Source organism: Peromyscus maniculatus, chromosome 21, assembly GCF_049852395.1.
Source record: "Peromyscus maniculatus bairdii isolate BWxNUB_F1_BW_parent chromosome 21, HU_Pman_BW_mat_3.1, whole genome shotgun sequence".
In the NCBI taxonomy this organism is placed as follows: domain Eukaryota; kingdom Metazoa; phylum Chordata; class Mammalia; order Rodentia; family Cricetidae; genus Peromyscus; species Peromyscus maniculatus.
The window spans coordinates 42,965,013-43,109,191 of NC_134872.1; the positions used below are offsets into that span (position 1 = coordinate 42,965,013).

The 144,179-nt window shown below is 41.1% G+C and overlaps 1 protein-coding gene across 7 annotated transcripts; it reads left to right on the plus strand.

The window, feature by feature from the left end:
- The first annotated feature begins 9,007 nt into the window (after positions 1-9,007).
- On the plus strand, positions 9,008-103,075 carry Satb1 (SATB homeobox 1). Of its 7 annotated transcripts, none has more exons than XM_076557536.1 (12): positions 9,008-9,108; positions 32,271-32,515; positions 36,140-36,316; positions 37,072-37,198; positions 37,959-38,082; positions 55,408-55,519; positions 57,902-58,356; positions 65,586-65,798; positions 73,154-73,309; positions 98,898-99,101; positions 99,619-99,714; positions 101,350-103,075. In XM_076557536.1, exons 2-12 carry the CDS (start codon positions 32,305-32,307, stop codon positions 101,854-101,856), a joined length of 2,382 nt encoding a protein of 793 aa, XP_076413651.1. In that variant the 5' UTR covers positions 9,008-9,108; positions 32,271-32,304; the 3' UTR covers positions 101,857-103,075. The 7 variants fall into 7 exon arrangements, with proteins under 7 accessions (XP_076413651.1, XP_076413650.1, XP_076413652.1 ...); XM_076557535.1 differs by lacking the exon at positions 9,008-9,108 and adding an exon at positions 9,630-9,801; XM_016006939.3 differs by lacking the exon at positions 9,008-9,108 and adding an exon at positions 15,534-15,733.
- Positions 103,076-144,179: the final 41,104 nt, after the last annotated feature.

Below are 144,179 nucleotides of genomic sequence, written 5' to 3' on the forward strand. Positions count from 1 at the left end.
ATAAATGTGCCCATTTGTAAAATGAACCACTTATGTTTATGGCTCTTAAGACATATCAGTCAATATGTGAATATGCCGAAAGAGATGCTGATACGAGATCATCAAAGAAGCAGTAATAGTACAGCCTTGAGAAACTACCACTACCAAGCACACAATTTCCCCACATTGCCTCCAATCTGCTGCAGAAGAAATGCAGAGGGAGCATCAGCTGGAAATGCCATTTTTAATTCTACTTTCACATGGATGAAAGATGCTACATTCTTCCCTAAATATCATCCTGCCTCTGGTCATTGTATTAGACCAAGGGTGGATGATGGACCTAAGTGTGCCAATCAGGTTCTTCTCCGAGATAATGTGAAAGTCAGGAAAGTGGTGTTTTCTCTCAGTAGCTCAACTCTAATATGCAGCATGTCTACCAAGCACCCTTACCCACTGAGCCGTTTCACCTGCCCCCAAGCTTCTACACTTAATTCCTGATTCTATGACAAACGGATTTGGAGTACGGTGCAAGGTGGGGATCAAACCATGCCTGGCTCCTCCCAGATACCTAGTTATTCTGGCTCCATTGTTGAGGACCTTTTCTTTGTTCTTTGTGCTACTTTGGTGAAGGTAAAGGAGTGGGGAGCTTGGTGTGGCTAAGTCATTTGAAACCAATCAATTCTAAGAAGACTATACACATTAATTTTAGAATGAGTTTAAGAAAATCATTCACAAAAAAGGATTTGAAATTCATCACACACAGGAAACACACACCTTAGATGTGTCTTACAACAGGGAACTAGTACTGTTTTGTTCCAAACTGCTGCCTGCTTACCCGTTCATTGTCTGCTAAAGGGTCTCCCTTAGGCTCCAAACCCTTAAAAGAACCAGGCATGAAGAGGTCCACGCTGGGGTGGACATTACATGTAATAGACTATGTCAACCAACAATTATTAAATAAACTAAGCATGGTTTAGTGGTACATGCTTTTAATCCCAGCACTTGGGAAGGCTGGGCAGGAGGATCTCTGTCAGTTCATGGCCACCCTAGTCTCCATAGTGAACTCTAGACCTGCCTGTATCAATCACAACTAGATCTTTGGTTGACTTTTCAATTGCCTAAACCTACTTCCAGGTTATTTATCCAGTTTTTTATTTGTGTGTACTTTTATGTCTTTTAGACAGTGTTTTACTGTGGGTCTTATTCCAGAACTTTATCTGCCTGCTTCCTAGGTCTGGGGTTATATGTGAGTGCTATCCTTCCTAGCTATGTGTGAGAGGATCTCAAAATTAGAATGAATCTCAAAGCCCAGTGACCGGCAAAGCACAGAGCACAGACCACCTGGGGCTTTGCCATCTTTATGGCATACTGTGGTGGTTTGAACAGGAATGGCCCCCATAGGCTCATATATTTGAATGCTTGGTCGTCAGGGAATGGCACTACTTGACAGGGATTAGGAGGTGTAGCCATGCTGGAGGAAGTGTTATCACAGGTGGGCACTGGGGTTTCAAATGCTCAAGCCAGGCCAAGCATCTCTCTCTTCCTGCTGCCGAGGATCCAAATGTAGAACTCTCAGCTCCTCCAGAACCATGTCTGCCTGCATGCCTCCATGCTTTCTGCCAAGCTAATAATGGACTAAACCTCTGAAACTGTAAGTAAGCCCCAATTAAATGCTTTCCTTTATAAGAGTTGCTGTGGTCATGGTGTCTCTTCTCAGCAATTGAACATTGACTAAGAAACACACATAGAAGATGTGTAATGTTTACCCTCAAACGGATGAGGTCACATTGCAGACTGTGAGTATCCCAGGTACTTCCCAGACCTGCCTTGAGATTTTCCTAGCCTAAGTTTACCACTGCAATGTAGCATTTTGGGCCCTTTTCATCTAAGTATTTCTCAAAAATGTGCAGCAGTGGATGGTAGACTATAGTTCTGACTAACAAGCATCCACCTGGCCATTTTTAGAAGAGTTTGCTTTAATTTCTTTTGGAAAGCTATCCTTATTAATTTTTAGGTGGGGTGGTTTCAGTCATTTGAGCCATGGCTGCTGGGTAGGAGAAGGGCAGCAGGTTAGCACAGTGATGAGAGCAGGTAAGGACCACAGCTGTTAACTATACACACAGGAAGGGGACAGGAACTGCAACAGCAACCAACAAAGACAAAAGTTAGCAGATTTTTTTAAATAAAAAAATCATGTAAATGTTGCATTCTGATCCATTATATATGAAACTCTTGTTTTAATAATAAACATCTCTTCTAAAATCTTTACATAAAAAATATCTAACAATGAGCCGGGTGGTGGTGGCACACACGTTTGATCCCAATACTCAGGAGGCAGAGGCAGAAGGATCTCTGTGAGTTCGAAGCCACCTTGGTCTACAGAGTGAGTTCCAGGACAGCCAGGACTACATAGAGAAACCCTGTCTCAAAAAAAAATTTTTTTTCTCAGAAATGGAGGCTGTAGTTACCATCACACTGTGCCAAGCTCACCATGGACGAATACTGGTAGCCCTTCCCCCACCCCTACCTTGTACCATATTTAGTTCACTCAGTTTTCCTTGTCCTGTCCTTGACTTTCATTTTCATTAGAATAATCATGGCAAATAACCAATGACAAAGGAACAGCTGTTGTCTTGAGCCTGGACTCTGTGGCTGAAGATTGTCTACCCAGCAGTTCCTACAGACGAATAAACCACTGTCCCTATCACACTATGAGGAAACTGAGGCATTAAGCCACTTGCTCAAGGCCACACAGGAAGTAACCAGGCTTTCAATCCAGGCAGTTGGACACCATAGGCATTTTGCCCATGGGTGCTTATTTTGCTTAAAATAGAATTTGGTTATGTGGCCCTTCACCTTCAAAATTCATGAAACACATGAAGAGGATAGTTTCTTACTGTGTACAATTCACACAATAAAAGTCTCCAGGTTATGGTGGTACACACTTTTACTCAGCATTCAGGAGTTTCAGGACAACCAGAGCTACACAGAGACATCCTGTCTCAAAAAAACAAAACAAAAAAGAAAAAAGTCAACTTTGGTGACTTTTTAAAGTCAAGAAATCTGAAGAAAATTATGACTGTTGGAGCCAAGTTGTTAAGAATTTACAGATACAGAACTGGAGAGATTGCTCAGTGTTTAAGAGCACCTGTGTTGATCTTCAAGAAGGCCCACGTTCGTTTCCCAGCTGTGGCTCACAACCACCAGCAATTCTAGTTCTAGGGGCTCTTCTGGCCTTCCAGGACACAAGTGCATATGTGTACACACACACACACACACACACACACACACACACACACACACACACACACTTTAAAAGAAAAAATAACATGAATAAACTAAACTTACAAGAAACTGCACAGCATGCTTTATGAGAGGCAGCATTTCTAATATTTTTAGGGTTCATAGGAAAGTGTGGGGGTATTGTCATACATTTCTGATGTTTGAGGAGCTGATAAATATGGCCTCAAAGCAAGAGGCAGGAAGACTAAGCAATCAGTGAGATTATTTTTCCTGACTGATTTTGTTATTTGACAATTTCATACATGTATCTAGTATATTTTGACTACTCTTTCTCCTTCTCTTACCTCTCTTCCAGGCCCGCCAAGCCCCCAATCCCATACCTATCAGTCCTTTCCCAGTTTTATGATTTTTTGTTTTACTTTGTGACCCATTTAGTTTAGCTAAGGCCATCTGTGTGAGCATTGGATTGGATCTGTCCACTGAAGCCTGGTGGGACCATCAGTGGGAACACCGAAGGTGATGGCTACCCCTGAATCTATCAGTAGAAAACAGCCCAGCGGTGAGGGGTAGAGATCCCTGAGTTCCCTCCTCCATCCATGGCTAACTATTGAGGAATCAATTTTTATTTATTCATTTATTTTTACAATAGAATCTTTATTACATTTATTTATATATGTACCATGGTGCATGAACCATGGTACATGTGTGGAGGTCTCCTCCAAAGGTAAAGGTCACAGGCATCCAACTCTGATGGTAAGGCTTGGCAGCAAATAACTTTATCTGCTAAGCCATCTTGCCAGTCCCTGAATCAATTTTTAAAATAAAAAAAAAAAAATCCTCAAAAGTCTAGGGAATATGACTGTAAGACAGTCTGAACTAAAACATAATTTGACACTATTACTGAAGAGTCCAGCCTCACTAGAAATGCACATGCATAAATTTCACAAAACATGTCTACAGGCCAAAATCAGCTTAAGTGTACTTTAACATGTAGTTAAGCTGACAATATTTACTATTTCAATTTTTCATATAAACATGGGATTTAGCTTATCTTTAGAAAGTGGAAGGTCTGATGTTTTGTTTGGACAAAATACATTCTTCAGACCTTTGCAATTCTTCCTTTGATGGTTAATCTTATCTGTCAACTTGACTGGATTTATAATCACCGTGGAAACTTACTTCTCAGTGTGTCTATGAGACTTTCCAGAGAGGTTTAACTGAAAAGTGAAGACCCATATTGAATATGGGCAGCAGTATCCTATGGTCTAGGGTCCTGGACTGAATAAAAAGAGAATGTGAACTGAATCCAGCGTGTCTGTCTGTCTGTCTGTCTCTCTCTCTCTCTGTCTGTCTCTCTGCTTCCTGACTGCAGATGTCATGTGAGCAGATGCCTCAGGCTCCTGTCTTCCCCACTGTGACCCAAAAGAAATCCTTAAGTTGCTTTTGTGAGATGTTTTACTACAGCAATGAGAAGAAGTAATTAATATGCATCACTGTTAATGATCTTAATTTGGTCAGTTTGGTTCACTTACATTTATGCTTCACCAGGTGAAAATCAAAAAGTTTCAGTCCTAGGAATATGGAATGATCCAACTCCAAAGAACATACGCACAGCCCTTCACAACGTGGACCAGTTTGGGTTCAGTCTTTACATATATTCAGTGAGCTTCAAGCTTTACTGAATTCCTCACAGTTCCCAACAAGGGCTAGCGTCCACACTGGGCTCTGCTTCAGATACCCTTCCTTCCTGTCTTTTTGTTCTTAAAGGAATCCCACTTAGCCTCAAGACTTAGCTCTTGTCAATTCCTCCACTGAACTTTTCTCAATGCCTCCAGCTAGAATGTTTGCTCACCCCAGGTGTTCCCATGGGCCCCAGGTCCTCTATTAGCATTGCAAGGGCTTTTTCCCGCCCAATAGGAAAATACCTTCTTGAAGAGAACTCTTAATGTCCTTATCCTCAGCTCCTAACAGAGCTCCTGACTTCTACTCGGTACTTAAGGATATTTATTGAATGAAGAAAATGTGGAGCAAATGGTGAATGAACAAATATTTCTGTATTACAAGGGTATATAAACCATTTGATAATAACAATGTGAGATGTGATTGCTCAAGGTCAACGTTCAGGTTTTGAACTATAATGATATCTTTAGATAAATATTAATTACAGTACTATTTTATCATACCTTTGTCAGGAAAACAAGTCTTGAGAAAAAAGAAAATGTGTAACATTAGTCAGTGTAAAATACTAACGTAAAACTGACGGGGTTGACTTACTCTGGTGGGGATTGTTCCTCACTGAAAGGGTCACATTGTGTCTCCCTATAAGTTGGTTCCATTCTGGCAATTCTCACCCAGGACATGGAAGACTTGGGCCACAGAGTGGCAGGACAGGACAGTTCAGCAGGCAGTCCACCAAAGCAAGGGTCACAAGCAGAACAGGAGTCCCTAGATCTCTGTCTTAAACACCATAGTTACCTTGTGATGACTGTGTAGAGCCACAAGAGTCCTGGTAGAATACTGTTGAGCCCAAATGATGTATGTCACCTCACAAATGCCAGCAGGCCACCCTCCAGATTGCTGTAGCAAAAAATCTCACAAAAGCAACTTGAGGATTTCTTTTGGGTCACAATGGGGAGAACATGAGACTTGTAAGCTGGCGACTGTTCCATCAGCCCAAGTCCTGGAGCGAGAAGACCGAGAAGCACTTGTGGCTGATCACAGGCTACCAGAAATCTGAATTGTTACTGGAGCCAAAAGCCCATCCTGGTGAATTTGTTCTGTTCTGTTACAAACACCAGACTATAAATAATGATTGTGAGTGTCAAGAGCACCAATTCTGTACAGCTTGAGAAAGAAAAAGTAAAGTACACAAAGAGAGAATGAATGACTTTGAAAATCATTTACTCATTCCCATAGTAAACACTGTGGGAATTGAACTGAACTCTATTCTGTGGTAAGCTCTGAACCCCAAATTCATTATGAGGGTATCCACTTAAGTCTTCTGAATAAATGATCTCTGAAGGTTTGATGGGATGAATGAGCAATAAAAATAACTTCTAATCCAGATCCTCAGCCTTTATTTTCTTTACCTTTAAAACAAATTTTCAAGTTACATTTATTTATTGTGTGGGTGGGTGTGGTTCCTGTGTAGAGAGAGGTCAGAGGGCAACTTTCAGGAGTTGGTTCTCCCCTTCCACCATCTTGGACCTGGGGACCACAGTTAGTGGGCAGGTTTGGTGGCAAACACCTCTACCCACCATGTCAGCTCAGGGGCCCAGTTTCCTCTGTTTCAGAGACGGGGCATGCTCAGGGCTGCACAGGGTCGGGGAGGGGAAGAAGTCTCTCCCCTTGCTTCAGAGCTTTCACTGACCGACCCACGTAGTCATCTTCTCAGTCTCCTGTTATTTTCCCACTAACGAAAGCCAATGTCACTTTAGCCCACTCCTTGTATGTTGCATAGGAGGCCATAGTGTACTATCTCTTCTCTGAAATAACCAGTGTGGCTACTGATACTAACTACTACTATTTATCTTTTGTCATGTTTCAGATTTACTTGTTGTTCAACTACTTACATTACATTTGGATTTGTTAGAAAAATTTAATGGGGGCTAGTCAGTGCTTTAAAGCATTGTCTTTCTTCTAAAAGACTCTGGTTCATTCCCAGTACCCACATGACAGCTCACAACCACCCATCTGTAACTTCAGTCCCAGGGGATCCAATACAGATACCCTTTTCTGGCCTCCACCAGCATAGATGGTGAATAGACATACATGTAGGCAAAAGACCCACATACATAGAATAAGATGATTAAAATATCTTTAAACAATTATACCACTTCAGGCTGGCTGCTATAAAAAATACCTTAGTTCTGGTCATTTTTTTTTTTAAAAAAAGATTTGTGTGTGCATTCCTGTGTTTGTGCATGTGTTTATGGTTCTGTGTGAGTATATGGCACCTTGGTGAGGGTGTCTTTATACTGTGAGAACCTAGACTCTGTCTGTACAGAGTTAGGGATGGAAGAAAAGCAAATTTGGAATGTTGGGAGCAACATGCCCTCTGGCTTTAAGTCAGGAGAGATCTTACCCTAAATTATGGGGCTTAGCAGATAATCTGAACTACTAGGTAAAGATATGAATGTATAAAAGAGAAAAAAAGGTTAATATATTTTTGAATCTCAAATTTCTGTTAGGCTTCACTTCAGGCTTCCGAAATAATAACCAGCAGAGGCTGAGCATGTTCGGGGCTCCACTCCTCTCCTGCTGCCTCAGTGAAGACACTGCAGTAGTCAGGCAATTCAGCATCTTGGCAAATAAAGGCAGGAAAATCCGATGTCACCCAGGACGTGTAGGGGAAAGAAAGTGAGCCAAGAAGGGAAACTCAGGTTTTACATTGTTTTGCCCACTGCAATCACTGGTAGCTGTTGGCTTTGGTTTCCAGGGGGCTCTTCGTCGGGGGCGGGGGTGTAGTTTCTCAGATGAACAAACCAGTTCATATTTGTTTATATCCTGTGTCTTTGGGATGGTCTCTTGCATAAAATGATGATCAGCTGGAAAAAGACTGGAGAATTCCAGGGAATTCACGGATAGACAGGGGAGGGGCTCTCAGAAAGCAGCCGGAACCATGTCATTTTGCTTCATTTAGAATGACCTCACAAAAAACACAGCACCATTGAAGTGTTGCTACCAAGGTTCAAATCGCTAGTCACCCACCGTGTCGTACTTGATTCACAGGCAACCGACAGAAGAGGACCTGACAGAGCTTTTAGGAAAAACTGAATTCTCAGCCCACAGTCACTTTCCAGGAACTTCCCTGCAAACAGCTCTGCGCTGGAGGGTTGGAACTCCTAGCAATCTCAATCCCGCCGCCCTAACTGCCTTCGCTCCACATACAATTATTTATGGGGACTTAATGAGAGAGCAAGCCTTATGTGAAAGAACTCAAGAAAGTGCAGCTGCTAAAAACAGACCTAGGCAGTTCTACAGTCCTTATTTTTACAACTGAGCTTCTGCAATTCCTGCCACGAACCTAACAGCTCCACTCCTTGCCAAACACACAAAGAGAAAAGTAAAAACTGTTTTCGTTCTGCAACCCCCTTAACTTTGAGTAAACAGTAGTAATTTTCTGTCGTCATATTCAATGCAAATTTCTCAAAGGCGACACAACAGGAAACAAAAGACCTGTTAGTTGATAGCTGCTTTAGAACTGGGGGGTGGGAGGAGTGGCCGGGGAGTGGGCTAAAGTTAACAGAGTCCAGTTTCTCCTTAGCTGGGGTCCCGAGCCTCCAGCTAGTTTGATCTTTCAGAGCTCTTTGGATTTTCTCCGCTTGGAATGGTCCCTGGGCCCTGCCTCTCTTCCTATGAAATCCGCATTTCTTGTCCCCTTTGCCCCATGTTTTGGGTGGGTGGTGGCAGAGGTGATTCAGACATCAGCTTAAACATCTCGTTGGTGGGTTGCATCGACCTACAGCTGCCGACAGAAAAATGGCACTAATACAAACGGTTGGGTCGGAGAAGAGGGTCTGCAAAAGGCTCCCTCATCCTCCGTCCGCTACGTGCTCCTCACTTGGGGTGCGGAGCTCCAGGGCTGGGATACCCGGAGAGAAGAGGATGGGAAGAAGGGAGAGCCCATCAGTTTGAAGGGAGGCCCCCTCTAGGAAAGATCTCCATCAAACACTGAAGAGGGGGAAAAACTTGGCCCGCGTGCCCCTACTGGGGAGCGACACACCCCACACAAGCTGGCTTGGGGGGTGGGTGCTCAGGGCCTCTCACCTGACTTCCTCCTCCGCTGGCACACACACCAGTGCCCCGCTCCGCACCCCCAAAGCCCAGGCAAACAACGACAAGAGGAAGCAGCGGGCGACAGGGTGCGCGGCCAGGGCAGTGCAGGTGAGGGCCCGGGCGGTGGGGCTCCGGGGTGCGCCCACACTTACCCTGGCGGCGCTCAGGGCCGCTCTCCCGCAGCGACCCCGCACCCGGGCGGCGTGCGGGGATGTGGCGGCCGCGGTGGCTCGGGCTCGGCTCGGCTCGGGCTCCACTGCGCGCTCTCGGAGCCACCGGCCGCCCAGGATCCCGCCGCCAGGGGGAGAAGCGGCCGCCGGCACGGGGGAGGCAGGCCCGGCCCGGTCGCTCCCGCTGCGGGGTCCGCGAGCCCCCCACGCGGGCGAGCGACGAGTGCGCGGCGCGCCTCGCACGCGCGCCCCCCCAGGCAGCGGTGGGGGACTCTGGGGGGGCGCCCCGATCGCCCGCTCAGCCTTGTACACTGCGGGCTCCGAGCGGCTCCCGCGCCCCCTCCCGCGCCCCGCCCCGCCCCCGCCCCTTCCCTTCCCCCTCGGCCCCGCGCGCTCCCCGCTCGCTGCTCGCCGCGCTCTGCCCCCTTTAAACGCCCACTTCGGATGGGAAGAGAAGACAACTTGAAGTCAAGTTGCCATTAACTTCCGCGGCGGCCGCAGCTCAGCGGCGGGGAGGTGGCAGCAGCTGCAGCCGCCGCCCGGGAAGTCCGCCGCCCGGCGCGCCCGCGCGGGGAGCCGACCCGGCCTCGGCCCGCACCGCTGGCCCGCGCTGCCCCGGTTCCACGCCTGAGTGAGTCCCGCTCCTTTGCTCCCTGCCGGTGCTGCTCACGCTCTGGGTCTCTTGTTCGGCTCGCCTCCGTTTTCTGCGGATGCGGAACCGATCCAAACTTCTCCGCGGCCCCGGCTGGGGCGGCTTTGCGCCCCTTGCGAGCCGGGGTCTTGCTGGCCCTTCTCGCGCGCGCGCAGGCACTCGGGAGGACTGGGCTGGTGAAGTGAGGGACATGGCCGGGATGCGTACTTTCCTGGTGTCCTGCTTCTCTCGCACACCTGCCTGGCAGACTCTAGTTGGACACTTTCGTCCAGGTCGTGGGGACGGCCCTCTTTAGAGGAGAAAGGCGGAGTGGGGAAGCCCTAAACGGGCGAGCGGGGAAAGGGAGCCGCTCCGTGAGCCCTGGTGCCGGGAAGGCGGCGAGGTGTCGGGTGGAGTGGAAAGGTCGTGCTCTGGATCTGGAGTTCACTTAGCATCCTATCCTGGTCCGTCTCCCCCTGTCCTATGCCGACCAGCACTGCTTGGCTGGTGGCGGGAGGAGATGGAGAGGGGCCCGGGAAGTTTGTGGCAACTTCTCTATCCCGGGAGCCACTCGGGCGCTGGGCGCTTAAGTTGGAGCCCAGAGTTTGAGAGCCGAAGTACAGCGCTTGTAGAGCCCTCGCGGGCGATCGCGGGTCGGCCCTGGAGGGTGATTCGGGCTTGGGCTTGGGCGGGAGGCTGGGAAGACATGCGTGCTGTCTTAGTTGGGGTTTTGGCCGCACAGGTGCAGCACTGGGGTCAACTTCTCGGTTCCCTGTTAAGGTCCACACTAGAGAGAAGCGGCCTTTTCCAGTGCTCCTCCATTGCAGAGCTCTCAGGGAGGCCGAACTGGGGTTGGAGAGCCGGGTGCAAGGAACTGAGGAGGTAGGTGACAGGTCCGGAGAGTGACACGTGCGTGTACCAGGCAAAAGGCGCTAAAAAAAAGTCCCTTCTGGGATGACCCCAGAACACCTAGAGAGGGGGAGCAGCGTAGAGCTCAGGGTAGGTTTTGTCCCTGGCCTCCATCAGGGCTAGATTGTACTTAACAAGATGTCAACCACCGGGTCATCTCTCAAAATGCCCGGTTGACAACTTTGATCTCTATGCCCTTCCTGGGAGAACTTTCTCTGAGGCATACCATATTCCCAGAGTTACGACTTGGATTTCACTTGGTCATAGGGACAGGAAAGACATCTAGTTCCCTGGAGAGAACCTATCTGCTCGCGATTGATTGCCTGGAGTTCCATGTTTGTATCCTTAGAGGCCACAGCATCGGACTTGCCCAAGAAGACAGAGGAGGGGATGATTGAGCAAGAGTAAGGGTCTCTGCTAGGATTCAGGTTTTGTCCTTAAGTAGTACCTGGCATTTACAGTGTTTGGGCTGCTGACAGTAGCTCAGCCTTCCAAACTTTACTTAAATTTACACCTTATCCAAAGTGGATTTTCTGAAAGAGTGAGATTTATTGTGTAGTCAGATTCCCATGCAATAAGTGAATGAATAAATAAATAAATAAATAAATAAATCATGACCATACTTTAAGTCCGAGGAAAGCCAGGGTTGAGGTGTTGGTTCTCAAAACCTTTATGAATCTCCCATGTAGAACTTGTGGTATGACTTAGCAGCGGTTCTTTATTTCTATGGCATGTTATTTTAGTAGAGCAGTAGTAAGTGCATAGACTGGCTGCTCCAGTCTGCTGGCAAACATTAGCATTCAAGCTTACATTTTTGACAAATGTGCAGACAGGAATAGCATGAATAGGCATCTTAAATATTAACAACCCAAGCATCTGTTGTGAAACAAATTTAATATATTTACTCAGTCTTTCTCACATTGTTAGGAAAGGTTATAATAAGTGCTTAATTTCAACTTAACTTAGCAGAAGTAACTGGCGGCATCATTCACTACCTCCTAAGCTTTAACACAGTCACCAGGCAGAAATACTTTAATTAACTTGGTTAAGGGCATTGTTAAATAAATACACTTTAAGCAGTGTGCATACTATATAACATGTAACAGTAGCAAAATATTCATCCTATTTGTGTGCATTTTAAATGACCCCCTCTTATAAATATACCAAGTATGTTTATTCTTCATCTCCATTTGACACTTATTAGTTCATTTTTTTCTAATGGAAACAATATTTTAAATGTAGAGTTGTTCAGTCATATGTAATACATAATATGTAAACAGTAGCAATAAAATACAAAGCATTGTTAAATTTGAATATGGCTACATGTAACAAGGTTATGCAAGAGAAATAAAATCACTGCTCAATTTTGTTTTCCTTTTTGAATAATGAATACAGATGATGGATGAAAAAAGAACAAATAGGGATTTCCTCCCTGAAGTAACTGCTTCTTTAAATGTATGCGAGGTAGGGGAGGAGAACAATGATAAAGACCTAGAGAACTTCCCAAATCCACATAGCTATTTCCAGAATCAATGCATTCCTTACTTTCCCACAAGCTGAAATATGTAATAAATAATAGTTCTTTGTATGTAAAAGTATTCAACAGGAATGTCTTTTGTTCACTTGTAATAAATTAATATATTCTTCTTTGGTCGATGATCTACAAAAGTAGTTCCTTTGTCTCCCAGCATCTTAAACAAGAGCAACAACAAAATGAATATTAGTTTATTCTGCAAAGAAGTCTGTTGCCAGCTATATGAACCTGTGACTGAACAAGATGCTGCTGCAGAGTGATGGCTGAGAAACACATTAAACTAGCGAGGTCTGAAAATCTAGAAGGGAATTTCACTTATTTTTTCATGTGACAGGTTGTGGGTTGTAAATTAGGCCTAAAAGGTCAGGTGACAGGCACCTGTTCCTCATTATTGTAGAAATCTTTTGGTTACAAACAGTGTTAAGCTAAACATAACATGGGTGTATAACAGGGACTCTCTAAAGCACTCCAGTGGTTTTCACCTGCTCTGTAAATTTCCAAACAGGACATACATAGATAGGCCCTGCTTATAAACACATCATTCCTTCCATACATGTTATCTTGGATGATTGCAATTAATATTATATTAGTACTTGGAATTGATGAAGTACATAAATGCATATGACTAAATCAATCTTCTAATTATGTCTAGACATTATAGTTGAATGCAAAAATATTCTATCTTTTAAAAAAACCCTCCTTTTTTCCTTTGCAAATTATTGATTGGATATCAGAATTGTGTTCATGTTTTACATGGAAGACCTTGCCAAGTGCCCTTTTATGCTTTTTAGATGAATTCTCATTTAAAATGATGCCACAAAATATTTTTCTCAGCAACTATCTATAGAAGGGAAAATCAGTTGGTATGTATTGCTGTAGCTCTGTGCCATACATAGAATAGAAAGAAAACCACAGTGTACACAAAGGCTGCTAGGAAGGGTCTTCCGACCTGGCTTCTCCCCGGTGTAATCGGAGCTCTTCCTATTGAAATAAGAACTACAGCTTAGTTCCTATAAATGGTTTCCCTTCAGACATTTCAGAGAGCAAACTATGCATGTATATGGAAAAGACCACACTAGCATAAGGTGACAGAATATTAGAGGTGCCAGTTGCTTTTAATTAGCAAGGGAAGATTTTGAGTAAAGTAAATAACTCAGGTTATTCAGTTCTGTTATTTAAATATGTTCTTTATCCTTTTTGCCTTTAAATAGCTTATGCTTATTATATGAAGCATTCATTTTTAGTATTTGCTTTTGAAATTGATTTGGTTTTCATATTCCAAAACTCTGTGGTGATTTTTTTTTTACAAATTAATTTACATTTTGGCAGAATAGAGTTAAGTTAATTAATAGATCAGGCACGAAAAATAACCCACAGTAGGGTATATTTTCTGGTAAAATGAAAGTTATGTTTCAGCATGATGAGCACCAGGCTTCAGTAATCTGCTCCTCGTGTGCAATGAGCACTTCCTACTTTGAGCTAGCAGGCACCTACTGTTTATTTACGCTGCATTAAACTGACAGCTCAGCAATCAGAGGAAAAATATTACTTACCTTCCTGAAGTAAATACCAGTTTATAGGTTAGTGCACGTATTTATATTCCTGTCACCACTAAATAACGGCTCTGTCTCTATTTTAATATCTACCTGGGTTGTAACCCAGGGATTCACTCTTCCTGGTTGAGAGGAAAGGGTCGAGAGCAGTTTTTTCTTCCCATTCCCTGGTAGCAAAACTTTAACGAACAATCATTCCATCTTCTCATGTCTGCCATGTGAACACTAGTTGGGAGGAATGTGGGGCACTTTTCCTTGCACTCCCACTGCGGCGGCGTCAAACTCCCAGCACGCTGGCACGCCACTGAGCACAGTCATCCTGAGGCATCCCCTGGACAGATGTGTTCAAGCACAGTCAAGCATGTGTTTACTAAATTAACTTTCTACAAAGTTCCAAATAGATCAAACTATCGGATTCTTAGATCACGCCTGTGATGCGGGCTCTTCCTCTCCAGTTCTTGGACAGAATGTTTCAGTTTTTAATGGAGTTCTGCAAACAGGCCTCTAAAGTAGGGCCTCCTGGTTGAGTGGTCGCTTCTTAGCTTCCCTCTAGACATACTCTTGTCTTCTTATTTTTCCTGTTGTTAATCTGCCATCCTCAAAATAAGGGTTGTTGCCACTTTTATTTTATAATACTGAATATATTTGTTTAACTTCGTCAATTCAAGGTCCCTGTCTTTCAGGGTCCCTCTGAAGCCTTAACATCCTGCTAAAGTTGAATGCCCAAACTCATGACCAGCTTGAGAAATGGCTTATTTTTGTTTAAACTGTCTAAGGATCTCTCAAGCTTATTGCCTGTACAGTTGTCAATCTGTAACCACATTCTCTACTGACATCAGTACAGAATATGGTCTTAATACAGCAAGCGTGTAAATCAAATCTGTTACACAAGGCTCCTTCCCTCCACTCTCCCAAAGAAAAAGAATCTCCTATGGTAATTTATATATCATTGCTAACTGCTGTTCTCAATGGTGAGTCTATTTAAACTTGATGTCTTCATAGTGTGATCAACACATTAATACACATTATTTTGTACTTTTGATCTTATGCCAACGGTACCTTTTGCTGTTTATTTTTTTTAAGTCTTTTTAAAGATCAGATATTCCATTTTAGAGTAAATAGATACAGATTGTGTGTATATGTATTCCGGGTGAGATTTAGTAGTAGAGCGTTTCTCTAGCATATTGGCCTATTTTTATTCCTTCAAGTCATTCTGTATCACTTGCACAGTTGTTGCTGTCTGAAGGCTTGTAATAGTAATTCTAACCACCTCCTTCAGTGGACTTTCAAGGATATGATTCAGTTAGTCAGGGATCTAGTTCAGTTCTGAGGGATGAAAAGCAGTTAACTGATATCCCAAGATTTATACCACTACTTTCTGCTGGAATTTATTTGGTGCAGTTATTTGACAATTGGTGGAGAAGTAGCTTGTAATCAAACATTCAGAGTCTGTTCTGTTTCTAGGGGAGGGAAGATCATGATGGATAGAACATTTAAGTGTATATTATTTTATTTTAGCCATCACTCATTTTAGAGCCACTTATTTTTGAGTATCTAGGGGTGCATCACCCAGTAATGAGGGTGCAACCCATGCACAAGAGGTAGAGGTCTGGCTCCACCTGGTTGTGACTTTACTAGAATGCCTGTGGATCTAAGCCAGCCTCCCTCCGCTGCTCTCCCCCACCCAGGTGTGCCGGAAGTAGAGGGCGTTGTACCCAGATGAAGGGGGTGGACTCTACTCAGAGCTGTGACCTGATTTGTGGCGCACCCTCAGATCTGCAGACATGGTCCAGCTGCTTCCCAGGCAACTGGTAACCACCTCATTTGAGATGTGCCTGCCTTGCTAGTGTGCCAGAGAGAACTTCGGCACTGTCACCCCATCGAAGACCCTTCTTCTAGGGCTATCTTTGGAGATCAACCTCTGGCATTGGAGAGGGTAAGTGTCAGAAAAGTTACTCCAGGCACTCAGCTCCATGTGGAGGGAGAATCAGGGTTGCAGCCACAGTGACTGACAGGCTTTGATGGGCGTTTGTCTCTGTGGGATATTGCTTTTTTCTCATGATGATTTGGGACCAAGAGCCAAGGACAGTTTTCAGTGGGTATTCATTGTTGAGGGGTAAAATATGCTTGTAGTCTCCACGAGGGAAATTCTTAGACCTTCGTTCCTTGAGGTATTTAAAGAAAAGACAGTGTGTCATCTGTGTAGTGGGGAATTCTTCAGATGCAGTTTTCCTGGAAGCCAGAGCTGATGGCTAGAGATTCCTCTGTAATCTTACTCAGTGGTTTATGATGTGCTGTTAAAAGGGTATAAATGACAGTTTGGCCTTTTAATGTTTAGTATAGTAAGGACTTTAAGGTAAAAACAAGCTTTATGTTATAAATATTTCATTGTAATACTTTTATAAATAAAATAACAGTCATTGTATGCAGATATTTTTTTTGAAATGAAGATATCCTTGAGTATATTGTTGCAATAATTAGCTGTTTGATGTTGAATGCAATCGGGTTTTCCTATTCCAGTGAACCAGACAATGGGAATCATTGGAGATCAACAATTAATTCTATGTGATTTTTGATATTTAGCAAAGCCAATCCTTCTCCAAGAAAACATTTTACCAATGAATGAAGGACAAAATACAAATGCTTACCGCTTTACATTTTAAAAGATTCTGTAGAATCCACTAAATAACCTAAGTGAAACAATAGATGCCTTGCTTAATGGTAGAAGAGTTCCCTAGTCTGTGGGAGGCAGGAACCCTATTTTAATAACTATGCTTCCAAAACTCTGAGAGGCGAGCTACTTTTTTGATGGTTTAAGAGGACTAAGAAACAATTTAGAACATTATCTTAAAAGTTTAAAAATGACAGCCTTAGTGTGTATGGAGTCATTGTATTTTAATCATACTGTATGCTTATTAGTGTTATTAGAGCAGTAGACAGTTAATTACAGCCTTTTTCTGAGACACGTTAACTGTATATTAACAACCATGTTAAGAAAGAATGATGTATACTCTTGGATACAAGCTGCTGCTTGCTAGTTTCTTGAAAAATATCTTTTCGAATGTATGGAGTCACATTTTTGGTCAAGAATCATCAAAGGTTTTCACTAAAATACTCTAATTTTAAAACTTCTGCAAGCAGTGGAGTGCCTTTGCTTTTCCTTTTTTCTGTTAACATTGGCTCCTTGGCTTCCACTCCTGCCACTGGATACAGTTACTACACACACTACAGTTTCAGCTTTCCCATCCTGTATTTTGAGATGCCCACATTCCCTTGTTTCCCGATGACTTTGGCCAACATAGACAAGTGGAAGCTTGCTTATTGAGTTGATTTAGCCTGGTAAATATTTCTGTGGAATCATTGTAGTCAGTGTCCTTTAGTCAATTTACATTATTCTCAATTCCATAAAACCCAATACTTAAAATACATTTGAACAGCTGACCACAGTGATGATTTTATTGTCTAAATCTCAAATCTAGGTTTAAGCTATGGCTTCTGTCACAGCATTTAAGTGACAGAAACCACAGAGTTTTAATATCTAAACACTTCCCATGGATTGGTTAACAATTCCCTTGATGAATTTGTAGATTTTGTAACTTCCTAATATAGCATTTAAAAACACAGGAGCATTCCTGCTTTGACAAGTTTGTAGATACTGTAGATAGTTGTTATCATACAAGGTATTAAACTACACAAAGGAATTAAGTTAAGCTACCTTTCTGTAACAGATAAAATAGGAGAGACTGAACAGTTAGTGTTCTCTGTCTTACATATAATAAGCACCATTTAAGGAAGGCAAAATTAATAATTGGGTAAATAGTAAATATAATTCATGTTGATAAAGATTCATAGAGTAAAAAGAGACATTTCTTTCTATCGCTGTGCTATTGTTGAGGTTATATGAGCATCTAGTCCTCCCATGATCCCAGTTTTGTAGATTATGGAATGTTTTTCTTCTTTAAGTATGTATTCTGTTGTGTTTTGGACAGAAGTACTAGAGTTTCTGTTTTATCCTTCCTAGCTTTCCTTTAGGATTATGTTAAGTCTCTGTTTAGGTTCATGGTCTCATGATGTTAGGCTGTGATAACAAATTTCACCAGAATCAACCCAAAGCACTGCCCTGAATTTGCTGCTGGGCCACCATGTTGGGTCTAGCTGATATTCCAGAGCCCAGCACAGTGTGGGTGAGTGGCACGAGGCTGACTTGTCTCCACCACCCGCCTCTTTCCAACTACAGTGATACTTTCTCAGGACCCCATTAAGTAGATATCAGCCATGATGATTGCACAAAGACAAAGAGCTGTAGTTATGGACCTCATTTACCAACAATAGGATTCGGGTATTTATATGAGAGAATTTCCTTCTATTCCTTAAAACTTAACCCAGAGTCAACTAGAAGGCTTGTTAGCTGGACGTTAACTTTTTGAAAGGTTACGGGCATGCTTTGAATATTATCTAAAAAGGACACTTCTTTCAAAAATTTTATTATCTTTTGAAAACATGTGTGGGACTATTTGCAAGGCATTCCTACTTAGTTACACGCAAAAAAATATTCTTTTAAGTGGTGCACTGCTGTGTGACCTATAGTGTTATCACACACATTCTGTCTCTTTAAAACACACTCTCCTCTATCTGCCCTATTAATTGTTGATATGTTGCCATCCACGAGACAAAAATTAGAGCTGTAATTAAATAATCATGTGATGCTCCTTAGTGCCAGTGAGAGCAAACTCATTTTTCCAGGCCCTGATGGTCACTGATTATTGTATTACCACTGGCTTGCTTGATTTTTTTTTAACGATTCTCTCTGTAGCATCCCTAACCACTGTCCTTTTCAAAATTAAAGAAAGTAGCAGACAGTGAGACAGTTAATTGGCTGGAGGTCCTGAGGGATGTAAGGTAGGCTTACCTTCTTTTGCGTTTGGTCACCTGGTAGGGTCTTTGGGAAGGCTACATCAGTGATGTGGTTGCCTGCCATTTAATTTACACTGGTGTTTTGGCTGGGATGGAGGCATATGGGGAATGCCAGGAGAATTACAAAAGGAGCTGGGTATTAAAATTCAGAAATGATTAAAATTGAAATAAAAGGATGCTGCTTCTTTGCCAGTACTCTGGCAGTCATAATGACACATAGAGATTAGCTTCCACCTTCATCCTCTCCTTCTTTCTCATTTCCTCTTGTTTATTATTGACACATTTTCCTTAGGTCTGTCCCGTCTTTGCAGCTTTTATACGATTATGTGTTTCTCTTTCTCTTGCTTTCCTTAAGCATGGTGAAGCCTACTTAACCTTATTATAACAATAACAGAATAGGTTATTAATATTTAATATGCACATGATTAAAATTTCTCTCCCTTAAACATAGGTCAGCTGTATTATTATTAACCAGCATGTAATTTTTCATTTAAAATATTCTTATTCTGCCTTTCTGTTTCTGAAATGCCTTCTACTTTAGTAGTGATTTAATACATAATGTTTAGAAAACTGTGGTCGGCTACTGAGAAAAGAACTTACCAGTCATGGATAATCAATTATGCATGAATTCAAATGTAACAGATGGAATCTGGTGAGTTAAAGTTTCTCTTTGCCTTAGTGGTTTTTTTTTTTAATTTGTTTGTTTGACACCTGTCTCTTATATATAGATAAACATCTAATATAGCATGTGAGAAATTTCCTGTGTCTTTATTTCCCTTTTAAAGTGAACTTAGTTTTTACATTAAAAGTAAAGGCAGAGACACCTTGATGTGGCCCTGAACATCTACTTCTGTCCCTTCATTTTACAGCTGTGGAATCATGCTTAGCTAGTGGTCACTCAGCTGGACAGTGAAATGGGAAGGAAGGCCCATACCTGTTTTCCCTACCTTTTCTTCCTTCTTGTTTTCTACTGTGTCATATCCCCTTTCTGTGAGAGTTGCTTAATAATAGGATGTTACATTACCCAACTGTGGGTCTTAAATGGTGTCTGATGAAAACAATGGTCTCCCGCTTTTTAATTGAGTAACCAACTCTTGCATGTTACGAAAGTGTTAACTGTCTATTTATCATGTTATGCCATGTGTACATTATATATGTGTGTGTATACATATACACATAGATGTTTACACATACTTAGATATTGGCCAGACCATTAAGTTTTTTCAATCTATTAAGAATACCACAAGAGTTGGTTTTATATCCTAAACTGTGGCTCTTGCCAGCCTCAAAGACACATTGACACTTATTTTGAAGCTTTGTAAATTTTTAGTGATAAATTCCCTTTGTACAAAGTGAACTCAAGACTTGGTCTCAAGGGCCTTAATTACCTCCAAGGAGAGATAAGAAGTTTCATTTTCATAAAATGTACCATGAATATGGAGCATAGCTTCACTGTAGAAGGAATAGGAAAACAGCTGGCACTGACCAATCTTCCAGCAGCGTAGTTTCCAGACAGTTATGAGTGTGTGTGTATACTATATATATATATGTATGCATATGTATATATGTGTGTGTATGTATATATATGTGTGTGTATGTATAATACAAATGAAAAAACATTTAAAAAGTAAATAAAATAAATGATTAAAAAATAGCCTCAAGGCTCTCTAGTTCTTTTTTTAAAAAGTTAATGAATTTTTTTAAAATTTTATGTACATTGGTGTTTGTCTGCATGTATTTCTGTGTGAGTGTGTCAGCCCCACCTGGAACTGGAGCTACAAACAGGTGTGAACTGCCATATGGGTGCTGGGAATTGAACCCAGGTCTGGAAGAGCAGCCAGTGTTCTTAACCACTGAGCCATCTCTTCAGCCCCTCTAGTTCTTTGTTTAAAGTTATAGTATAGTATTATTTATAAACGTTTTGCTTATCAGCTATAATATACATACATGTATATTTATAGCCCAGGCTAGTTATCTAATAAATTAAGTTTCACAATAAACATGTTAATAACAAGGCACCTTTAAGACAGGTAACTAGATCTTCTATAGATATATTGTAAAGCTATTTATAATAATTAATGCTTTTACACATAATAAATATATCTTTAATTTAGATTCACTACATAATATTCCTTAGTCATGCATATCAGAAAAATACATCTATATAAATATGAACTTGAATAAAATATAATTTATAAATTAATTTCCAGTTCATTAAAAATTTCACCATTAATGTAAAAATCACTAATATAAAATCATCAGAAATAGATGATATAATACTCTATCCAGGACAGCATAGTATAGGAAAGAATGATTATAATTGTTGGATAAGAAGTTAACTACTTTGATCCTGATCCCTATCAGAACTGACTAAATTTGAAACTAATTAAATTTATATTTAAGAACTTTGTTTTACAAAAATAGAGTCTAAAGTCTCCAAATACAAACAATTTATAGATTATTATGTAGAGTACATTATACTATCCTCACAATGATACTTTCCTACTTGGACAAGAGGGAAGATGTACTGCTTTGTGAGCGTAATTGTTAGGCTTTTGAAAACGATACACTCTTTGGACTGACTGTACTCCTTTGTTTCATTCAGTCTTTATCTCTTCCTCTTTTGCTCAGATATCGTGTTGAGTAAAATGTTAAGAGAGAAGTATCCTCTGGCATTGGAGGATCATCAAAATGGGTGAGATATTGGTTGGTGATCACTAGACCAGGTTAATTATCCTGAGGTCAGACACTCATCCTGTGAATGACTTCGCTAGCAGACTGGACTGTGGCTGTTAACACAGCCCTGGGATGTTGGTGCAGGGGTGACTGTTCAGTGTCATGGAGTTCATTGTTTCTCTGAAGCTGGCATGATGTGTTAATGACAATATATTTCTGCTGCTCTCAGGAATAGCTGTTTTTTGTTTTGTTTTGTTTTTTTAATTTGTTCCCTGTGGTAAATATATAACCTAAAATATGCCGTTTTGATGACATTAAGGATATAGTTCAGTGACATTGATTATATTCACGTTGTGAACAGCCATCACCACCTCTTCTGAATCCTTCCACCAGCCACATATCATTTTACTTTTGAATTAACCTCCCCTTTTGCTTGATCAAATTTTAAGCATTAAAATGGAGTCTAATCATTTTCCCAGTGAGAAGGATTTGTCTCAGGCTGTGGCTTTCCTTCACAGTGGACCATCCTCTGCTAGTGTCCTGTGGCATTTGTCGGCTCGTGGCAGTGCAGCACCAGATACTGCTTTTGGCTGATGTCCTCAAGGACATTACTGGGTATCAAGCTCTTCATCCCTGCAACTAAACCAGAAAACATTAACATATAATATCTGCATCTCTAAAGAACTCTGGTTGTCTGTCCTGACTAAAGGAAGGGAAGAGTTACTGTTGGAATTCATTGGAATTCGAGTCTCCCGGATGCCCAAGGATCCTTGTTCCCATTCAATGTTGAAGTGTTCCTCAGTTAGCTTCAGGGCATCCAGGGCATGTACAGCATGAAAACTTCAGTTTTGCTAAAATTCAGGGACAGTCTGAAAAAGAAAAAAAGAAAAGTTTTCAATTGTTTGAAAAGCCCACTCAAGGTTAAATAGTGGTTTTGAGGGGAGGAAAAAAAAAAATCACATTCAACTGTGTTGAAAAAAAAAAAGATTTAGAGGAAACTTGGATAGTTCTGGCTCCAGTAAATAATAGACTTGCTGTAGACCTGAGCTTCCATATGTAATTTTGTGGTTAGTCGCTTATGTCTGTGATGATAAATCACATACCTGCATAGGATTTCTGGCACCCCAGTAAATCTCAAGCAAGTGCCCAAATGCTAATTTATCACGGTTCCTCGGACAGCAGACCCCTTTTTACCAACTCGGTGATCTAATATCCTGTTCCCACCCCCTTATCTGTCTGTTTGAAACAAATGCCTGCACATCTACTTGAGTTTTGAAGCACTCACTGCTGGTACCTGCAACAACCCTGTCTAAGTGTCCCCAGGATTAGGTTAAAAACCGCAGTTCAGGAGTGTCCTAGTGGGCCCGTTTGAGTCCGTCTCCAAAATATTACCTAAGTTAGTGGATGCCGGACTTGATCATTTAGCAGAGACATCCTGGGAATCTTAAAACACTGCCCGACTCACACACTTTCAACCATTCCATTCAGTTGCAGTGGGCTGTGAGGCCAATACCCGCCTTTCCTTCCTAAGATCCTTAAGCACTCTCTTCTGCAAACAGTTCAGGGATTTCTTCCCATGGTGGTAGGCACAGCGAAAGAATCCAGGGATATGCACACATGTAAGAAATGTTAAGATGCTCGGAGCCTTGCAGTTCAGAGGACCAGTATAGCATACTGAAGGCTACCCAGCTGGAAGGATGGGCAGTACGATGGGACATCAGAGGAAGGGGAGAATAAGCCACAGCTTTATAGCCTCTGCCGCCCTTTTCCTGCAGTATACCAGGTTTTGGAAAACAAGGCTAAACTAAGCTGTATGTTAAAGGATCCCACCAAGAGAAAGGAGCACGAAGTTCATTCATTTCAGGAGCCATAGTGTAAAACCAGGCGTCTGGAAACACGGGTACATTGGTGGTCCTATACTAAGCGGACTCGGTGGCGACTGCAGGAATCTTTCCTGATCTCTGCTCAATCTCATATGGGTCTAGACAGAAATACCCACAAATTTTGATGAAATTATTTGTAAAAGAAATATTCATATTAACATCTGTGGAAGGAAAGGTAGTTTTGAAAACTTTTGTTCAATAAATCCTTGCTAATAAAAATCCATTTTGGCAATGTAAAGGCCCAGCCACCTTGCCAGCCATGACAGCTAACACTGCAGTGATAATGACCTGTCTGTCGAGAACATCACAAGTTATCTTTGAGTATTTACACCCAACCTCACAGGAATTAGGGGACATAATTTTGATAACTATCAGTCTGGCTATAACTGAACCCAGCCTACTTGAGGTGGGGGTAAAACCCCAAACCCTTGAAATCTGGGTTTGAAGTTCATCATCATTATATTTTGCTCTCTCCTGCAACCTTTTCCAGCCTCTGATGTTTTTTCTACAGTGTACCAGGTTTTGGTAGCTGGATACTCTCCCAGTTTGAGTAGGTATCTACAGTTAGAGCTGCACAAAGATCCACAGCTAAGGGGTTTGTGTTAGCATCATGAGGAAGCTGAGAGAAGGGTGCAGTGACTGTGGTTTATACCTTTTCTTATATGGTATTGAAGCACTCATAGCAAGTAGCATTTATAATGACTGCATATTGTTGCAGATATATTGCAGGACCCTCTCAAGTGCAGACATGTCTGGAAAGTTACTTTAAATTTGTATTCAGTGGTACACTAGTTTCATTCCATGTAACATTACAGATCTTTGGGCTAATTTTAAAATGGAAAATGATCTCCATTCAGACATCATTAGAATGTCTGAAAGCCAGTCAGCACCTGTAAGACTCCTTCGGAGCAGATCCTGGGCTCACTTAGTCATCTTTTACAGTTCTTCAGGTAAGTACTGCCCAGTTGGCCTTTCTGCAGTGGGCAAGTAAGTGTTCTACAGTCTACACTGTGCAGTTGTGAGAGCCACTAGCCATGTGCTATGTAACACTTGAAGTGGGTGGGAAGAACTAACTTGTAATTTTTATGTAATTTTAATTAATTGAAAATTGAGTGATGTAACAACCTTCTGCAGTATTCCGCTTTCTCACTTCTGCAATACATATGTACTGTTGTGCAGTTAATGGTGAAGATTGGTTTCAAATGGTACCGAGGGCTCTTTGCTCCTCTATATGCAGTCAAAATGCAAACATTGCAGGAATACTGCATTCAGTTCTTGATCCATGGCAATTAGCGATACTTCTGCACTCGTGGGGCTTGCAGCCTGATAGGGAGATGTTTGCTTGACTAATAATCACTCAAATGGCTAACTGATTAAGAATTCGATGATTGTTACAAAGGAGAAACACAGATTGCTACAAGAATACATACAAGGGCCCATAACTTCTAGTAGGATTAGTCGGGGACTTTGGTAAGAGAAAATCAGGAGGTGGTGCACTTGAACTTCCCCAAGTTCAAGGCTGGGTCAAGTTGGCTACAGAACCCACAGATATCAGAGTAAGTCAGTTAGCATATGCCCTTCCATGACCTCCAAAATGTGGGCTGTAACTTATAAAGCTACATGCAGACAGAGAATGCAAACTTTTTTCTCAAACTGTAAGCAGTTGTCATGATGTTGGTCATAGATAATATGAGACAAGAGGCTGCAAATGTTTACAGGATATTGCATTTCCTCCCCAAAATATGTTCTGTTGAAGTTGTTTGGGCTGCAACCCCAGTGTTTCCTCTCTGTTCTAGCAAATTGGTGTTTGTCCATTCAAGAAATGATGTGGAAATCAGTACTGACATCCCAGACAGACAAAATGAGACACATGACAGCAAAACATATGGCTTGAATAGACATCCTTATATGGCCAACACGGACCATAGTCCCAGAAACTCATATATAGAAAACAACACCTGCAGCTAAAACCAAAAACAAAGAGTTGACAAAAAGCCATGTGCTACATAGATGGAGCCGCTTTGAGTGGAGATAGCCAACTGTATTTGAATTAAAAACGATCAAATCCAAACCATGCCTGTAGAAAGCGTTCTGATGGTGACTGCTGCGTCACCACAGTCACCAGAGGAGCTGCAGTATCGGAAAGCATTCAGGTTCTAAATGCTTTCTCGGTTTATGTACACTATTCAGAACTCTAAATGTTTTTTTTAATGCCTTTGGCTAACATCTGAAACATGCAGCAGTGCTTTCGTTAAGTTTTTAACAGTCTTGTGTATTTGATATAATATCTCATGGTCACTTCCTTTGTGTAGCCAGTTTCGATGCCCTTTTCACACGAGGGAAGACTGATGCACTGTTTTGACTGCATCCATGCACTGGTGCTACAGGACTGAGGCTGCTGAAATTCTCCAGTTTGATAGCAAGATCTATAAATTTTATTTTGTTTTAGCTTTTTTCCATACTTGCTTACATCTTAAGGGCTAAAAATAAGCTGTTCCTGTAGATTCAGGTAATGTCCCCTCCACCCCCAACATGGTAACGCATGCTCAAATAGATCTTCGAAGGTGATATAATTATCTTTATTCTTTCTTATTATTTTGATTGAGTCTTACTGGCCAATACTTAGTGGCTATAGTGAGTGTACTGAAGAGGAAGGTCACACACATATACACACTCTCATGAGCATATATAGTAATAAAGCCCATCACTATGGCATATCACTAGGTATCAGCTGTGTGCCATTTTACCCATTCTATTTTTAAAAACATACCATTTGGGGATAAAAAATGTGCTTTAGGGAAATGTGTGTGACTAACTGATTGATGATTTTACTATATTGTTACTCTTTATAATAAAGTCATTATCAGATGCCATTATGCTCATTTATTCAATCGTTTTCTCAAGGCCATATCAGTCCTTATTATATACTTTTATGTTTCTTGTTTATGAATAGATAGTGATTCCTGAATGAAAGGTGCTGTTCAGATTAAAATTTTCCAGGTTATATTAGCATTGATCAGGTCATCATGAGACTGAGGCAGTCAGGCATTTTGTCCTATTTATTTGTGTAAAATTATTGGAGGAACATTTGCATTATTTTCATTCCCATGTTGTAGTCTTAGACAACTCTTGTTTTTAGCGTTCTTGTCTCTTAGCTCCGAGTCTGTCCTGACCAGCGGCTGGCTAGTCTGCTCCTTCCTTCTTTTTCTAAGAATTCACCTGTAGTAGAGTTGCTGGAGCCAGTGACATGTTGCTGCCTTTGTAGGCCAGTATGATTTCTCTCTCTCTCTTTAGTATTGTTTGTTAATTCATCCAGCATGACACTAGAACACACTGTACCAACTAAGAAAGGTCAGGTTTCAGGGAAACATGTCAGGCATTACCAATTTGAAGGGCTATTCAGATATCCACATTGGAGACTGAAATTTTAATGCATCCTATTGAAAAACATCATTGTTCTTATCAAGTTAATCATGTTTGTTCTTTTAAATATCAAATATCTTTCAAAATAAGTTTAGCCTCCAGTCACAATATAGACTCCCACACAAGTGCTATATTTGGCTGTATTTGTATTTTCCTTATTGATTATTATACTGTAAATAGCCTCCACATTTCCCACACATTTCAACTTTTTAAAAATGTACTCTTAGCCTTTGTGGTGAAAGCTGTTTAAACTTCTTCCCTTGTTTTGGATGGCATGTTTCTGTCTCACTATCACATGTTGTTTTTTGCTCAAGGCTTTGGTACCACCATTCACAGCTGCCTTCCTTGATTTTGACTAACCTTCCCGGTTTGTGGGTGAAACCTGGGCGCTCTTGGAGCAGTCTATTTTCTTTGTGCTTCTCCTACACTCACCCTTCCCCAGGAGGCCATAATTTTCTTTACCTTCTGCTTTTTTAGATTTCTAGTGTAAACAGTGTGCCTTAGAGTGTATTGGTCGCTTTAAAGAGCTTCATTTGCATATCTCGTTCTTATCTCTGTGGTTGTCCTAACTTGTTGCTTTTAAAAAACTGTATCACACAGTGTTTTTCAGACCTACATCTTTCCCCTACTACTGCATTCTTCAAAAATAGTTCTTCAAAATACAACATTTGGCTCTTGCTTGACGAACTGCTTTTTTGGTGAACTAAAGACCTTAGTGATTAAATAATGCATTTTGTATTTTGGGTGAGATGTTACGGTGTTCATTTTTATGTGGACTGTATTTAGTTTCTCCTGATCACAAAAGTATTGCTACAACAGATGCATTCACCAACCCAAACTTTCCAATATTCGCCCGATGGGAAGTATTTTAAGAATGATGACATCTTTTCCTTTGTAATAGCAAGTCAGGTGTGTTTCCAGTGACCCAAATTTAGTTTAACTCCAGCACTACGGGCCGCGTGTTTCAGAAGTCCAAAGTATCTGACTATCTGTGGCTCTGACTTGTTCCGAAAGCCCTGACTCAGTTGTTAGTGGATGTCACTCTTGGCAGTTTAGAGACCACATTCCTTTGAGAATAAGTATTGGGGAGAGCGTCTCCAGGCTTTCTCGCCTTTATTGCCCCATCACCCAGGCACTCCTTGGGGCTCTTCGCTCCAGCTACATCCGGCTGCGTGCCCACCTCAGGTGCCACCTGCACGCCCCCGCCCCCCGTCCCTCCGGGCCGACTAGGGTCCCCGGGCCGCCCCTCCTCCGCACTGCCCGCACGCACCTGCCCAGGGCGCCCCCGCGTCCTCCCCGCGCCCCCGGCCGCCGGGCATTGTGTACACTCGGCCGGCCGCCCGCCTCTCTCGCTCGCGGCTCATTACGGATGCTCGCGCGCCCGGCCGCCAGCGCGCGCCCCACTCAGCTCTTCCCGGGCCGCCGCCGCCGCCCCCGCCCCTCCCCCGATCCCGGCCCTCCAGCCCGGGTTTTGAGCCCGGTCCCTCCCGGCCCTCCCGCACCCTGCCCCCGCCGCCCGCCCTCCCCCTCCCGCGCCCGGGACGCGGCGGCCCCGCCGGGGTAGCAGGCTGCGGGCGGCCGGGAGGAGGCTGCGCTGCCAGCCGGTGCCTCGCATTAAAATGAGGAGGAGGAAGAAGCGGCAGCCACAGCGGCGGCGGCGGCAGCAGCGGCGGCGGCGAGGGCTGCAGCCCGGGAGGACGCGCGGAGCCCAGCGCGACGCGGCAGCGGCCACCGCGGCCGGGATGAGTCAACTCCTGGTTTAATGGGGGCAGAGCGGCCGCGAGGGGACACGAGCGAGCGAGCGAGCGACCGGCAGCCGTCCGGGGAGCTGCGCTCACAAGCGCGCGCAGACCCCCGCGCGCCTCTCCCGGGCCGCCGGCGACACCGGCCTCGCCGCCCGCGTGGGGACCCCGCCTGCAGCCGGGCACCCACCGCCCTCCGCGCAACTCCGCATCAGTTTTGGGGGGCCTCCGGGCGGTGGCTGCGTCCCCAAGTCCCACTGCCATTGTCGAGCTCCTTGTTTACCTCCGACTCGGGCTGAGTGAGAGCTTGGCGACTTTTGGGGGGAGGGGGCGGGGAGCAAGTGGCCGCCGAGGCGGCGGCGGCGGGGTTGCCCTCGGATCTCCCCCTCCCCCCTGCTCTTCCCTCCCCGTCGGTGCTCCCGGGCGCTCCGGGTCCCAGCGTCCATGGGCAGGGAGAGGGTCCCCGGGGCTGTTGTCGGCGACGCCGGCCTCCCAAGTGGCCTCCTAGTGCCTTCCCGGGGCTCTTGGCGCGACCCTCTGCCCCTCACCCTCTCAGGCCCCTGCTAGATACCTTCGGTGGGGGTGCGAGGCGGTGGGGAAAAAGTTTAAGGTTTGTTAATCGCAGTCGCGATTGTTGAGGAGGGGGAGGGGGCGGCTGGGAAGAAAGCGAGGTGGCCTTTCCCTGGCGCTCCGGGGTCTCGGACGAGCCTGGCAGGGTGACACCAAGCGGACTTTAAGCGCTCTCCCAGGAGCTCAGCAGGAGGAGGGGGCGAGGGTACCTTTTTCCCCCCCTCTCCCAACCATTCCTGGGGTCCTTGTCCGCAGTGATTTTTTTTCCTCCCCAGTGCCACCAGTGTACAGCTCCTAACGGGTTCCGCTTTGTTTTTACGACTCCCCCCACCCCCACCGAATCACTTGTCAGATCAATTTTACCTTCTCCCTCCTCCCTACTTCCCACTCTCCCCTCCTCCCCTTCCAAACCCTGTTCTCTGAGGTTAGACATTTTACAAGCTCGCTATGCTGTTTTTCGAATTGTGACTTTTTAAAGCCCCCCCCCCATATCTACTCTTCTGGCTGTTTATTTTTGCCCTTCCCCCCGCTTAGCGGGGCGGGGGTAAGGAAAGAGAAAATAATACAATTTCAGGGGAAGTCGCCTTCAGGTCTGCTGCTTTTTTTTTTTTTTTTTTTTTTTAATAATAATAATAATAAAAAGGACATAGAAAACACCAGTCTTGAACTTCACTTCAAGAACCCGGGCTGCAAAGGAAATCTCCTTTGTTTTGTTATTTATATGCTGTCAAGTTTTGAAGTGGTGAGTTTCAGGTTGGTTTTGCTAATTTCACTCAGTAAAACTGCAGCTTTGCTGTTGCTAGATAGTAGTTTGTTTCTTTGTCTCTTTAAAAGGTCACAGCGAAAGCTTGGCCTGGATCGGGCCGGCCATATGGAATGGATAAGGGCACGGGTTCTTAAAATGTGCTTCTGGGGTTCTGTCGGGAAGAAAACGACCCTAAGAGGAACTCTTTGAAAAGGGATCCCACAATACAAAAAAAAGGGGGGGGGAATACATACTTTCGTTAAACCAGAATTTCTTGATTTTATTTCCTGCTTTTTAAGGGAAATAATTATTGAGATGGAGTTCACCAGCACGTTCCAGAAAGGATCCTCTGTGGTCTTAGTTTATGGACAGGGAAATGGGACTTGCAGAAAGTAGCCTGCTTTCTGTGTGCCATCCATACATTGCTCTAAAATGGCTTTTAAAATATGTTACTCAAAATCTTGAGATGGGCATTGGTTGCGATCACATTAGTCGCTGTTGTGAGTCCAGGCAGGCCTGTTGGCAGTGGCTAGATTCAGCTCCAACTTGAGGTTTGATGAACTTTCGCCTTGGCATAGACTTTAAAGGAGTATTAAATTGGGTGTTTTATGTGCATGTAATTTTGCTTTATAATGCAAACCTTTTAGAGAATGACTTAGTGTCTAGTAGATGGCTATTCAGAAAACAGTTTTCATGACCTATGTGATATTTTGACTGTCAATACATTAACTAAATCGAACTCGACCTCTTTCTTTTGCTGTCCACACAGCTCATAGTGCTGCTGACCTCGTGACCACCTAATATGTTCTGTAGTATTAACTTTGATGCTGTTGTGAATTCCCCTCCCCCTTTTTTCTCATAAGTTGCCCCAAGGGTTAAATTTTTTCTGTTCAATTCATACGTTTTGAAATTCATCTTCTGCTCTAGGGTAAGGCAACCAATTTTAGAGAAATCAGCCTTGCATTATGATCCACATGAAATGTAAAGAATGTTTTGAATAACTTAATAACCATCACTCTAATTTTGGCTTTAGACTGCTGCTTAAGATAATGGAAAGGAGTGATCTTGATAAAAAGTGATTTTAAAAGATGCATTTATTGTTAATGAACCTCATAACAAAAACAGATGGACCTGGATCAAGGGTAAACCTTGAGTTCTCAGCGTGCCGCCCTCGAGTACAAAGATTAATAACTATTATTATTATTTCTCAAACTTTGTAGTTCTTGGTTTGTCATTCTTAATGCTGCTTTAAGCCCCCAGATTGCATGCCTGTCCCCGTTTCTTGATTCTATAGGATGAAGTAGGACGGACTTAATGAGAGAAAACTGTTTATAGAAAAGCCATGCTAATACAAACTGTCTCTCAGCTGATCCAAGTCCATGGAGTTTGAGTATAGTAATTATTTTTTAAAGTATATAAGATATTTCAAAATACTAGACAGCTGGAAAGAGCGCTGTCATATCACCTCCTGCTTTCCTAAATATCCCCAATGCTTCCAGGCAATGAAAGATCATAACGTAATTTTGCTTACCTGTTCTGTTTACCTAGCCCTATTTAAAAATATAATTTAGAAGTAACTTTGGTATATTGTACCAGTTGCTTTATTATAAACAGCATTCAGAATTGAAGTCTAATATTTAATAAAACTGAAAATTCACATTTTTCTGAAATTATTGATGCTAACTTCCTTGCATCCTGATTATTTTTTAATACTGGAGGTTGTGTTTCGTCAATACTATTAGGATTATTTTTTAAATTGAGCTTCACACATCCACTTTTTGGATCACAAATCACAAAATATTTTCAGGGTTTTTTTCTATTTAAATTAACAGCACCCTGTTAGCAATGGACACCAAAATATTAACTCCAAAAGACAAGTTGTCCTGCTAAAAGATATGAGACATTTAAAGGAGCCCTTCACTCCTTCCTGTGTGCTTAGAGGTGAAATGATCCAGTCACATGTTTGTCCAGGGCTTGAGATCTTTAACAGCACGGAACTCTTGAAACTTAGCTGATAGAAAACTTCTTGCTGCCTTAGCTCATAAGCAAGTGGCAAGTTAAAAAGCGTTGGGTGTTCGTGGTCTTCTGCTGAGGTTTTCATTTGTAACATAGATTGCAGTGTGTGTCAGAGTGTGAGCTCCTAGTAAACTTGATGCTTTACACTGATAATCTTTCCATCCTTCATTACAAGTATTGCAGTCATAGTCTGTCATTCATTTTTAATTTTTAAAAATTGAGAATGCATGAGTATAATTTGTTATTTTCTTTTTACCTTGTGGTATTCTTGTTCTGAAAGTAAGCCCATTTTCCTCAGAGTTTTAGCTGAGAAATTACTTTTTTATTCCTGTATGTTGGTATAGGTTCCACAATATTCTATTAATTCCTATAGAAGCACACAGTCTATAAATCATTACGTCGTTGCACAAATGTGTTTTGTGGAGGGAAATGTCTAGGGATGAGATGTGTATGGGGCAGGCATAACTACAGCCCTCCACCCACTGATAACGTCTTCTTTTCCAGTTCTGGCAGGTGATCTGTAAGACAGTGACTGAGTATGGATCATTTGAACGAGGCAACTCAGGGGAAAGAGCATTCAGAAATGTCTAACAATGTGAGTGATCCGAAGGGTCCACCAGCCAAGATTGCCCGCCTGGAGCAGAACGGGAGCCCACTAGGAAGAGGAAGGCTGGGGAGTACAGGGGCAAAGATGCAGGGCGTGCCTTTAAAACACTCGGGCCATCTGATGAAGACCAACCTTAGGAAAGGTAAAGACTTGCCAGCCAAACCCTGGAAAGCTGCTTGGTGTCTGCCCAAGGCCACCCTGTGTGGAGGTGGAGGGCTAGAACATGCTGTGTATATTCTTTTTCTAGATCTCTTTCTGATGTGAAATGAAGTGGCGTTCTGGGCTGTAGTGTCAATCGTGTTTTGAAAGCGTGAGTGCTGTTTTTGAGTGGTGCCTCTCTCTACCCAAGACCGGAAGCGTTAGAATATTTGGATAGTCTTCGTTTACACAAGATCCATTTGTAGATACTACTGCATTTACAGATGTGCAGGTGGCTGCTGCTTGAACTTACCCTGATGAAGAGTAAGACACTGAGGTTGCTTGAGAATTACCATAGGTTGTTTTTTTCCCCCAAGATTACTAACTGTAAGGGGATTTCAGGACATGGATCTGACATGAGATCAAAGATTTGTGATGTAATTTATTGTGGTTTATTTTCTGAAGAGCAAAGTAATTATTTAACAGTGGAAAAACTTGCTGATTCTAGTTGTTAATTTTTGCTATACTTGAGTATTTTTGGTAAAGGAAAGGAAAATTTAGGCAAGTTTATAAAGGGAAAAAATATAAACAAGTGGTTTTCTACCAAAATTAAATTGATGGAATTTTAGCAACTTTGCCTGTGTTGGACATTGTTGTCCCAACAGGGTGATTCCTATGTGGGTGTCCTTTGTGCCTCACAGGGGTCTTTATTTGTCATTGAATAACACATAAGGGTAGTCAGACTTTTTGTGCTTTTGCTAAGCAAAGAATAAAATACCATCTTTTACCAACCACGAATATTAAGTAGAGAAAGTTAGGGGCTGAGGAATTTCATTGTGTTTGATGCATAACATTTATCATACAATCATTTATTTTTTTCCTTGGTTTGGCGAAAACAAAGAATATATTGATCCTGAAATAAACAGACACAGCAGTCCGTATTGTTAGATCTTTATCTATTAAAAATGGAAAAACAGCACTTCAGCAAATTCTTTGGCCTCTACTCATGATTACCCTATTTATTGATTGTTTGCCAAGAATGTATGCATCTTTAAGCCAGGGTAAGAGCATTAAAAATATAATTTATTATGGCTTTTCAAACAGAGTGCATTAATATTGTACTGTGTAGCGCTGAGGCTCTATAAAAAAGGCTTCCTGACGCCTGCAAACACACAAGTTCCATAAATTCCTAAATAGGAGATTTCAGCTGTCTCTGGTATTATGTGATATTTGCACAGCAAACTTTAATGCCAGGACAGTTTTAGACAAGGATTCTACAGACTCCACTGCTCCTTATGGCAGCCGTGCTGTTTACACAGGCTCATAAACCTCCAGCAAAAGCCTCTAAGACTGCCTTCAGGTTTAAATCATGTGGTATTTTTAGCTTTCAGCAGTGACCAGTACTCTCCCCTTCTAATGCAGGAAGGCTATGGAGTTGCTGTAGTTGGAAGTCTGGCCAAACACCAGCTCGAATAATCAGGCAGTCCAGCGAAGGCTCCTGTTTAACATTACCCCCTAACAGGAGGGCAGCCGTGACAGTTCTTGAGACGATCTAGCACTGGGTTTGTAATTAGATGATCCTGTTGCTACCGTATCCGTAGCCACCTTTATTATCTATAAGGCACCTTTAAATTTGATCAATAAAACACAGAGTCAATCCAGACTGTTTCAGTGGTTTGAAAGGTTTCAGTTATTTCACAGAGCTGAGGTCTGAAAAGCTGCTCCCTGTTTGACACCTCTGTTTGAGTCCATGAGAAGAGAAACCAATATACATGTTTTTGGCTTGTTACCCCGACTCCACAGACACCAGTAGACAGGAAGAAGGAGCCAGAACATGGTCATCTCATTCCTGCTCAAATGCTTTAAAAAATGTATTATATTCAAAATCCCATATCTTAAAAATGCAGCTTAATTATAGAAGGTTCTGTGCTTGATACAAAAAGCAAAAAATTATAAGCCTTTCAGTAGTTTTTTTCCCCCTTTCTTTAAATCTTATTTTTCATGTGCATGGTTTCTGTTTGACAGGTGCTAGATAAAAATTGTGGCTAAGCTGAGAAAGCACTGAAAAAAAGGGCTTGGGTGTTTTTATTTGTTTAAGAGATTTTGCCAAAATACCTTCAAGCCAAGGAAGAAATCACCAGTTTGCATATTGCTATTTTTGCTGCGGTCTCCCCAAGTTCTCTTCTGATCCCTGACGGGTTCTCTCTCTGGTATAAAACAGCTGAATGAATGACAAGAATATTGGCAAGCTCTGCGGCTTGTTTTTCATGCCTAGCCTGCTGGTACTTCCGAATGAGTTTGTGAGCTTTTCTAAGTAAACCTAAAGGGGTTTAATTGTCAGAGCTGGAATCTCTTGTGAACAGTTCACAAAGCTTTGGTGAAGACACACATGTGGAAAGATGTAGCTGTTTTATGGCCGGCTTTTGTTCAGCAGAAACAAGCAAATAGAGAATTTGTAAAGGGTCTCTCTGGCAATAGGGAATGCTGATCCTCAGCAGCGATCGACGTGCACTTAAACCTTCAGAAGTTAGTAGGGATCTGCAAGTCCAGTGTGAGTCCAGTGTATGGAGCCGACACAGGCAGGGATACTGTAGAACTAATTGGGGATCCTGGGTGCCCTGTTAAAGTAACCCTTGTCATCATTTATGCTAAAGATGATACCCTCCTGGCAGTGTGCCACAGTACTGTTCAGATGCATCTGTTTTTAACCCTTTCCTGTAACTGTTGGGAATCTGACAGTGCACTGCATTATTACCTTGAGTGCCACTGCAGATGGCTTCCAGGCTTCTAGACCAAGCCTCTTTGCCCACAGTGGTGTGGGCTGTGCCACTGAGTTACTGCACTGGATGGAAGTAAGGCAACAGAGAAGCTCAGACCCATGCAGAGTCTGCTTCTCGTGCATCTCAGTAACCTCAGTAACGCCAGTTTTCCTTTCCCTCCCTGCCAGTCTTACCATTTTTCCTGTCGCAGAAATTAATGTTAAAGACTTACAGCTGCTGTCAGGTCTTTCTCCTCAGGTAGATGGAGTGAGTAGTCATAAAAGTGTAAGTTTTCTACATTATGTGCATTGGAACAGTGCCTGTGAGCATCGGTTTGGCTAAGTTTTGTGTTCCTTCTATGGAACCAGTTAGAGGAAATAATGAAAAGGACAGGAAAATAATTGTATAGTCAGATAATTTGGACACAAGCGAGTGGAATCTGTTATTAGCAGAAGCATGTATGCAGTACAAAGGTGGGTCCCATGAAGACGAGTGCAGTTCTGTCGCATACCGTAAGGTCCTGACAGCAAATTAGACCAGACACTTATTTGTCTCTCATCAGCATTATTGTTCGGTCAGAGAAGTAATTCTGCATTCACTGCTTTGGAAGATGAACTGTTAAAATGGGAGGCGAGCCTGTGTTACCGTAGGACCAAGTTCAATTGAAGGAAATTAAAGCATTTCCTTTGCAACTTTCAAACAGCGAGTGACTGCATGCTTGTGTGTGTGCCTGTGTCTCTCCAGTCTGCCTGGGAGGCTCTGACTCCTCTCACTGTGGTGAAGATTTATTTTCATAGCTTAGGTGTTCCTCCTCCAGACTGTTTCTGAAGATTGTTGGTGTTCTGTCTTTCTCTCTGTCTTTTTGATAGGAACCATGCTACCAGTTTTCTGCGTGGTGGAACATTATGAGAACGCCATTGAGTATGATTGCAAGGAGGAGCATGCAGAATTTGTGTTGGTGAGAAAGGATATGCTTTTCAACCAGCTGATCGAGATGGCTTTGCTGTCTCTAGGCTACTCGCACAGCTCGGCTGCCCAGGCCAAAGGTAATGATGCGCTTGTGGGGCTGGGAAGTTGCTGGTCCTCCTGTTTGCCTCTCACACAAAGCAGAGAACATTTTATTCAAAGAGCTGCAGCCTGTGCCTTATGTTGGTCCCTTATAGACTGTGGCTTTAAAAATTGGCTTAATTCAGTTTGGTTTAGTTAACACACATTTTGCTCATGTGGAATGTCGAGGTAAATTTTTTTTTAAAATTACTTCAGCTGAATCATTAGTATGCTTATTGACCTTAATAATCTGCTCCACTGAGGACCCACAAGGAAGTGAGGAGCGTATTTGAGCAGATGGACTGTTGAGAGTCAATTTGCATTTATGACTGAATATCTAGTTCTGTTTCTTTTATTCTGTTTCTGATGGTTTTATGGGCTGTAAAGTATTTTTCAATGTTGATTCCCACTGCAATAGGGAATCTTATCTAAATCATAAAGCCATTTAGAACCGGTTCAGCTATGTCTTATTAGAACTTCCTGTAAGTTAGGACAATGTGGCCTGATGCATAGGTTTTATTGATGGGTATTTATTTCCAAAATAATAAACAGCTCCTATAGTCATTTACATAATTTCACAATTTGGAAAGCTAAGCTGCAAATATCTTGATTGACCTGCCTTTTTGAGGGAAAGGGAATCATTCAAACAGAAATAACAATATTGCTTGTGGTGGGGGCAATGAGGAAGAGCAGAGCAACCTTTTGCTGGGTCTGAGAGTCAGCACTGAGCATGTCTTCTCTTTATCTGGACTAGGGCTCATCCAGGTGGGGAAGTGGAATCCAGTTCCACTGTCCTATGTGACAGATGCCCCTGATGCTACGGTAGCAGATATGCTTCAAGATGTGTATCATGTGGTCACGCTCAAAATCCAGCTACACAGGTGGGTGCAGGCAGCAGTTCTAAGGGGAATTCTCTCCCTACCTGGGTGGACATAAGGCTTCTCGAGCCAGCTTGCAGTTTTTGTTTACTCAGCATTTGAGACCTGCTAATCCAAATTAATTTGGTAACTTTAGCCCTTCAGTTATTTTCTCCAACTTGGCCACGTAGGACTCTAAAAATCAACTCCCTCCCTTGAAATTCCTGCATTTTTTGCATGCTATCAAAAAATAAGACTTTTTACTTTTAGTCAATTAAATGATGCATTACAAGAAGGCATTTTACATAAAGTTTACTTAAGAAAAAAATATTTTTGCATATCATGAACAGTGCCATCTGTGTACATTTTGTGAAAGAATGCTTTATTCGCTTTGCCATGATCTTATTTACTTATATCTGTGTTTTTGCCATTTTAATTCGTATGAACAGAGTAGTGGGAGGAAATCAGTTAATACGTTAATGCTTTTCACGGTGGCTCGTGAGAAAGCAGTACACCTTAAATTGTCTTCCCAAGCGCATCAGAGCAGGAAGGTAGAAGTAACATGAAAAAATAGCCACCACAGGCAGCTGATGTATAATTCATGCATCGATACAGCAGATGTGTTGTATAAAGTAATTAACTAATCGGAACAATCAGGAGACCGAGAGCAATCTCCAGATGCATCTGTTTGATTCGCAAAATGAAATCTGTCTGTCTTAAAGGAATGTTCTGCAGCAGGATGCAATCCTGTAATAATCCCCTTTCTAATCTATGTCTCAAATAGTTGCCCCAAACTAGAAGACTTGCCTCCCGAACAATGGTCGCACACCACAGTAAGGAATGCTCTGAAGGACTTACTGAAAGATATGAATCAGAGTTCGCTGGCCAAGGAGTGCCCCCTTTCACAGGTACTCAGCATAGTGTGTCATAATAATAAGACATCATGGGCAGCTACCACTTGAGGTCTGATGGGGATCCCTGGTTTCAAGCAACTGGTATCTGAAGCAAGAATTTGCTAAAAATGCTAAGTGATTTGACCACTGGTAACCTTTGAAAATCTGCCTTATTCATTCTGAGCCGAGTTTTTATGCCCTTTCTCCCTTGGGGCAGGGGGTAGGGGGCTGTGCCCAGGAAAAACAGTCCTGCAGAAGACACCACACTCTGCCAGCTCGTTCTTAGATCCACTTCTGAGTACCCGCGCCCTCTCTAAGGCAGACTCACAGTGGCAGGACCTGCACAGCTTTGGTTTAGGGATGATAGTGTCAGTGTTACTGTGCACAACTTCAGCATGCTGGCTACATAAAATCACGGTACCATTGTATGGTGTTTGCTCTGTTATAAAAAATGAGAAAGTGTTTGCTGAAAATAATTGTAAATTATATATGTATGTTAATTATAAATATAAGAAATCTCTTGCCTGGAACAAAAGGTCCATAATTATTGCCCATTAGGAGTTTATAACCAATTTTGAAGAATTAGTTCACTTTTTAAAAATGGACATTTTTTTTTTCTTGAGATGCCTGTTTTACCATTGGGATTTTTGAAATGAGACAGATTTATTATTGTTGCATTTCATTTTCTGGAATGAATTTTGGTCGAGGGCAAATAAAACTCTAGGTTGTTGCCAAGTTTGAAACCAGACATCCTCTCTGCTAGCCCTCGGCTGGCTAACGGTCACCACAGTGTATGGAGCAGCAACACTGCCCAGCACCCACTGGGTGCTAAGTCATCCTGTGATGCAGTGTTAACTGGCGTGCTTGTTTAAGGTTTTCGTCTAATTCTAGTGTGAAATGTAATTATGAATATTAGTCTGCCAATCATTTGAACTTGTATTACTCTGCATAAGCATTTCTGGAGTGAAGAGGGTCTCAGAGCTTGTTTTTATGACACTGAGTCATAGGTATTTGTTCTGTGTATTTTCAGTCCAAGGCTCATGAGGATTTCTGGATACCTGAAGGGGAAGCCCATGGCCCCAGCCACTGCTTCGCAGCAGTCCATGCATTCAGCCTTGCTCCAATACAGGCCTCCAGCTCTGCTTTGATGTTAGTTAGCAATTTAGGAAAGGAGCAATTCTAGATTAAGCTATAGCCACAGATTACCTGTTCTTTGTGATTAAATGATCATTGTTCTTGTGTTTGAGAACAAACTTTAAAAACTCATTCATTTATCCCATCAGCTATCTGTCTTGTTGTTCTTGCCCTTGAAATAGAGAAGATTCGAATTTATAACCAGAAAATAAAAGTAATTTAAATGAATTTTCAACAGTTAAGTCAATCTGATGGCATCATGAAGCCTAGTGACTTACTTCTGGGACTATGTTGTGAAGACAACTCCAGAGAACGTATTGCTTGGTCATTAACATTTGAAAATTGGAAGAGTGACCTAGAATGAACAATTTTGTTGTTGTTGTTGTTGTTTTTACTCAGAATTCTAAATACCCCATGTAGCAAAACCTTGTACCTTCATGTGACCCAGTGTCCCACTGATTTTGTAAGTCAGCTCAGGCAAAGACTAGAGGTCTGTTCTGTGAGCTGGGGATGAGGATCTGGTGCAAGTCTTTACTGCACAGTCACATGTAGCCAATGAACTCCACCTCTTGTACTGTATACATTAATTATGGATTTGCTTAATGCCACCAGGAGAAATGAACTGAGCATAGATGGTTATCACAGTAAGCAGAGTGACAAAAGGAAATCGAAGGCTTAGTCTTGGAGCTGGTAGCTGGTGAATTTCTTTCTTTCTCTCTCTCTCTTTTTTTTTCTGAGTTTTTGAGACAGGGTTTCTCTGTGTAACCCTGGCTGTCCTGGATCTCGCTCTGTAGACCAGGCTGGCCTCAAACTGACGGTGATCTGCCTGCCTCTGCTTTCCAAGTGCTGGAATTAATGGTGTACACCATCCTGGTGAATTTCTAAAGAGAGGTCTTCAGAAGCGAACATGGCCTTGTGTAGCTGGAGGACCCCACCATCATAGCGAAGTGACTGACCTAGGATGAAATTGCAGCCCGAGGTGCAGTGGCACTCTTCCCTTTTCTAAAAATGCCATTGGAAGTCATCATGCATATGTCAGCAGAAGCAACAGATACCGGAAATTGGTATTTGGAAAACTGAACTCCAGATGAAGTTCATCTGCAGCATCGTCTTCTGCTTCTCTAGAATGAGCCCATGAATCTGATGGTCAGGATGTTTTCATCCTTAGCTCCTCCCCTTTCGGTTTCGTGGTGAAGTTAGGAAAGATGAGTGATAGAGGCTTCCTAACACCTACACCCAAAGTAGATAGTGAGTCTGATGAGACTCCTCGTTCTCTTGTGTTTGAGATTTGGTGTTATAAATATTACGCTGAAAAATGCCTAGCCAAAAAAAATATTGTTCATATATAAAATGCAGCCTGATACCCAGTGGTGCTTTAAGTCTACTTCTCCCGTGTAGTTTTTGATTCATTTATGTGAGAACATTTAGCACATTATTTAATAGGTATATGTCACTGTATGGACTTTAAGGGTTTTGTTAAATATCTTAAGTAGTTTTGTTAAACAGTTAAAAAACTAAAGGGTTTTGCATTAATATGTTAAAATATTCCAGTTACAAGAATGGTTATAGGATCCCTAAATATTATGTTAGGTTGAAAATCTGTTGCTGGTAGAGAGAGGGTAGGAGGGATCAGGATTAGGTCTTACTAGGAACTTGCCTGGGGAGCACTGGTAGGAGGATTGGCTGATGCTTGCTAAGCAAATGTCCAGTTGAACCTGGCTTCTTAGAATTAGAAGGGATTATCTTTTCTTTGGCTCCTCCATTGACAGTGTGGGAGCTGGTGTCCCTATAGATTTAAAGTCAAGGTGCTGGTTAATGACTGATTTGAGTCCCAATTTGCTCTATCCGTGTCCTTGCCCAATGGTATGTTTAAAAATAGGTGATGATTTTTTTCAATGGGTGCTTAGGTTTTGATGCAACAATGTTTACTCTGCTAATATTTCTAAGGGTTTCTCCAGCAGCAGAGAGATTCCGTGAGTGGTATGTGGATTGATTTACAGCTCATGCCTTTATTTCTGTTAGTACTTTCCTACCATAAATCTGCCGAAGCAGAGTGGCATGTGTTTATTAAGTTCTCCGTATCATGTGCTTGTTTATTTTTGTAAAATGTTCTAGGATGTTAAAAATGCTTCGCTCATTATAGATCTGAGATTGGATGCTCTGTTGTTGTTTCTGCGTTTTTTCAGTGGCTGTGGTTAGATAGGTCGCTTGTTGCATTCTGAATGGCAACTACATAGAAGAAAATAGTCTGATTTTGGAACAAAAAAGCCTCTTGTTTTATGAAACTTTTGAGGGTTATGGATTTAGGATGTAAATTGGGAGTTATAAAAGTAAATATTTTGATTTACAATAAAACATTAAATTGGTTGCTTGTTTTCCCTAGAGTTTTAGATACTGAATTCAGCCAAACATTAGATAAATATATATGTTATTGCTACAAGGACAAATTATTTTGTTGAAGATACCATAAGTAAAAGGTCAGTTGTTATTTCTGCCTAATAATGTTTCTTTCTAGAAATGTAGAGGTTAGATATTCCAGATTTTATCTCAGTCTGCTTTGTGCAAATTTTTTTACCTCCCCCCTCTCCCCCCATCACATTTGCTGGTGTGCATGCACACATTGCAGTTTCCATATTTTTAAGGCATTGGGACTGTTTTCTGTTTCATTTTTTACCTGGAGAAAAGATAGCTCCAAGCTAAGTCCTGCGTAAAGCGAGTGAGAACTGCCATTTTTATTTTCAGTTCCCAAAGACACAGAAATAGGCTTGAGCACTCTGTCCAGAAAATCACACGAAGGAAACCATCTCCAGCTCTCCTTCTCCTGACAGCATCTGTCAAGAAATCTTGGGTTTTTAAATCATTATTATTATCAATTGCTTGCAAAACAGATAGTAAAATCCTGTCTTCTCTTCCTGACCGTTAGCCTGTAAGTAGGCTGCTTCCGTGAGCTTTGAGGATCATCTCTGCAGGCATTTGATAAACTTAGCTCACTTGGTTTTCCGTCAGTAGATAACACTGAATCTAGTGTTAAAATCTAGTGTATGAATACAGAATGTTTTTCTAAAAAAAAAATAAAAAAAAATAAAAAACCAAAAAGCAGAAAATGCTGCACTTTGTTTTTTGTAGTTATATGGACTGAAATGACACGTTTCTTAACTTTTAAAATATTAATAGTCATATTCTTTCCTGAGAATATCATCAGTATTCATATATCACATTTCACATAACACTATGAAATGTATTCACATATTAATACATTTGTTCATTCCAAAATATATATTAAACTTTTCAAACATATTGACAGGCTGCCGGTGTGTCAGGCATCCCTCTAAGTAGCTGAAGTAGTGTGCTGTTAACTCTGTGGTGCGTTGGATGTACCTAGTGTCTCTCTCACTCTCAGTAGCAGACAGATCTGCAGCCCCGTGTTCAGATGGGGACCCTCGGGCACAGAATGTTTGGATGGGTGCCCATGGCAACAATAAACTGTGTGGTGACTTCCTACTCAGAGCCCAGGAGCTAAACCCGGGGTCTTTTTTGTCACGTACACAGATAAAGACAGTTCAGGTGTTCACAGCACTTTCTGTCTTGGAGTTCTGATACGTTCTTAAAGGTATCCACTGCGTTTATTCTAACTGGGGAGAATTTTCTCCCACGTGTTTTGTGTCTTTGGTTTTTGTGCGTTGACTTGTTTGAGGGTATTGGAAGTGGTTTAGGTCATAGGGGTGGGGGTTGGGGGTTGGGAACATCTGCTGGATGAGGCTGTATTTGGGAGGGTACAGAGTTCTGAGTGTACAGTCCTCAGCTCTGGCCACATCCCTTCAGCCCTTCACATCTTCAGGGTCAATATGTGTGGTTGAGCCCGTGAAGGCCTTTTGGTTTGAAGGCCAGAGTTAAAGTTTAACATTTGATTGGATCTAGTAGGCAGTTAAATTTCTCAGATTTGTTTCGAAGTGCAAGCCTCGTGTCATCAGATGGGTATACCCTGATGGACAGTTTGCACTTGATGATCTTACCCCCTAGTCAGGAGCCATACATCTGTGGTTGGGCACCTGTTACCTTTGAGGGGAGCTCCCTGGACAGCTCTCCCTGTCTTACAGTTGCAAAGCTTCCTTCAGTCCTGGGAACCTTGGAATCTCCCTTGTTTCTTTATTTATTTTTATTTTTTGGAGACAGGGTTTCCCTGTGTCGTCCGGACTCTTCTGGTGCTCACTGTGAGACCAGGCTGGCCTCGAACTCACAGAGGGGAATCGTCTTATTAATATTTGCTTTTAGTTTTTTGGCTTGTCAGATGCTAAATCACTTGATAAACTAATTAGCTGTTATTTGATTGTTAACTGGTAACCACCATTGTCAGTGGTGGGCTGCATTACGTAATTGGCAAGCCAGCTCTACATGGGTAGTTGTGTGAATTGGACAACTTCCATATTTAAATTTTTGTACCCTTAAAACAGTCAAGACATCGCTTTTTCCATTTAGCAATATTACAGTATATCTAAACTACAAGAAAACATCCTCCAAATTACAACTTTTCTTATCACTAGTATCAGGCTCATTCTTAGCCGACTTAGATATGGAGGGTTTTATAGTAGTTTGGTTACCTTTCTTCAACCTTCAAATCTATTAATCCTAAAAGCGAACCTTAGCAAAGCAACTGTCTAACTTACAGGAATTGATCTCAAATATCTTATTGGCTCCATCTTCATAACAAATATGAAGAGTTCAAGCCATGCCAATTTCATGTGTTTAATAATGTTTAAGTGCTTCATTTTCACGTAACAGATTTTTTTTTTTTTTAAATCTATGAATAGATTGCCTTTGACCTTAGAATCACTAACACAGGAAAACAATCGTATCCTGAAAGATGCCCCTCTTGTCTCTGGTGTGTGAACTAATATTTCCAAGGCTTAAGAGAAGACCTAGTCTGAGAGAATGGCTATTAAACACTACTTTCTAATTGTTTTTTTTTAAAACAAAAACAAAAACAAAAACAAACAAACAAACAAACAAACAAAAAACGACCAACCAAATCGTGCTAATCAAATTAATTTTCTTGTTAAACAGAACTAGTTTGAGATTGCTTTTGAGCATTTTCCTTCTCCAGACTGAAATTTTATGTTGGTCTTTATCCAGATTTGCTTGTTAAATGCACTTTAGTTCAATGCCAGATTTGGACCACTAACAAACTGATAAACAGCCTCCACCCTCCGGTTCAGAATAATCGAACAGATACACATAGCAGTTTCTCCCTCTTTCCTGGGAAACTGCTTGATGATAGCATGCTCTGAGTATAAAGAAACACAAGCAAGCCTTTTCCATGACAGGAGAGCAGCAGCCTGCCTCTGCAGCACATGCATGCCAGCAGAGGCAAGGGGCACACTGTCTGCTGGGACTTTTAAATCTAGACTTAAAAGTTATTTGTTCTGTTTAGCATTTTTAAAACAGTTCTATTAGGAATTGTATGTGCTTCAGTTTTAATTTTAACTCATAATGATTTTAAAACACCCTGGGATGTGTGCATGAAGGGCGCTACAGAAATATGAGGACTGTGGGCTGGCTGGTGGTGGTACACGCCCTTAGTCAGCACTCGGGAGAGGCAGGTGGGTCTCTGAGTTCAAGGCCAACTTGGTCTACAGAGCAGGTTCCAGGAAACCCTGTCCCAAAAAAGAAAAAAGAAAAAAAAAAAAGGAAAGAAAGCAAAGGACTGTGGTCTACTATGCAGTGTTGCAGTGTTGTTTAGGGTTGCCTGAGCACCATCCTGGACAGTTTGGAAGGTCACAGAATTACTCCTTGTAGAGGAGGATTGCTTTTAGCTGTCTTTTTCTCTCTTCTCATTCTCCCACTAAAACTTTGTTCTCTTTAATCATCATTTTCATTAGAAAATATTCTTCCATATTGTAATAATTTCTCATAGAAATGCTAATCTAATTTATTAGCTTACTCCCAGGTGTAAAAGATGCAAACCAGATGATACCTTAGATGGTAAATAATTGCAGTCTTAATTGCCACTACTGGTTGAGATCTCATTCTTATCTGTGAAATAAGACATGGTCTTTATTAGGCACCTCTGACTGTCCCACACTTGCCCCATTACCTAGTGTTTGTTCTAAAAATATCAGAGATTTGGGCCTGGCCTGAAACAGGTGTAACAGGTGTGAGCTTTGTGGCACACCCCAATGGGAGCTGCCTGGTATGGATGCCCACGTTACTGGCAGCTTGATTGCATTTTCTCTTTGCTGTTTAATTGTGCTGATCTTTTTTTTAATAATGCTTTCCTCAGCTACTCTCTTCTGTCTTTTTACACATGTGTTTCTGTGTCACAGGCTTCCTGCATCACTGTAGTGAGCTAGCTCAAGCATCATGGCTGTCAGAAATGTGAGCAGCTGACTTTCCATGCTCTGATTTCCTCATCTGTAAATGGCACTGTTGCTGTGAGAATTAGTCAACACCCCCAAACCACTGAGAATAGTTAATTCTCATTTCAAAAGTGGACAATACTTTGAGTTGTTTGTCTAAATGGCATGAGTGACTTGAAATCACATTTCTGTGATAAGAATAGGCTGTAGCCAGGTGGTGGTGGCTCACACCTTTAATCCCAGCACTCAGGAGGCAGAGGTGGGCAGAGCCTGGTCTATAGAGCTAGTTCCAGGACAGCCAAGGCTACACAGAGAAACCCTGTCTCAAAAAAACAAAAACAAAAACAAAAGGAAAGAAAAGATTGTTGTTGGATCTATTAAATATATTTTGATTCAGGCTTTTTCCTTTTTTTAATTGATGTAAACAACCAAAAACTTTTCACTTGTGGAAAAGTAAAGGAATATATATATATATATATACATATATATATATATATATATTTCATTCAAAACTTTAACAGATACTTTTAGCATCACCTTTAAAATCATTATAAAATTATGACATTCTTAATGAAAATGAGGGCAGATGGAAACCATGTTCATCAGTCTATAAATCTGTTATTGATTTATGTCCATTTGCAAATTAAGCAGATTTAGTAACTTAGATACCACAGTGTCAGAGAGGATGTTAGCTCGTTAACTATTTCACCCCCTTCTCCAGTACCCCAGCTCGCCTCTGCCCCTCACGCATCTGGCACTCCAAACTGCCCTGAGAAGGCTTGTGAAGTAATGGCTGTACTATGATTGCTGTGTCAACAGACCTAAGTTGTTGTTTTGTTTTTTGTTTTTTTTGGGGGGGAGCAATGATGCCATGATACTTACATGAAGGTCAGAAAACAACTTTTTGAAATTGGTTCTCATTTTCCACCACATGGACTGAGGGTTGTACTCAGGTCGTCAGCAAGTGCCTTTACCTGCTGAGTACCATGCAAGCCCTGGGGTTAAGTTTTACTCACTACAGCAATCATAGCTCCCGGCACATAGCAAGATTTCAGGAATTTTTGCTACACTAAGACATCATCCTATGATTGCTGTACATTTATTTTATGGGTGATATTAGCAATTTTATTGGTAGAGCTTTGTAGACATTCTTATCTGCAATACCCTACTTTGCAAACTGTGTCCCGATTGTACTTAGCTATGCCTGTGAAGTTTACCCAACCAAGAGCAAATGACTCCTGAGCTTCGCTTAGGAAAACTTATTGCCTTGCAGGTTATCTCAGATTTTTGTTCTTGATAGATTGCAAAACTTACCTGTTTTTAAGCAGAACAGTAGTCTTGGGAGTACAAGGGCTCAGAGGTATGAAAAATGCTAACAATGAGCTCGTCGTATATCACAGTGAAGCACTAACTTCATTGACATATTTCTGGCATTATTACATGCACGTTTAGCTTTTTCAGGGTAGTTTCAATTGAGCCATATTCAAGACTCACATTTTTTTTCTTTTAACTGTTACTTCCATTTGTCCATTTTCTTCTCAAATCTAAGGGAAAGATTGGGGGGTGGGTTCAATAACAACCCAATGATTTACAGACAGGTGCTGATGCTGCCAGCTTGGAGGCCTCACCCCATGTTGGCTCATGACTCCTCCATCGCTGCTCTAAAGCTAATGTCTGGCACGGAGACGTCATTTAGATCTCTAAACGTATGATCTGCATTTGGCTGTGTAAAGGTCTAGAGTCACCTGCATTTAGAGAGAACTGCAAATGTATATAACTGTTCAGTCACTCTGTAAAGAGCCGCAGGGACGTAGGTGTAGTGCCCACCCACCTGTGCGAGCACCCTCCACAGTAGATTCTTCCAATGTGGACAGAGCCCTTTATTTTGTGGCGTGCAGTTCATCACAAAGTATTGTGTCACTTCACTGTGAGGTGATGACCAGCGACATTTTCCCTAAACTGAAAGATTTTTCTAACATTATAGGGATGAAGCCAGATCAGTGCTATTATTTTTCTTTCTGTTTAATCCAGAGGTGGCATTGGTTTACATTTACGTAGTAGACATGGATGTCTTGTCTGAGAGTAACAGTGTTAAGCAAAGCATGGACATCAGGGGTGAACTTCCTCTTTTAGTTTCCTGTGAGATACCAATCATATGAGAATACAGTGTGTAGATTCCACAGTAGACTCTGAAAGCTAGAACAGACTGGAAGTCATAACCCACTTTTGTCGGGGAACAAGTAGGGTTTGCTCAAAGATTTGCTGAGGTCCTTGGCCCCACACTTGGTATATACTGAGAATACCTCTCCGCCCCCATATACACAAACCCAGTGTTTAAGCAATGTGGTTTCAAATCTAACTGTTCATATGAAGAAAGACTGCAAAGAGAGAGTTGAGATTCTTGTGGGCAGTTTGAGTCTAGCATACAAGTATTTCTGCTTGGAAAAGTGAATTATTCAAAATATTGGAGTTCTTGTTTTTACTTGGTGCTTTAAAACATTTTGAAAGTGCTCCATGTAAGACCCAAGAACTAATAACGAGTCTGATATTTTTTCACTTCTAAGTTCAGATACTAGGAATTAGCAATTGTTTCTTTTATAAAGATGAGCTAGTCATACATCCACACAAGGGCATGAGAGAAGGAAGAAGCAAGCATCACTCCAGCAGGTAAATGAGTGCAGAGTTTCAGATTTATCTAAATAAGATCTAATCAGATTTCTCCAGACTCAGGCATATCTAAAGAAAGTGCTCTTGTGACGTCTGCTTAGATTACTATGATATTTAACACAATAACATTTATATTTTTAATAGTTATATCACAAGCAAGATGCTAAGAGAGTTTGAGCTTCCTGCAGACACAGCTCTAGTTGGAGAGTGATGTGTGTTCAGCATACTTGGTTCTCCCTAGTGTCTCTGGAAGACAGTCCCCTCACAGGCTCTTCACACTGCTGGAACAGGCAGTGGTGCTGTCTTTCAGTTGTCTCTATGTTATGTACACTTATTTTGAAATAGTATATACTCTTACTACTAATGCTAGTAATATACCTTTTGGCAAATACTTTACAATTTAAACTCTTTGCATATTTATGTAAGTGGTTTGAAGGTTTTGTTGTAGAAGATATGAGGACAGGGTGGAGAATTTGGTCAAATGATATATCATTTGGAGTTTGTATAAAATTACTTTAATTATATGGAAGGAATATAGTAACTGCACCAGCATTTTCTTTCAAAGCAACTTGTATTATTAGATAATTAAGATCTGTGCTTTGCAAAATAATGCTGTTTTCACCTTTTGAAAATGTATTTGGGGGAAATGACAGAGATGGCGTGTTTTCTTTCACTTCCTCTGGTGTTCCTTCAGAACATTATAATGCTTTTCATTTGTGATGGTATGTCCTGGCTTCTTTGGATGAAAACACCATTTCCAGGCACCAGGGTTGATCAAGAGTGGCAAGAGCTCCTGAACTTTGACAACTGGACTTTAAGGGAATTTACAAGTGATCCGTCTTTTCCTAACAAATTGAGATTTCAAATGTGCTCTGGTTGTATCTCCCAAGAGAATAGCTTAGAAGTTATTATAGGCACCAGAGGGAAGAGAGTGGGGGACATCAGCTAACAAGTATGTTAGAGAGTATGACACCCTCTTAGTGATCCTGTCAATTGCTGTCATAAATAGAAGCCCATTTCTGTCCTTCTCACCCTCAAATACCAGATGAGGACTAATTTCCAACACACTCAAGCCTTTTTTACCATCCCATAGGATGTGCCTTTTTAAAAGAAAGATGCTGTATCTGATATTTTATATCCTTTGAGGTCCAAACAACACCCCATTGACAAAGAGTCTCTGTCACAATAGTATTTTTATATGGAGCTGATTCAGGTGTTTGATGGCAAGGTCAAGTCTGACTTTTGAATTTTCCACAGACATAAAAAGAACTGTTAAGAAAATTCAGCCATAGGTAGTCAAGGCTTGCATAAGGAGGAAGGACACAGACTTGGGACGTTGTGCTTCTCAAAAAAAGAAAGAAAACAGAAAATAGCAATGAGTTGGTAGTTCAGCATATTGTTCAGAAGAATGTTCATTTTATTGAAAATTACAAAAAGGTGTTTAATTCCTCCTTGCCATTAATACAATAAATAAAAAAGGTTGTGTTTTGCCATCGATATAAATAAATGAAAAGGCTATGTCAAGATTAGTGTTCTGCTGGAAATAATGCTTGAGTTTCTCACAGCATTCAGACTAGACAGGAGTTAAAGGTCAATTTTTGTTTTTGTATATTTTCCATGTATAAGTATTTCTTTCAGACGATAATTATTTTCGACTTAATGCCAAAGACCTTAGCCATGATGTGCTTTCATTTCAAACATGGGTAGAACAAATGCATTCTAGGTGAGATAAAACCATGAGATTGACCTCACAGAATCAAACCTGTGTGAGATTATTCCCCTTGCTATCTCTCTGGAGATCTCCAATTCAAAACATACATTCCTTTGTACAGGAAAAAGATACTCTGATTCCTTAGTTGAAATTAATTAGCATTCAGAAACCAGATCGCATGTTTTTGGGTATTCATGAGATCTCTGTTTGAAAAAAAAATGTTTTTAACTTGTAGAAATGTGTTGCAACACACAGATGGGAAGAAAAAGAAAAAAAAAACCTCTTTAGCAAGCACTGTGTGTAAAAGGAATATTACATTTTACACGCTCCTGATTGCTCTGTGTAAACAGTTTTTGACATCTGTCTTTATAGTTTCGAGGAGAGGAAGACTTTGTTAAAAGAATCATTTTTATACAGCAGCCACCATTTCAGTCTTGCTTTACCTGTATTATGAAAGCAGATGGTCTGCATGTCTTTTGAATATTTATAACTATCAAAAACAATCTCTTGCTATTCACCCTTAGGCTTATGAGATGTCAGGACTGTTCTGGTTGGAAAAAAAAATCATCTTGGGTGTTTACAGAAAGAGGATTACATTAAGCTGAAATGACTATACATTTTCCAGTTTAATATTTGTCCATCAGCTGTTTAATCGTATTTAGATAATTGTGTAAATAAGATGTGGTAGCCCTTGCCCTCTCTGCTGGAGGAGCCTGCAAGCTTTCAACATGGGTGAGCCACCATTTTGTAGACGCTGCCTCTCTGTCCTCCCACCTCAGGTAGCCCAGACCCAAGTCCCAAGCCAGCCATGCTCCTGACCTCGCAGTCCAGCAGAAGGCCAGCACGGGGACTTCAGAGACACCAGGGACATTAGGTGCCCCAGGTCTAGGAGTGTATTGTCACATGCAAATGCCGAGCAGCTGCCTACCCCTTTAAAAAGGGCCTGGCCTCCTCCTCCTCCTCCCTAGCTTGCCCTGCTTCTGGGTGTTTTGGAAAACTTTTGGAATAGTGGGGGTTAACTGGTTTTTTTTTGACTGGAAGCTGAGCAATCAGAGATAACAGATTTTGCTGTGGTTGGTTGATTTGGCAGAAAAGCATGAACAGTTTTGGTTTAAATGATTGAATAACCTGATTAGCATTGTTTGGGGGTATTTTTTTTTGAGGGGGGTTGTTAAAGGCACAACAAAGCAATTTTAAGGGTAATCAGATCACTGCTGGGCTGCTTCTTGGTTGACAATCTTGTTCTTGAGAAGGCTGCACTTCTCCCCAACCAGTCCTGTTGGCCAATAAGATGACCACGCTGAACAGTCAAGCCACCTTCCTTGATTTTCCAGTGTGTTACACACACACACTAACCACAGTGTGTGCGAACCCCTATCAGGGCTTGGAAGGGAGCATTTGGGAAAATTATGTAACCTCAACCAATTCCTTGGGTTTTTCTGTTTTTCACATTGAGAGACCTGCAGATTTTCGAGCAAAGGTTCAGAATGTTCCAACAATATGTAAGTCAGGCTTTAGAAAAATTCCACCCTTACCTTTTCACAATTAGAAAGGTTATAAATAATGTATTTGGCTGAAAAGGAGGCTCAGCCTGTGGCAGATGGTATCCTTCTAGAGGGCTGGGGTTTCTGGGAAGATGGAAACAGATCGGAACTTTAGCAGACTCGGAAAGAGCCAAGCTCCTCATAGGGAGTAGACATGTGCTTTATGGATCTTAGAAAAGCTTACAACTTGGCTCCTAGGATGAGAATATTATGTCACACGGGTTAGGAGACCCATGGCCAGTTTCTGCCGGCTCTTAAATTGTGTCTCCCAACACTGGGCTCCTCGGCCTGTGTTTTGGTTGGTGTGCCCTGTGGCAGCATTTGAACTCACAATTTCTAGCAGCAGAGATTAGTCAGTGGGATTAATTGACTCCCAGAGCGTTGATGGTTTTTACACTAGTAGCCACAGACTGACTAGAAAACTTGCCACAGGAATTGTGTCTTTCAGAGCACTCATATAAATAGATACCAAGGGAGCAGAGCAGCAACCACCAGCAGCCTCTTTGGAGACATCTGTGGGGTTGCAAATTATTGAACAAAGGCTCTTGTAGCTAAGAAGTTGGGATTTAAAGATTCACTTGACAATAATGCTGTTGCCTTTGACCTTGAAGGGTAAAGAAGAGGAGAATGTCCCAGTGACCCAAAGGAGTGGCTTCTTTCAGTGGCCTTCTGGTGTGACTAGGTGTGTTCAGCCTTGTGCTGAGCATCCAGGCTGTTTTGAGATTAAGTCTAGAAGAAATGCTCAGTGTAGGAAGTGCTGGCTGCAGTGGCCCAGCGTGCTTTAACTCGGGAAAGCCTGGCAGAATCAGAGCCGTGGAGCCGAAGGATGAGCAGCTCGTAGGCAGAGGTGGAGGCGCCATGGGACTACCTCCAGGTGTGAGGAGTGGGTGTGTCTTCTGATGCTCGCGTGAGATGCAGCCCAGCTTCACTGAGCTGAGATGTTGAAAGAAATGGGAAGGTGTTCCTTTGCTGTCTGCCCTTGTTGTCCTTGACTTACTGCTACATTTAATTAGTGCAAATCTCTGCGGCAACAGGGGGATATCTCCATTGGTAGTGTGCTTGTTGCACAAGCGTGAAGACTGGAGATGGAACCCTGCACATACATAAAGAGTCTTGAGTAGCAGCTTGTAATTCCAGTACTGAAGAGAGGGAACAAGAGGAGCCCTGTAACTGGCCAGCTAGTCGCTGAATCCATAAGCTCCAGATTTAGGGAGAGGCTGTCTCTGACAGTACGGAGGAGAGGGACTAGGAAAGACGTCTGACATTAACCTCTGGTTTCCACACACCCACATAGACACAAAAAGACCTCATTTTGAAAAGTATATCAGTTACTCTTCTGTTATTTAAAGCATCCTAATTTTCTGGCGTTTGCACATGGGTGCGTACATGTTTGTGCGTCAGAGGGTGTGTGAGGAGGTCAGAGGACAATGTATGGGAGTCAGTTCTCTACTCTGTAAATCCTGAGGATTGAACTCATGGAATCGGGCTGAGCAGGCCCTTCTGCCACTCTGCCATCTCAGTGGCCCCATTGAAAACATCTTTGACAGATCTGCATCATCATATAATAAATAAGGAAGTGAAGGAGGAACAGTAAAATCACTTTAGGACATAGCCCACAGATTAGGGTTAAGCAGGGGCGGTGGAAACTTGGATGACAGGGCACATATGGACGTTGTTTTCCACATACGGATGATAATGAACTGCGCAGCACTTTGACACATGAGCTCTCATTTTATTGAAGTATTTCAGAACGGTTTACATTTTCGTTCCCCCTTTGCTCTCACCGTGGGTCAAAGAGGCACATTATATGGAAGTGATCTGGGTCATTTCACCTGCTTCCTGATAGATGACAAACACTTTGGGCCAAGGCTGTGTCTTACCCATCTTTGTGTCCTTCACACCAGCCAGTGCAGCAATAAGCAAATAATATATCGAATGAAGGAGATGAAGTAGACTGGGTATTTATTGAAAACCTCTGCAGAATTTAGGGAGCCTGTTTGTTTCTAAAAGTAGGACCTTCCATGCTGTGTTGTATTAACACACGAAAGTGGCAGAATGTCTAGGTAAAAACTAATCATTTTTTTAGAAATTGGGCCAGAGTGGGAGAACATCAGCTGTCATCCATCTGCAGAATCACCATTATCTATCAGTGATCTCTGTAGTTTTATTAGAGTCTGGCATTATTGATCCATTAGTACGGTGGAGTAAGGAAGCCGGTGGGTTGCTAACTGTGTCAGATAGTTGTCCTCTGGCTCTGGTTTTGGCAACTTGCTAAGTGTCTTTTTGCACTGTGGACTGGGGAGGCTCTTAGTGAAATTGCAAGCTATTGGATTAATGGCAGGGCTTCACGAACACATTAAGAATGTCTTTTTAGAGAAATAAAATGTAAAAATGACTATAAAGTAGAAAGTGTGTGGGGGGGGAGCTATCATAGTGCCTCATTGGAGAGAGAGCTGTGTTTTACATAAATAATGCACCTCTGACTCCCAGTTCTTTAGCGGACCCCCAAACTTATACATTATAGGAATGTGTGTGCTCCTAAATTAACATGATGATGGATGTCAGAGTTAATAATAGCCCAAAGAGCTTTACATTTGAAGTAGCTTAAAGAAGATAATGATATAAAAATATTCTTGTCCCCAAACTGGCTTTTCTGGTTGTTCGCTGCCTCCCAACAATGGAGTCTTCTGTAAGCTGTTTCTCTGGAGACCAACCAGGTCTGAAATTTAAGCTCGTGGTTTCTACTCTCGGGACCAGGAGACCTGGTGCTTCAGTCTCACTCCGAAGATTCAATAGGGGGTTAATTTAGCTACTAGACACTATGGGTGAACCAGGAATGAAGTCACAGCAATTACTGTAACCAAAAGTATCTGGGAAAATATGCTTTTGTTTATTGAAAATGTGGCTGTGTTTTTTATTTTAAACCTTAGTGGCACATTAACATCATTGTCTCCATTTTTACCTATTAGATGGCTGGCTATTGTCAATGTTTTTTTGTTTGTTTGAGTCAGGGTCTCACTATGTAGTCTGAGCTGGACTGGAACTTACAAGTTCAGGTTGCCCTAGGAGTCACAGAGATCCGCCTGTCTGTGCATCCCAAGTGCTGGAATTAAAGGTGAACACCACTATGACCAGCTCTTCAAGGCTTTTTTTTTAAGCAAGGGAAAAATGACAAGTAGACATTTATTTCTTTTTCTTTTTCTTTCTTTTTTTTGTGGATGGGACTTTTAAAATGTTAATTAGCACAAAATGTATATATTGAAACATTTTCTGGTCATTTGAAATTCACAACTCAAGCTTTACTAGATAAAGCCAGCAATCAAATCTGAAGATGCTCGTCTTCTGAGAGAGGCTCTTAAGCGTGACCTCTGAGCACTGTTACCTCACCAGCAACTGGAATCCATACAGTGAACATGAAAATGTAAAAGTGATTTCTCCTACTTGATAGTGCCTGGTTGTGCTGGGGGTGTTGGTGAGATGCAGGTGTTGATGAGGGAGGTCAGAGCTAGGGCTCCAAACTACATTTCAGACAAGCTTCCAGGAGTGTCTATGGCTCTGGTGCCTGGACTATGCTTCAAGTAGCAAACATGTCGGATTCAATCACCATGCTGCGAAATACCCTACCTTTATATAGTTCAACCCTCACATCATCTGTGGGTTTGGATTAATTGGGGTTAGTGCACATTTGTGAGGAATAGATGGTGTGGATAAAGACTGGATAAAGAGTGCTAGAGCAGATGCCACTGTGGAGGCTGCCACTTGCTACTTAAATAAGCGTCTGGTGATCTACTTAATGGAGTCTAAGAAGCTGAAGTTTTGGTCCCAGTTGTTTTAGAAAAACTGAGAGCAGGTACAGCTTCCCACAGCTGAAGTTGTGGGCCCCCCACCTTGTGCCATGGTGTATCATACATGTTCTCTCCTCTCCACACAGAGTATGATCTCCTCCATTGTGAACAGCACGTACTATGCAAATGTCTCAGCAGCAAAATGTCAAGAATTTGGAAGGTGGTACAAACATTTCAAGAAGACAAAGGATATGATGGGTAAGCAAAAAGAAAAAAAAAAGGAAAGCCCATCCCTCTGCTGTGGCGACATACCATTGCATGTCATTTGGGGGTTTATCAAAGTCACATCGAAAGCCAGATCTTTGATTGCCCAATTAGAGATCAATTTAGAATGTTTCTTTGGGGGTGGGGGAGTGGGTATGAGTATAATGAGATAATTAAATTCAATAAATGTTTGTGTTTAAATCAGCCACACTGACTCGGTTGTCAGACATGCAGGAAATCGAGGCGTGAGGAGGAGAGCTGTCATTTTGTAACATCTCAGTGAAGACCTAACCAGGCCTTGAATAACTAATATCAGCTGTGATTTCTCACAGAGATAATCATGCTTTAAGGATTTTTGCTTTTGTTTGTAAAAAAGAGAAAGGACTTGTTTTCACACCAGCCTCTAAACCATATTTTACTGTATTTGACTTACTGAACACGATTTGGTTTTTTACCATTGAGATGGAGTGGTTTTTATTCTCCAGGCTCCATAGATAGGCGCCTTAGTGAGCCCAATGCCTTCCTATCTGGAACAGAACCAACACTGTCATTACTGAACTTTCAGTTCCAGCCCAGCGCCATCTCTGAACTTGCTGCATTAGGTCAACATTTGTTACATAAGACATGCATCAAGATGAGCTGAGGTGTAAAAGGACAGGTCACGGCTGCATGCTGTGGCTGAGCGTTTGGAGTCTGGCATGTTCTTTTTGTGAATCAGTTAGTGCTCATGGGAGCAAACACTATGGATAAGGTTAATGTACCTTCTTCTTTCACATACTGTACCTTCCAAATGATGCATCCTAAAATTAAACAGCAGTGGGGTGTTTCATATACAAGGCGGTATGCCTTATTGTAAATCTTTGTTTATCACCATTCAGTTCATTTAATAGTAACAACAATAATAATTTTTCCTAAAGACTTAGAGACAAGAGACCCGAATTTTGAGCATGTTTTAGCTTTTAATATTTGAAGAAAGGCCATCCATCTACCAAAACGGATTCTTTGCCTTTTATAGCTTAGGGCTGTAATGAAGGCAATGCATCAATTTTTGGAATAATTGCTTGAATTACTGTTCCATGTGAATGGCCCACTGGGCTGATATCACTGGTAGAAACTGGTAGAAACTTCCCATTCTTAGTTATATTCTGCATATATCATGGAGTATAGCAGTTCCTCTGATTATAAAAATCTGCATATTTAATGAAAAGAGAAACGATGATTAAGATCCAGATAGATCCTGTACATGAGAAGTGTGGACATTTGAAAAGGCTTCCCTGTCCATATTACACGCTGGGTTCAGTCTCCCTCGAGTCTCTCCTGTGTAGCAGCACAGCATTTGACACACTTGGAGCTGACTCTCAGCCCATCCACACAAGTGTTCATTCTGGGTAGGTGGAAATGGACTGCAGAGTCGTGACAGCGTCCCCATTGTGCTAGGGCAGCTTTCTGCCCTGTCCTTAGCATCTGGTGAGAACCACACTTCTATTACAGACATTGGAGCCGCAGCCACACGGGCTGTGCTGACTTGCTCTACCCTTCGCCTTTGCTTTATCCTGAGAAGTATTTGCTGATGTCCTTATGTGTCCGTGATTGGCCATACATGAAGCAAACCACATGTGACACCAAGAGTGACAGCCAGCTGTTATACCCACCTCAGTACATCCTATTATGTAAACTACTTCCTACTTTTGCTGGGATTGCTAGAGTTGATATAATACGGAACTATTTGTAATTTTTTTCTCTAGTCGTTTTTTAAATCATAGTTTATTATTTGCTTCTACGTTAGCTCACGGTTTCTCATTGCCATTAAGCCAACAATATTCTTGAAGCCATCTTAAAAGAAACGGCTGTTGCTTAGAAAGCTTTCTCGAGCTTGTAACTGAGAAGCAGTTTGACCCAAAAGCAAACATATGAAATATGTATATAGTAGATTTTATGCCTTAAATTGGTGGTTTTCAACCTTCCTAATGCTACAACCCTTTAATACAGCTCCTCATATTGGTGGTGACCCCAACCATAAAACTATTTTTGTTGCTACTTCATAACTGTAATTTTGCTACTGTTATGAATCGTAATATAAATAATTTTGGTGATAGAGGTTTGCCAAAGAGGTCTTGATCTACAGGTTGAAAACCATTGTGTTAAATCTAAGCTACTTTTCAAAACAAGAGCAGGAGTGTGTCATGTACTCAGAGTGTGTGGAATTGTCTCTAGAGAAGAACACAGCCGGTATATTGTGTCCTGGAATTGTCTGGGCATCATTACTCCTCAGTGTGCTCTTTGCTTGCTGTTTTCTTTATATTTCTTATATTAGGAAATGGTCAGAAATTTTCTTAATTGCTGTCTGAGCTTGATTTTCCTTTTTGTCTACTTTAGTTGAAATGGATAGTCTGTCTGAACTATCCCAGCAAGGCACCAACCACGTCAATTTTGGCCAGCAGCCGGTCCCAGGGAACACAGCTGAGCAGCCTCCGTCCCCTGCACAGCTCTCCCACGGCAGCCAGCCCTCTGTCCGGACCCCTCTTCCGAACCTGCACCCTGGGCTTGTGTCAACACCTATCAGTCCTCAGCTGGTCAACCAGCAGCTGGTGATGGCGCAGCTGCTGAACCAGCAGTACGCAGTGAACAGACTCTTAGCCCAGCAGTCCTTAAACCAACAATACTTGAACCACCCTCCCCCTGTCAGTAGGTCTATGAATAAGCCTTTGGAGCAGCAGGTTTCGACAAACACGGAGGTCTCTTCAGAAATCTACCAGTGGGTGCGGGATGAACTGAAAAGAGCGGGAATCTCCCAGGCAGTGTTTGCACGTGTGGCTTTTAACAGAACTCAGGTCAGTTTGGTTCTGTTCTCTGCCTCTCTCCTTCTCCCCTTGCTTCATTCCTGAGCCCTGTCTGTGCTGATGTTCTGCTGTTGGGGGGCCTGTCCATCACCTCTTTCTTTAGGCTGTGCTCCCCTTTCAAGGGCAGACTCCTGGCGCTGTCTGCATTTGCTGCATAAGATGGTACGCTGTTAGTAAGAGAAGGTGGGAAGTGTCTGGCCTACTGTTTTCTTCCATGTTGCCCTTCACATCAGACTTCAGTGCATTTGTGTGCTTTGTTGAAGTTCTTCCACTTTTTTTGATACTATGCAGCTTACTAGGGGTTTCATTTAATTCTCTGTAGCCGTTTCTTAGCTCGCCTTCCTCCATGGTTTGTTCATGTTCTCCACACCTCACTCTTTTGTTTCTCCCCATTTCTGTAGTAAGTTATGTTCTGTACAGAATGTGGTTTCTTTCTCTTTTCTTCCTTTTTTGTTTTTTGTTTTTTGAGACACGATTTCTTTGTATAGCCTGCCTTGAACTCACAGAGATCTGCCTGGCTCTGCCTCCTGACTGCTGGGATTAAAGGTGTGCACACACCCCCCACACCCCCCCTCACCTCTGTTCCACCCCCACCCCACTCCCCTACCCCCAACCCCCCACCACCAGCACCGCCTGGCCGTAGTTTTACTTTAACAGACTTCACCTCACACCAGAGAAGGCATGCTTTTTTTCTTTCTTTCTTTCTTTTTTTTTTTTTTTAAATAGGTCCCAGATAGTAAATATTTGAGCACCATAAAATCTCTTATCGCACTGTAGATCACTAAACAGGACAGTGGAGGGATGGGTGTGGTCTGGTGGAGTTTCACTCCTGTCTATGGGACGGGTTGTGCTGGGTTGGCCTGTAGGCATTAGTTGAATACTCAGTTTAGACTTCCCATTGAGGCCTACAAATGCCCCTAGTGTTTACACCTTTTCCCTCGTGGGCGAATTCCTGTGAGACACAATCTTCTCTGCAAGGATAGTATCTTCAGTATTTATAGTTATTTTTTATCTGTTAAGATGCCAATGTAATGTATATGGTGTTTATTTTTTTCCAAAGCACACTAAAATAAGAACAACATTTAACTTTGAGACCATAATGTCTTTTCAGTTTTTATGTTTTTACCGTGTTTGTTTGTTTATTTTCTTTCTTTCTCTCTCTTTTTCTAAATCTGACTCATTTTCCTTTCATCTTTAAGTTATTTTGTTTATTACAGGATTATAAGAATAAAATTCTGGTACAAAAATAATTTAGTATTAATTCCTTGTTGGCAGAGTCGCTGAGCCTGGGAGAGTGCCAGCCGTGACTTGTGTTTGGCCGGCCCTGGCTAGACTGAGGGTCAGAAGACGTGGTGGGGTCTCATGGCGCTTTTCTCTTTGCTGTTGTTCTGTTTTTAGAAGGATGGTTTTTACACTGGGTTGTCTTAGGTTAAAAGTTTGCTTTTTTTTTTTTTTTTTAAAACAAAATCCCTGTTTTTACAGCTTTAAAACGGTGTTCATTATTAGCTAGTAAATTAAATATGATCCTTTGATTCAGTTGGGGACAATAATTTAAAAAAATCAGTGACTCAAAAGCCACCCTCTAGAAATTGTGATTTGTGGTAGCATTCTTTATTTTGTAAATACAGTAATTACTAGTAATGCTTAGTCCTGGGCCAAAAACTAGGACTCTACATAAAAGTCGGACGATGTTTGTTGAATTCAGTTAAAAGCCTTCAGACAAAGAGAGCAGTGATGTAGACACAGATGATAGATTTACTGATAAGCCCTTGAAAAATTGAGCAAATAGTTGTATACTGAAGCACAAAGATGTGTGCTGTGTGTGTGTGTGAGGTAGAAAAGGGAGGGCTGAGCACATTTCCTCACCGTGCCTGTGAGATGCTGTTTGTCTCTCTTTGGTCCTTACACAGAACATTTGTGGTTATCTGGACCATTTATTACAGTAAGTGATGTTAGTGTCTTTAGAAAGGCAGGTTCTCTGTGGTTCATATGAGGAGCAGTGAGTTCATTTTCCCAGGCATCGACCACATGGTATAGCTTCACCCAGATACCACTTTTTAAATGGACAATTCAGAAAAAGAAAAATCACTATCTAGAATTATTAGAAATTATTTGGCGATAAACAGATTTAAAACCTTTATGTATTAGTAATTGGTTTTTCTCAGTAGAAGACGTTGGGCCTTGTTTGGAACCGTCTTTTTATTTATTATTTATTTAAGTAGAAGTTGTCTCGTGTGGCTACTCAGATGCTCATTGAGAGCCAGCCTTTGCACACGCAAGCATGTGTGTATTTTTCAGTGGTCATACTTAAAAATCACATGCACGCGCCCACACGCAGCTGCATTTAGTTCAGTGATTATACATTCATATGAATGCATGTAGTGTGTTTATTTCAGAGTGTATGCATTTCAATAAAAGCAGGTGCAGAGTGAGAGTAGGGTGTGAGTGTGGAGCACGAAAATACACATGCTGATGCATATGTAGCGACAAGAGCTGTGCAGTGGCATGCCACAGCTCAAGTTGGTGTGCTCTTACTTCAGTTCCAGCCCGGGTTCAGACATTACCGTGAAATATGTGCATAGGAAGTCAGGTTCTGCTGTGGTAGAGAAAGACACTGCACCCTAGGCAGAGTACGGTAAGACATGGGTGTAATAGGTGGCATGGTTAGGAACTGAGAATTATTTTAATCATTGACAGCTCTGAGTAACTTTAAAACCCTGGATTTCCTGTTTTAACTCATGAGAACCCCCTCATCATCTAAACAGGGCTTCCCAGATTTAACCATAATCCTCTCGAGACTGTCACATATGACCTTAAAAAAGTCTGCCATTTCTGAAAAATTATGGTGAAATGGATATAATTACTTGTTTTAAGGAATTTCCCCTTTCTGAATGATGGGCATATGTTATTTAATTACTACAGAAGATCGTAGCTTTTAGCATATGCCACTCATTCAGTTATGTCTACTTGATGTCTTTTTAATGGAAACCTATGGCCAGGAGTGAATGCCAATGCTTCCGTACTTAAACTGTTCAGTTCACCTCTCTGTAGCACTGTCATTTAAAGGCTGTGACACCAGAAAGTGCATTTCTTTAAAAACTTACATAAACCCAGAGTTTAACTCTAATCCTGCTCCGTGGCTCTTCTCCCTCGTCCTCCTCCCTCCCGTCTTTGGCACACTTTATTTTCCAGTAAAATAAAGAATGAAGATGGATTATTCAAAACTGATAACAGTAATGGACCGTCATATAATGTGTTATTGAATTTGAGTTCTGTGAATTATGTGGTGGAGAGAAATTCGCCTGCTTAAGTATAACAGAAATCGCTACTGTGTTCCTATAATTCTTCAGTGTAATTTAAGAAAAGTCCACTGTCCATATCACTATCGACTAAAAGGTAAAAAGGTACCATTAACTGGCGTGACAGCTCTCGATGAGCCTACCGAGGGACAGAGATGAATGTGTCTGCTTATAACTTGTTTGGCATGATTCCACGGGCAGGTGGAGTTTGAAAATAGTCTTTCACCTGGACATGTGATCAAGAACTCACCAAACAGGCAGGTAGCCTGGAGAATATTCTGTCTTTCTCTTTAGGAGAGAGGTTGCCTCAAATCATTTTTTTTTCTTTCTGAGGGCTTTGAAGTTCCACGGAGCTGATAAAATCTATTTTAATCAGTGATTATGTTCAAAGAGGAGACAAGCTGGAGGCCAGGCAGGCTTTTTGTTCAGATTGGCCGTCTCTTCCACTTATCTGCTGTTTTAAAGAATTCATAATGAGCTTTTGGAAGTACTGATAATATTTATTGGAGGTTTTTTCTTTCTTTTATAATTACTAATGAATTTTACTTGTAATAACTTATATAACTCTTGTTGGAATGTGAAAAAGAGAGGTTTAGGAATTTATCAGTAAATGAATTCTTTAATTGAAAAAAAATCACAGTTCTCACTTAACCACTAAGTAGTGACAATGCAGAAAAATTTTATGTTTTCATATATACAACACACATCTAATTATTTGTAAGATGTGAAGTCCCAAGGAACAACAGCTTATTTCCAGTGACATTAATATTCATGACATGTTGGGAACTCCCTTCATAACATACAAGTTTTTGGATTCTTTTTAGAAACAAGGTTACTAATGATTTTACCTAATTTAGTTCAGTGAATTTTTTGAGCACCCATGGTACACAGAATGACTATAATTTGGTACTTCACCCAATTCTGTGATGTAACAGAGTGCATGGCCTTCACATACTATTTCTTTAGTATGATGGATTGTTGGTAATTATATCTGTATCAGTCAGTCATGAAGAATTAATACAAATGACCTTGACCTTACCTGCCATGTCTGCACTTTATTTGAACTATATAAAACAGGAAAGGGTCTATATCTATATTGAATTCATCAGCCATTTAACAACCTGAACAGGTCCAGGACATGCACTCTAGTGTCTGAGTTCTAAAGGTAGTCATTTGCATCCAGATTATTCTACATTACTCTTAAGTAATTTTTAAAATTAACACTAATCATATGGTTTCTGACAATATTTTCAGGCATTTCCACCAGGGGGCACTCCCCTCATTGAAAGCTCTGGGCCAAAAAAAAAAAAAAAAAAAAAAATCTGAACCGGTAGACCGTCTACACTGGCTGCTTTAAAGCTCTTTGAATGTCTGGGTTTGGAACACTGTTGGAGAGTCAGCTTACTCCAGGCAGGAAGCTTGCATCCACTCCAAGGGGTGATTAAGTTTGGGGGAAGGGTTCTGCAGAAGCAGCTCCTATGCTCGAATGGAAAGGCGTGCTGACTTCCCACCCAGTTTTCTCCCAAGTGATGACCTGTCTTTTAGCTGAGCCACACCCTGGCTTAGTGTTCTGTTCACAGGACTTGAGAGAAAGTGTTTCCGTGGGTTTTTTTCATAGGTTTGACTTTCTCACTATAGTTCCCTGCTATGAGATATGGGAATATTACTTTGTCTTTTTGAGATTTTTGGATGTCTATTAATTTCAAGTACTTTCGTATAGGAAAAGCCTAAATACTTACAAGGGTATCTTTTGCTCTTAATTTTTTTAATTTACTGAATAGTTAGTAGCCTCATGCAGATTGACATTTTACAAAGTACCATGCAATGGCGACTTTTAGCAAAGGCCCCTCAGTGCCTTGGCTGAAAGGACCCATGGCCTTGATTATGTAGTAATGTTCATCATAGCCCATCATGATCACTAGAATGTACTCTAATGTCCTTTTTTTTTCATTTCTGTAGTGTATATCCATGTAATTGTTTTAATGTTTATCAACAACTTAAGATAAGGCATTGGGCTAAGCTGAAAAAACTAACTGTTGAGGATTTCATGGTGGTTTGTATATACTCAACACTTCCATCTATTTATGCATTCTGATACAGTTGCTATATACTGCATTACCAGCCACATTTTTTTTTACTGGTTTCCTTTTTTATTAATTTTTATTGAGACAAAGTCTCACTGTGTAGTGTCTTGGCTGGCCTCAAAAGCATGCCCTGTTTGAACCTTCCTAGGGATGGGTTATAGGATGTCACCATGCCTGGTTTCCAAGGTTTTGCTGCTGTTGTTTGTTTTTTAAGTATGTAATATTTTGCAGAAACAATAGCACAGACGTTGTGTGTGATTTGTATGTTCATTTCTATAAGACACATCAGGAACACTCTAATTAGTTGGCTCAGTACAAGTTAAACAGCTGGATGGTTGTCTGCCTGTTTGAATCTGAGTTCAGTTGATAGGACGTTTTGTTCTCAGTAGACCCAGCTGCAGTTACTAGTTAGTATCATGGCCAAAAGGACAAGTGCCTCAGTTCTTAAGTAACGTTTCTTATGAAGGTTCAGACATAACAGCCAGGTTTTGATTGCAGTAGACTAGTTGAGAGATTTTTTATGATTGACTCAATTCCCCATAGCTTGTCGGAGGTTTCTTTCCCCCTTAAACATCAGCTTATAAATCAAATGATTTCTTTTAAAGGGACATTGCTTTTATCCTATCTGTACCCATGTGCTGTATCAGGCAATGTGATGCACTCACTTGAGAAATTTGGAAGAAAACCAAGAAACCAAAACAATCCCCAAATGTTAAAACTTTGGGGAGTCCATTTTGCCTTCTCTCACTCAAATGAACATGTTTGACCATTTCTGCAGGGCTTGGGTGGGGTGGCTTGTCAGGTTCTGCAGAAGTCTTCGTTGTGACTACTGTGAGTTGCTAATATGTCTGAGTGAAGGGCGCAAGCTTCTCGGTGTCCCACACACCACCACATGCTTGAGATTGAACACAGAGCTCCTTCATCTTACAGGCTTGGCTGCACTTGTACTTCATACTACCCTCCAAATGCATCAGGAGGAAATCAACCATTTAAAAGAAAACTGTTTTAGTACTACATTGTTAAGGGAAGAAAAACATCTTAAGAGAAGTTCTAGTAGTGTGTGAGTTTCTACCGTTACTAATAGTGATCGTTTGTTTTCTAGAGATTTGATGATGTTCTTTTCAATATGTCAAATTCTGGGATAGAATTTTACAGTGTGGAAGAGTTATGTATTTCAGGTTTGATCTGTGGTTTCTGAAGTTCAGATTTTTCAACCTGTTACCTACTGGTGTGGTATAGAACCTTTTGCAATCACTTGTAATCTGTTTCCCTTAAACAGCAAATTCAAGTGGCTAAATGTGACACTTTGTTATTTGAAGATTAAGGAATAACAAAATATTCTCTACATAAACAAAAGTCTTAGTGGTCTTGAGTGATGTGTTGCAGCTCCTTTTCTGGTATCTTCCTCAAATGCTCAGCTCATTCTTCTAGAAATGGCTTTGTGTCTGCTGTTGGTCGCCCTGTGCCTTTGTCTCCCAGCTTGAGAACTGAACAGTTCAATGCTGTTGTGCTATGGGGATTTCACTTACTCTTAACTTCCCTCCACCATCTTTCTGTGAAAGATTTCACGGCAAGTTAAGCTACTCAAAGGAAGGAGACCAATTAGGCCGGTTCAGTTTCTGCTATATGTAAAGCAGATGCTTAATAAAATCAAGGATACAATTGAGGCTCTCTTCTCCACTATTTCAGTTGTAGCTAATATATTCCTGTAGAGACAGACTCAAGGCCTCTGACTGCTCACTTTCTAAAGGCTGTGGAAAGGGCATGGGATAAGACACTCCCCACCCTCTGGCTAGAGCAAGGAGCAAGCTCACCCTGTGTCTTTCTTCCCCTGCAGGGATTGCTTTCTGAAATCCTCCGAAAGGAAGAGGACCCCAAGACTGCATCCCAGTCCCTGCTGGTAAACCTTCGGGCTATGCAGAATTTCTTACAGTTGCCAGAAGCCGAAAGAGACCGGATATACCAGGATGAGAGGGAAAGGAGCTTGAACGCTGCCTCTGCCATGGGCCCTGCCCCGCTACTGAGCACTCCGCCCAGCCGTCCTCCCCAGGTGACCCCGCCTCTTCCCTGTCGTTCTTTCTGCTTGCCCTAAAAACATTTCATGATTACTCACAACAAGAAATCGGATAAATAGATACAGATTTTTTAAAGTTCCATAAATTTGCTTGAAATTTTCATCCCAAATCACTAATTTTGATGGAAAACAGTCCAGTTCTAATTAGGAAAAAGAAAACTGCCTTGTGTCACTCTAAGCCTTTAGGTTCTTGATGGTTGAAGAAGTGACGTAGCTACCTGTACTGTTGTTATTACAGATGCATTCTGTTCACCTCAGAACAGAAATAATAAGGCCTGGTTACTGTCATTAGTTTGAGGACTGCCATTTGAATAGTAAATAAAAAATAAATAAGTAATTTCATTTATATTTATGCTTTCCAATACGGACTGCAGCTGGTACCAATTACATATCATCTCGTTTGTAATCTTTCATAATTAAGTTTAATACAATCCTTGAAGGCAGCTTTAAATGAGACTGATAAAGAATTCTGTCTGAATTCCCAGAAATGGGCACATTTTCATTTTCTTCAAAATGTTCCACTTTTTAGGAAGGAAAAAATGAATCTACCTTCCAGTTAACTTGATTGTGCATTGCTGTTTTAAATCAAGTCTTAAACTTACAACTACTTATAACTACTGTGAGAAGTCAAGAAAGGAACTCTCAGTGCAAACCATTAGATGGAAGTTCCGTAGCTTGGACTTAGAATCCATAAGCAAATGTGTTTTCTCCCATGTTTAGTCTGTGGAAGGTACAACCCGTACAGCTAGGATCAGCCTCCGAAGTTGTTTCAGAAGTTGAGTATGGAACGTAAATTCAGAGTATTCATGGAATATAATGTCATAATCATGTGTTGATTTCTTTTCATCAATAACCAACAAAAAGTCCATGTATTTCTAAGTACAGAAGTATAGGAAAAGCCCATCCAATGGTGAGAAATGAAGCTGTTACAGAATTCTACACGTGAGGACCGGACACACTCCAGCTGTTTGTTGAGGTTCTTGAACTGCTGACAGAATTCTCTAAAGAAATTATTTCTAAAATCCGTTTTTAGTGAAAATCAATCTGTCTTAATGTCTGTAGGAGCAGGCTGTGAAGATAATTCTGTTCTTTGAGAAGGGTCACAGTGTTCATACATAAAGCTGCCCGGGTACTCATAGCTACTGTGTTTGGTTGGTAATCTCATCTATAAAATAGTTCCTAAAATTCGGAGTTAGGAACTCTGTAAATATGTATATGACTTGTGTAGGTTATTATATGAAGAAGTCTAAGACTTTCAGTGTTCCCCACATCCTTTCTTTATACAATAACCATCCAAATGGGGATTTTACACTTGGGAGCATTAGCCTGCCCTTACCCTGTCTTGTTCTGAGGTGTTTAAAATACTTCTTTAATAACAATATGACTTTTAGCACTGACTGTCTTCTCTTTTCAATATGCCCAGTTATTTAATTTAGTGCTTAAACAGCTTTCATTTTGTAGAATTTGGGAAATTTTATTTTCTAAATATGGTTCTGATGATCGCGCTAATCCTTATTCATTGACTGTTATCTGAGCCAAAGTTGTATTAGTTCTTAAGTGATATTTCTTTTCATATTCTTAAGATACTATTCAATAACTTTTCTGTGTGTGTATTTATAAAGACACCATATGTCATGCTATATGGGGTAGAAAACATATGTAATTTACTTTATCCTAAGTTCCAGATTTCCTGGTTGAGACACCCATCACTGTATTTGTTCTCAAAGGGCGTTAAGACTAACCAGGCTCATAGTTGGGGTGTTCAACTAGAGGTGAACATAGGAAGTGGGTAGGCACTGTAGCTCCTTAGTGAAATGCTTCCAGATTTCTCCCAGCGTGGTTTTTTATTGGCTGTCTAACCAAATCCAGAGGTGAGTGTCTGGTACATGTAGTCTGTGTGTCTTATTTGTTCTTCTGTGAATCCATTTGCATTACTTAATGTTGTAACAGTGCTTGCTGCCAATTGGTTACGTTCTACCCTTTAAGCAACACTTTAAATTAAAAAAAAAAAAAAAGGATCTGTTTATCTCACTGCAAAATGAGTAGAGTTGGAGAAAGCGTGCTGTCGGGCTTGGGGAGTTAGAACTGTTCAGAGTCAGCAGTTGAAGTTCAAATGGAACCCCCAAGAGAGATTCATGTGCTCACTACAGGTAACTAAACTGTCTCTGTGGTGTCTTCCACAGAGACAGCCTGCAAAACTGTCTTCAGTTTTGTGCATTACCAGAGAAAAGCCTTTGTGAAATCACTATGCGTTTCATTTCCTGTAAAATAAAGAGATTTGAAACCTGTTTTGAGACAAATCTTGATTTGGGCTTGAACTCTGATTTTTCCTGAAAAACAAAACAGCAATCCCTCCAGAGGTGAAAAGCAGAGGTCCTTGGGGACTCATGGGACACCCTAGACACTTAAGCCTGGGAGACTGGAATCTCTTTCGCTCCTACAGCATGTAGCTCACATTTTGGGAAGATTTTAGTGTTCCTGGGGCATCCTAGACCAAGGTGCTAAACTATTGAGGGACTTAGATTTGAAGCCATCTTTAACATGAGACTTCCTTGGATAGTCTCCAGAAAGATGTCCTACACATGCCCTTCTGGGAGACAGCCATGGTGCTCTGCCCCTAGTGCGACCTTTCTTGGGTAATCCAGTGGAGGCAACCATGATGGCCATTGTCCTCTGTCTGGAACTGAGTCAAACCTAATTGTCAGCAGCATACTTTTGTAAGTTTCATGCTGAAGTTAGAAAAGGGAAAAATATCTTGTGGTTGATGATGGCTCCCAGTTTTCTAAGAACCTTCACATGCATTAATTCATTGAATCCTGATACCAACCTTTTGCTAGGAGAAAAATGAAAAGGCTGAATGAAAGGTTTTAGTTAAAGTTTTCAAATCCTAATTAAATTTGTTGCATTTTCCTTTACCTCAAGACATCTCATCAAAATACACAATTTTTAGGAAAAGGATGAAAGTCAGAGAAAACAGGAATTTGTGTTGTTAGATTAGGAGGAATGTTCGAAAATGTTGTCTGGATGAAGTAAATTAAATGTTTGACAAATGATCTATTTGGAATGACTTTTCACAATGATATTTCTGGTATTTTAAAGAACATTCACCTTCAAAACATTCATCATAAGAAAATACATCTTGGTCTGTCTTACAGACTTGTTTTCTGGTTATGCTGTGCAAAGTTGCTTAATGATTTTAATAGAGAGATTTTTATAAATAAAAATTAGTGATTATTTCCTGGGGAATGATTTGTCCTACAGAAAAGATAGGCTTAAACTAATGCCCTCTACCATAGGCATTTTCTTGTGTTATTTGTGTGTTTTTATACATGTTGACTTCTGGAGTTAATTTTACAATTTTTTTTCCCGAGACAAGGTTTCTCTGTGTAGTTTTGCACCTTTACTGGAACTCACTTTGTAGACCAGGCTGGCCTCGAACTCACAGAGGGCGGTGGTGGCACACACCTTTAATCCCAGCACTTGGGAAGCAGAGCCAGGTGGATCTCTGTGAGTTCGAGGCTAGCCTGGGCTACCAAGTGAGTTCCACGGAAGGCACAAAGCTACACAGAGAAACCCTGCCTCCAATAACCAAAAAAAAAAAAAAAAAAAAAGACTAATTTTACAATTTTAACTTCTATAAGAACTGTTTGACAAGTTGTGGTTTTTAAGTGAATTATACAGTTCTTTAAACTTCTTTTGCATCTCTTCCTGGGATTCTTTAGCTTCTTTCCAGGTAAGTGTGATGCTTCGCAGAAATGTATTAGAAAATGTACCAAGTCCATATAAGGAAATATATGTACCTTGAGGACTTTGGCTTCAGGTCCAGTTATGGGCATGAACTGATCATGTGAGGAGAGTGTTTTTTGTGGATTCCTGAGAAACATTAACGCTTCCCGTTAATGGTCATCTTGTAAAGGTCTAGATTTGGAAAGCAATATTGTTCCTACATAAGAAAGACAGGTCTAAAAAGTTCAGGCATGACACTGAAGGCAGTATTATATAGGACTGTTGTCCATCACTCCTAATTATGCCCACAAAATTATTAAGAAGAGGAATAGGAATACCTTGGAAAATAAACTTAGATTAGATTGTTAATATTAATTATAAAGCCATTAGCTTCTAAAACTTAGAGCGCAATGGACTAGACTCAGCAAAGGGCTTCCAAAACGCAGGCCCAGCATGTCTTGGTCTCTAAGACGTTTTCTAAGCAGACCCTCAGAAGAACATATACCACGTAACTCCCTGGTCTTTGAGATGAGCACAGATTTCAGCAAACTCAAGTTCAGAACTCAGCCTGGATCAGGAGGCAAGTTACTTCACCTCTGTGTAACAATGTTTTCAGTTAAAGTATAGTAGTCATGGAGCCTACTGTGGGTCGATACATAGTTCAAAGGGTTAATATACATTCACACATAAACCAGACAATAAATGCCAGTTTCTATTCTCATAATTACTAAAAGAACACAAAACTTTAATTTTGCGTATGTAAGAACCATATGCTTGTAGGAGCTTCTCCCACACCAGGTACAGCGCATCCAGCCAACCAGACCAAAGTGTGTTAGTCTCATAAGCCTGAAAGTATGATGCATTTAGCAATCAGAGAAGAAGCAAACCAGGATTTTCATGTAAAGTGTGTGCGCTGCCGCACAATTCCGTGAAACCAAAAGCAGACCCCGGTGCTGCGGCCTGTCCCTACACGGGAGGGTAAATAGAGGCCCCCATTCTTAACTACTTCCCTGGCGCCACCGTAATAATGGAGTAGTGTGCCCTACCTTGATAAAAGCTATTCCGATTGCAACTGCATTTATTTCACCTCCTGTGCTATTTGTGGAGAAGAGTGAAGAGTAGTTTGTTTTGCCCGGGATGAACTACTTTATGAATTTTAATGGATGATATAATATTAAAAGCTAAACCAGGATTAAAGAAGATTTTTTTTTTGTACTAAGCAAAAATAGTACTTAGTAGAGTGGAATAGAAAAGATTTTTGTTTCCATTTTTTACCTGGGGAAAAAATCAGCTTTCATATTTTGAAAAGCTGGCCAAGTCAGTTCCCCTTAAGCAATAGCTTGTGTTTAGGAAAAAATGTGGTTCTAGAATTCTAATGGCTTATCTATGATAAGATGCATATCTGGGCCAGCAAGAAGAGCTTTGCTAAATACTTTTTCACTGAGTAATGCAGCCAGGTACTAACTGTGTATTTTTAAAGTTTCCTCCACGTTCTTTTCCTTCGTGCTTCTCCCCACCGCTCAACCCCCACCCCTACCCGAGGAAATGAGTATTTGGTTGGTTTTGTGATTTAGGATTCTTGCTTCTTGGTTCACATTGTGAATGCTTTATAGAAAACTTAAAGAAAATTTTAGAAACAGTATTACAGAAATTTAAACTCTCCAATTTAATTTTTACAAAAGAGTGAAAATTGTAAGACCAGGTGAAATCCCAAGTTTTCTAAAACCAGAGCTGTTCCTGTTGCTACACAGATTGCTACCGGGGAACTGTTTCTTCCAGTGTGATGGACTTCGGGCCCCCATTTCCATAACATTCAATTTTCAAAGCAATTGAAATGGCTTTTCTCTTTCATTTAAGCAGTGAGAAAAATAGGTATTAGAAGGGACCCCATGGGGTGATCAAATCTATCCCTCTGCCTCAGAGCAAGACCACCCCAGAGCGAAGTTTCAAATCTCACCAAAGCAACTTTGTAGGCAATTTATGGTAATGTGTTAACTCTTCTGGCTCCTAAAGTGCTGTTTAGCAGATTATGGCTTCAAAGCCCTGTGCGTTCCTAGTGGCCTCCAGTCTTAATGTACCCCTTGCTGGTCTAGACCCAGAGCTGGAAAAGGAGCCCAGAGATCCTTGCCACTCCCACTGAGAACAGGTGACAGTGTTATCCACCCTGCGGTGCTCACCCTTCCTGAGGTGCAGCCCGCCATTGCACAGCCTGAGGCTTTGCTTCTGCTGCTGGGGTCTGGTGGAGGGCGTCTCCTTGTGTACCTTTCTCCTGGAAATAAGTCAGGGAAAAATGACTTTGCTTCCAGGCTAGAAGTTCGAAGGACTTAGAAGGTACATTTCATGGGACCTCTGTGTACTTTCAAGAACATAATCTTCAGGGGCAACCGCTGCTCATTTTCATGCAAAGTGGTTTTGGGAACAGTGAAATTAACATAGAACCTACAGGTTGACATTTATTATCTGAGTGTTTATCCTTACATGCTTTATTTTTCTGTTTGGTCTCCATAGAGGTCCCTAAGAGAGCTCTTTGTTTCCCTTTGCTGAGAAGCATGATCCTGCCTCCAGACTGAGATTTCAATTACATTTTCACCAGTTTCCTAGGAAAGATTCAGCTTATTTTTCAGAAGAAGATTTTCAAGACCGTTTCATATAACTGCATATAATAAAAATTAAAATTGGAATTAAAAATAATAGTATCAAATTTTTAAGGTTGAGACTTGGTTTTCAAACCCCCGGTCTTTGTTGGTTGAGGACATTTTTCTAGCCATCCCTGCTTATCTCCATTATCAAAGGCTTGGTACAAATTTTTGAGTGATTATACATTTTGAATATGTTTGTAGAGTCACTAAGGATATATTTTGTGTAACTTACAGAAATGTTCAATTACATTTTAAGAAACATTTTTTTCTTGTCTAGTTCTATAAGTCAGAAGGAAGTCATTCCATAGCAGAATGCCAGGAAAAGATGAAATAATCAGACAGAACAGCTTGGACATCACGTGTGAAAGGCAACCAGCATTTACAATAATTGAGCAAGGCTTTCTACCTGTTCATGGATGGATAGAAGATTTAAATATGCAGTTCTGTAAATGGCTTTATTATGGAAGATTTAAAAATGAAACATAAGAGGGAAAGGCATTTTAAAAAAGTCTGAAATTAAAGAGGCCATAGTATATAACAGCTATCAGTGAGGTAACTGTCTATTAGGCACTGGGCACCCAGCGAAGACACAGCACTGTGCATTATGACTTTAATTGTGAATTTCCTTTGTTAGGGCTGAAATGGGAGGTAATTGGGAGACAATTAGTTTAGTGTTTTCAGGTCCTTGAAGCTCCTCTCTTTTCCAGAAAACTTACTTTATGGCATTAATTTCCTGGTTGTCATCTGGCAGTTGCTGACACATTACAGATGCAATCACCTGTGACGGTGTGACTTCCTTAACTTAAGCAATCTGATCTCAGGGCAATAACGAATGTTGAATGACTGCACTGTTGATCACCTTGATCATAAAAGGAGTAACGGTGCCCAGCTCGGATACCCAGCCTGAGAAGCTTTGAATCAATTTGGCTAATGAAAAATGACAGCCATGTTCAAAATGTTTTGTAGGTGAAAACAGCTACTCTTGCCACTGAGAGGAATGGGAAACCAGAGAACAATACTATGAACATTAATGCCTCCATTTATGACGAGATTCAGCAGGAAATGAAGCGTGCTAAAGTGTCCCAAGCACTGTTTGCAAAGGTTGCTGCCACAAAAAGCCAGGTCAGTACCACTGTCGGGCCTTAGAACGTTTATCTGCGATGTCTGTGACAGTCAACGAAAGACGTGTCTGTGTTCAGTGAGTTGGCATTGCTGAGAGGCTTGGCCTTCAGTACTGTGTAGAGAGCTCTGTTGAGCAGTAGTGCTGGGATGTAGGTTGTAGACACTGGGTTTCCTGGACCCCCAGCAGCCACTCCTAGACCGAGAATTTCTCAGGGAGTCTCTGAGGCAGTTAATAGTTGCTTTATGAAGTGGACTATCCTGTGTACAGTTTACTAGGCTGGTGTTTCATAATAGAACATGTAGATTACTGTTGTTTCGTCATTCCTCAGATGACCTTCAATTTTATTTTAAAAGTATCATATAACTTCTTTTGCAACTAGTCTACCTACAGCTATTGGGTAGTTATTAAAGCACATACACCATTGCACACTAGTGATTTTAATTTTTCTGTAGTTGCACACAAGATAAATTGAACTATACCATACTCAGAAAACTTGTCCAACTCTGATAACTGCATAGTGTTAAACAGGAAGTCGCAATGGCTAGATCATAGAGCCTATTACCAGACCTCTTATTTAAATAAGACTTTCATATGTTGATAATTGTTTACTAGAATCATCTCCTTGAACAAACTCACAGTTGTCTATTAGCCCTTTACCAGAGCCAGGAATACTTTTTAAAAGTTTAGAATACAAAACTCTTTCACAAAAGGACTTAGTAACACTCTGGTGGGACTTAGAGGCACACAAGGGCTTGGGTGAGATTTGAATAACTTGAAATGTTACACAATTCTATTTTCATAATCGTTAAATGCTCTTTTATATAACATCCTAATTGTTGTCGATTTCTGATAAAATATACAATTCCAGGAGTACTTAGAGCATGAAAATGTATAGCATAATACTTTTTGGCTTTTCCTAAAATTTTACTTTGTCTGTATTAATAATGGTACTTAATTGGGGTTTTACTTTAGGAACATGTTGCTCCTGTTTAAGTTGTAGGCCGGATGAATACTTAAGGGATATCTTGGAAATGTTATATAAAAATGATTAAACTCAAGCTGTGGACTGTAAAAAATTATAGCTTTATAGGCCGCATGCCTGCCTTACCCTTCAATCACTGTCAAAGTGATAATTTCTACAATAATATGTTTCTTTTATTGTGAGATTCTAAACATCAAGTACTGTTTAAACATTAAACTGAATTGTTTATGTTAGTGCTGTACTCAGCATGTCATACATCAGGCCACCGTAATCTCTCATGGAATGTAAAATTCTGTCATGAATCATGGCTTGCATATCGGAAATTACTGTAATTTTGATTGGAAATTACAGGGCTCTTGAAATGTTTCTAATTATGATAGAATGTTAGAACCGCTTCAAACCTGTGTGCTTCTTCAGATGTCTTCATTTACATGCCAAGACTACGCGTTAAGGAGAAATGTCCTGTCTCACTCTACCCACCCACCCGGCACATTCTTGTTTTGACTACTTAGTCTAATTATGATGAGGATCTCTTATTTAAATATATATTATTTTGCCTTTCTTTCTGATCCTGCACCCCCTACCCCACCCTGGCCTGTCCAATTACATAATAGACTGCCTTCCTACAAAGGCTAGGCTCTTTCTCCAAATCTCCAAAATGGAGGAGCTATGTACACATTATTATAATCACGTCAGCCATGAAACAAAACAAACAAAAATTAATATTGAAGCTTCTCATTGCATATCACTTAGTTGCCTGGCACCTGTCCTTTAACTCCATCTACTACTCCTGCCTCTTCTCATTTCCTTTCTGATAAGTGCCTAGCTACCCATGGCTTGACTCTTTCTTAAGTGGTAGCAGAGACTCCCCACCTTTGGGCTGAGTTACTGATTTAGGAACCACATTGGCTAATTGAGGTCTGTTTGATGTTCTGTGGCGTTTTAAGCATCCTTGTCATTTTTACCCAGTCTTGTGTTGAACCTCAAGTCTACATTTCCGTAATGTTGGTGAATAGCTTCTAAGTGTCTCCCATCTCCATGTCCTAAGATTACCCCAGACATATACTCTTCTTATTAGTGACTGAAGAAACTCCAAGGAGCCAGGTAGAGGCTGTAGGCCAAGTGGTCATCTGGCTCTCATCCCCTTGAATAACTATTCCCAATCCCTAATGTATTCTACTTCCTACAGCATTTTTGTAGATTTTTCTTGGTTATTCAGTTGAGGTGTTCTACTGCCCTCTTTGTGAAAACACATGCAGAGATATAGGGATTACCCAGGAGTGAGAGTCCAGAGACTGTGTATATCATGACAGAGGAAATCTGACCCACACAGGTGGCTGCTGAATTTAGGTTTTGTTCTTCTGCTCTCATGTTTCATGAAGGAAACAGAAAAGCTAACAGAAAGTCTTCAAAACTGACCTTTACATGGTAAAAATTTATAACTTCTCAGATAATCATTTACGTCTCAGACAAGTGATCTAGGGCTCATCAGAAGGAAATTACATTCCTCCAGGTGGGGTGTGTATAAAAAAATATGTGCATATACGCCTTTAAGTTACAGAAGTGCTAGACACAAATGGACAGCATTTATGATGTGCTCAGTAAGAGATTCAGTCCTCTACATGCAGAAAAATGATTTATTTATCATGTATTTATGTGTTAGGAATACCTTCCATTTTAAAAGGAAAGCATGCTCCATAGTGACTAATGCATGAAGTATTTTGTCTACAAGGAGCCTACCCTTGTTGAGTCTGCCTTTTAGCCAGTACTACATCATCTCATCTCTTTGATGAATAATAGAAATGAGATTGTTTTAACTCTGAAAGAAATGTCTAAATGAAATACGCAGGTGAAGACTGGGGTAGGCTACTCTTGTGCTTGATTAGAAAAGCCAGCTCCCGCAAACCTAGAAGAGGGTGTTCCTTGAATATAATTCGAATAGCTACAAGAATACAGCTTCTATTTGGGACATTTAAATAAGCAGCAGTTTTTCCAGGTGAGTCAAATTGGAATTTTATCAAACATTTAGTCTGATAACATTCAAATTATTATGGGAGCAGGATTTGCTAATTTTACTGTTTAAAAAAAAAGTTGATTTGGGTAATAACCATTACCATGTCAAGGCTCGGTTACTGTTCATTGGCTTCAGTGTTTTCATATGGGAGATGGAAGTGGAGTTTTTTTCTTAATAGTGGCAGATGTTAGAATCTAATTTTATTCCACAGAAACCCCCTGGAGAGCTCTGAGACTTCAGGTGTGTGTCCAGCAAGGGGACATTAACAGCACCATAGGCCTTGCCTTGTACATGTAATTTTTACATTGATTGTGTGTTTGTAGAGTGCAGCCTACAGACCCAGCTGCATGGGCAGATTCGGGGACTGCTGCAGTGTCTCTGTCCTCATCAGGAAATGATTCCTCTTGCTTGCTTCACAGGTCAGGGTAGTTCTAGGTACAGCAGGGAGCCAGTGCCGTTACATTTGACCAGACATGCTTGCCGTGTGATCTTTTTCAATCTCCGCAGGGAGAGAACGTTGGCCACGGTGGGTTGGGCTGAATTAATAAGTAGAGTTTATTTTCATTTTTTTTATTTTTTAAACACACACAAAAGAGGATTTTTACTTAAAAATAGCATGACTTGTAGACTAGAGCAGACAATTGAAAGACACTTTTGTTGCTTCTGTCAGTTTCAGAGACTCTTGTCTGTGAAATGCAGGGCTGCAGTATGCACGGGAGGGACTCAGGTCTTCAGTGTTCCTTGGGTTTAAAAGAAATCAAGCATCGCTCTGACTTGTAGGTTTGGGTGGTTGAGATGTGTTAAATGCAATCAAACTGTCACACATCATTGGGGTAGAACTAGGCTAAAACATGTAGTGTATAAAAGAATTTATAGTAACAACAGCAGAAGTAAAACCAGGGAGTCTGTGATGCTGTATCCTGCCATGTTAGGGAAGGCACCGCCAGTTTTATTCAAGAAGATGCGCTGGGTAGAAAGAAGCTGGGTGCTAATTCATTCTTTTAGAATGTTCACGTCACTGACTTGGCTGTGGCACGATTCACCTGTGCAGACTCTTATTTAAGGCAGTCAGGGGGCCCCACAGCCGTGTGAGTCACAGTTTCTCTTCTGTGAGATTCCTGTGCTGTGTCCTCAGAGCCCATCTCCTACATGTGCGGAGGCTGTTGGGTGGGGGCTGTTCCTTTGCAAGCTGTACCCCGTCCTTCCCTGCTGGCTAGAGCCAGACTGGTCATTGGCAGCTCAGGGGTCATTGATGAGAACAAAGGAGAAGGAAGCGCGAGCCTACACAGCCCCTCCCTGCAGCTCCCATCTCACTCCTGCGAGCTCAGGTTTGGCACATGGGACAAAGCCCGGTGCTAGATTCTCGGGTGTTGTTGGTAACAACTGGTGAAAATGTCATGGGTGTTAGCACTGGGAATCCATATTGTTCTACTTTTCCAGAACATTGATCTCTCTGTCCATTGCTAGTTGAATACTAAACCAGCCTGTTGGAACCACTGGCTTTAATACCAACTACTCTTGTCATATGGTGGGCAGCCCGTCACTGCATGCCAGATGATGGTTTTCAGGACTAGTTAAATTTGTGGATCTGAGTAGGATTAGATTTCTATGCTCTGAAACAAGCACATGTTTTGGTAAGTCTAAGGTTTGATCTCCCAGGTCCAGCGTTATTAAGTGCACACTTGCCCGTTTTTTGGCTAAAAAGTACTATAAAAAGAAATTTTACTCCTTAAGTACTAAGTCAAACAAAAGACCTTTGGCTCTCTTGTTACTATTTTTATCTTCTTTTTTTTTTTTTTTTTTTTTTTGGTTTTTCGAGACAGGGTTTCTCTGCGTAGCTTTGCGCCTTTCCTGGAGCTAACTTGGTAGCCCAGGCTGGCCTCGAACTCACAGAGATCCACCTGGCTCTGCCTCCCAAGTGCTGGGATTAAAGGCGTGCGCCACCACCGCCCGGCTACTATTTTTAAATGATTTAAAAAATCTCACTTTTTAACCTCTAAAGTTGATTAACTGAAAGTCATAAATATATTATTATTATTTTCTTTTGCAATCAGCTTATTAGGTTTAATGGTTACAAATACGGTTGGAATTCATTGAGCATACTTTCCCCATTTTTAGGAACTTTAGGTATAATTTAGAGAAAAAGAATTTTGTGAATATTGGTATTTTGTGAATATTAGGTATAATTTAGAGAAAAAGAAATTTGTGAATATTGTGTAAAGAGAGTCTTCAAGAGGAAGTGAGGAAGGCCACTGTGTGTGGCCATACAGCAGTAGTTTATCCATTACAAAGCTTGAGTATTTTTAGAATCTTCTCTAACCACAGGCTACCTTTTATCCTAAAATGGTAGCATAAGCCACAGAGTGTGGCTGGAGGGCTTCAGGGAGGCCCCTGACTCAGAAGCTCTTTGGTCAGGTCAGCTCTTCAGGACAGACAGACATCAACAGGGACGGAATAAGCACACTGAAGGAAGTTAGCGCAGTGGGTCTCATCCAGTTAAACTCCACACAGAATGTAGTACAGGTAGGTGCTTTCCCACAAACGACCTGATTGGAAGGTGAGCTTTTTCTCAGGAGTCTCAGTTGCCTTTTATGTTTTGGAGAGTGAAGGTAGGTTTTATTTTAGCTTTAGCTTTTCCCCTCACTGGAAGACTGAAGATAAAGGCCTCATGAAATCGATGAGCAATGAATGTGAGTTTATGCAGAATGACAATAGGAAAATAACTCTGAAAGAAACTGTACTCCTTCTTTCCTGTCAAGCAAAGGTGATATCGGAGGGCAGAGACTGTGAATCCCACCCGCTCTCCTGCTATTAGCATCTCGAAAGTAGCCTTAGTGGCCTAGCAGTTTTTAAATAATTTATTCTAAGTTTTTTTTTTTTTGATTCAATTCTTTTGCTTGGTAAAATGACACAAAATTACAGATTACCTACCAAAAAGTAAGTGTCTGTCTTAAAGACTTGTAGGAATAGAGCCATTCTGTAATTGGCTGCTAAATAACTTGTAAAATACGAACTCTAAACCGTTTGCAGAGTTGATTTCTAATTGTCAAATTGATGAAGTTGTTTTTCTTCCTAAGTCTTAATCTACTTCTGTTACAGGTTAATAGAAAAAAATCTATTCTCCTTTGATTTTTTTGATTCCACAATTCCAGTTGCTTTTGTGTCGTTTTCGAACAGTTCCCTTTTCGAGCGGTATACTTCAAGAATTGGGTTTAAACACACTGTTTCATAAACTGCCAGCCTCCTCGGCCGCCCCAGTGCCTCTGATTCCGTAAATCAGATCATAGGCAGCATGCTGTCGTATAATAAGGTGTCTGATCCTTATTACCAGTTTGTTGATGCACAGACTCCTTCAAATTGACCATCGCAACACATGGTTTCCCTGGAACTAGCTGTGATAATTAGCGTGGTTCTAATGAGACAGAATGTCACTGATCTTGTGCTGAACTGTCGAGTATCGACACTGCGGATGGGAACTGTCAGAGCCCGCCATCTGTGACAGCGCTTGGCATATTCCAGTGGCAAGGTAGAGCGTGCTCAGTAGAGTATTTTCAAACAAATGGCCCTTTTCTTGACGAGGCTCTGCGATCTGTTCAACTGGAAGAGAATGGACGACCCAACTTTGTCCTACATGAAGCCTGTTTTGACATCCACATAGGAATATTGACTGTGTTCAGTGTTACATAAGAGAGGAATCTTTTGTTTAGCAGGTGACTTTTAAGTGGCATGTTTTCCCATGTTGCGTGTGTTTGCATGTCCGTGTGTGTGTGTGTGTGTGTGTGTGTGTGTGTGTGTGTGTGTGTGTGTGTGTGGTAGCCTCTCCCTGTTGCCCCATATTGTCAGCTAATAATAAAACAGTCACTTCGGATACTTTCCCCTGATTTTGAAATTGCCTTGTTTAGGAGAGATTTGTTGGGGAGCTGAGGATGGGTTTTAGTGATGAAGTGGTCTGAGGTAACAGAGGGAGAGGGGGAGTGGAGAGAATTCAGAATGTGGGCAAGACAAACAAGTAGAATCAGAGTGGACAGGATGCTGGGTCTGCAGACTCCAGAGAGAAGGACATTTTACTGGCGTGAAAGTCCAGCACTGCTTATCATTCCCAAATATGCTTTGTTGCTCTTTATTTCCTCCTCTCTGGCAGACCACACAGGGCTTGTTCTGAAGAACATTTTCACTAATCTGATCAGGCAGCCAAATACGCCGGGAAAACTGCTTTAATGATCCCACTAATTACCTCAAGTCAATATGAACTGTATTATTAGACTGAGGGAAAATATTCCATTAGGTCTCCCCCTCGGGAGTTTCTCCGCTTTGTGATGTCACCGAAGCCTTCACCCTCTCGCTTGTAATTAATTTTATTTACACACGCAGGCACGCACAAGGTCACACCTGCAGAACCAGCGCTGGCCAGGGAGCTTGTGGTACTCCGGCTTAATCAGATCTGTCATAATTACCATTCTGCATGTTTCTGACACACGCTGTGAAATATTTCAATTTAACTGCCGCTACCAGCACAACCAGATGTAGTGCGAGTGTGGCTGCATTGGAAATATTATTCCGCAGGATAAACTCCCCCCCCCCCCCCAGCTAATGTGGCACGGAAGCTGATGTATCCTGTAAATCTTGAATGCAGCGCTAGATTGATAACAGGCGATTAGACAGTTTAACCACAAACAGCTTGTTCATTTTTCACAAATGAACACCACATGTGGTGTAACTAAAATTTCAGCCTTCTCTTTTTTAAGGGTCGGAGTATGTATATATGTGTAAAATGTCCTTAAATAAAAATAAAATTCAATACAAAGAAGTATTTAGGAAGATGGAGAAGTTACCTAGTTTTTTTCCCCCAGATTATTTATCAAAACCTCATCAGCTTCCATTTCATACTTTGATCAAAACTTAATTAAGAAGAAGACTGTGGTCTCCAGTGGACTTTCTGGACATTGGGGTTTTTTGTTTGTTTGTTTGTTTGTTTTTTAATATTTCTTCTTTTGCTCTGTAGGTATGTAATAGCCCTTTGACCTTACGCCTTTTTTTAAAAAAAGAGTTAACCCTTTTGAAATGAAAATATTGAAAGAGCTTCTAAGATTGAGTATATGTAGTTTTCCAAAAATAGCTTTCATTGTTGTTTTTTAGTAAGTTGTTACTCTAGCCTTTGTGGTCGGATATCAGATAATTTCCAAACACAATGGTCTCAGCCAGGAAATGTATTTCCTAGATGTTGGTTGGCTTGCAGTCATTTTGAAAGACAGAGTTGGAGACCATTGCCTTCTGCATTAGAACACCAGAGAGCCTTGGAAGAAGGTGCAGGCCTGGCCAGAATTACCACCAGGTTCAGAAGAATCCCCCCATAAGTACAAAAGCTCTGTAGAAGGCAGAGCTGGAGGGAAAGGCCGCTCAGTGAAGAGTAGAGAGGAACTCGGGCAGCACAGAACCAACCATAGCTCCATTCAGAACAGATAGGGCAGTTAAGGCCATCACGTGCCGAATACATTGTCCCCTTTATTTTCCTGCCTTACTGCTTTGACCACAGAGCTGTCTCGGTGGTCTGACTCGGCAGGTCCTCTTTCTGTAGAACACTTTTCTCAGCTCTGTATCATTCCTTCCCTCTTGCTTGGAAGGTCTCTTAGATCGCTGGAACTGCCTTCCTTTCGAACCTGGCTGGTGGGTGTTTTCTGTTTGCCCTGTTATGTCTCCAGCTCTGAAATCTCACGCTTTTTTGCCTGTCCACATGTTCTTTTGGCCTGAGTGTTATGTTAAAGGGAAAATTAATCACTCATAAAGGATTTGCCTATTAGTCAGCCTCTTTCTATTTCAGCTGTTAACATGTTCATTCACAGAGTTAATTTAGGTCCCTTCCCCTGTTTCTGTACCCTTCATCTATCTTTGTGGGTTCATTAGTTTTCCTTATTTTTGTTTGCAGTCTTACTCTGCCTTTGTAGTCAGTTTTCAAAAGTGTTGTTATTATTGAAGATTGGAATAGCCTCAGTCTTTCATGCCACCCATCTATTACAACACTTTCCTCCTGAGTCTAGATGTCACCCGGAATCCTTCTGGACACAAGAGTGGAGGCCCTCATCCAATCAGTGAATAAACTCCATCCCTGCTGTAGTCCACTTTAATTTAGGATTCCAGAGTTGGGGAGAATTAAACTCAGAACTCCACCAATACCCTCCTTAATAACCCAGAAGTTTTCACACAACTGATGCATATTTCACAGTCCCTGGCAGGGGTCTGCATTAAGTGGAATCTTAACGTATTTCTTTGCAAATTAAAGATCTTATTCCACTGTGAATTTCATCCCCTGGTTTCTCATATTTGCAGACTTTTGTGTTGGAATTTCTTTGTGTTTAGGACACTTGTTGGTACAAAATGGAACAGAAAGGACAGACAGCTGACAGATGCTATCAGGAACCAGTAGTGTGTGAGTCTGGGAATATTTATCATTCTGGCTGAAAGGGAAGACTAGCCTTTTCCATCGTATTAGGTACCAGATCCCACTTTTCAAGGAAATATGTTAGTTTTCTCTATGACCTTACTGGGTTCTGTTTGATGTAAGAATAGTTTCCATATTTGTGTTAACAAGTCACAGACAGCTGGGAGATGGTGGCATACACTTTTAATCCCAGCACTCGGGAGGCAGAGGCAGGCAGATCTCTGAGTTTGAAGCCAGCCTGGTCTACAGGCTGTAGTTCCAGGACAGCTAGAACTACACAGAGGAACTCCTATCTCAAAAATACAAAACCAACAACAACAAAACCCAAGTCACAGATTAAGATTTGGTGACCATGACAATCTGGTGACAATTTGGTGGCCATGACATGCTACTCTGACTCAGTACACCATCCTCAGCCATTCTGGCATGTCCTGCTCTAGGCTCTCAGACCCTCATGAATGCCCACCAAGAAAATAGGTTCCCCCAATATTCTTTCTACTTTCTCTTGGACTTAACTCCCTCATTGTACCCTTGTTTTGGTTTTTTTTTATCCTTGTTGAAGTCATGTAATTGATATCATGACAGTGTAGCTTACACTTGCATTCTGAGCTGAAGGAATTAGAGGACCTGGCTCCCAATTAACCACACCTCATGGGAAGAGGACACCAGCAGCTACTGGCAGATGCACAGATGATTGACAAAACACCTGAAACACAAACTTCATCTTTCAGGGGAAACCTTGAGTCTTGAAGAGCTGTGGCCCAATTCCCCTGTAAATCAACGTGCTGTGTGTTTCCAGGCAAGCTGTTTTGCTTCTGAGGCTCCGAACTTCTTCAGGAAGTTAAACAGCTTGAGTTACTTTGTGTCTAATGTCCAGTGTAGAACTGAGTTATGTGTATCTGAGACTGAGACACCAGTACAGTGTAAATGGAGATGCTGTTTTGGTGGACAGTACTGTCCGTAGAGGGTTTGGCTTGAGAATAAGTCACAGAAGAGGTATGTAAGGGGTCGAATAATGTGAAGGCTTTGTTTTTGGGGGAGGTGCTGTTTCCTGGTGTCTTCATCTGAGACTTGTTAGGGATGACCGGAATCCGCCCCCTCCCCCCTTATCACGCAGCAACTTGTCAGGGTCCAGGCAGAGAAGAAGAGGAGAGCAGTTGAACTCAGTTGAAGAATGGACTTGGCTTCATGGGTGCCAGGACAGTGATTGCCAGAATCAGGGCAATGTGAACAACTTCAGGTCCTTGAAAAACCCCAGGTTTGGGAGAGGCTAGGAAAGGAGAAAACACAGATCAAAAATGAACATGGGAGACAGCTCCCTTGAGACTTTGCACCCCCATCTGAGGTGCGTGATTGGGAACATGGAGCACATGGACCGGCTGAGGAGTGCCCCGCCACAGTGACTCTTGGCACCAGCGCGACGGCTCCTGGCCTTGGGTGTTACATGGCTGCTTCACTGAAGTTTGGTGCTCTCAATGAAATGCAGATTAGGTAAAAATAAATGACTTTCAATAAGGTCAGGGAACTAAGGGCTGTATGTAAAATATAGATTCACAAGCAAATGCTCTTAGGAAATCCAGCTTAGACCATGCCAAGCTGTTATTGCCTAAATTGTGTTCTTTCTTCCTGGCTGGCAATTAATTTCTGTTTCTGTGTTTGGAGATTGGGGGAAGGGTAATAGCCTAATGCAGAATAATTTTATTTTAGTAATTTTGATTAAAGAAACTAAGTAACTTGGACCCTGAATAATCATAAAGACTAAAACCTTATCCATCAAACTGAATTTCCAGAGTTTGTGTTTCTATTGCTGGGTAGATTTTACACTGGTCATCATCGTGATATAAAGTTAAGAGATGGTTTTGTGCTCTGTTATGTCATACCCTCTGCCCCAATTTTCATCTTTATTCTTCACTTTCTTTCCCCTTTCTGTTGGACTAGTCATCTGCCCCGTACTCTAACCTAAACGCAAAGTCGGATGTCCATCTACTCCTTTAGAACTGACTGAGCAGATCAGGTGTCCCAGCTGATAGGCAGCTTCCTGTCATTTACATAGCGCCTCTCCTCGCTAACCACCTTGTCCACCCACCGCCACCCCACCCTGGAGTAGTGCTTTTGATCCATTCCTGTGAAGCCCCTCCGGTTTCTGTCCTTTCTCTTCCCTTCCGTTTGGGAAACCCTAGTATGGGAAAGCCACACCTGGAGTGCTTCCCCAGGCAGGTTGGCAGTTTTCAAAGGTAAGCCTCGCTTACCTTTAGAGTTACTCAGATTAAGGTATGAAGCTAACCAGATTAAAATGCTGATGCTGCAATCAGAATTTGTAAACTCATTCTTCAATTTCGTGACACACCCAGGAAACTAGTGTGCTATATGTATGCTAGTGCAGTTATCCAGTGACATTACTCAAGGCACAGACCTATTTTAGTAGAGATCTTCAGTGGAACTGAATATATAAATCCAATAACAATTCTCTCCCATTGGACTGACCTGAAAATTGAATGTTTTGGGGAACCATCTTATCAATACCCCTCCAACAGCGTGTGTGCGCGCGCGCGCGCGCGCGCGCGCGCGCACACACACACACACTCTCTCTCTCTCTACATACTCAAAGGTCCAGTGCTGAAACACCTCTCATGGGAAAGCTGAGCCTCTCTGGATATGTCTACCCCACTAGGAGGAACTGTTTAACTCTGCCCCACCTCTTAGTGAAACATGTTCCTTTGGAGTGGGAGGGAGGGAATTGATTTCACAAATTCGCAGGTAATAAGTTTTTCTAATTTGCTGGATCCTATCTAGATTAGTTATAAAAATATTTTGAAGTATGTGAGTATATGCTTGGTATATGTGTGTATGCAGATGTCCATTTAAGGTCAGGAACCCATCCCATTCAGGGGTTCTTAGCATGTGTTCCACTTCGGCTAAGAAGACAGTGAATGATTTATTTTGTGTGACCTCTGACTGGAAGTTGGTGTTTCATTCAGTCATAATCCTGGCAACATTTGTCATACAAATTTGCCACCAGCGAAACCCCATCTTCATAGCATATCATGTCATGACATAACTCTTGAAATATTGTTTTTCTGGCTTATCACTAAGAGTGTGCTGTACTAGCTTGGAACTCAGTGTGTTTGTTTAAACACACGCACGTGCGCACACACGTGCACCTTTTACTACATCAGAAATTTTTGATAGATTGGCTTAGTCCAGTCCATTCCCACCCCCTAAGTTATCCATAAACCAATTATGTATATCAGTGTAATTGGTTTTCTTTGTAATCTTATGTATTTTATTTCAAACGTAAAAACCTTCCCCTGAAAAGGCATTCATGAGCTTTGCCCAGACTGCCAGAAGGGTCTATGGCACCAAAGAGATGAGATCAATGATAAATTGAGCAGAGGGAACAATTACATGTTTAACATATTAGCCTAGGAATTTTTGAATTTACCTGGGAAACATTTTCTTCCAATTTGTTTATTGCTTTCTGGTGTGCTTATTTTTCAAGGGCCTGTCACTCTAAAGCATAACGAGGGGATTGCAATCATTGCAATAGCATCTAAAGCAAACCCCAAAACTGTCCCAACAACCTTGTTTCTAGCCTAGATACCTAACAGCAACTGCTGTACTTGATGAGAGAATGCCTTCACTGCGGATAAAAAAGTAGTTACCAGTTGGGTGCTACACTTCTTTTTTTCCTTCTTTATTTTGTTTGTTTGCTTGCTTGCTTGATTTCCTTTTTTTTTCCAAGACACGATTTCTCTATGAAGCCCTAGCTGTCCTGGAACTCACTCTGTAGTCCAGACTGACTTTGAACTCAGAGGTCTGCCTGCCTCTGCTGGGATTAAAGGTGTGTGCCACCGCTGCCTGCAAGCTACACTTTTAATAACAATGCAAACCTGAATTGTGGATGGCTCTTACCTTATTGGATGAGAAGTGTTAGGAAAAAGGCATCTCCACGGTATGTGCACTAATGTGTCTGCTTCCTCTGAACCATGGCTGGCCAGAAGAGGGTCCTTGTAATGACATGCAGAAGGGTGGAGTGATGAGCAGTAGATAGTATCAAGCCTTGCATCCTTAACGAATATGCTCAGAGCACAGCAGGCTCACATTCCACTCCTGCCCACCTCTCCTTCAGGCATTTCTGCACTGGGGTTATGAGGAATAAGGGAGACAGCCTGTGCCTAGGTTAACCTTCCTGGTGTGGCCACTATCACCCTGACCCACATAATACTTCCAGAAATATCCATGCTTTCTGTCTTGAATGGCTACTTGTGAATCACAAGATTTGATTTTCTCAAATTAGACAAACTTCTGATGAACAGGTTTGCATAATGGAGAAAATTATGTGGTTTGAGCCATGAGATGGGCACATCATCAAAATCATAAGCAAGTTGGGAGCTCATAATGACCCTGACAGTGAGTTGTCCCTCTTGAGGTCTGACTCCCACGACTCATAAGTCCCAAACTGCCTTCTCTTGGTTTAAAACTTCTTTCTTCTTCCTCCTAGAACACCATAGAGGGAAGATTTAAATTTTTAATTCCCTGATTCTAACTAAGTGTAATGGAGAGTATAGCTCATTCCTGAGCTGTCTGCAGTATTGAAAAGTTTTATATAAATCTGTTGGAAAACGTAATACAGAAATTTTGTTTAAAACAATCTAGTGGTAAATTATTTGTGTAAACCAAGAAGCTACTCTATCAGGTAAATTGCCTAAAAGATTACTTACTTTATCAATTCTCATTTTTATAATTTTTTTCTTCTCACACATGGCTCAAACACTCAGCTTCATGCTTAATGTTCTTCAGAATTTTTAATAAGAAAGAAACACTGAAATTTTAATAATGTTTAGTAAATAACACAATAAAAATTTTACTTTGTAAGTGTGTACATGTGTTTGAGTTGAGGTTTCGGGAAAGTCCAGTTTCCTCAGTTTCCTTTTCTAAGAGTGTCACATTTGGGTGCCTTAGGGTCCTTTGTTGGTCCTCTGCCTCCTTGAGCCTCGGAAGCCAAGTTCAGCTCAAACCTTATTTCTTTTAAATGAAGCCTCTTCCTTGTAAATCTTTACCTCTGGACTTTGCAGCCCCCTGTGAGGCCCCAGGAACTGCAGAGGTGTGCACAGTCTGTCAGCCTGGCCCACACTAGGCCATACTTAGAGCTCCACCTCACAACTCACTGGCACTGCTGGGTTTTTACAGCCCCTGAGTGTGAGCCTTGGGATATTTCTAGGTCCCTTGGGAGGAGTGCATGGGAGCGTTTGCTACTGCAGGGCAGTGAGTGTTCACATCTATTGGCAGGGTTGAGGGTGAACTGGAATAGAGGCCACAGAGTGGAAGAAATCCAAGAGGCCTTCCTGAGGGCTAGCGTTGACAGGAACTCACGTTGGTTATAGAGGAGACAGACAAGAAAAATTAGATTTTTAATTAAAGCCATTTGCTGTGCATATTTTTATTACATAGTCACTACAGAAAAATCAGAAATACAAGCATAAGGAAGAACATAAAAATATCCATAATCTCAATCACCTAGAGATATTCTAATTTAATATCCTGATTTAGGCTCTTTATATACACAGACATGTACTTGTGTACATATGTAGGTATAGCTGTGTATGTGTGTGTGTTGTGTTCATTTGCATATTGTAGGAACCATCAATTTCCTATCAGTGTACATATGTGGATATAGCTGTATGTGTGTGTTGTGTTCATTTGCATATTGTAGGAGCCATCAATTTCCTACAGTGCATTTAGCTTATTTTCAACTTTTGCTGTCACGGATAATGTAAATGTAAACAGTTTTGTAAAGTATTTATATGTAGTTTTTATTATCTTTTCTTTTGAATAAGCATTGAAAAGTGAGGTTACTGGCTTAGGAAAGGAATTTGTCTTTTAAGGGTCATTGTCAGACATTTTTACCATCTGCATTTTCATGTTTCAGAAAGTGTCTGTTTATACTTCAGATATCAAATATACTCCAATATCCCAGCCTCGGTGTGGAGTTGGTAGTCGAGCCGCTGACTGAACTTTGTTGTTTAGGATGCAGCGTGTGGAAGGAATATGGTAACAGCTATTCTCTTTAGCCTCCTTAGTGTCTTCAGTCTCTATGGGCTTAAGAAAGTTTGATAATGTCAACAATAATATATGGCAGCAATAATTGAGATTGTTATTGAGTACCAAGTCCTTTTCCATAGATGTTCTCTTTTAATTCTCAATATACTATGAATTAGGTGATAAAATTAGACTTCCTTTTACAAAGGAGATACTTGAAGTCTGAAGAAGCTGAGGAACCTGCCTAAGGTTTCTGTCAGGCCTCTTAGAGAGACCTTAGAAGCCTAGTGTGTAGAATGTAAGAGGTTACAGAAACTGAGTCGTTTTCTCAATCCAGTGTGGTAAGGGCTGTGGGAGGCACCATCCATTCATTCAAAAGCAACTAGATTGCTGCTTTCTCCCAGGCACTTAACCCCATCAATATTCTCTAAAGCCAAGGAAGCCGAGCCAGTACTGCCATGTCAGGGAGACGCCCTCCTTCCCTGCCTCCCTCAACCGTTGCTTCTTCCTCTCTAGTGTTGCCACTCTTGGTATCTGTCCCTCCGTGACCTTTATCACGGCCGCTTTATTTAATTGTTTTGAATGTCATGTCATTCCAAGTGGACTGTGAATTGTTTAAGTACTTTTATTTTGCAACATTCTGAAGTTATCTCAGACTAGGCATCAGATTGAATGTACTCTGTCTCATTTGTAGCAGCCACTGTGAGATTAATACCATTATTACCCATATTTTATAGAGGAGGTTTCTTCCCAAAGGCTCAGAAAAGTGTCTGCCTCATATTGGTATAGATGCTCTCCTACCCATTGTGTTCTCTTCATCCGTCTACTGAGGCACTTGATTATGGCCTGAGGGAGAAGTAACATTTGAAGGGAAGGGGAAAAAAAGCCTTCCTCTTAGAGTAGAGAAATAGAAAACAGATCACGAGGCTGCGTTAGGCAGTAGCTAATAATTAGTCCAACTGAATATGAGGAATGTTACCAGGCATAGGACTAAATGCGACCTATGAGGGCATAAGCTTTGCTGCTGTGTTGGGGACCTCTAGAGGTCACACTGTACGAACAGTCAGGAGGTTTTCATCCTCCAGTCCCATTCCCAGCAGCCTCTCACAGATGGTCAAGGGGATTCAAGAAAGCCAAAAGGCCTGGTCTGTTTGCCTGTCTGGAAGCTTTCAGAGCTCAGAGGCATGCTCATCCTGGAACCCACAGGCCCCAGATGACCACGGATAGCTGTAGGTGGAGCCCAGCACAAAAATCACAAATTCACTTAGAACACTTAGAGGATTTTTTGGCTTTTCTTTCTTTCTATCTTTCTTTCTTCCTTCCTTCCTTCCTTCCTTCCTTCCTTCCTTCCTTCCTTCCTTCCTTCCTTTCTTTCTTTCTTTCTTTCTTTCTTTTTTTTGTAGCTCAGCTGGGGGTTTTTAGGTGTGAACTTTGTAGATGACATCATTGTGTCACAGTGTCTTAATGGGAGGGTGCACCTGCAGGTCTGCAGACTGAATTGAGAATCCTATTAATTAGCTCTGTGTTGGACTTCTTCAGCTGTAGGTGGTGGTTCCTTGTCCATAACAGCTGTGGTCATCACTGGTCTGCTTCTCCTGAAAGTCAAAAGGGGAAATTTTTTCCACGGCAGGTAATTGAAAGAATTTGGTGCCTCCAAGAATAAGTTAAGGAAGAGGTGCCCCAACTTGAAGAAGCCAGTGGTAGGTAGATAGTTCTTAATGTTGGAAGTAGAGGCTAAAATTGAGAAGTTACAGCATGCACCTCGGGGTGCTCTCCATTTTGAGGTGCCTTTTATGAAAACGAAAGCTTAAAGAGTTGAAGGTCATAATTTTAAGAAAAGCTGGCTCAACTAATTAAAAATACTTTTGAACAGTCAAGTTTCCTGAGCAATCCTTAGATAGATGGGCAAAGGCATGAATTACAGCCAGCATTCTCGTCAGAACTCATGTCAACACAAGTTTAACATGGCAGCCTTGTAGTTTAAGCTCACGCTTTTGGGGTCAATTTGGCAATTTTGTGGTTTTTTGAGATTATCATTCTCTTAAAGTGCCAGTGTTTTAAAATAGCGTTCTTGTAATTTTATGCGCTTTTGTGATGGAGTGCTGTTTGTTACATAATTTTGACTTGGGTTCTTTACATTTGCGTTTGTTTATGTAATTTGAGGAGGAATACTGAACATGAGTCCTGGATGATACTAATAAACTAATAATTGCAGAGGTTAAAAAAAAAAAAGAGTTGAAGGTCAGATGTCAAAATAGTAGGGAGAGGCTAAACCATTCTGCTGAAAGTTACAAAATGTCAAAAATGTCATTGGCTCTGGTCTGTGTGGAGGCAGGTAAGATTGTTTTTCAGAATTCATGTTCACCTATCATGCATATAAGTCAGATTTTTGTCTTGGCTTAGATTTGGAGTATATATAGAAATCAAACGTTTATGGTAGGCACTTTCCAAATCTAATGTTTTAAAAATAAAATCCAGGCCTTCTTTTGAAATCTTATATTTCTGTCAAGTGAGATTGTCTTTTTCAAACCAGTAGTTCTCAACCTTCCTAATGCTGTGACCTTTTAATACAGTTCCTCATGTTGTGGTGACCCCCAACTGTAAAATTATTTCATTGCTACTTCATGACTGCTGTTTTGCTACTGTTATGAATCATAATGTAAATACCTGTGTTTCCCAATGGTCTTAGGCTTAAGGGCTCACAACTCACAGGTTGAGAACCACTGTTGTAGATATTTTAGTAGACTGCTTAGAATTCCACACTTGTATTCATTCCCCCTTTCTCACTTCTCAACTTCTCTCTTCTGCAAATACCTTTAATTTTGGGGATTCTCTCTCCTGGCATTTTTGAAAGTAAGAGTCATTTGTATCTCCTCTGGCCAAGTCGTTATTTGATACTTTTGCTATGAACTGAATAATCTGTGTGTAGCCCAAGAAAAACCACCACATTTATGCCCCCACATCAGTGACCTAGGGAAGATAGGGAAGAGGAGGAAATAAAAACAGTAGAATGCAAATGATACTTTTTTTAAATGACTCTGAGCGCCCTTCTAACTTTACTAAATTTCAAGAGGTTCTTCTAGGCGTGTGCAAATGTTATTTTTTATGCTAATAATAAATCTCCTGAAGCTATGCTAGAGTTGCTTAACCTCTTAATAACAAAGGGGCAGAATGAGAAACTTCTAGACACTCAGTTTATGGCCTATTATTACCCCAATATAGAAACCCACAGATTTTTGGCTAAGATATTACATCCCTTAAATAAACTGGAGAGTCTGGAACGAGCTCAGGAGTCCAAAAACAGTCATCTCAAGGGTTTAAAATAGCAGTAGTTTAAAATATTTTCATTATTACTTTTTCTTTTTTAAATGAATGCATCAGAAACCACACCTTGAAAATTAATATATCAAGAGGGCACACATGAATATTTAAGCTGTATTTCCTTTCAAAACCCAGCTTGTAAGAATGTGAGCATAACATATACCTTCCAGTGTAAAAATGCTTTTACTACTACATCTCTGTTGAAGTTTATTCTTCATGTTTTCTGTAATAAGACACGTGTTAACTTGGCAGAGAAGCAGCTCCAGTCTCTTCTTGGACCCCTGTTTTGCTGTCAGTGGCATTAAATGGAAGAGGACGATGGTGTGCTTCCCACTAATCTATGCAGGAGAACCTGGCCTTCGTTATTGTTAGTGGCAGATTCTCTCATTAGGCCATAACATAATCGGCTTTAGTGGAGGTTTCCCTTCTAAAGAATTTCGTGGCATTTAAGGTTAACATGTTAAATAAAGAACACTATCCTAAGACAAGTGTTTTTATTACAGGACATGATGGGATCCTTTTTATTAAATTATATTATGATTTGAATTGGGAAGGAAGAAAAAGCACATCGCCTTGTGCCCTCAACTTTAATGCCTTTAATCAAATAATGACCTTCTGCAAACTAGCTAATTTTAAGCATTTGGAAAGATCAATACCACTTTGCCACCAAAAAATGGCCTAGATGATGAAATCTGATGTATTTAAAGTATCATTTCACCCTTTTAACCTAGTAAATAATTTAAAATGCTTTCAGTGTTGGCTGCCGTGGATTTTACTCTCAGTGTCCAGTGTCGGGAGGGTTGGAGTTGGAGTTGGAGTTGGCTTGAGAGGCATCCAGGCCTCACTCTTAGATGTTGAGTGTCTTTGAAGTGAGACCCCCCAAAATAATATATTTAAATACTGCATTTTGGATACAGTGCATATAAAAAATAAAAGATGTTAAAGTGGGCCTTTCTGTAATGTGAAAGGAGGGCTTTAAAACAGCAGTCACGTGACATCTTTTGTTACATCTTAAGCCTTTATGCTAAAGGTGACAGATTCGGTAGTTCTGACAATCAGAACCCATTTCTTCCCCGGCTTGTAGGAGAACACTGATGCGAAATTACACTTGAGTGCCAGCGGCTTTGTAAATAAAAAAAATTGCCCTCTATTAGCATGTTTGTGGGCAGATTAAAAACTGTCTTCATTTGCATAAGTAACACTTACAGATTCTTTTAAAAGTAGGAAATTATTTCCTGAATGATAAATTGCAAGCTTTATAGTTAGTTGTTGTTGAAAATGTACTCATTCAAAATGCCTAGTGTAGTTGAGTCTACGGTGCTGAATTCTTTGTTGGAAGTGCTGTTTAATGGATTATGTACTCCGTTCTTGTTCCCGCTACTTGCAAAACTGTAATTCACGCTTTGCACTAAAATGTTTGTATCAAATACTTTCCTATTTAGATTGATTTCTTTTAATATCATATATTACAAGATATGCCCCAGAGATTGGAAGAAAATACTCCCGCAAATAACACATAAAAGATGAGGATGAGGGGGATGGATACAGACTTTAAAATGTTTTGCCTTTTAGAACTCAAATTACCATTTGATTTTTTTAATGTATTTTTCCTTCTTAGGTATAGCAGGAAATCATGTCATTTTTCTTTCTCTCTTCATAGCTCTTAGTTTTAAAATGTATATATACATAATGGCATTATATACATATGCATATTGCACTAAGTGCCCTCCCCCCCCCCCCCCCCCCCCCCCCGTGGTATCAAAGTTTATTTTCCCTTTGATAACTAGCTGTGTTAGGAACTCCCAGCTTAGCCTCAGACCCAGCCTGTAAGCACATCTGTGTATGTGAGGATTTGCAGGTCCCGCGTGCGTTTCTTAGGGGACGTTGGTTTCCTACCTCAGAGTCACTGGGTACCCCTTCTGTGTTAAAATGGAAGCACTGAATCGCCTCGAACTCACTGCTCTAAAGAATGGCATGGGAATCAGAGATTGAGTTTGGTTGGAAATTAGCAGCTGAGAGATGGAGGTGCCAGGATTTTTATTTGAATGTGGCACAACAAGATTCTGTCAGCAAGCACATCATTAGAATATTGAGTTTGGAACTGCTAATTTTTCCTTTAAAATGAGCATACAGTCGTGTGTTTCATGGACCATAATAAATTGCCATTGTGTTGTCTCTGAGTTTGTTTTGATTTTTGTAACACGGGTTTGGCAGTCACTCTGCTTTTTCTCTTTCCCGTTTCTCCCCCAATCTTACATTTCCTTATTAGATCCTGAACGAAAACCAGTCAGAAGGATGCTCCTCATTCCCGCCTTCACTTTACCCTCCTCTGCACCGCTTTCTTGCTTACAGTAGCAAGACATTTGCAGATGGCTGTTGGTTACTATAAAGTACATAACAGTATTTCCTTTGTGGCAGATGGATTTAAGACTTTTAGTTCTCAATAAATGTAGGTTTACAATACATAACTTTACAGGATTTGTGTTGTATATAACAGGTTTGAACATATTATCTCAGAATTTATCTGCATGGCATTTTCAGCTTATTTGGGGTCCATGCCAGTTTTTTTTTTCTTCCTTCCTTTCTTTCTTTCTTTTTTTTTTTTTTAAGTAATAGGGAGTGCTGTGATTGATTGCAACAGCTCAAGGCGTGATTTTGAATAGAAACAAAGGGTTTGGAACAGAAGGTGTCAAATTAAACTTTGTCAGTTTGAAAAGTAGTAACATCCTGAAAGTTGTACTAATTGATTTACATGTGGCTACTGTTTATATTTTGCCCTCATTAGATGCAGTGTGATGTTGCTTGGCACATTTACTACATTTACAGTTGAGGTTGTTCCTTGTACCACTTTAGTTTTCTGAGAGCCAATTGGTCCCGTCATTTGATGAGGGCTTCTTTTGCCCCGTCTTTTCTGCCATTCAAAGAGTCGTGATCTAATTGAATTTGAGAGTAGTCTCCTGAGCCTCCTGCCTCTGGTTGTACACAGCACATCAGGTCCCAGAGACCGCTTCTAAAAGGAAAAGGCTCACATTTCACAACAAAGCTCCATGTCTCACTCTTATCTCTCCTCCTAATCAGCGTGGCACTCCTGGGGGGTTCTTGGTTTACTTGGATGTCAGCAGCACGCAGGCCTCTCCATCACCTTTCCAAATGCATCCGTTCTAATGTTTAGGGGACATCTCAGACACAGGATTGGTGAAGGAGAAGGCATTTGTGTCCTCTTCAGTTCCTTCCTTCAAATCACAGATCACCGTCATGACCAATGGAGTGAAAAGCAATAGAATCTGAGGTAGCCACAGTACTCCAAAGTATTTAGTATAGAAACAGGTTAATCATATTTTTGCCAATCCTGGTTGGGAATTTATCAGTCTATTTCTATCGTGACAAAAGAACAAGAAGGTGTCAAAAACGTGCGTTTCCCGTTATTTAAGAGATCACACACACAAACACACCCCTCTTTGTTTTCTTCCTCATTTTTTGAACCCCCTTGTGGAGTTCTAACAGTTCCCAGATGCACCGTCAGATATTTTTGCATGACGCGTCTGCTGTAGTCATTTCAGCCTGGTCCTGTCTCTAAAAGGCGGAAACACGTTTCAACTGCAGATTCATCTCATTATTTTTAGATAAGGAATTAGAAGTATTATTTAAGGGCAGAGGTTAATAGCAAAGTACTGGAAGTGTTATGTTAGTCATGGGCAATTAATAAAAATAAGGATCTGTCTGGGAAGTGCAGAGACACTGAAGTGACAATATAGACAAAATGTTTGTTGAATGAGTCAGAGTTCTCTTTCTGAAATATTTGTTAAACCCACATGAATGTGATTATTTAGGAATTAGCTGTCATTATTAGCTGGTTTAAAAGAACTAATGATTTTCTTTTCCAAAGAACATCTGTGATCCACATGTTTTTCACTTACATCCAAGTGCCAAGTGATCTCTGCCTTCCTTACAGAAGTTTCTGAAGGATGTGAGGCCATCAATGTTTTCAACACTCTCCAAGAAGCTTTTCTGACACGAATCATTCTTAATTTAACTCTTGGCAATTTTCAGCTACGTGCATTTATATCTAAAAAAAAATATTTCTAAAAAAGATAACAGCTCAGTGTTCAGTACCCAGTGGGACCAGCCAAGTCAGAACGCCTCTTCCCCTCTCCTCCAGCCTTCTCACTTCTCTGGAAGTAAATAGACCATGCTTCCAGGCATCCAGGTTGTCAGAGGTCACAGCTACAGGATGCAGACAAGCCTCCAGGGAGATGGAGACAGATCTAAGATCTACCCTGCCCCAAAATTTAGAGATGTGGTGTAAGGAAATAGCTTGGATCTAGGGAAATAGGTGATATTTTTATGACGTGCTCCAGATAGCAAGAGTTTACCCATAAGAACTAAATATCTTCAGGGTAGGCATGTCTCCACTGTAAATACTCAAGGTCAGCTTTGTAGTTGATGTTCTATTCTCTCAAGTAGAGCCCAGCTCTGACATCCCACCGCAGTCTGGACGTAAGCGCAGGGATCTATGGTCAAGTGAGAAGCAGCTCCAGGGCTCTGTCATCAGGGCAGATTTGTTTTTCCTTTTTAGTGGCTATTCTTTCAGGTTAAATCTTCAGGGTACTGCCCCTTCTCATCTTGAATTATATGTTCAGTAGTATTGAATGAAAGCATTATCACATGACCATTCATATATGTGTGTGTGCGTGTGTATACACACAGATATGTGAGCATTCACATATATATATGTACACACACACACACACACACACACACACACATATACACACTTGAACATTTATTTGTGTGTGTGTGTATTTGCTTAATTAAAAACAACTGTTAAAGGATCCCATCTTCCTTAGAGGCACTTGGCTGATGTGTGAACAGCCCTGGGTTCTATACTGAACCCCCCAAAAAAACAAAGCAACAGTAAAGCCTGTACACCTCACCAAGAATCGTGGGTATTCTGGCCGGCTGGTAGGAAGCTGAAACGTCAGCCCTGTCTTTTCTTTTGCAGTCTCTCAGACAATCTTTCAGACCAACTGTAGAGAAGAATGCCTTGTTCTCTTTCACCATTATCACAAATAGAAGCTCCTTTTGAAAGGTTCACCCAGTTTGAAGACAGAAAGAAAGACATACAGTCGTCTGGTTTCATCTTGCAGTAACAGAAAAAGCAGACCCCTCTGTGCATAGATCTAAAATTCACATGATAGAGGCACAGTGTCCTGTGCCTTCATTTTAGAGCAGTTCCCAAAGGCAGAGCCCCAGCGGGTTTCCTGCTCAGGGAATGAGGGAGAATGGCGGGAAGGAAGGACATAGAGTGACCTCAGGTAGAGGTCTGTGGGGGAGGAGAAGAACGAGGAAGAGCATCTCTGGAGAGTGCACAGGATGGGAGTGCTGTCCATGGCACAGGACAGTGTACCAGTTTGTGTGCCAATCACAGGTCACGGGGGGCAGCGGTGAGGGAGTGGCGCTGCCCCCAGTGTGTCCGGGTGAGGCGTCTCCAGACAGTCCGGTGAGAGGTGGCAGTGTGGGCTCCGTTGGACACTGTCCCTCCCTCCCTCCTACCCCATTGTTTCCGGTCCCGGGGGGCGGGTGGGACTAAAGGTGGAGATGGCGGTAGGAGTCATCTGTTGAACCATCCAGACAGTGAAGACTTGAGAATCACGCTGGGTCAGACTGGGTCCTCGACAGAGTTTGCCCTTCACTCTTTACCCTAAAAACTGACTAAAGTTCTTGCCTGACAAGTCATGTGCCAGAGCTGACAAAAAAGCAGGACTCTGAGGCTCCCTTTAAGAAAGGGCCTTGTTGAAGAACTCTGCTAATGCCCATGGTAATAAAGACAATGTATTCATGCCCAAGCATGCAGGCAGGTGTTCTCTCTCTCTCTCTCTCTCTCTCTCTCTCTCTCTCTCTCTCTCTCTCTCTCTCTCTCTCTCTCTCTCTCTCCTCCCTTCCCCCTCCCTCCTCTCGCCTGTGTGTGTCTCTGTCTGTCTGTCTGTCTCTGTCTCTTTCTCTCTCCCTCTTCCCTTCCCCTCCCCCGTGTGTCTATCTGTCTGTCTGTCTGTCTGTCTGTCTCTCTCTCTCTCTCTCTGTGTGTGTGTGTGTGCGCGCGCGCGAGCTTAGGAAAGCCTTTGAGGACAGTTGATTTCTAGAGCTCTGACTTGCCACCTCCATGCCTTCCGTGGCCACTGGCGAACACGAAGGCTGGGCGGGGCTGCACCTCCCTCGCCTTTGTTTCTGACCCATCACTCTTACGGCAGAGTCTGATGAATGAGTGTGAAAACGTCTGTCCTTACTTTCTCTGTGTGTGTGTGTGTGTGTGCGCGCACATGTGTGTGTCCAGGCAAAAGGTTGGTGTCCGGTTGTCTTCCTTTATGGCTCTCCACCTTATTTTTTAAGTCAGGGTCTCTTATTGAACCTGAAACTCTCCATTTTCGCTACACTGGCTGGTAAGCAAGCCCCTGGTGTCTGTCTCTGCACCTGTCACTGGGGTGACAGGTAACAGGTTTTTATATGGGTTCTGGGGATCCAAGCTCAGCTCTTGGTAGTTGAAGAGTGAGCACTGACTGCCTAAGCCATCTCCCCAGCCCATGTGTCTGCCCATGAAGATATCGATCTGAACATTGATCAGAAACAGCCTACTTCCCCATAGGTACAACTATCCTCTCTTATGGATTCAAAGGAAAAAATATTAAAGCAGATTGGAGTGGTGTGTGATAAAAAAGTTAACTATTGGAGCCTCCTTTTTAGCATCTGTGGAAGATTCCAGCCCCAGCACAAACTGACCTGTCGCCCTTTCCTCCTCAGGGATGGCTGTGTGAGCTGCTGCGCTGGAAAGAAGATCCTTCTCCAGAAAACAGGACCCTGTGGGAGAACCTGTCCATGATCCGCAGGTTCCTCAGTCTTCCTCAGCCTGAGCGTGATGCCATCTATGAGCAGGAGAGCAATGCTGTGCATCACCATGGCGACAGGCCACCCCACATCATCCATGTTCCAGCAGAACAGATTCAGGTTCGTTTACCTTGGCCAGTTCCGCGCAGCACTAAATAAACAAAGCCTTCAACTTAGCAGGGAAATCAGTGGTTCTTCTCTTCCCACAGTCCACATACAGGCTTCTACTGCAGACAGCAGCACACTGCCATCTTGCTCAGGATAAAAGGATGATAAACACGCTGTTTCTGGCTGCTGGGTAGTAGTCTCACCCTAACGAGGCAGGAACCCCATTTTGGACTGCTAGAATAGTAAGGGTGCCTTGGTTAGCACTGGGTTTTGATTATGAAAGCTTAGAACATACCTTTTAGTGTGTTTTTAAAATTGAACTTAAAACTGCTTCCTAATTAAAACCATACTGCCCTGGAGGAAAGGGACCACCAGTGAGCCGTAGAGGACAGTCACACATTTCATTCCATAGTGAAGGGGAGGGAAACCCATCTTGCTGAATGCTCCTCATCCCACCTTCACCTCACACAGCCTCCCCACCCACCCCAGGGCAGGACAGGGTGAGTCATGTCTGTTTGTCTTTCCTTAGAGCCCCTCTCCCAGCACCCTTGGCAAAGGAGAGTCTAGAGCCGCTTTCTTACCAGGCCTGCCGAGCCCTGCACCATGGCCCAATGCTGCTCCTCAGGTGAGCGGGCACCAGTTCCTGTGCCAGGAGAAAGGGGAAAAGGTGTCGTGAAGGCCAGCTCCCTCAGCTAGGGTTTTCAGATGTGCAAAGGACAGTAATGGAATGGCCATGGCTCTGGCCAAAGCCCATAGTGCCAGCACTTAGCTGTGCTTGATGTCGCCTGTGTGGGGCACAGCCTCTGTGGAAGCCCATGAGGAACTTGATTAAAGGGCTGTGGACCAGACCACAGTGGAGCTCCTGTGGCTTCAGGAACTTAAACAGCATGTTGTAGTTGAATTTAAGCTGTGTAACTTATTTCTGCTAAATCTGAAGGTTTTTTTTTTTTTAGCTTTTTCCTTGAAGGAAAATGCCATTACCTCTAGGGCCCCAGAAACCTGCCTGACATCTTTGTTGAATCACCCACACTCCTTCCTGGTATTGCTGTCTGTGAAAAATACGGATATCTGTAGCTAAAATAATAGAGTTATTCATCCACCAGGAAAAAAAAATCCTTGAGTATTTATTAAAGATAAAACAAATTGAAAAAGAGAATCCCTCAGGATATTAAGCACTAAAATAATTGTGAAAGCCTGAAAAACTGACTGTTTCAGCTAAAACAAAGACAAGAAAGATATATGTTAAGTAATAAAAATAGTACTTGTTTGAAAATGTAAATTGTTTTTAATAAAATTGCTTCTTAGGGGGATAAGAGGAAATGCTTAAGCACAGGACAAATGTTCTAATACATTGCGGCTTTGAGCACCCAGGGTTGATTGGCTTGGCTGATAAGAATTATGGATGTCGAGTGCGCAGTAGACACATGCCACACGTTTGTTACGTATAATTGTGTACAGGAATTACAGCACATATGCAGATACTAATTATGAAAAAGTGTCTGTATACATTAAATTTAAAGCCTAATCACATCGTAGTTTACTATAGACAAAACAATTCGCCAGCTGGTGTAGAATGGAGTGAACCTTTATTTGGTGGGGGTAAGGAAAAAAACGTAGTGTTAGCTTAGTGCAGTTTGGTAGGAAAGTGTGTGTGTGTGTGTGTGTGTGTGTGCGCGTGCGAGAGAGAGAGAGAGAGAGAGAGAGAGAGAGAGAGAGAGAGAGAGAGAGAGAGAGAGAGAGAGAGAGAGAATTGGAACTGTCTGAGACAGCATCCTTGCACCTCCAAGAGGTGTGCAGAATAAAGGACGTGGTTGCTGTGCTGTCCTCCAGGGTGCAGCCACAGATGCAGCATGGCCAGGCACACTGCTTTCCCCGGAGCTGGGTACTCAGCCTTCTGACATTGTCCCTGGAATCTAAGAAGGATTCTTCTTTTAAGTCTTTGTTAATTAATGACATCATGATGTGCTTTGCTGGCCGCCTTCGGTGAGGGTGAGAACCCTTCTAGGAGAGTGCAAGCGAGGCTCCCGTTTTTCCCAGCTGTTTTTCTCCTCCACAGATCGCTGATAAGTGAGCACAGTAGCCCTGCAAGCTGCACTGCTCCTAGCTGCCCAGCTCTGAGCTCAGAAGTGTGTTTATTTATTTAATAAAGGCTGTGGGCTGTTTAACCGGCCGCTCTTCCTCAGACACAGGCTTGGCAGGCACCTACTCTCACTGCAGCGGCTCCCAGCGGATCTGACTCGTGTTTGTTTGTCTTTTGCAGCAGCAGCAGCCGCAACAGCAGCAGCAGCAGCAGCCGCCACCTCCTCCTCCGCAGCCGCAGCCCCAGCCCCAGGCAGGCCCCAGGCTGCCCCCACGGCAGCCCACGGTGGCCTCCTCTGCAGAGTCCGATGAGGAAAACCGGCAGAAGACCAGGCCACGAACCAAAATTTCTGTGGAAGCCCTGGGGATCCTTCAGAGCTTCATCCAAGATGTGGGCCTGTACCCGGATGAAGAGGCCATCCAGACTCTGTCTGCACAGCTCGACCTCCCCAAGTACACCATCATCAAGTTCTTTCAGAACCAGCGGTACTATCTCAAGCACCACGGTAAACTGAAGGACAACTCCGGCTTGGAAGTGGATGTGGCGGAATACAAAGAGGAGGAGTTGCTGAAGGATTTGGAAGAGAGTGTCCAGGATAAAAACGCCAACACCCTGTTTTCTGTGAAACTGGAGGAGGAGCTGTCGGTGGAAGGGAGCACGGACATTAACGCCGACTTGAAAGACTGAGAAAAGTGTTATTTTCATCCGTACCACTGGTATTTACTAACAAAATGAAAAGTCCACCTTGTGTTCGCGCAGAAAACGTTCATTGTTTATTGTTTGGCCAATAAATCTTCAGAAACTTGCACAAACAGGAAGTCGGAAGGACATGACAGACAGCACTGAAGGTTTACTGTGGTCCGGACTGCAAGGCAGCCCCAGTGAGGCGTCGGTGGTGTCTGATGGTAGAATTTGTGTTCACGGGCTGCACCACGGTGTGCGCCCTGTCAGCATGATACCAGAGATTGGTTTTCCTTTTCATTATTACTGTTCTGGAGCCTCAAATAAGCATTATAACTTCTGTGATTATGATTGCCTTTCCTTTCATTATTTCTGTAACACTCCACACTGGTCTTTGGAAACTGGCCCCTTATTTTAAAGAGAAAAAGGAAAAAAAAAATGAGTTTGTTACTCGATTGTATGTTAAAAAAAAGAACTATAGACTGTGGAATGCAGTTTAAAGATGACATATGCCAACAAATGCCTTGTATTATATGGCACTGCCGTAATTAAAATTTGTTTTTTATTTTGGAAATAAAAGTTCACTGTAATTTTTTTTCATTCTCATTGTTACATGATTTTTTTTAAGGAAAAGAAAATGTGAAACACAATTTAGTCCTCCTTATTTATTTGTAGATCCTGCAGCATCATGTTGTAATTAAGTTTTTGAAAGTTTCTGTTAAATGTAATGTTGCTTCTCTTGTTACCATACTGATTTCCTTTCTATTTATAACTGTATTTTGATGGGCAGTAAAACAAAGTGTCTTAAAAGTTTTAAATAGAGAAAATGTGCTTTACACAGTTGCCTATAAAAGTCTATGTTATCCAAGCAATTCACTCTAGAAGCTTCACTCCTGTTGTTGTATGCAATTTTTACTATCATGCAAATAAACCTAGGTAAATAAAACTAATAGATCACCTTAGAAAATTATGCAATTAATGTGAAAATAATTGATGTTTGCAATGTGTCTTCCTTTGGTTTACACTCAACTTTAAAGCGACATCTGTATGAAATTTCTGTATAAAGGTGTATTTCTTTTTTTATGAGTTTATGACTATGAAAACACCAGCTATTTTGTTACAGCTGCTGTTTTTATAAGTGTATCACAAGTTTCTTTATGCAGAGATGTGCTGATTAGAAGTGGTTATTGACTGTAACTACACGATTAAAATTGTTTGTATGGTATGCCATGGCAGGGTTTGTCTGCTTATGTGACCAAGCGCAAGGACGGTGGTCGTGTAGGTGCACGGTGCTGTCTTGAACACTGAAGAGAGCACCTGAACACTTGCCTGAAATACTAAAGTCACACACATGCTCACTTTTAAGCAGGCATGAAATTTCACAGTGCAGAAGATAATCTGGTTTTGCTTACTACACAGGACAGTCAAAGACTCCAACAGAAACATGAGTTACTCTAGCAGTTAAGTACTTGGGATGGTGTATCTGCCTTTTTTCTCACAATCCTCCAGTTAGGGCAATACTTTTCTTTAAGCTAGGGTGTATTTTTCAAAGCCATTAATCGCATAAATAAGGGAACAAATGGACCTTCTGTGCGAGAGCCCTTCATATTAAGTGTTTTAGGGGAGGGGGTTGTTTGGTTTGGTTTTGATCTGTTTTACAAGTGATAAGGAGGGAAGGTACAATAATCCTGAGTTTATTTGGCTTCCTTTGTCAAAACTGAGAACTCCGTGAAGACAGGAAGAGTAACACCCCTAGAATTCAAATTCAAACACCACCTTCTAAACTGCTGCACCATGCCCCAGGAGCAGTCGGGGTAAGCAAGGCATGTTGTGCTTCTAGGGGAACTTTTTTTTTTTTTCTGTTTGTCTTTTTGTATCCCTTTGTTAGGTCCCCTAAGTGTTAATGAGGGTATTTGGGTTCATGGAGCCAGAGCTCTGAGTTACCCTTTTCCTGAGGAGCATTTCCTCAGGTGTGATGAGCTCCTGGAGGGGACCTCATGGCCTTTGTGTTAGCCCAAAATGAGCTCCTTGCAAATTCCTCTAAGGCTTTACTCTGAAACAGCTGAGCAAGTTAGAAGGCTGCTGCTGCCTTATTACAAACTAATTTCAATTCTTTTTATTAAATGAGAAAACAATGCAAACTATCTTGTTTGCTGGAGTTCAGAAAAGTAATCATTTGAGCCAAAGGCATTTGAATTCATGTAAGCTGAATTTCAAATGTTAAAGAAAAAAGAAACTATCATGTCACCAACTAAAGATCACCCACGTTCTCCTTTTCCCCAGGCTTAAGATCTACAGAAAATCAAGTAGAAACTGATGTCCTTTTTCATTTTAAACACCCCAACACTTACAATATCAAATAGGTATAAAATTTGATAGTATTTTGGAAGGAGAAATCAGGTTGCATGTAAAATTTTCCCATTCCTAACAGTCTAAATTCTTTTGCAAGCTTTTTCCTAGGAAGTGAGTGTGATGGAAAGCAACACCGCTGTGCCATCAGAATGCAGATGTTTGAACTTCAAGGTCAGCATGGTTTGGTTACTTTAGGACAAAGCACATGTCAGCAAATGGCAATGATCACGATGGGGTGGAGAACTGTTGAGGACAGCGTATTTCGGAAGATTTCTCATGTGATCCATATTACTCCCCAATGCCATGTCACCCATGTCTCTCCTGCTGCTGCCTATGGCTATTGGTGAAATTCCTTTAACGAGCTTCATTGTGTCCCCATATTTGAAAATGTTTAAACACTGGGCATGACATAGTGCTTCGTGCTATTCAGACCTTAGCAGAGTCAGGTAGTTCACGGGTAATATTCGACCGTGTGCACCTGAGTCTGTCATGGATTCCTTCACTCAGCACTTTGCCACTAATTTGTATTACACTGTGTGGCCATATAATACTTGCACATTATGCAAAAAAAGATGTTGATAGTATCTTCCTGCCACACAGAGTTGACATATAACCTTTGAAAATGAAGGTAACTAATATGTGTGCCCTACTTGTGTGGCACTTGATAACAAAGTCTGTACATATGTATAAAATGTTTATTGACTGGCATTTAGTACTAAGAAATTCTGAGCTTAAGTGTTCACCCCTAGTAGTATCTATAGTTAACTATGCTTATTTAAACTACATAGCTTGGATAGAAAAACTCAAATGGTTCAGGAGTGATTAAAAGTGAGTGTCCCACCCATGCTTCTATCAAATTCTTCCCTAGTCCCAATTGTTCACGTTTGGCTGATAACAAGGTCCTTGATTGTCACAATATTTTCAATAAATGAGATATTATGAACTGCCTGGTGATATTTTCAACAAGAGCAATTAAAATGTGTATGGCCTGTATTAGAGCAATGGGGATGAGTCTATTGTGCTGATGGCAGCCAGAAATGTGGATGGCAGCATGGGAACCCTCAGCTCCAGAGCAGGAGCCATCGAAAATGTTCGTAGAAGGAATTCTCAAAGGGGCCTATTCTTGGATTCAGTGTTTCCTCTGAAGCAATCCTTTACATGTAAACAGTGGATACTTGCATGTCTTTAGACAAAAATCGAGCTACAACCTATTAATACGCACAATTTTTGATAAATATAAAGTGCCCTCTAACAAAATGTGGTGGAAGGTGTATGTCAAGAATACTATACCTGTTTGACAATACCATATGTTAAATAAAAATAGTTTGGAATTAATGTTTAAAATATGAGCAACATTTTTAAGCCTTTCTTATATTCTTCTATACAGATGTATATTTATATACACATACACACACACATTTAATTTTATGAAAAGAGCACTACTGAAATTCAATCACGGTTATTTCCCTTGTGCCAAAGATGGGTATGAAGTCATCTTTTCCTATTGGCTACTTCCAGCTGCTAATACACCTAACTGTAGCCAAAGCACTTGACTTGGACTTGTCTTTAATTGTGGTTTGTGAGTGGATGCAGTGGAGTGTGAGCAAGGTAAGAGCAGAGAAACTGAAAAATGATCCCTTTTACGCCAAGTTAAATGCTGAACAGTATTTCTTCACTGTGAGCTCGATCAGAAATACATTCAAATAAATCTTCATTCTAGTGACAGTCTGTAATTCATGCCTTAACATCTTCCAAGAAAGAAGTGATGTCTGTCTCTATCTGGTTTTCCTCTCCTGAAACATCCGACAGTGCCCGCTAGATCAGAATGTTCAGGCACACATATTTAAAGGTGTGCATTAATGTATTTCCTCGGTAGCAACACAATGCAAAGGAGCATTTTGCTCAGGACACAGACCTGCTGAACAGCATCTCCATGTGGGGACAGGTGTCACCCCACTTGTTTGCAGTTTTAACTCTGTCTGATACAAAGGCAGCCTTCCTGCTGAGGCCGCTCTGCTGCCATTGCCCTCCAATATGTTTAAACCAACAGCAACATCTGAAGAGTGCTTCATTTTATCAGACTCACCGTGTCTTATTTAAAGCTCTCCATCCCACTAGGAGGCACTTAGAGCGGACACTAACCCGCTCACTTCAAAGACCAGCGGACAGTGAAAGCTCAAAGGTTAACTGACTTGCTTAGCTGCAAAGTGGCCACATTAGCCTCAAATCCAGCTCTCTCATTTTCTCAATAATTTCTCAAATACAGTGCAATTCAATTCTTCCACAGACACAAAGCAACATGTATTTTGTTAAAAGAAAAAGTTGAACACTGATTTAAATCAAGTCTATGAGATGTTTCACCCTGGAATAATAACCCAAAAGTCTGCTGTCTTCATATGAATAAAAGCTATACACATCCATTTTTTCATAAACTATTAGGAAAATTGTGAGGAAAAAAACAAAAAAAGAAAACATGGAAATGAAAAATAAATGAGCTGTAACAACATCCTTCAGCTAACAATTCTAACATTTTTCTATTAATACTTTATGAAATTCAGTGAATTAAGACAAAAAGTATCAACAAAAGGAACCCAGCTGTCCTGTGGATTTGCCTATTAAAATACTACAACAGCATGTTACATTTTTGCCAAGAAGTGAATCTTCTTATTTCTAGAGGAAACTTAAAATTTTGTTTTTTCCCCAGAACTTGCTGAGCATTTTCAAAAAGCCAGATTTTAAGAGGCAAACCCAGGAGAACCCCACAAATATGTGTAAGAGAAAAACCAGAGGCAAACCAGCCTCTCTTTTATTTATAAACAGCCCATGCTTTCCTATCATTTTGGAAACTAAAGTACATAATTTTCAGTTCTGCATAATAAAATATGTAATTAAGCAACATTCCACGGTGGATTAAAGAATTAAAAGCTTCAGGTGCAGAAAAGAATTGGTTGGCATTTTGGGTTTCAAGGTGGCATCTTGAGGTGTTGCCCTCGGCTTTCCTTTGACATCTTACACACAAGTAAGGAGACAGGCGCAGGTGAGAGGCAGAGAAAAGGAAGAATTGGCTCCACTACAATAGACCTGAAGAAACACAGCGAGGATATTTGTAACATGCCCAGGAAAAGGAAATTAAAGAGGACAGGAATCTTCCTTGCCTGAGGAGAAAAAATAAATAAATCTTCAAGCAGGGGTTTGTGTACTGAGAAGTAGAAATGGGCTGGGCAGCCCCTCCATCCCCACTGCACTCATGAATTCACACACCAAACGGTACAATTCAGAAAACCGAGTTTTGAAACAAGAACTCGATTTCATTAATAATTCTGTGCTCCAGATACAGAGGTTCATGGAGGCATTTGGCATTTTTCTTATTTTTAAAGAATAATATGTCAAATGGAATCAAACCACTCAGATGTCAGAATTCTGCATTTAACATTAGTAGGGGTTCATGTAGTACATAAACTGCAGCTATACACAGTTGTTCATTCGAGTAAATTTACTATTAAAGTCTTGTATTTTCAAATCCTGCCACAGAAATACATTTGGTGGAGGAATAAATGAATGAATTAGTGCATGTAGGAGATTAGACAACGTAGCAAAAATTTTGATCACACAAAATAGATAAGAGTCACGTTCTATGGACAACCCCCTTCAATGATGCATTTTGTTTTCTTTTGAAATTATGTAATTTCAAAATTACACACACACACCCCATAGCACATGTGCAGAGGTCAAGGAATGACTTGAAGTAGTCCATTCTCTCCCTCTGTCCTTTGGGTTCTCAGGTTGTGGGTTGGAAGCAAGTATCTCTGTTGGCCAAGCCGCCTCACCAGCTTCTCACATGTATTTTAAACAGACAAATATAAAGAGGCTTCCTGAAGTCTTTAAAAGACATATCTCATGATCCTCTTGAGAAAATAGTAACGTACATCCTCTTACTATAAAAAGAATTTGCTAAGACTGTCAAGTATATCAGCATAAAGTAGGGTATTTTAAAATTACTACAGAATTTGGATAGAAAACACCAAAAGGTAAAAGACAAATAAAAATGCACATAAAAAGGAAAAAGCCAGAAAGATGCCTTGATACAGAGAAATACATGAGGTCCTATACAATTTATTAATGGGAACTCTCAAATTTACAAAGGTATGATTGACATACAATAAATGTACCAATTTGATGTACAGTTTGGTACATTGTATGTTGTCTGTGTTAAAACTCAACATACATAAAACACAACTAGTGGTGTGAGTGACATGTCCACCATCAGGCAGCTCCCTGGTATCCTTTGCAATAATCCTGTCTGCCTACCCTTTCCATTCTCAAGTGCCATCATCCTCATAAAATTGACCTGTGCCACATCCCATTATTAGGTCATTTGTTTTTTTATTATTGAAATTTGATGATCCTTTTATATTTTATGTGGTTTGCTAGTATTTCCTGTCAGACTATGGCATATCATTTCATTCTCCTAACTATCCTTTGAAGGATGTGTATCCTTCATTGTGGTAAAAACCAATTATATATATATAATATATATACACACATACATATATACACACATATACATATATATGTATGTGTGTGTATATATATATATGCATATATATATATATATATATATAGAGAGAGAGAGAGAGAGAGAGGGGTGTGTGTGTGTGTGTGTGTGTGTGTGTGTGTGTGTGTGTGTGTAGAGAGAAGGTTTCTCAGTGTAGCCCTAGCTGTCTTGGAACTGTCTCTGTAGACCAGGCTGGCCTCAAACTTACAGAGATCCACCTGCCTTTGCCTTCCAAGTGCTGGGACTAAAGGTGTGAACCACCACTGCCCAGCCCAATTGAATATTTTTAAAAGGTTTTGCTTTTGATGTCATGAGAGTTGCCTAGTTTAGGGCCACATAGATTTCTTCCCTACCTTCTCTTTTAAAAGTTTTATAGTTTTAAGATTTACAGCTAGGTCTCTGATCTATTCTGAGCTAGTTGCTATACATGCTTAACATCTATATCACATCTCTTTGCAGTCTCTTTCCAATTTTCCTTCTACACACACATACACACACACATGCATGCACATGCACACACACACACCACACACTCACATACCATTTACACACACATACATGCACCACACACACACACTCTCTCTCTCACACACACACACATGCACACTCACTCCAATGGTTCCTGTACATTTTGTTTAAGAGATTCTTGTGGTGATATTTTGCTTGTGCTTTAACAAATAAAGCTTGCCTAAAGATCAGGGGGTGGAGCTAGCCACTAATTATCCATAGAGGTCTGGAGGTCGGTACAGACAGGAAACAGGAGGTGACATGGCTGGGCAGAGAGAGGAATATAAAGTGCGTAGAAACAGAGTTTGGTCCTTTTCAGGCTGAGGAGTCATGGAGGTAAGAGGTGACTTTGGCTGCTCCTTTCCTTCTCTGATCTTTCAGCATTTATCCCAATATCTGAGTCTGAGTTGTTATTATTAAGACCAATTAGAATTCACGCTACAGAGTCTTCTTTGTAGAATTAAGTAGCCCTTTTCTCCGACAGTTGGTCAACTGTATACACGTGTGTCTTCTGCCCTCTCTATCTTGTTTCCTCACCCTTTGTTTCTGTAACTGGACCTGCCTAGGCTGCCGCATTCCAGAATCAGTACTGAAGCTAGCATGTCTGCTCCTTCACAGTTTCTTCAGCGTCATTTCTAGGATTGGGATTTTTAGTTTGGGTCACTTTAGGTTTCGCTTGTCAGTTTCTACTCAAGGTGGGTGGGGTCTGCCAGATTTTAATAAACTTCAGAGATCATTTTAGAGAAACATTGTTAACAAATCTCAGAAACTATAAAATCAATCTTACTTATTCAGATCTTTGATTTCTTCCAGAATATTTTATATTTTCCAGTGAGAAGTCCTACTTCTCTTGCTCAGGTTCATTCTTTTTTTTTTTTTTTTTTTTTCCGAGACAGGGTTTCTCTGTGTAGCTTTGCGCCTTTCCTGGAGCTCACTTGGTAGACCAGGCTGGCCTCGAACTCACAGAGATCCACCTGGCTCTGCCTCCCGAGTGCTGGGATTAAAGGCGTGCGCCACCACCGCCCAGCCTCAGGTTCATTCTTAATTTGTTCCATATTTTTTATTTCAATACAAGTGGTACTTTAAAAAAATTATTTTCAGTGGTTTGATCTAAATATAGGAAAACACAGCATGTGTGTGTGTGTGTTGAACTTGTATTTATTCTAGGATCCACTATGAGATCATTTAATAGTTTTATTTATGTAGATTCCATTAAATTTTCTACACATTCACACGAGCTTACAAATAAAGACAATTTAATAATTAATTAATTAATCAATCTATCTATTTTTGGTTTTTCAAGACAGGGTTTCTCTGTGTAGTCCTGGCTGTCCTGGAATTTGCTGTACTGACCATGGTGGCCTCGAATTCAGAGATCTCCCTGCCTCAGCCTCCCAAGTGCCACCATGCCTGGCAAGCACTGAGTTCTTGATGGTAAACTGAGGTTTCTGTCTGCTCATTTCTTCCTTATAGTAAGGGACATCACTTTACCCTCTGCTCCTGACTAGGATGGCGCGCTAGCCTATAAAATCCTACCTGACCAATGGAAAGAGAAGGAAGAGGTTTGTGATGAATTAATCAATTAATATATAATCAATGAAAGGAGAAGAGAAAGCTAGAAACATGAGCAGAAAAGCATGAGGATGCATCAGAAGACAGGGAGGCATGGGCGGTAAGTAACATCACTCAAAGGAGAGGTATACCTTCTACAAAGTCCATTATTGTTCAAAGAACTTCTGGAAACTACATGCCAAGATGATTTCTTTTAATGCCCTTAGAGATGCAGACTATTTAGAAGTTTGGTGCATCCAATAAACGCCCTAACTTAAGGGAAGACAGAACGTTTCTGTATGTAACAGGGGAGCTGAAGGTCAGGTCAAGGCTGTAGTTCGGGTTTGCCATCTCCCTGCCGCCTGTGTTACCAACAGTCTTGTTATCACACCTCTATATCATCCCCTTCTCTGTAACTGCTCTTGTGCTACAGAGGAGTCCAGCCGATTGTAGAAGAGACTGTGTGGCCCTCCAAGCCAGTGACACTTTCTCTCTGGTCCTCTACAGACAATGTTTGTTAGCCTTTATGTGAGTCATTAAGCTAAGCTGTTCTGGATAACTTGGGGAAAAAAAAAAAGAATAAAACAATCACTTCGGTCTCTTTTTTTTTTTTCTGAAGAGCTGGAGCACATATTAACCAGAAAATCCTTCTGCTCTCAATTCTACATTTCACTTGATGTGCACAAAAACAATTTGTTTATTTCTATTAATTACCTTGGTGTCCACGTGAGGATAAGACCAGAGCCCCATACCCTGTTGCTCATCAGTAAATAAATATTCTACAAATTTAGAAAATTATTGAGTTGAAATTTCACCCCTTCTTGATAAAAGTCTAGAAGTGTTAATATTCTTGGCAAAATTATTTTTGCACTAATTGCGGTATCCATCTGCTCTGTGAGATTGATGAGGCTGTGAGAGCATTCGCTCACTCCTGCAGTCATGCTTCCTGGCCCCACGGAAGCTGGAGTCAGTTCCTTCTCATCCCCAGCCGCCAGCACCATGGACAACCACAAGCTTTTCCTTGGAGGATCTCAGATGAGATTGACACCTTGTGTGGTGGTCCTCTGGGGAACAAACCAGAGTTCCACTGATGTAAGTAGAGACCGGGCAGATTTGGATTTCTGCCCTGTACAGAGAATTCTTCTCTATCACAAAGGCCATGCATGCCCAGTGGTGGGGTGCCACGTGCTGGAGAATGTGCTCCAGACTGCGGGAGTCAGGGGGCAAAGCTAAGGCCTCTGTGTCTATCTCAGCTCTGGCTTCAGAAACCTGAAGAGACAGAGTGACTCATGTTGTCAGCATGTCTGACAGAAAGCAGTTCAGAGCCTAATTTCATTGAGATTGCACGCAATATTTATTTAATGTTAATTACTTGTATATTATTTGCTTAAAAATACAACTAGCACAATAAACCCTAGGTTTAAAAAGGGGTGGGGTGGGGTGGGTGGATGAGGTGGGATGATGCCAGCACAAGAAAGAAAGACAAAATAAAATCTACACAAAAATAGCAACAAACGGACTGGAGAGAAATGGCTCAGCAGTTAAGAGCATGGACTGTTCCAGGGAATCTGACACTCAGACATAAAAATTAAATACAATTAAAATTAAATAAAAATTAAAAACAATTAAAATTAGACATAAAAATAAAAATTAAAAACAGTTCTGCTATTACAGTCTTCCTCATCACTGTAACCTGAGGTCCACTCTTAGGATTCTGCCTTGACCACACATGCACAGTTCATGAGCTAAGCAAGGGGTCTTGTGTCTTACGTCTTACGTCAACCATGTGCTTCATGATTACTCAAACGCGCGCAGCGCGGTCACGCAATCAGCGCATGAGTGGTGTTAGCTCTGTAAGCCCACCTGCGCATGTGCGCAGGAATCCTTACAAAGCCGGACACAGACTCCTCCTTTCTGCCCCACCCCCACCCCACACGTGCTTCTTCCCCAGACCTGGTCCTTTTGTCATCCCCCCACCTCCCAACCCCCAACCCTGTCCTAATAAAGCTCTGATACTGGGTTTTGGTGTTTCTCATGACCTTTCGCCCAGTAACAGCACTGCTAGCTACATTTTTTTAAAACAACATCCACCCTATTGGACAATTATTCTAGAACCTGGGTGTGTGTAGGTTAGAATCCTGCAGACAAATAACCTGTGCTTGGGAGATCAAGTCGCACAGGGTGAGTGGGGACCAGCTCCAGGAACGGTTCCATCACCACCGTAGGCAGGCTGTGAGAGCTGCATCCCTTGTCTGTTTCCTCATCATTATCTGGATTGCCACTGGGTACCACAAGGGGAGGAAAGTATCGTTTTGTGATCATGCCACATTTGTACATTTGAACGGATTGCACTTTCTTTTGAGATTTTTGTCGTGTGTGTGTGTGTGTGTGTGTGTGTGTGTGGCAATGCTCTTTGGTGAAAAGATTAAGAGATGGCCATTTTTTCTGTTGTGTTCAGGTGGCTCTATTAGTGAAAGCAACTTTATTGAGATCACATCTAAACATCTTTTTGTGTTGTTGTTTTGTTCTATTTATAAAATCCCAAACCTAAGAATTCTTGAATTCTCTAATCTATTGATTTTAGGATTTCTTTATATTTTTATAAATGTTCAAGGCCCAGAAAGATTGGCTCAGCCGATAAAAGTAATCTGCCACCATACTTGACAACCTGAGTGGGACACCCAACCCCCATGACAAAAGGAGAAAACTGAGCGCAGCAGGTTTTCCTCTGACCTCACATCCACAATAAATACAGAAACGTAATAGTTTTTAAAAAGAGATGATGAGATACACTTTCCATTATTATTATTGTTGTTTGCCAAGTGTAGCTGTAGAACTGGAGCCTCTGTAGAAAGTGAGCTAACCAGGCAGAGCTAGGGGTCTCATGACCAAGGAACAGCGTAGTCCTGTGTTCCCTGGATTTTCTTCTTTTTTAGACAAATATTTACTTTTACTTTATATGTATGTATGTTTTTCCTGCATGTATGTCTGTGTACTACTAGGAGAAGGTGGTGGTTCCCTAGGAAGTGGAGTTATAGACATTTCTGAGCCACCTTGTGGGTGCTGGGAACCAAACCCAGTTCTTCTGCAAGAGCAGCCAGTGCTCTTAACCACTGAGCCATCTCTCCAGCCTTCCCTGGGCTTTCTTTATGCTTCATACATCCCAGACTTAATAACAAAGATGTCAACAGTTCAGAAATATCAAGGGAGACACATCAAAGAAGTAACCCAAGCCATCTCTACCCTAAGAAGAGAGACAGCCCTGCAAAACAGGAGACCACACAGTAAGCACACTATTCCATCCACAACCCTGGGAAAGAGCACAGTTACTCCCTACCTGGACCAGGACAGCACAGTGGAGATCTGGATTTCTACTCCAGTGGCTGCAAAGGGCTTCAGGATCCAGAGGATAACACTGAAGAAGGGCTGGCGCACACTCCCACCTTCTGGGCTTTTAGTTCGGTCCTAGGAGTGTCAGAGGAAGATGCCTAGAGTCCTAGAGGGAAGCTGGAACTGCTGTCCCCACCTGGCAGTAACAAAGTAGTATCTTGTCAGAGCAGCACCCCAATAAAGCTAGTGAAAGCAGAAGATCTAAGTAAACACAGAGTCTCATAATTGTAATGCCGCAAATAACCATATTTAGGGGGGAGATCATAACAACATCTGTGAAATTTTCAAAGTGGATGGAAAAGATAATAAGGGCTGGAGGAAAATAAAGAAGGAAGAGGTGAAGCACATAGGACCCTACAGCAGAAAACTCTATGGAGCATTATATATCAGCTGCACATTGTTGTAAATCTGCCCAAACCCATAAGATGTGCAGCACTAGAATGAAGCTTAATATGAACGATGGACTTCCAGTGACTGTGATGTGTGTGATGGTTGAAATCTTCATTGTCAACTGGACTGGCTTTGGCATCACCTATGACACATACCTCTGGGTTTGTCTCTGTGTTTCTAGAGACCTAAAGTGAGGGGAGAAAACCCTGACAGTGGGTGGTACCATCGCATAGACTGAATAAGAACAAGAAAAGGAGAAGGCAGGATGAATACCACTGTTTGTCTCTTTCTGCTTGCTCTCTGCAGCAACATGGCCAGCTGCCTCACACTTCCTGTCATGATAGATTACTTCCCCTCTTACACTCTTGGCCAAAATAAGCCTTTCTAGCCTTAAGTTGTCTCCATCATGCTTTGAGTCAAGGTGAGGAGAGAGGTAACTGATGCCATGTGTAAAAACGGGTTCTGATTTGGACAGTAGACTACTCTGTGGAGGATGTGGGAAGGATGGAGGAGGACTTATCTGTGCCTCAAACTTTTGCTCTGAGCCTAAAACTGCTCTAAAATGAAATTGTATTAAACTTTTTAAATCAAAAGAAATTTGAATTAAATCAAAGTTGTCAATATACAAGATTTTAATGTTTTTCATGACTTTCAGGAACAATGAACAATCTCTCACTTAAAAAGAGATCTGTTGTGATCACTGTGTCTTCAAATAAAAAATGTAAAGTACAGGATATATTCATTTTATCTATTTTTATAAACAGGATTGAAATTGAAAGAATTTAAATGTAACTATTGAAAGAACATTTTTAATAAAATAAATATATTAATTAAGCACTAAAAAGACAATGATATATAGAAACAATTTAATTACAGAGATATTAGAATTCTCTAATAAAATGCTTATTTTCATGGTGCTGATTACCCAACTCAAGGCATGCTGGGATCCATTACTAAGTGGATGCTAGTCCATCACTAAACTGCATTTGTTGCCCCAACAATGATTTAAAGCTGTGGGATAATACTTCATTAAGAAATTCAATCTTGGCCAGGCATGGTGGCACATACCTTTAATCCCAGCACTCAGGAGGCAGAGACAAATGGATCTCTGTGAATTCGAGGCTAGCTTGGTCTACATAGTGAGTTCCAGGACAGCCAGAGCTACAAAATGGAGAGATCCTGTTTCAAATAAATAAATAAATAAATAAATAAATAAATAAATAAATAAATAAATAAATAAATAAAATAAATAAATTACAATCTTGGTTGGAAGAAATTTTTGAACATAACGAAGAATGGACAATATAAATGAGAAGCAAAGAGAAACTTTAGAGTTGAAAATACAAAACTGAAATAAAAAATTGAAAGAATGACTTCAAAAAATTATACTAGAAGAGACTGAAGGAAGTATATCTTAGTTTCATTTCCAGTTGATATGATAAAATATTCTGACAAAAGCAACTTTGGAGAGAATCAGTTTATTCTGGGTCAAGTTTAAGAGTGTAGTCCATCATTATTGAGAAAGTTAAGGCAACAGGAGCTTGAAGCAGCTGGTCATAGAGCATCCTCAGTCAGGAAATAGAGAGTGATAAATGCCTGCTGCTGCTCAGCTCCCTCACTCCACTTGCACAATTAAGCATCCCATCTAGGGAATGGTGCCACCCGCTGTGGGCAGGTCTTCCTAATTCAGTTAGCAATCATGATAATTCCCCACAAGCATGCCCAGAGGCCCATCCCCCAAGTGTGATGCTGGACTCTTTCCAGCTGACAATTAGTACTAACCTCACAGGAAGTGAAAGGGAAGGCAGAGCAAGACTCATTACGAACTGTGTTAAAGGGTTGCACCGTTGAGAACCACTGCTCTACACTGTGTCAAGTTAAAGCTAACTAGGATGAATGGATGGAGATGCATAGACAGACAGACAGAAGGGCTCAAATAAATCATGATTCTATGAACATAGCTTTGACTTTGCAGACCCATCAAAAGATATTGAAGATTATTGCAGGCCTCAAATAACACTCAGAAAACTATTAAGTAAAACCATTTATCATGCCAATATGGGGCTGGAGATGCAGAGTAGTATAAAACATATACCTAACATGTCCTAGGTTCTGGGTTCAATGCCCAGTCCTCCTAAAAGTAAAACCAAAACAACCCTCAGAGGTTTGCAGCAGATTATTGGTCAAAAGGCTTGACTCCTAGGTGATCATTTTTACATCTGTGAGCTTTCTATGGCTGGGGCTGTGGTCATTCCCCACTTCCCCATCTGGGATTTTGTCATGGATTTGTTGGGCTAAAGGATCATTAGCAGACTTGAGGCATAGGATAGCTAATATGATTGTCAATTTGATAATCTAGAACCATCTAGGACACAAACCTTGGGGCATGTGTGTGAGAGATTTCCTTGATTAGGTTAATTGAGGTAGGAGGACCTGCCCTAAACGTAGGGAGCATCATTTTACAGGCAGGGGTCTGAGATGGCATAAAATGGAAAGTGAGCTGAGTATCAGTATTCATCCCTCTCTTCTTCTTGACTATCAATGCAATGTGATGAGCTGCCTCAAGCTCTTTCCACGGTGTCATCCCTGCCACAGTCCCCTCAAACTGTGAGCCAAAATGAACCCTTCCTCCCTTAAGTTGCTTTTCTCAGATGTTTTGTCTCAGCAACATGTAAAGTAACTATGAGGCAGCAGAGGCTTACACATCCTCTTCCTTTCAACTGGAGCTCCATAACAAACAAACAGGGAACAGGTTCAAGTAAACCTCACTGAGAAGCCTGGATGAGCTGGACACCCAGAATGGTGCAGAGACCATCTGAGAACACTCAGGACAGGGATATAAAGAATTTGTTCTTGGATGACATTACATTCTAGGTTGCTTTGTTTTACTGTGAGGATGAACGACTAGAGCCACTCTATCAGTTGAATAGAAGGAATTACAAAGAAGCAGCATTATCAGACAGGAGGAATAGAAAACTAATAGGCAATATGATAGTCTTTTATTAAAAGACTTGAAATCATAAATATTGTCTTGAATGGGGTCAGAATAAAAGAAAAAAAATAAGCCAAGACACAACCACAGCACAGTATAAGTAAAGATTTCTCGGGATGTAAGAAACCCTCACTCCTTGCATGGGAAACAACCATGGATGAATCTCACTGAATAACATTGGAGGATGGGACTCAAAATGCCCTTTAAGGGGTAGTGTGTGGCAGCATGGGAGGGGGTACTGTGTGTTTTATGTACCCATTGATTTCTATCTTATATTGTTAAGTACCTATCTTATTATAGTAATTCTTAAGATAATTCTACTGACAAAGAGTTGTCTACTATAGCAAGTGATACTAGAAATGTGATCGGCTGGAAGAGGCTGCAAACACATTTAGATAACCACCCTACTGGGGCATCTTGATAACTCATGCAATGATTAAGATACATCTTTCATTAAAAAAAAATACATCTTTCATAGTATGATCCAGAGAGGAATGGTCTTGATGCTTTTAAAACAGAAGATTCCCAAACTTCTGGGGGTGACTCATATTCATATCAACAAAATGCCAGGACCCTCCTTCATACTAAAATTCAAGGGTAATGGATTGGAATGGATGCTTCCATCCCTCTATTGAGATTCCATTGATAGGAAAAGTACAGAACACCAGAGAAACTATTGGTAGAAACTAGAATAGTTGCTCTCAACCTTCCTAATGCTGTGATCCTTTAATACAGTTCCTCATGTTGTGGTGACCCCCCCAACCACAAAACTACATCATAACTGTAATTTTGCTACTGTTATGAATCATAATTTAAATACCTGACATACAGGATATCTGATGTGTGACCCCAAAGGGGTCATGACACACAGGTTAAGAGCTGCTGGCCTAGAGGAATGCCAACCAGAGTTTATTAATTTGTGGATTATCATCCTGCACATATATATTAATGGAGCTTAATTTATTACCCCCACAATGTCAAGGGTTTGGGAATAATAAGAAAAACATACCAGGATTTGAAACTGAGGTCAATTTATGCACTTAAAGGCCTACAAGGACGGTATCCAGTGAAATTCTGTTTTTAGGGCACTCCAAATCTTTCTTCGTGAGAACATTTCAAGGTTAAGAAATTTGTTGTTGCTGTTGTTTTGTTTGTTTTAATCAAGTTCCTTCTAGTACTGTCAGAAATAAGAACAATAAAGGCAGGGTTGCCTGAGAATTCTATTCACAAAACAATCTATCATATATATGACTCTAAACACCAGGCCTCTCATATTTGAAACTTAACTTTGAAACATTTTGATTCAAGATAAATATAACAAATAAAATAACTTTCTTTGCCAACATGCTGGAATGCATTCTTATCACTAGGACATGGGCACCATATAGGCCTGATTTTCATCTACTTCAGTTCATATTTCTACATTTAGAACACTTGTTTCTGTGCAGTGGAGATGCCAATTAAGTAAGATAATTGAAATTTTACAAAGTGCATCTTGAGGCATAATAGGATTAACTATAAAAAAGGTAATAGGAAAATCTCCAAGTGCAAGGTAAACTAGAACTTGTAATAATCCATGAATTAGTAAGGAAATCTCAAGGACTGTAGAACATATTTTTGAAGTGTACAAAAACAAACTACACTACAATTAAATGAGTCCTTGTGTTTGAAAAGAAGGTAGATCTCAAGGGAATGTTCCATCCTTAAAACTATAAAAAAGGAGAGCAGACTGAGCAGTACTGAAGTGAAGGAAGAAAATAATGAGCAGAAATCAATTAAAAAGCAATGAAAAAACAAAACAAAACAAAACTGAAAGTTGATTCTTAAAAACAGCAGTAAAAATAACAAGCCTCTAAGAAGAATGACAAAAACAGGAAACAAAAAAGGAAAGAAAGAACCATTGCGCATATGAGAAAGAAAAAAGGAGACATCACTACAGACCATGCAGATGGTAAAGGATTACTATGATCATTTGTACACACATAAATTCACTAAGCAAGATGAAGTAGGCAAGTCCTTCAAAATCTGTATGCCACTAAAACTCAACTAAGGTAAAATGGATGCCTGTAATTATTAAAGAAAGTTAACATAATTTTTAAAAACCTTATGCTGACAGTAGCTTCAAAAAAGGTAAACATTTAGGTATGTATCAAAATACACACAGGACCTGTATACTGAAAACTATAAAGTGCTAATGAAGAAAAAGTCATAAATAATTTTTAAATTTTTACCATTTTAAATTGTGTGTGTGTGCACGCGCGCGCGCGCATAATATAAGTGCAGGTACCCACAGAGGCCAGAGATGTCAGACCTTCCTGGAGCTAGAGTTAAAATTAGTGTGAGCCCCTTGACATAGGTGCTGGGATCTGAACTTGAATCTTCTGGAAAGGTAATGCACTCTTTCTAGTTCCAAAATTCATAAATAAATTCATAAATGGACTGAAAAATTCTCCCAATTGGTCTATACATTGAACCAAATAGCAATCAATATCCCCAGAGGGATTTCTATATATTTAAATTATGATTTCAAGCCACATTTTCATTTATAATAGTTATGACAATCAAACCTGTACCATATTGACAAAAAGAAAGACAGTTCAATGAAACACAATAAAGAAGCCAGAAAGAGGTGTGTGTAAATATTCCTTTTTTTTTTTCTTTTCAAAATATGGTGTCACTGTGTAACCCTGGCTGGCCTGGCACTCACTATGTAGACCAGTATGGCTTTGAACTCACAGAGATCCACCTGCCTGTGCCTCCTGAGTATTATAATTAGAGGTGTATGCCACCAAACTCAATCTTCCCCACTGATCTCTCTCTCTCTCTGTCTCTGTGTGTGTGTGTGTATTCTTTGAGAATTTCATACAATGTGTTTTAATCATAGTGATCCCTCCCCCAACTCTCCCCAAGAAAACATCCTTCTCTACTCACCTGACTTTGTCCCCTCTTCCTTTAATAAAAGAGCACCAAGCACAACTTGTGCTGCCCTTATATTCTTGGATATATGACCTTCCACTGGAATGTGATCAATCTACTAGCCTTAAAGAAAACCTACTCTCCCCCTCCCCCTCCCCCTCCCCCTCCCCCTCCCCTCCCCCTCCCCCTCCCCCTCCCCTCCCCTCCCCCTCCTCCTCTCCCTCCCCCTCCCCCTCCCCCTCCCCCCTCTCCCTCTTCCTCTTCCACCAGCTATGAATTGCCAGTAACTCCTCAGCTAAGGGTGGGATTTGTGCCCTCCTTTCCCTCTTCCTGCCAGGATCTTCTCTGGTTTGAGTGTGCATGAGTCTTATATATCTGTCACAACTGCTAGGGGTTCATATGTCCAACTACCCTACTGTGTCTGGAAGACTATAAAACCTGCCATCTTTGACTTACACAACTTCTTTCTCCTTTTTCTGCAATGATCCCTGAGACTTGGGAAGAGATCCATCTAGGGCTGAGCAGTCAGCAGACTCTTATTCTCTGCACCTTTTTCAATTGTAGGTGTCTATGTTAGTCACCAACTACTGCAAAACAAACAAACAAACAAACAAAACTTTCTCTTCTGTAGGTTGAGAGATGTACTGATTGTGGGGTCTACATTAATGTCATGGTATATTAAACAGGCTCCCAATGACTTATTACTACACTCATAGATTTGTGCAGTTTATACTATGCCAATTTAGCAGGGTAATAACAGTATGCTTGCCACTGGGGCCTACAAAATATCTAACACGGGCTTTTTTTTTTGCCCTAGTAATGGTGCCAGGTATGGGTTTCATCTTGTGAAGCAGGCCTTAAATCCAATCAGAAAGTGGTGTCTACTCCTTGACATTCATGCTATCACTGCAACAGTAGGGGTATCTTGCCACATTTATCATTATTGTAGTTTGCAGGGTTTGTAAGCTAGATGGTTACCTTTCTCTTCCATCAGTGTGCCTAGTACCTCCCAACACCATAAAAACTAGGTAGGATGGATGAAGCTCCAGAAGCGAATCAGACTGATTTCTCTATGGTTTTTGGTATGTGGTGTCTTCAATAATAGTCTTGCCATCAAGTTCTGTAGGGTAATCAAGAGCAAAGGCAATGTCTTATAATGTTTGGGTTCCCATCCTGGCATTTGTGGCAGTCTGTGGCATCTAATAAGGGGATCATTTCCATAGTACAGTGTGACTCCATTTATGTTCTTCTAATGCACATGCATGTGTGTCTTTTAGGAAGCGTTTGCAGTAGCAGGTTTTCTTATGATTTCTTGGAATGCTCTCTAGTGTTACTTATTCCTCACCACATTCCCTTCTCTAGTCTTCCCTTCTATCTCCTAAGCCAGTTTAGCCTTTCATTTCCATTATTCCCCTCGCCTTGTTATACTTCTGCAATCTGTCTCCCGTCCCTCAACATGCCCCTCCATAGCCTTTTAGTAAGTGTAACTTTGGTGGGCATAATAAATAAAACACATATCTGAAGATTCAAAGCTAACATCCCACGTGATCAAAACATGACATTTCTCTCACTGGGCCTGGGTTACCTCACTCGGAGTGATTGTCTCCAACTCTATCAATTTACCTGGAAATTTTATAACTTCATTTTTCTTACCACTGAATGATACTCCATTATGTAAATTTACTACATTACCCATTTGTCACCTGAGGGATATTGATGTTTTTTTTTCATCTCCTGGCTATTATGAGTAAAACAGCAGTGAACATGGATGAGCAGGCATCTCTATAGTAGATGTAGAGTCTGTTGAGTATATGGCCAAGAATTACTTAGCTGGATCATGTGGTAGATCTATTTCTAACCTTTTGAGGAAACTCCTTACATTTTCTTTTCAATTCAATATGTTGAATCAATTCATACTGCTACCAACAGTGAATGGGTGCTCCCCTTTCCTTTCATCCATGCCAGCATTTGTCTTTTCATTTGTTTGTTTATTTTAATATAGAGTAATATAAAATTTCAAAATAATTTTAATTTCATTTCCCTGAAAACTAAAGATGTTGAATATTAAAAACATGTTTCTCAGTCATTTATACTTTGTCTTTTGAGAACTCTCTCTTTAGTTCCTTGCCCCATTTTTCAATAGTGTTGTTTGTTTTCTTGGTGTTTAGGTTTTGTTTATTGGTTTGTTCATTTTAAGTTCTTTGTACATTCTAGTCACTAACCTCTGTCAGATGCATAGCTGGTAAAGATTTTTCCCATTCAGCAGGCTGCATCTTCACTTTAGTGATGATGTCCTTTGTTTTACAGCAGCTTTTGTTCCATGAGGCCCATTTGTTAATTGTTGGTCTTAATGTCTATGCTACCTGACTTCTGTTTATAGAGCCCTTTTCTGTACCAATGAGTTCAAATGTGTTCCCTACTTCCTCCTCTGTCAGATTAAGGGATCAGATTTTATGTTGAGGTTCTTAATCCAATTGGAGCTGAGTTTTTTGCAAGGTTAGACACAAGGATCTAGTTTCATTCTTTTACATGTAGCTATCCAGTTTGACCCACATGATTTGATGAGGATTCTTTTTTTTCTTCAGTGTGTATTGCTGGCCCATTTTTCAAAAAATCAGTTGGGTGGATGGGGGCAGTTTTCAGGGTTAAGAATGCTTGCTGTTCTTTCTCAAGGACCTGAGTTCGGTTGTTTGTTATTATTTTTCTAAGGTCTTCAGGTGCCTCATTAAGTTATTAATTTGATAACTCAAATGGTTTTATGTAGGCACCTAATGCTGTAAACTTCTTTCTTGGGCCTGCCTTCACTTAGTCCATAGATTTTGATACATTGTGTTTTTCATTCAATACCAAGAATTTAAAATTTTTCCTTTTTCTTCCTTAACACAGTTTCTTTCAGAAGTGTGTGATTTAGTTCCTCTGAGTTTGTGTGCTTTCTATGGTTTCTATTTGTGGTGATATTGTGTTTCCCAAAATATTGTGTACCCTAATAAACTTATCTGGGGTCAGAGAACAGAACAGCCACTAGATACAGAGGCCAGAAAATGGTGGCACACATGCCTTTAATCCTATCACTTGGGAGGCAAAGATCCATCTGGATCTCTGTGAGTTTAAAGCTACACTAGAAACAGCCAGGCATGGTGACTCACACCTTTAATCCCAGGAAGTGATGGCAGAAAGCAGAAAGGTATATAGGGCATGAGGACCAGGAACTAGAGTTAGTTAATCTTTTAGGCTTTTAAGCAGCAGTTCAGCTAAGAGCCATTGGGATGAGGACACAGAAGCTTCCACTCTGAGGAAACATGATCAGCTGAGGAACTGGCAAGGTGAGGAAGCTGTGGCTTGTTCTGCTTCTCTGATCATTAAGCGTTCACCCCAATACCTGGCCTTCGGTTTGTTTTTATTAATAAGAACTTTTAAGATTCATGCTACACCTATTGCCATTGATATCCAGCTTTATTCCATTGTAGTCAGATACCATGTAGGATGTTATTCAATTTTCTGTTTTTATTGAGACATTCTTTGTGTCCTGCATGTAGTCCATTTTGGAGAAAGTTAATGGACGCTAAAAAGAACATGTATTACTTGGTGTTTGGAAGGGATGGTATCTGTTAGGTTAATTTGATTTATGATGTTATTTAACTCTAGAGTTTATTTAGTTTTTTTTTTTTGCTGATGAACCATATATTGGTGAGTATGAAGTATTGAAATTACTTATTAATAGTTTTAGATCTAATATTGTTTCTTTTATAACATTGGGTACCCATGTGTTTGGTCATGTAAGTTCAGGATTGTGATATTCTGTTGCCAGATTTTTTTTTGCTTTAAGGAAAAGTAAGTATCCCTTAGTGTGATTTCTGACTAATTTAGTTTGAAGTCTATTTTGTCAGATATTAGAATAGTGATACCTGCTTCTTTCTTGGTTTCATTTGCTTGGAACAACACCCTTTGCAACCCTTTTATATAGATAGAAGTTTTCCTGTGTTCTGCCCAGCCTGCAGCAGTTTATAAAATAATCACTCAGAGGTTTAATATTAATTATAAACTGTTTGGTCTATGGCTCAGGCTTCTTGTTAGCTGGCTCTTACAACTTAACTCAACCATTCCTATTAATCTATGTTTTGCGACATGGCCCTATGGCATTATTTGTTCTCTCAAATCTTGCTTCTCCTGGCAGACTTGGAGCATCTCCCCCTGACTCTGCCTTTCTTCTCTCTCTCTCTCTCTCTCTCTCTCTCTCTCTCTCTCTCTCTCTCTTGAATTTCCCACCTGGCTCCATCCTGCCCTGCCATAGGCCAATTCAGCTTTGTTTATTAACCAATGGGAGCAAAACATATTCACAGCATACAGAAAGCCATCCCACAGCACTTTTACCCTAAGATGATCTCTATTGTTGTTGGTGGTAAGGTATATTTCTTGGAGAAATGTTTCCTAACCGAATCTTTTAGATTGTGTCTTTTTATTGGGGAGTTGAGACCATTCATGTTCAGAGTTATTGAAACATACATATTATTTCCTGTCATTTTGTTGCTTTTGTGGTGTTTCTCAAATTTCTCTTGATTACCTATCCTGGCATTATTTATTCCCTATGACCTCTTGGGGTGCTTATTTTTCTCTTCAGAATGAAATATTCCTTCTAGTATTTTCTGTACAACTGGCTTAGTAGTTACAAAATCCTTTAGTGTTTTTAATCACGAAAACTTTTTGTATCTCCTTCAATTTTAGTAGATAGCCTTGATGGATATAATAATCTAGATTGACAGCTGTGGTCTCTTAGGACTTGAAATACATTAAAAACACAGAATAAAGGAAGGTTATTTAAAACTGTTAGAGGGTCAAGTCCCTTATAAAATCAGGCCCATTAGAATAATAGCTAATTATCTGACTGAGACCTTTAAACGTAGAAGGGTCTGTAATCTCAGACCTTCAGGAGGTGGAGGCAAGAGGTTAAAAGTTCAAGTTCATTCCCAGCTACAGAGTGAATTGAGTTAGCCTGGGCTCATCCTGCCTCAAAACAACAACAAATAACTTTTAGGACTGTTAGATGACTATACAACAACAACAACAACAACAACAAAATCTTACCAGTGTCCAGGGACAAAATTTGGGAAGTAAGGTCACGTAAAATATGGAAAGGAAGTAGATGACAGCACTGATAAGAGAGTCGCTGAGACCAGGAGCCACTTTGGGAAGTTTAGGGAAGTTTAGTATGGCTGGGCAGGGATAATTTGATCAGAAGACACAGAAGATGAGTTTCCATTCTGCTTCCTTTCTCCTGTTTCAGACAGTTCTGTTCATTATCTTTGAAGAAAGATGCCTTTTCAGGAGAACTTGAAACTTAGGAATAACATAAAATAGAAAGATATGGTTACTAACTAACTTCTCAAAATCCAAGACCATGTGATCCAGCCACTTCACTCCTAGAAACGCATCTGTAAAAAATGGAAGTACCATCCTCACAAAGCCTTGAACACAGATGATCAAACAGCTTCTCTTGTAGCAGTGCTAACCTAAGTGGCTATCAACTTGGAAATCAGTAAATCTTGTGGTATATCCATAGTGTGAACTACTACTCAGCAACAGAAAGGAATGAATTATTGATATGTTTTACAAATGTAGATGAGTTGCACAATATGTTCCTAAATAAAAGCCAAGAACATAAGAATCCATGCTGTATTATTCCAGTTATATGCAATTCTACAACTGGAAAAATCAGTCTATGGTAGAAAAATGATTGTCTAGGGCAAGGCATGGGCTCTTAGCTACAATGGGACATGCAGGAGTCTTTTGGGTGATGGAAGTGTTCTACTAATCATGACCATAGACACAATGATGGAAAAACTTGTCAGCACTCATAAAAATTGTTGCATCTAAAATGAGTGCATTTAATTTATGTAAATTATATCTCATTACTGTTGATTTAAAAGAAAAAATGGCAACCATGTTTCTCTACTCTCTTCTACCAGCCCAGAGCTATCTTTTTTGTCTTCCTTCTCCCTTCCTTCTTTCCTTCTTCCCCTCTCTTCCTTATTATTTAAAATTAAATACCCTTCCAGGTAAGTCTAGATATGGGGGTATATGCTTGTAATTCAGGCATTTGGGAGGTAGATTAGAAGTTCAAGGCCAAACTGGGCTACCGGAAGCCCTACCTGAAAACAAAGCAGCACCGGGCCCCAGGGAAGGCTCGGCAGTTCAGAATGTGCTTCTTGCTCTTCAGGGACGCTAGGGATGGTCACTGGTGCTGCGTGTGTCACTTGAGCCATCCTGATAGAAAAGACAAAGGAAGACAGTATTTACTTTTCTCTTTTAATTTCTGTTTACATAAATTTAAAATTAATTTGTTTACTTAAAATTAAATAAAAAAATTAATTTTTATGAGAGCACACACACAAGTGTGTGTGTGTTCAAGTGGTTAGAGTGTCCTGTTGCCAACAAGTGACAGTTACATTTTGAAACAGCACTCACTGCCGGCTTGAAATGGCTTCACTTGTACTAGCTACACCTCCCCACACAGCCAAAGAACAACCCCCAAGTTAACATGGCATTTGAGAGGATGAGAATGGCATTTAATCTGCTGGATTCACAGTACATTGACAGAGTTATTTTGAAAAGTAAAGTCTATCATCATCATAATAACAGAATTACTTTCTATCTCGTGTGTTCCCTTCCTGTTGGCCTAGAGACATCAGGCATCTATGTCTGTTGCAGCAATGTTCCCAATGGTGAGGCTGTGAGTCAGCCTAGGTGTCTGTCAAGAGGGAAATGGGGAAAAATATGGCATATGTATGCAATGGGTTTTTATTCTGACATAAAGAAGAATACTATGGTATCATTTGCTAGGAAATGGGTGTAAATGGAGACCATCATATTACATAAAATAAACCAGACTTAGAAAAATAGATATTACCTTTTCTTTTCATTTGAATTTCTAGAATTTTTGTTTGGTTGGTTTTGTTTGTGTGTTTTGTTTGTTTTGTTTTGTTTTTCGAGACAGGGTTTCTCTGTGTAGCCCTGGCTGTCCCGGAACTCACTCTGTAGACCAGGCTAGCTGGCAGAATTCTAGTTGTTTTACAGATCCATAAAACCTTATACATGTGTATATGCATTCTGGAGATGAGAGCAGCTGGAGAGATGCCTGAGTGTTTAAAAGCACTGGCTGCTCTTATAGAGAACCCAGGCTTGGTTCCCAGCACAGCTCACAATTGTTTTTCACTCCAGTTCCAGGGGGTCTGCCATCTTTTTCTGTTTTCTGTGGGCCCCAGGGATGCATGTGGCATACACACATACATGTAGGCAAGTACACAGCAAAGTTAAAATAAATTTTAAAAACGTAAAAATACATCGTGTGTGGATATTCTAGTACATGCTGGGTGGGGCATGATAGGCAGCCATCCCCCTTGGTTCCTTCTACACACATGCTTTGCTCAGAGCTGTCTCTCTGTCTAGAAGTCACATTTGCTAGGTGTGGTGATGTCAGACCTTAGTCCCAGCTTTTGGAAGGCTGAGGTAGTAGAATTGCCACCCTGGGCTGAAGAATAAGTTCAAGGCCAACCAGTTTACAGAATATGATCCTGTCTCAAAAAGTGCATCTAAAATTTTGCTGCAGGTGTTATTGCTCACCTCAGAAGTTTGCTATTAACATTTGGGAAGCCCCAGGCTTTGTATTGGACTGTGTAGAAAGAGAGAAGGACTCTTGCTGTCTACCCATGCCACACTTGTCACTTAGGCCCCTGGAGATGTCTGCCCAGAGCTCCACGGGAGCCACACAGCCCTTAGCACATCACCAGACAGGCACTCAGAGATGGGCAAGTTCATGGTGTACACTCACTCTTCCTGGGAGTTCACACCTCTCTGCATCTTGTGATTTCACTCTCAGCAAAATCTTCCCTCCTTCCTCAGCTAGTTATGAAAGCGGCAGTGAATACTAATGGGAGGGCATTAGGGCACTAGGGGCTCAAGGGTGAGCGTTCTCTCCACAAGATGCTACTAGATCTCAAGACAGAAAATGTCCCTTTATACTTTTTTTTTAAAAGCCCAGTCCTAAGGAGCATAATATCAGTCAATAAGTAAAGCCTCTCGTAAAACTTGGAGAAAGTGGGGAGCTGGGGCGGAGCTTATCTGGAGCATTTATTTGGGTGGTTATTGAAAGTATTTCCTACCAGTAGCATGGAGTGGACCCCTAGTGAGTGAAGGCTTTCTTCTTAATTCCACATTGAATAAAATGCATTGATATCACTTATTGTCATTTTAAATGACAGAAATTTAAGTACAGATCTACCCTTTTGTATTTAAACACCCAACTATGGATGTGTGGAGTGGAGGCTCCATGTAGAAACAGATTCTATGAAGAAAGAGAAGTCTGAAGCCTCAGTAAGTGTGGCCCACAGAAAACCTCAATGACCATGGAATTCTATCCCCAGCAGTCCTTAGAAACAACCAAATGTGACACAGACTTCAAACAAGTTCGAAGTCCAGGTCAGCAGAGCTGGGGTATTTCCAAGATTAACAATGGTTATAGTCCAAACTAGTCACATATTGAATCAATGTATCAGTGGAACTATCATGCATAATAAGACTTTTGTTGCATTTTTTTGAAGTTGCCATGCTCCAATACCCAAAAAGTTAAAAATGAGGGCATGCAATATAGAAATTTTATCCTTTATTGGGAATTTTCTTTAATATAAACTTATATTGTGATCGTAGCTCCCAAATATGTTTTTTTTAATAAGAAGCAATAATGGTCAGTGTCTCTTGTGTGATTTAAAGACACTAATTCCACTAGTTGCGTGTTAAACTGAACTGCACTAAAGGCTTACATCCTCAGAACTTCTAACTCTTTTTGGATTAAGATGGGCAGTTGCATGGATCCCTTGAGTCTCATTATCAGCTGTTTACTGAGACTCTGCACAGTTTTGTAGGGTGGCTGTAATTACTTTACAGATTAAAAAGGAAAGAGGGGCTGGTGAGGAAGTGGGTAAAGACTCCTGCTGCCAAGCTCAGCAACCTGAGTTCCATCCCCAGGACCCTCGTGGTGGAAGGAGGGAACCAACCCCCAGAAGCTATCATCTGACCTGCACACGCTTCCTGGTTCGTGTGCCTTTCCCAACCCTCCTCCAACATGCAGACAAATAAGCTGCTCAGTTTTAATTGTCAATTTGACACAACCCAGAACCACCTGGAAAAAGTCTTTCTGAGAAACTATCCAGATCAAGCTGGCTATACGCTTGTCTGTGGAGATGTAGGAAAATCCCTATCCTGTGGGCAACACCATTCCCTAGGCAGGGCTTCCCAAATAGTGTAACAGAGGAGAAAGCCAGCTGAGAGCAGGCAGGCCTGAATGCGTTCACTCCTCTCTGCCCTTGACTGTGGCTGTGGTGTGACTGGCTGTTCACATTCCTGCCTTGACTTCCCCCCAGGAAGGACTGTGCCTGAAATTGTAAGATAAACAAATTCTTTCTTTCCTAATTTTTTTTTTTTGTTGTTGTTGTTGTTGTTGTTGGGGAGGGGATTAGGATATTTTATCACAGCAACAGAATTGATATTAGAACAGAAAGAGTTGGAAAATAATCAAGGATTTAAAGACATAGAACTGCATAGGGACATAGGGTGGCACATAACCACCTATAACTCCAGCTCCAGGGGATTCAAACACCCTCTTCTGGCCTCCACTGACACCTACACACATAAATTTAAAAAAGAGAGAGAGAGAGAGAGAGAGAGAGAGAGATGGAATTAAGCTTATTTCTGTGTCATGTTTTCTTACTGTCCATTTTTGAGGAGACCAGACCTGGGTACAGTGCTGAATGTGGTCACTTCAGTAATTAAAAGGTTAAAAAACAAGCCCCAAGGGAAAACTTTGGAATGGTTTTAACTTTTAAATACAAAGTTTGTGAAGGTTACAAATAGCTTTTGTTAGTCCACCAGGCAAGAATAAGACCACTACCACAATTTTTGATCCAAATTTGAAACAAGCTTTATTAAATACTGTCCAGGATGATGGACACTGGCCAGGTCTATACCTGGGATTCTCAGAGTATAGCCCTAAATTACATTGGCCTGGGGCTTATAAATGTAAAACCCACAAGGCTAAGTTTGTCTGGCCTTCATCCAATCAGGGGCAAGCTTATATCCTGACATACTTCCTGCCTACATGTGATCAAGCACATCCTGTGCAGTTGGGGCAACCAAGCTCATTTATAGAAATGAAAACGGGAGGTTTGTTATATTACATGAACAACAGCCCCCAGCATTCCAGAAAGTTACCTGTCTTTGGGTAAGTGAGGCTCACAGGTTAGAACAGTTTTTTGTTTTATAGCTCTCTTAAGGACAGTAATTTAAACTTAAAACATAACATCAGCCCTCACACTTTCTGCTCAGGAATCAGTGGTATCTCCTTGGCTTTTGCTAAAAACTCTTATTTATTTTGCAGAAAGGGGAATTGGGTACTGGACCTCACACACTGGGCAAATGCTCTATCACTGAGATAGATATTCATAGATCCCATTAAAAAGATTTTCATTTTTGAGACAGGGTCTCACTAAGTTCCCTAGACTGGCCTTATGCTTGCTTTGTAGCTCAGGCAGGCCTTGAACTTGAAATCCTCCTGCTTCTGCCTTCTGAGTAGCCACTATGACTCACTGGTCAAAATCTTGATGCTTTTCTTTGTGGGCATGCAGTGATGTTGTACTACCCATGCTTGCCTCAAGTTTAGTGTGTGAGCAAGTTCCAACCAGTGGTGAAGGGAATGTAAAGTGGTCCAAGCTGTGCTTGGCCAGGGCTTTTTAAGAATTGGCTACTTCTTTTTCATATTCTCCCCTTTTTTTCTGTAGACACAATGTAGCCAATGAGAAGATCCCATAGTCTAGTAGACATTGAACACTTAGAAATAAAGTTATAACACAATTAGACAACATAATAGTTGTGCTAGCTGCGGAAGCAAAGGCTAGGGTCTCCAGTTTGGACAGACCAAGCGCCTTTTAGCTTGCAGAGAAGCTGATGTTTGAGATGACAAAGGAGTAGATTTGGGAGGAGCCAATTCCACCTGAAAGTAAAGGGGGAAAGGGGACCCACGAAGTGGGATGGGTAGGGGGTGAGTGGATAATTCACTAGTGTGGAGTAAAATCATGGTGATCAAAAGTGTGTGCGTGGGGGCGGCGGGGGGGGGGAGGGGAGAGCTTAGGCCATAGCACTTGCCAAGAGGGGTAATGTCTGGGTCATGAGAGAGGTTTGTCAGGCTATCATGAACAACTGTGAAGCTGGTGGAAGGGTCTGGAGAGTATGATGCGGGAATATTGGGATGTCTTTGGGAGCCATGGAGCCTTTCTTCATTCTTGGGTGAGTCAGCTTTAGAGGCGAGGGTCTAGGAAATGCAACGGCCATGAAGGCTACCCCAAGCCAGTGGCTTTGGGGGCTTTGTCTCTTTAATTCAAAGAAAGAAATGAATAGAAAAGGGTATTAGAAAGAAGTAATTATAGAAATTTTAAGAGAAAGAAAGAAAGAGAACTGCTCTACAGTAAAAAGCCAGGAGTGGGGCGGCTCCGAGTGAGTCTTCCGGTGACTGGGAGGACCTGGTGAGCCGATCCCTGCTGTCAAGGTGCCTTGGCCTCAGTGTGAGCTCCAGGACAGGAGTCCTCCTTCCTGGGAAGAGATAAGGAGAAAACCTTCCTGGCAACTGTGTCTCTGGCCATGGAGGAAGCAAAGACATTTAAGACAGAAGTGTCTTAAACACTTCTGGCATTTCCGGCCTCCAGCAAGAATAAAACTTCAGGCAGTTCTATCTTCAGGAGATTTCTAGCTTTTAGGCAAGAAAGAAACTGGTCACTTTTCTTTGGGGTGGGTTTTTTGTTTTGTTTACCCCAAACTGCAGTCAATTTCTACCTCCTGTTCTCACCGTTTAGATGTTCATCAGCTTAGAGAGGGACTGGAGGCTCAGAATGGAGAGCCAAGAAGAGGGACTGTCTTTCCTGGTCTTTATGAATGAAGAGCCACTGAGAGATCAGCCGGGACCTGAGATCCAGTCCACACGACAGCTGTCAGATAGATAAAGCCACACTGGTGACCAAGGCTAAAGATAACCCCTGCTTTTTTTTTTTTTTTTCTGGAGTTGGGAAAGCAACAGACATTAAAAAAAAAAAAAAAAAAGCTGGGCATGGTGGAATGTATTTATAATCCTATTGCTGATAGGCATTAAGCCAGGAAGAGACTCTGTCTTGAAAAACAAGATAGTATAATATTAAGTGAGGTCAGACTATCTCAGGAAGGAAAACCAACAAACACCACATGTTCTCCTTCACATGTGGAATCTAGCTGATAATATATGTGCATATGTCAACAAATATATGTATGTGTGCAGGACAGCATATAAGAAAGAGAATAGAGAGGGCTAAATATTAGGGGATACTGTAGGCAATGATGTGAGTTATGAAAAAGGGTATAAAGCTAATTGTTTTTCTAGTTCTAACTCTGTCATGGACTTTTAGATTTTAGTAGTAGATGAATGCATAAAATAGACCTGATAGTGAAAGTATAAAATCCTGTGTGAAGCTCCACAGCTTCCATTTTGAGTGTCTAACTATACAGAAGTTTATTGAGTTGTATGGTCTTTGGGCCTGGTTAATTTTGGTATGTAGTTTTTAAAATTTTTCAGAGTGTGTGTGTAAAATAAAGTTTAAAATAAATAAACAAGATAGAGGATTATTCTTTGCTCAATAACCTACTGCTCTTCCTCTGCCCTTCTCCCAACACAATGAAGACATCCTCCATAGATTTAGTAGGCGGTTAAAGATACATGTGTGTGGATTACAAGAGAAGTCATGCTAGATAGACATTTAGGAGCCCCCCTAGAGTTAAATTATTAAGACTATGAGAAACAACTCCGAGTAAAATAGCTTCAGAGAACCCGGACACTTCAGAATATGAAAGGAAAGCCTGGAGGATAAAGAATTTTCTAGAAACAGCAGAGAAACAAGAGGCTGGTGATATGACAGAAGCTGGTCCCCACTGTGGGGGAATTCTCCATCTCCAGGCAGTGCAGATGGATGCAGGAATGTTCTCAGCCAGGTTCAGTGTTGAAAGAACAGCAGTGAGGTCACAGTGAAGGCCCCTAAGCGGTGATGTAGACAAGGCTGGATCTGGTACCATAGCTCACCTAAGCTGCCTCGCTCTTTCTGCTCTTCCAGTTCCTAACCATTTCCCCAACCAATCCACCACAATATCACTGGAGGAATTATACCTAAAAAGAGAATTACAATAGTTTAAGTATAGGAGTTATACCTGAAAAGATAATTACCATAGTTTAAACATATAGCTAGATGAGAAAATGTGGCTTCAGTCAAGTTAACTCTACCTGTACCCACGACTTCCCACAACTGTGTCAAATACCTGTTCATGGTTGCAGAGGGTTCAGCCTGGGGCCATTTGGCCCTATGAGCTTGGACACAGCATCATGGCAGTAGGGATATGTGTTGGGAGCTGGTCTTCATTTATTAGAAGACATGAAACAGAGACAAAGAGGAGATTAAAAGTACCCCTCCTTGAAGAAGCAGACCCAAGCATATTTCCCCAGTGACTGAGTTCATCCAATGAGGCCACAACTCCTACCTTTTACCACCTCCCAATAATGCTATTGTCTTAAGAGTTCATCAAGGGATTAATCCATCAATTAGGTCACAGTGGTCATGACTGTTATAATTTAAAAATGGTAGGAAGGAGTCAGGCCATACAACAGGGCTCACATGGGAAGTTGATTGGAAGAGGAAAGAAAAGGGGCAGAGACCGGTCCCTGGGGACAAGAGCCGCAGAAGAAAAAGAGATGGGAGGTGGGCAATGCCCACCTTTTGTAAGGGAAGGCAGCGAATGCCCACATGGGGTGCTCTTAGGCCCTAAGGACAGGCCAGTACAGTTGCCTGAATGCTAATAATGACTTCCTTGTCTCTGGAAATTCACAAGAACTTTGAGTTTACAAAAAGAGATAAGTTTTAGACTCTTTAGAAAGCAACCAAAGGGAATTTAAAGTCTTGAGCTTGTGGCTATGATACCATAGTTTTAGAATATAGTGTATAGTACTCTGCCAGAGCTAGACTAATAGCTTATCAGAATTCCAATTAATGTCAAGGTTGTAAACAGTAATATAGCGAGAGAGAAATCTGGAACATGTTTCATTCTTTTATACATCTCAAATCACTTTCTCCTTATCAGCACTTAAGCTTTCCTATCATCACATAAACAAACCTTGAAGCACCTCTTCATTTCCTATCAGCACAGCTTCGCCTTGACCCTCTTTCTACCTCATGTACCAGGAGACACAGGTGGTTGATTACTGAAGACAATCAGTAGTAAAAAGTAAAAAGATTACTGAGGACAGTCAATAATAAAAAGTTACATTGAAATGTGTTCTATGAGTTTGTCTCTTTTCTAATCTGGTAAGGAGGTAAATTGTGTCTAGACCTAGTAGTAGCTCTAGGAGAGAGAGGACTGTGGCCTGAGTTTTACACATGAAGAGAACTGGGAAGGCAGCTGAAGCCTTAGTTGCTGCTGTTAAACTGACAAGGCCATTACTAGCCTAGTGGTCAAACAGCATCAGAGTTCTGAGAAGGAAATTTTACCTGAATTAGTGATTTAAAATGACAGAGACTCACTTACTAGCCACCCCAGGAGCCCCCCGTGGTCCTTTGGGGCAGAGGTCTTCAGGCAGCATCAATTTTTGGCTGCCAGGACCAGAAGATCTGACTGACTTTCCTGTGGAGTAGGAACTTGTTGGGGGACCAGCCTTCCTTTTCTAAGAAAAACGAGGCCATCGATTTCCCAGTGGCCTGTTGTCCACAGTCTGAACAGGGTCTTTGTAGATGTAACCGTCTTATTAAATAAGAAACACAGAGCCAATGCAGAGATGAAAGCCCAAGAGGTCAGAGCTAAGAGCTAAAAACCTTACCCTTCACTGCCACTGCTGTCCTCTTCAGCCAAGAGACCTACATCCTGTGTGTTTGTCCTTTTTATTGACTTTCTATTCTGCCTTCTCATTGGTTGTAAACCCAACCACATGATCTCCTCATCACTGCCCATCTATACAGACCTCCAGGTCTTCTTTGGTTGGTATTGAGATTAAAGGTGTGTGTCTCCATGCTGGCTGTATCCTTGAGCACACAGAGATCTGCCTAGCTCTGTCTCCCAAGTGCTAGGATTAAAGGCGTGCGCTGCTGCTGCTGCTGCTGCCGCCGCCGCCACCGCCGCCGCTGCTGCCACCACCACCACCACACCACCCAGCTTCTGCTATGGCTTGCTTTAGCTCTGACCCCCAAGCAACTTTATTTATTAACATACAAATAAAATCACATTTCAGTACAAATAAAATATCACCATAGGTCTTGGCAGCAGTTGAGGTGAAAGTCAGGTTTTTCTTTGCTCAGTGACTAGCGTTGCCTCATTTAAAACAAACTTGCAGGTAGAGTCTCTTCTGTGCCCATCCATCTTCTTTGAAGGAGATAGGAGTGCTGCCAGGAGCTGACATTGTTTCTCTATGATGAAAAGCTTTTTTATTAAACATTCAGATGCCATATTCTACAGATCTCTGAAGCATTTGAGGACCATCTATCTATTAGGTGTATCTGAATAGACAAACTTTGTTTGTTTTTAATTACTTGTCTTAAGCTTAACTTTGAAAACATATACAGGGGACTAAATAAGGTTTTTTCCTGTAATTAATTATATTAAAACTTAGTATGACTACAGTTAAAGAACTTGATCACTTATAAGATGACTATTAACTTAAATTTTTTAATAGTCTACAATAAGTTAGCACCCCTCACTGACACACTCAGAGGGGAGCTTTACTAAACTTCCAGGTGTACCTTAACTCAATCCAAGTAGACAATCACTATTCGGCAGCACACCACTGAGGGTCACACAGTTTTTGAATAGATGGGAATAGAACTTCTGTCTTTTAGCTTCTGGGCTGTGTACAGGGTTGTTTTTCAGTGTTAATTTCATTGGCTCTGCTGTGCATGCAGTCAGAGGGCTGAGAAGGTTTTCATTACATCACCTGATGTTTAGGCTCCCTCTTTCTTTATGGTAAAAAGATCCTTTCAACTTCTAGAATTACTATTGCAGCAAAGGCCACACAGGATGATTCTGCTCTTTGGCTTTCCTTGTAGCTAAGTCCATGCAGAACAGATGAGAAGACACAACTTCTTCTCCCACCTCCAGGCTGGCTGTGCACTTGAAAGTGAGCTACGGACTACGTAATTGAAGTCAGAATGTCTAAGAGTGAAAGCAGATCAAGGCTGATGCACAGCCTTACGAAGCAGAGCTGCCCTAGTGGCTTGGAGCAGGACATGTTAAATGGCTACCACTCCAAACCTGTACCTTTAAGCCACTGTGAATTTGGATGTTTGTGTTACAAAGGCTAAAGCAGTTATGTCCAACACATCTGTCCCAACTTTGTTTCCCTTTCTCCTTAGATTCTTTCCACTTGAAATGTTGAGTAGAAATGACTCACACTGAAATTTGAGCTCAAAATCCAAGAAGCATGTCATGTACTGTATCCTGTTTGCACGGCCAAGTTGATGGAGACACACACACATAATGTGACAATTTAGTGGATGAGGAAGCTGGAAGAAAATCTATTTTAGGCAATGTGCTCAACAGAGACCTTAGTACTAAAACAGCTTACCAGAAAATAAAGGGAAAATAAGTATCTCTTTTATTCAGATTTGTTTTTGGAAGAAAAGTGTGTGTAGAGGATAAAGGTCAAGGACGGTGCACAAACATTTGAGTGGATTCCTGCACACATGAAAATGAGGATTTTTCACTCAGAATCTAGCTGTTCTATCAGGTGGTGAATGAAAAATTCAGGCAAGAATGTTTAAGTTTTATGTTTAGGAGATCATTTACCCTAATTCACAAAAGTTTGTAATTCTTATGAAACACTCACTTTACATAAAGATGAATTATAATGCTTAATATTTCTATTCTAGAGACTTATATACAACTTCGATTAATTGCAAGAGAGTACACACACACACACACACACACACACACACACACACACACACACACACACACATAGTAAAGCCATCGGGTGTACACATTGTAGATGGTCATCACCCTAAAATCACTAGTCTGGGGATTGGTGAAAATACTGCTTCAGTGATGTGATGGCATATTGTTTGGAGAAAATTTTTCTTTAGTTTTTTTTTAAGGTTTATTTTATTTTTGTTTATTTGTGTCTGTGTGTATATGTGTATGTGTCTGAGTACCCATGGAGGCCAGAAGAGGGGGTTGGATCCTCTGGAGCTGGAATTATAGGCAGTTGTGAATTGTGGATGCTGGGAATCAAACCCTCACCCTCTACAGGGCAGCAAGTGCTCTCAGTCACTGAGCTGTCTCTCCAGCCCTTTTCCAGGTCTACCCACCGTCTTGCTGTTTCTTCATCTAAAGTTATAGTCCTGTTTGCACCACCAGTTGATAAGTTGATTAGAGCATGTAAATATGTGAAGTAATTAGCATATTAGCATGCTCCCTAGATGGTATGTGCTACTGTTGATTGTTGTCATTATTATTTTTTTAATGATGATTTCATAATAAACATGGATAGTTGTAAGTATCCCACATATTTCTTCTTGACCTTGCTGACTTCATGTTTTTTTGAGGCAGGAGATAATGTGGCATATGCAGGACTTCAACTTGCTAGGTAGCTGAAGATGACCTTGAACTTATCCCCCCCTCCCCCCGGCCCCGCCTTCCCCTTTTGAGTGCTGGATTATACCTGTGCACCACCAAGTCTGACTCAATTATGAAAATTTCAATTTAGTTAAAATAAAATAAAATTTATTTATTTACTGACTTATTTTGTGTGCGTGTTCGTGAGAGTGTGGCCATGTTGCTGTGGACACTGCCAGAGGAGCAGAGCGTGATCACAAAGAAACAGAGGCCCTGGGAGAGGGCGGTTAAAGCCTCTCTGCTGCTCAGCTGTGTTCAGAAGATACAATCTGCAGGTGCCGGATGAACAACAGGAAGGTGAAGATACGTTCTTATTTCCTTTGAGGTTCTGATATGTTGCACATCTTTGTTGTGGAAAGAAAAAAAATACAGTGTGTCACTGTGTATGATGAAATTCAAGAGATCCTATCATCATAAAGTGATAATAATTGCTACTGGCCAGAATTCCATCAGTCTGTCTGTTAGTGGAAGTGATTTTCCCCCATGGAAGCAGAAAGCTAAGGTTGAGAAGTCACGTCCAAGGGTGTTTTATGGACAGCAGTTCAGTTCGTAGTGGTGGAGGCGTGTGTGGAAAGATGGAAGGTACAAAGCTCGGAAACTCTGAAGCCATCTGGCCTTTCACCTGTGTCTGGTGGATATGGTAGAGTACCCTTTGGCCACGTGCATTTGGGAGGAAACATCTTCAATGGGAAGCCTACACACATATGCTGTAGACTTCCGGGAGCAGACCTCTCTCCTCCACTGCCTTACTTATTATGTACTCTGCTAATTAGTGGTCCTGTGATGATGTGTACAAGTGGGAAGTGTGCCTGGGCCCAGAAGATGGGTCTAAGGGGTGCTTGCCTTAGGCTTCTAGAGAGCTCAGGGCCAGGAAAGCTTTTTCTTCTTAGCAGGTTGGCTAGATAGAAAACAGTATTTAAAAAACAAACAAACCAGTACCCAGTTGAATTTGAATGACAGGGGCTGGAGAGATGGATGGCTCAGCAGGAACACTGGGCAATCTTGCAGAGGACCTAGGTTCTCTTCCTGGCACCTACATGTCAGCTCACAACCATCTATCTGTAACTCGAATTCGAGTGAGTCTGACGCTCTCTTCTGGCCTCTGTAGATCTGGTGTGCAGACACATTTCAGGCAAAATATCCATATACATAAAATAATAAAAAAGTTAAAATTGAATTGCAAATAAACAACACAATCTTTAGTATCACATGCCTTGTTTAATATTTTGCATTTATCATGCAGTATAATTTATTTAATATAAGATATATATAATATATAATATTTCATATTTAGATATTTAATATAATTTAGTTTGTACTATTAAAATTTAATGTTGAGTCTACACATCTTGCTTCACCAGATTCGCTGTTTTGAGAGGTGTGGTTTATAGGTTACACTGTATCATGTGCTGTTTGGGGCATTCCTATACCATATACTTATTGCTTATCTGAAACTCAAATCAAAGAATGTCTTATATTTTATCTGGCCACTCTATTAGGTAAACTCAGTTAACTGGGAGATTTCTCAAAGTTCAATGTCAAAAGTCTTACAAAAGAAAATAAAAATTTCACTTGTATGTCTTCCTCCTTTGAGAGTCTGGCCTGGTAATCAGTGAATAATTGAAGACAAGAGCATCTGGCCTGCCTGCCATTCCTCCAACAGTATCTGAGAATGAATCCCAGACAGCAGAAATAGAACTGACCAGCTATATGTTTAAGTTATTCTTGTCTTGGAATAACTTGCTAATTTCTCAAAAGAGGTGTGGGTAAGGGTGGGCCTTGATCTTGGGCATGGGTTATGATTAATTTATTTAGATAAATCCATTGTCTTGGTTCACTGGATACAGAAAATGCAACAATGCTTCCACTACCCATTTTCTACAGTGAAGTAACTGCTTCATTGACTAAAGGGTCCGTCTGCAGGCCCCACACAGGCAGAACCTTAGAAAAGCAGTTGTAATTTATAACCAATTTTCATGCTCCTGTCTCAGTGATAGTTTAGGAAGCCACCTTTTCTACCCAAACAAAGCAAAAGAAAAAGAGGATTTTCAAAGAAAGAAAACTGCCATTTTACAAAATAGCAAGCCCAAAGGTCATCAAAGCAGGCTAATGGAATTGGTTTTACGTTCCCAGCCTGCTTGTCAGTCTGGAAGCGAAGCTCTGTGCAGAGGCTTTGTGTGGCGCAGGCGTTCAGCTGGGGCGGCTGTGGATGAGCTATCGCTCCACTCCCAGGTGAGAACAGGTGTACACCACTTTAAATTTCCTGTGGATCTGATTGCATCATTTGTTATATTATCCAGCATAATGACATGAAATACGTAAATAATAAAATGCCAGTTGCCTACTGAAAATTTAAAGTGGCAGTTCTTCTTTTGTTTGTTGGAGAGACTGCTAGCTGTTGATGAGGTTTTCACTGCTAAAAAATGATAACCAATATGAAGGAAGCCATAGGGGAAAACTTGTTCCTCTGCCTGATAAACAAATTTTTAGGAAGGAACAGCAGGACCTTGCCCGTCTCTATTCCACACAAACATAGCCTCTTGAGGTTATCAAATGCATGCACGATAAACCAGGTAAACTTTAATGTACACACTTAGAGCACAGCCTATGGGAATCAGTGTACACAGATAATGTACACACTTAGATCACAGCCTATGGGAATCAGGCATACACAGAGGCTAAAGGCTTCTCTATAAAGAAGTTCTTATAGTTCTCTTCTACATCCCACGACTTCTACTTAACCTTTATCCATCTTGATATGTGTTGCTTTAGGAGAGACTCTATAGGCCCAAAGAGGAGCACAAATGATTAATATGTTGACTAAATGTTTTCCCATAGATTTGGAAATTCAAGGCAAAATTCTTTCCAGTTGACTACTTAGACTGTTGGTCTTGTCTTGCTAACTGAGTTTTGTAAAAAGCCAGAGATGTTCACTAAAGGCCAGTATCATCATTAGACTTTGTAATGCATACAAAATGATACCTAATTAAAAATAATTTTATTTTTAACTATGAGTATATGTATATGTATATGTGTGTGCTATGTGCATGAGAGTGTTGGTGTCTATAAAGAGGGCATTAGACCCTCTGGAGCTAGAGTTGCAGGGAGTTTGATCTGCCCGTTGTGGCTGCTAGGGACTGAAACCCAGTTCCTACAAGAGCAGAAGAACTCCCATCACTGAGCCATCTCTCCAGTCCCCATGGCCCACAGTGTTTTATGTAGCTGCAGAGTGCTGAGCACTTACTGTGGAAGCTGTGATACATAAGACGCCATGAAGCACGGCAAGCTTCTAGCTCCATGGACCTACCATCACATGGCTCTCTTTAATATAAACCCAAGATTTCAACCAAGAGATAACCTTCAGGTTACAATTTTCTACCTCTAAATTCCCTTTTAAAGAGAACAGAGGTATAAATTCTAGCTAGTGATCTCTAACTGTAGCTACAAAAATGACAATAGAAGATTAACTCACCAAATATTGCACACTTCTGGTTGTATGTATAGAATAAATAACTCACTGACCAACTCATGGTGACTGTTGTTGTTGGGTTCTAGTTCCTAACTGGAAAAAACTAGATACACAAAATACGTCCTATAGACACCCCAGGAGACAGGAGCAGTGTGGTGGGCATTTGATGGGCATTTGATGGGCATTTGGCTCTGCGGTAGTTACTGGTGTGCAGGGTAAGGAATGGATGCCAGCACTGTACATAGTGGTGAGACTTGCCGGCTCAGAGTGCTATCTGCTTATGAATTAAGAATGCATTTTGATGGAGCGCTGTTAAATTGCCTGCAGGAATGACACTGAGGACCAGGAATAGAAAAGTCTCCCCGATTGGCGAGACAATGATGACCTCAACGCTCTGTCAGTTGTAGTTGGATTCATGTGAGAGGAGAAAATATTGTGTATTTATATAGTTACTGTTCTGGGCCACGGTTTGGATGGTGTGCCATCTGACTATAATGGATCTGGCTTAAAGCTTGTTATTGGAAACAAAAGTCAAAATGAGGTTTTGAGATACTTATGCAGAGCTACCACAGAGTGTGGCGTCTGTGGCTCCGAATGTGCACCAGCGTCCCCCTGTGCTGCCTATCCTGCCCTCCCTTCCAGAGCTTTCATTTTCCTCTCCTCTGGGCACAACAGTCAAGATGTTTTGCAAGCTAATTGTGACTTAAATGTGAAACTCTAGATTATTATTATTTAGATATATAAAATTATCTTTGAAATTGGTTGAATTCTGTTATAAATCTCTTTCTTTCCTTTGAGAGGTGTGTGTGTGGTGGGGGAGAGTTCATGAAAGTCAAAGGACAACTTTCAGGAGTCATTTCTTTCCCTTCACCATGTGGTCCCAGGGATAGAACTCAAGTCACTAGGTTTGGTGACACGTGACTTCACCTGTTGCATGAGGTTATGTGTGTGCACTTCCAATCTCCTTTATGCTTGGTTTTGAGGGTGTGGACATCACCCTGCCTTGAGCACAGTAGAAACTCACCAGCCCTACCTGGGTAAATGAATAATTCCAGGGAACCATTCACAGCCCTGTGGCAAAATGAAATGGTGTGCATTTTCTACGGATTAGAGATGTATAAAAGCACAGTAAGAAGTAGAAGTCTCAGACTTCATACACTCATGGAAACCAACACCCTGTTTCCTCCTCCAAACCTGCCCTAGCAATAGCTGCGCTGACCAGAAATATTTCCTGTCACGCCACCACTATACTAGCCTTCTGCTCAAGTCTATAACATAGCCTGAGAAAGCTTTCCTTAGTTCCTCCATGTACTTGATCCCAGGCCTTCCATCCAAACAGTTCAAGGTGTAGGTGGAGCTCTAGAAAACCAGTTTTGGTAAACAGTGGAGGGAGGAAGCCAGGCACTGAGGTGGCATGTCTAGAGTGAGATGCTCCCACTGTGGATCTCAGCTCTCTGGTGGCTGTCTACTTGATGTCGGTTTTCATTTTCTTTCTTGAGAATGCAGGGAAGTTATTGTGAGAGTTAATTATGTAAGTGCATATAAACTACATAGCAATACTAAGAGACTGTATGTGATAAAACATAGAATACCTAGGAATATTCAATAACTTTTCCCAATAAAAGTTGCAAGGTAATTTCAGGACAGCCTCGGAGATGCATGGGGCTTTTTTTCTCTTGTGTTAGGCACAGACATAAGGGAATAAGTTTAGAAACAGATATAAAAAACATAGACAGATTTTTCTTTGGGCCACCAGCTCACAAAAAAATGACAAGGAGATTTCTTATTAATTGTGAAAGCTCAGCCTTAGCTTAGGCTTGTTTCTAACTAGTTCTCACAACTTAAATTAACCCATTTCCATTAATCTACGTGCTGCCACGTGGCTCATGGCTTTTACCTCTCCTCCTACATGTCCATTTTCCTCTGTGTCCAGCTTGACACCCCTCCTTTCTTCTTCCCAGAGCTCTCTCTGTCTAAACGTCCCGCCTATACCTCCTGACTAGCTATTGGCTGTTTAGTTTTTTTTTTTATTAAACCAATCACAGTGACATATCTTTACAGAGCATAATCAAATGCCTTGCAACACAAAAAGCCATCCATATACATTGTATGATTAGTCCCAAGGGCAGGTTGGAGAGCAGACGGGTTGCCCAGGAGACGCTTCAAGCCAGAGTCCCATTCACAGCACATGTGCTACCCAGAGCCTTTCTCTTGTCTCTCATTCACAGCACATGTACTGCCCATGGCCCTTCTCTTGTCTTCCTTCATAAATCCCTATCTTCCAGAAATCAAAATGTAATTCACAGAGGTTTTCAGTACCTCCAAAGAAGTTGAAATTCAGCCTTCACAGGTTGCTGGATAAGGGATCTTTATTCACCCCTGGAAAGCTATGACCTACCTGCTCTGGGTGAATTAAAGCCTTCTCAGCACGCATCAAACAACAAGGGCAGATGTTGCTGCCAATATTTTTAGACAGAATCCAGAGACCTGCTAAG

Bases quoted from the DNA above. Each gene is read 5' to 3' on its own strand.
- Satb1 (XM_076557536.1), top strand. From the start codon at position 32,305: ATGGATCATTTGAACGAGGCAACTCAGGGGAAAGAGCATTCAGAAATG. The intron at 37,199-37,958 runs GTGGGTGCAGGC...TGTCTCAAATAG, and splicing joins CTCAAAATCCAGCTACACAG to TTGCCCCAAACTAGAAGACT. The intron at 38,083-55,407 runs GTACTCAGCATA...CTCTCCACACAG, and splicing joins AGGAGTGCCCCCTTTCACAG to AGTATGATCTCCTCCATTGT.